This window comes from Schistocerca piceifrons, chromosome 2 (assembly GCF_021461385.2).
Source record: "Schistocerca piceifrons isolate TAMUIC-IGC-003096 chromosome 2, iqSchPice1.1, whole genome shotgun sequence".
In the NCBI taxonomy this organism is placed as follows: domain Eukaryota; kingdom Metazoa; phylum Arthropoda; class Insecta; order Orthoptera; family Acrididae; genus Schistocerca; species Schistocerca piceifrons.
Window position 1 is genome coordinate 510,037,774 of NC_060139.1, and position 140,469 is coordinate 510,178,242.

Consider the following 140,469-nt stretch of genomic DNA (forward strand, 5'->3'; position numbering starts at 1 on the left):
GTAAGGGATGGATGATACAGACCGGCACAGGTGACTACATAACACTTTTCTTGGAAGGAGATGATGATGATGACCAAGTGTGTCAACAGTACCCTGCATTTTTTTAAATACAAGTTTTCTAAAACAATGTAAACAGTACACTTATTTTCTGAACATGCCTCGTATTACTGTGCTATACAAGATAGATACACTAATATTTATAAGTTCATGTGTACTCAGAACATGTTGCTGGTATGAGCAATTAAAGTGAGTACTATTGCTGTATCATAACTGGATAATGATGTTGTATAACTCTTCTCCTCCTCCTCCTCCTCCTCCTCCTCCTTCTTCCTGTTCTTCTTCTACCTTCTCACCCGAACTTTGACGATGATTTTGGCAGAAGCTTTTGTTTCTGACAAATGCACGACCGTTGAACACTTCGTATCATTGTGCGTCCTTCAGCAGTACTCTTTGAAGCTGTGTAGGCCGAACTACTACCGTACAAGCAAAGTGTGATCAGTCCCTCTGCAGCCATTCTGACAGTGGCTACGCCACAAGACACTTCCCGGCAGCAGACAAAGGTCGCTGCCCCCTCCACCGAGACTCGGCTGCGGCTGTTGCGTAACGGCGGGCTATTTACTCTCCCATGAGGCTGACACACTGAGCGGCGCTGTCTCGGTAGCAGCAGCGGCGGCAGAGCGCAGTTCCCGACGCTCGGCTGTTCCTCCGCAGGCAGGATGCACGTGGAGCTGTCGACACGTCAGGGAGCGCTGCGCGGGAAGGCCGTGCTGTCCGTCAGGGGGCAGACCTTCTTCAGCTTCCAGGGCATTCCCTACGCCAAGCCGCCACTCGGCGAGCTGAGGTTCAAGGTGAGAGACACTGCACAGTGGTTATCGCTCGCCGGCTTCTGTGGAGTATCTTACGACGCTATCACTATGTTCACGTGGTCTCCATAAACGGATTTCGTAATTTCGCTTCTGATTAGTAGTGCAAACACTCCAATACTTGATCGGGAAATGTGGGTGTGGCTGCTGGTTTTCCGCTTGTACAATCCTGCAATGCTTCCGTGTAAAGATTCTACCAGTTGTGACCGGTTGTTAAAAGCTGTTAAAATGTTGGTTAATGTGGCCAAAGTTATTTTCTGTGTATTACTGGATTTAGCAGTAAGTTGATCATTATCTTCGTTCAGCTGAAAACAACCGTTCCATTTTAATGATATAGAAAGGTGGTTCCATAGATTAGGGAAATTGAATGTGAAAGAGGGAGAAAGGGAACTATTGATGTCAGCTGAATTTGGACTTTAAGTGGAATCAGTGGCGACGTGAGAAAATGTGTGATAGACGGGGATTCGTACTCAGTATCTCTTCCCTGCAAGGCAGTTTGCGTTAACCACTGCGCCATCCAAAGTGTTCAACGCAGTTGCGCAGACTATTTCGTCACTCCCCTCGGCCTGCACACATTGGCACATAGCGCCACCTATACGCAGTCTCAGTCCATGTCCTCCACGCTCGCTACTTTCAGATTCCCGCAGGAGGTCAAATGTAATTGTGCATCTGCACTTGAGGTGGTGGATTCTTTGCCCACTGGGGCATGTTTACCGACTTAGCAAATTCGAACTTCTTGGTGTGACTAGGGCCTCCCATCGGGGAGACCGTTCGCCGGGTGTAGGTCTTTCCATTTGACTCCACTTCGGCGACTTGCCCGTCGATGGGGATGGAATTATGATGATTAGGACAACACAACACCCAGTCCTTGACTGGACAAAATCTCTGACCCAGCCGCGCTTACCACTCAGCTACCGTGGGCGGACAAATGCGTGGTAATAACGGTATACCCACCGTAGGTTTGTTCGTAAATTACTGTTGCTAATCTCGCATGTAGTAGAAGAGCATGTCATGGTTGTTGTTGCTGCACACTGAACAGTACTGAAGTGGTCTGGTTTCTTATTCATAAAACTTTCGTGTATATTTGCAACGAAGAGAACAATGCAAACAGTATAGCTACCAAAACGTTATCTCATAAAATCAGTCGCCAAAAATATCTGAAACTGTATGATTGTGTTTTAATTAACCTTTACCAAAATAATCAGAAAACTTAAAAGTGTATACTAAATTGTATTAGGCAGTGCAGTGAACAGTGTTTACAACGCGTGACGTCATAGTACGCGGCACACAGTTTCAACCCTCAAAGCTAACAACGTAGAAAAATGGTTAAAATGGCTCTGAGCACAATGGGACTTAACATCTGAGGTCATCAGTCACCTAGAACTTAGAACTACTTAAATCTAACTAACCTAAGGACAGCACACACATCCAAGCCCGAGCCAGGATTCGAACGTGCGACCGTAGCGCTCGCGTGGTTCCAGACTGAAGCGCCTAGAACCGCTCGGCCACAAAGGCAGGCAACTGTATAGAAAGTCTACAAATCGATCTTTGAAAGAATAAATAACCAAAATGTTCTTGTGAAAACCCCCTGCAAATTTACTTACGCAGACTGACTAAATACAGAAAATTCCAGACGTTAAAGGATGTACACGCAAATGTAACACTGCATTGGAAGAATAAGATTGTCTGCATAAGAAATGAAATCTGGACCGATCTTCACCTAAACTGAACTGGATATTAATTTTGAAATACAACGCCTACCTATGAATAATCCGATTATCTTGACTGTAATGTTGAACTGGCCCTAACAAATTTCATGGCTTACCTGTGGCGACGGAAACGCGGTATTGCTCGAAAGTGATGAACATTAAAATACAGCGCAGCAGCAGACCAGCTAAAAGAAAGAAAGAGAAAGCCTTGACCCGTGCAATGCAAGAACGTGCAACTACTGAAGCAGATCATGCTTCAGTTTTAATCACCGTATTCCACGATGTGCAATGCTGCCACGCACTATTAGAAAACCAAATTTTCGTGAGGAGACAATAGAAAGTATTGCACTTATTAAACGATTCAAATGAGACTAGTATTTGAAACTTAAACTCTGATTCTTTACTTAACGATTACAACCATCTTCACAAAAATTACTTCTTTATAAAAACGTGGCTGTGCCAAGAAGTTAATTACCGAAATGCTAAAGGAATGGTAAATCTGTAACTTCCGAGTGCAAGCCATGTTAGCGTGATCTCGTTTCGACAGTCACACTGACTAGCCCAAACCATTATCGAAAAATCACCGGAGTTTACATTTCACGGACTCATCACAAGAGCGAGGAAGCAATGCAGCGACAACATTACCCGATAATCTTCTCAAGTCAATCTTTAGCATGTAACATTTACGAAATTCATCACCGTCTGCATGTTTACCTCTCTGCTGTTAGAAATTTTCAGAGCGCTTAGTGGCATGAACAACAACCTACTCACTTACTTCTCACAGGCTGGTACTGGCAACAACGAAGCTATTGAACACCGCAGAGAGGGAGCGAGGTGGCGCAGTGGTTAGCACACTGGACTCGTGTTCTGAAGGACGACGTTTCAAGCCCTTGTTCAGCCATCCAGTTTTAGGTTTTCCGTGGTTTCCCTAAATCACTTCACGTGGACGCCGTGATGGTTCCCGTGAAAGGGCACGGCTGGCTTCCTTCCCCATCCTTACCTAATATGATGGGACGGGTAACCTCACTGTTTGATCCCCTCCCCCGATCAAACAACCACGGGAGAACTTCAAAACTTTCCTGTCCGCACGTCTCGTACAAATTTATTAGCTTGGCGACGGCAGCTTAGATCGGATTACTTGGCTTGTCGCCGGCCGATTGTCACCTTTCCGTTGATGACAAGCTTCAAAGACATTGACTTTTGCGCGCTTTAATTTTCCGGAAATCCTCTGGTTCGCCGTATCGTTCCACAAACTCGAATTTCTTTTTCAAGTAACTTCTCTGCAAGTTCTACACTGTTATAATAATTATCCATGCAGAGGTGATGCCACTTTCGATCAGAAGGTGTCAATAGTTCCATCACTGTTTTGTCTAAAGGCTGTCCAGCGCCGGAATATATCTTGGATGAGGAAATGTATCCCGTACTCGAATCACACAGCATCCGAATGAGTATGCCGTATTTCGCAATTTTCGATGGATTGTGAAGTTTAAAAATTAACCGTCCACGCCACAGTATCATTCCCTCATCAATTGAAATGTTTTGACTTAGGTTAAACGTTTCTTTAACCTTTTTGGAAAAATAATCAATTACGAATTGCACTTTGAGAAGCCGGTCGGCACAACCAGTTTTTGTTGCTGTCGGAAAAATGTAAAAATGATAATATTTGTCTGAATCGGTGGCGGGACATCGTTTTGCGAAATATCGGTGTGTTCATCAACGGATTCGTTGACCAGATATCATTGATCCTTGCTTTCCTTACAGTTCTCATAAGGATAGTAAGCCCAAACCATTTTATAAGTTCGGGTCCCGTAACGTCGACTAATTTGGCATTTTTTAAATCCAGTTTCCTTCTATTGCAATTTTGACTGTAGTACTTTTTGGTTTCGTTGCTGATATATTCAGATAGATCGTTCCCAATCTATAATTGTACGATATCCCCGACGCTCTGTGTGTCTTTGGGAAATATTTTTGGACCCGGGAATTCTTCAAATTTATTACTGGTCCTCGGTAAATCGAAGTCTGACCTCTGTGCACTGTCTTCTTCATCTGATTCAACCGATCAGTTGGCAATCGTAGCGTTCGCCGAATTCTTCTTGGACGTATTTCACTCTCTTCCTACGATTCTGTTTCACTTTCATTTTTTTGATATCCAATGTCTTCTTCCCAATCGGCCAAGTCGTCCGGAACGTCAGACTAGACGTCCGCGCATTCATCGTAAATAATCCTATTGTCTCTTTCGTCCGCCATGATGAAAGGACACAAGTACTTATAAAAACAAAACACCTGTTAACATGTGTGTAACGTATTGTTACCTAAACAAAACACCAACACAATGCAAAAGATACTACCGTGCTGTCGCCGGCCTCTGCGCGATACTATGCAGACGACACCACTGTGGTGTCGCCGGCCGTTGACCGCTATTTCGCGCACGAGACCACTGCGGTGCCGCCGGACGGCAATCTGTTCGGGTGAGATTTTCTTAATAACCGTTTTTGCGTGATCAGCACGTAAGTATAGAGAAGGTCTAAGGTAACTGTCCTTGAGCCACCGCAATAACACACACATTAATGTGGCCGCGTTAGACCCTTATCTATATAGAAGCGTGACGTGGACTGCAAATAAATGCCTCATTTGTATCTCACGCTGGCTTGCATAGCACTAAAACAGAACGTCATTTTCGATTCAGATATGCCGGTATTGTTGTTGCGATGGTGATGGAAGCCAGACACTGTTACCACCTGATATGCCACAAGACCATATGAGTAGATAGACGGGCGAAAGAGATTTAAGGTTTTTGGTGGCTTCTTTGTCACCCTGCCGCTTTTCTATTTTTTTGCCTCATTAGTTTTCGGTCTTTTGGCAGGTTTAATGCGGCCCGCCACGAACTTCTCTCTGGTGCCCACCTTTTCATGTCAGACTAGCATTTGCAACCTACGTCCTCAGTTATTTGCTGGATATATCCCAATATCTGCGTTGGTCTACAGTTTTTAACCTTACAGCTCCCTCTACCGATGTTTTACATATATTCCTTTCCTCGTTCCTTATCTTATCAAATGGTTCAAATGGCTCTGAGCACTATGGAACTTAACATCTGTGGTCATCAGTCCCCTAGAACTTAGAACTACTTAAACCTAAATAACCTAAGGACATCACACAACACCTAGTCATCACGAGGCAGAGAAAATCCCTGACCCCGCCGGGAATCGAACCCGGAAACCCGGGCGCGGCAAGCGAGGACGCTACCGCACGACCACGAGCTGCGGACTTATCTTATCAGTCCACTTAATTTTCAACGTTCTTCTGTAGCAACTGACCTCAAATGCTTCTATTCTCTTCTTTTCCGGTTTTCACATAGACCACTTCTCACTGCTATACAGTGCTGTGCTCCAAATGTGTGAAGATATTCTCAGGCACCTCTTCCTCACAGTAAGATTTATGGCTAATAGAAGTAGACTTCTCTTGGCCATAAACGCATTGCTTTACCGTGCTAGTCTGCTTTCTATCTCCTTCTTCCTCTGACCGTCATGGATTATTTTGCTGCCTAGGTAACGGAATTCCTTAACATTGCAAGACTACACTGGGCTTGCGGTTTTATTTTCTTTTTTTTGGAAGGCGACAAGCGACTATGTGTTACCGCCCTGACAGCAATCACTTTAACTAGTAAACTTCCCACTTGATTAACTGCCCCATGTGTCTGCTAAATTGATTTTCCCCTTTAACTGTGTTTCTTGATGATAGCTTGCATTAGAGGTTATTCATTTATCAGAAGCTAAAGTAACTTGAATGCTGAAATAACGTTAATGAAATTGCGGCCCTGTCGTTATTTTAGTCAATTTTGATGGGTAATTAATGTATCAACACAGCACTGACCTTTCATAACAATTATGACTAAAGTTCATTGTTTAAAATAGGATAAAAAATAGATATTAAGCGTGATGACAAAATATAAAACATGAACTGATGTCATCACAAATATGCAACAAACAGTTAACACTTCCATTTATGGCGGCTGGTTAGGAAAGACTAAGGACTGTCAGATTGAATCATTTACTCTGGCTCAAAATGTGGATAACGCAAGCCGAAATTATCTAACGCTGAACAGAGTTCGATGGATTTATTCTACACAGAAGTTACTCTACGTTGGTGCAGCTGACACAAGTGGCGGGATTGTAATCATATTTGCCATAACAAGCTGGAGCAGCAATGCAGTACCGCTTTTCTCGATGTGCAGCGCTGTTCCAAGTGACGGTCGTGGTTTAAGCATCTGCACAGCAGCGATGTGTGTTTCCTCTAATTCGCTATCACGGGAAGAAATTAGCAAGGCCACAGCTGGTGATCGCAATTAATCTCTTATGGAGTCCATAAATCTCGGCAGATTCCAGCGTGTGACTCTCCGAATCTCTGGTTATACCATGGACCAATTTGACTCACTGATATGGCAGTGCACACAAGGAGATCAAATGCCTACGTGGCAGGCCTCTCACAAATTAGACTGGCCTCAGCACAGCTGGTTGTCCAAGATGACTCAGGTCTAAACGCTCAGGACATGTGTCCCAAGTGCAGCCCCGTCATAACAAAGACCTGAATTCTCTCCAGACCCGAGTCTTAATCAGAAGACCAAGTTCCTTTTCTTCTCCCTTTGCATCAAACCTCAGTAAACTCCACAAAAGCACTCCTGCAAACCTCCAGAAGGGTTTCATGCCAATCACAAGACTAGACAAGCTCCATATTTCCCCTCTAACTCCTCTTCTCTACCCACTGGCCAGTCTTAATCAAAGTTAACAATATTCTTCTTTTTTCAGGAGAAGCAGCCAATCCCTACTCGTAAATTCCTGTGCAGAGAGGAGGAGCTGTTGTGCTGCCACGGCCACTATAGGCAGCGTGTTTTTAGTTTCCTAAACAACACTTTTATCATGGAGATCATTATCTAGGCGGCTTGAACATTACCAAGGGTCACAACTAAACTAAGAAAAGTGCTTTTGTGTCCCAACGTAGACCATTTCAGAATTGCAATAAATGTTACGTATCTTCTAAAATTGTTTTGAAGGCCTTAGGCTTCCCACAAAACTCTGCAGGCAGAGGGAAGACATCACCTGGCGGCTCCTTCAATGATGTTCCGTCCACAGTGAACATGGGAACTCGTGAATTTCTTTTGACCACCGTCCCTGTTCACAAAGGGCATCTTCGGGGCTGTTGTAACGCATTGGCCGGGCGGCCTAGATGTCTCATGTGCCCCAGTCCCTGCTGTGGCAAGAGGCGCCTAAGAGGTAGGTCCAGGTAGGCTGTTTTCTCACCTCTTCGACGAAATGCATTTCCTGGATACTGATGCGAGAAATTCTTGTGGCTAGCGCTCTGTCCCCGGGAAGGGCTTAGAGATGTTTTTTTCCCTAATAGATGCAAGTGGGTTTCAAGCCCCAAACGTCCTCTGCAAGAGTTACTTTTAAATGACTAAACTGCTTGCTTGTTCTCAACTCTGGAAAAATAACATTCGAAGGAGAGCCACCATAGAGATCCCACATTCATTAACAATGTATATGTTCCCAGCAATGCTTGCGCTCGCCGATACCTTCCTGTTGTCTCACAAAAACGATGTCTTGGTGTTAAACCAATATTAAATGGCACCCCCAAACGTGGAGAATGGTGAGAAAGTGACGCGTCCTCTCTAAAATTCATCTACTTCGTGGTCAACAATTATGATCTTAAAATCCGCGCTGTTCTCATTTAGGGTATATCCCATGATTTTCACCTTTCTCCAATTTATTTTCAATGCATATTCTTCACTCACTAGACCATTCCATTCAAGACATCTGTAACTCTTCTTCACTTTCACTAAGAGCAGCATGTCATCAGTGAATATTATCATTAATATCATTTGACCTTGAATATTAATCCCAGTCTCGAACCATTCTTTTATTTCCATCATTGTTTTTTTGGCATACAAATTAAACGTCAGGGGCGAAAGACTATATCCCTTTCTTACATCCTTTTTAATCCATACACTTCGTCCTTGGTCTTCCACTCTTATTTTTCCATCTTGGTTCTTCTTCGTACTTTATCTATCTCTTCATCTGCGGCTTGCGACATCGGCATGTGTACATGAAACATCGTTCTCAGTGTTGGTTTGGTGCTCATTCTCCTATGACCAATTCTAGCACTGAATTCACTCTATGTCGTACCTTTCTGTTCATAACGAATCATATTCCAGTTATATATTTTTCTGCTTTTGTTAATATTACATTATACTCGTCAGACCATTTCACTTGACTGACGCCCATTGCATGTCGATAAATCATTAGCATTTCCCTTTTTAGATTTTCTAGCTACTGTACCAGTTCAGACTTCTGAAATTCCACGCCCCGTCTCGTAGAACATGATTCTTTCGTCGTTTATTCGCTCTTATTCTCATGGTCATCTCCCCTTTGTCAGTCCCCTCCCGGAGTTCCAGATGGGGGCCTAGCCCGGAATCTTTTTCCAGTGGAGAGACATGACACTTTAACGGTTACAAGAAGCACGGCTGTGGATATTATGTGTCTTTAATACGGTGGTTTCCATTTCCATCTCCATCCGTTGATCACTGCTGATTCTTCCGTGTCTTAGGGTCAGTTTCCCATTCCAAAAGCAAGATAGCGTCCTGAAACTCTGTTCACTCCTCCGTTTTCTTTGACAAAGCCGTTGGTAGAATGAGGGTAACTTGCCGCCGTTGCTGATTTTTATTCAAAACTTAAGGAATGACGGCGTTCGAACCGTGGACCGAGGACGTTTTGATTACGAATCAAAGACGCTACCAGCTTTTTAAAGTTCTATTATAATGGAACCTTCCTGGCACCCAAATCGAGGTGTGGAGGGCAAGTGGGCAGGGTTCGCAACGCCAGACCTGTCCGCTATGTACCATTTCCTCTCCAGGAAGCAAGGAAAGCGCATGGAACGTGGAATAGAGGTACAAAGTCGTTTCCCTATTTTTATATTCAAAACTTTTTATTTGTTTCATTTTATTTATTTTTATTTTAGTTTTTACTTTTTTACGAAATAACCAAGCTTAGCAAGACACCAACGTCGCGAGGAGGGAGCAGCAATTCGCCACGTATGGTGGGACTATTGAACGGACAGTTTGTTGAGAAAGAGTATTCCAATGACCAGAGACCAGAGAAAAACCGGTAACCCCCCTCATCACCCAATTGCAGGAACACCCCAAGTCTAGGTGGGTTAAGAATGACACTACAAAGAAAATCAGAGAAAAATTGCCTCTGTTGGGAATTGCGGACAACTGCACAATGTCGTTCACTAAGTGCCAAAAATCAAGTAAATTTTTCTCGTCGTCCTCAGGCAAGTAGTGAACTACCTATGCAGAAATTCACTTCACGGGATCGTCTTCGTTGGAAGGAAGTACCCCGAGTACGGGTGAAGAAGCAGATGAGGTTATATCTGATGAGAATTTGTACGTGTAATTAAGGCCAGCATCTGACTCACCAAGAGCAAGACACCTATCGCCGGTCCACATACCAGGCGATGCTCGTCTGTGTCCAGAACTTCACAAGCGACACACGGCGGTGTGTCTTCAAGGTGCTTAACCGACATACTTGACTCCTATTGACCGTAAAGTACGATGCAGACAGGACGTCAGTGGTATGCACACTGCTTGCCAGACGACATTCCAATCGACGTGAGAATGCTACCCCTCATTAGGTGACCTGTTCTGGTGAAGAAAGAAATAGATCGCATTTGTCGACATTACGTGCGGCGGCAACATCGCAGTACAGACATAGCTTAGTTCAAAGAAAAAATGGCGAAAATAAAAGAAGGGAGGCTGGACGTCGAAAGTTGGACGGGGGCTGAGAGCGAGCGTGGTTCAAGGGCCTCAGCAACAGGCTGGTAAGGCACGTAGGACAACGCCGCCACAGCACCATTTTAGAGCTGACGAAAAGGGCTAACGCTCTGCCAGGGACATGATACAGGGCTGAACAGCCCCTGAACGGCGGAGAGGGTGAGGTCTTGTACGATGTTGAACGTGTGAACCCAATGCCGCAGCATGCTATGGTCCGTGGATGGCGGAATGAGGAGTATATGTGCCACGTGGGGGATACGTGACGTCAAATATACATTGACATACTGTGTCCATTGCAAGATATCGAGGGCTCGTAAAATTGATCTTGGAGCCCAGCTAGTAATTGGGATAGTAACTGTCAGCAGTTGAGGGCAATCGTGCACCACAGATACTTCGCGAAATCGAGTCCCAAGCATCAGTAGCCACACGCAGTGGAGCAGCGCTATGAGCACCTATAGCCACAGCGCTCGACTTGCGGACGTTAAGACAGCTACCAGGAGATTCCCACCCAATGACTCCCTGACCTCAGCACTGCTACGAAGAAAGAGGACGAGATCGTCCGCATAAGCGGTGCAATAAAATACGTAGCTACCGAGAGACATCCCGGACAGGTGTTGACAGAGGCTTCAGAGCAACAGTTCCATGGCGAAAGCATACAAGAGTGCAGAGAGCAGACAGCTTTGACGCACCGAACGATGGGTCGAGATTGGAGGAGTGAGAGGGCCACTGTAGAGCACACGAAACAGACGCTTTACGTCGTCGACGGTAGTAGCAGGGCATCTGATACTGCGGAGCACTCTTTCAAGATAGTTGCGATCGACCCGATCGAACGCCTTGCACCCGCAGACCATGGGTGATTCTGCCGCCGTTCACTCCGACATCCGGCACTAACAAGTTTGCTAAACTGACTGCGGTACATAGGTCAATTCTCACGAGTGACTATGAAATATTCACAACAGATATATACTACTGGCAGAAGCATATAGAAAGAGAGTACAGTGGAATTGAGAGCACTTTATATCTGCTATTCGATGACGTTCTGCTTACGTCCTTAGAACTGAGCGTGATCAGAGTACTTCAGCTTTTGCTTGAAATCTCGTTTGAAGAACTGTCGTGATATAACTTTCATAAGCGCTCACATCGTAGCCGATTCCGTTGCTAATTAGGGACGATAGACTTTTACGTGAACATAAACATCAGTGCTACCCGCCAACCACACTTTTGCACTTAGAAAATAATCCAGTCCAATCCTAGCCAAAGTATAAGACCATGTTTACTATCTGCATGTCCTCTTTCTTAACAACCGTCTGTACATAGTACATAATAAGTTGCGCCTGCGTTTTCACGGATGACGTAACTATACAGTATGTACTTGTCCCATTCATACTAAACTCTCTGCATGACTCGTAGGTTGCAAGTGCTGCTAAATATGAAATGTCTTCAATTTTATCCTGTGTACTAATTTTCACATATGTTTTCCAGAAAAAAAGAAAAATAACGGGTAGAAATAGGAGTACTGAGAGAGAAATATGAAAACGTATGTGAAATGTTACTAAACATAAATTTACAGGGATAAAAATCAAGAAAAAGGACAGTAGTCGAAGACTGCGCCATAGAGGTGTAAATTCATTTGTGAAATACCTCTAACAATGATTTCGTGGCCTCAGTATATTATATTCGGAAAGGCGTATTTAACAACCACTTGGAAATGTATGTTTACAAAAGGACGAGGATTCTTGGGCCGCAAGATCAGGATTTGGCTACTGTAATTGATCTACCATGAAAATGTAAATGCAAGAAAAGCTTCGACGATGGTCGCAGTAGCTTAATCTCTGAGAAAGAGACTGTGACCTCAGGTCGACTAGAGGTCCTTTGGTTATGATGCGATACATTCAAATCCTACCTAGCCTGCTGCACACTGAGTGAGAACGACTACTGAAATCGTAGCTGTGGTGACAACTCTTACGTTCAGTTTCGTAATCAGCTGTTGAGCTCCGTCGACAGATGACTGCTGAAACTACATCGTGGTTCTTTCTTGCTGAATCTTATCGATAGTTCCTCCAAGAGCCTGCCTGCAAATCAGCACTCTGTCAGTGATCCCAACTGAGAGAAAAAATAAAGTCTGCTGTATTCTGCGAGTGGTTGCCTTCGAAGTCTATGAATCACACTACTGATGCTGTTGGGTCCTTTCTCAGGAACAGTTTCTTTGGTCAACTTCAGCTGCCTAGCTGAATGTGTCTGCTTATAATGATGGTATTGAAACGTTACAGAGTGGCTGTCAGTGGTTGTAATTTGATAGTTGTACCGCTATCATCATGGGAACTCCTGATTTAATAGCCAGGTGAAGTAGGGCAATATCAGTTTAGGTATTTAATGACTGTTGCAGAGGTCAATTGTAAATTGCCTACAAGTCTTTGAAATACTCAGGCATTGTTGTGTATTGCTTTTTAGAGCCACTTTCAAGGTACGTGAGATAACGGAAATTTATCAGGTTGGCAGTATTGCGATTTGAATCCTGCATTTTACAGTGGCTGGCCCATTGTGTCAACAACTGCGCTTGCTGATTTTTGAGAGTGTTGAGGCTGAAAGTGCTGTCTCTAAGATATACAGAATGTATACAGAATTTTGTGCACTGTCTGAACACAGGAACACAGCAACATGGTAACACAATAACGCGGAAACACAGCAACATGGCGACACAGCAACACTGAAACAAAGAAACACAGCAACTTGAGAACATGGGAACAGAGAAGCACAGAAACATAGCAACACAGCAGGAAGGACAGAGGGCAGCATGGCAGTACGGAAATATGGAAACGTGAGATCATAGAAACACACACACAGAACCACAAACAGAGGCTCGCACGTTATATTGACACATTTGTGTATATGTGTATTTTATAAACAGGGTGTTCCACCTAACTCTGACACCTAAAAATTTTTCGACACGAAAGAAAAAAAAAATGGTTGAAATGGCTCTGAGCACTATGGGACTTCACTGCCGTGGTCATCAGTCCCCTAGGACTTAGAAATACTGAAATCTAACTAACCTAAGGACATCACACACATCCATGCCCGAGGCAGGATTTGAACCTGTGACCGTAGCGGTAGCGCGGTTCCAGACTGTAGCGCCTAGAGCTGCTCGGCCACTTCGGCCGGCCACGAAAGAAAATGTCAGGGGCTCACAGTTAAATGAAAACTAGAGCTGCAGTTAGTGATGGTAGACTTTTTTCCACTGTTCTGATCCTCACACCCTCTGAAATACCTAGACTTTGAAGGACGTCAACGGCGCCATAGTTCCCGCCGTAATACGCAGAGCAAGGGCTGTCTAAGCCAGCTTTATGACACTGCAGGCAGCCAACATTACGGCATTACAGCATTGTGGCAGAAACTGTGGCACCGTTTCCATTACTTAAATTGTAAGTATTCCAGAAAGTATACGGTTTACAGCAGTGAAACGACGTTTGCGTTCACTAACTGTACCTGTAGTTTTCATTTCAGTAAAAAAAATGCGTGCCCTTAAAAAAATAAGATAAACAAAAAGGTAACTTTGTGTGGAATGTGATGTTTGTTTGCTAGTAGGGAGTGTGCATTTCTGCCCCTTGTGTGAATCCCTAACACAGGTGCATGCCCGGCTAACTGTATTTTTCACATTTTGTTTCATTTTCGAAACATATGTGCTGTCAAAGATAGGTAGGACACCGCGTACACAGGGTGTCCCAGGAGGACTGTCAGCATTTTGGGATATGACAGGAACATTGATTAGAGACAAAACATGTGTAACAAACATTGGCTCTAAAATGCCTACCTTAAGAGATTTGAGCACCTGCTCATCTTCGCTATTGTGAAAGCAAAAATATCTAGTAAACATGGCCTCTAAAATCCGTACTTTAAGGGCAATGAGCACACGCTCACCTTCGCTACTGTGACACACATTTTATGTACTGAAAGAGTTCTCATATGTCTTAAGGTACCAATATTAGAGCTCATTTTTACTACACATTTTTTTCTTGTTTTGGCCAAAATGTGGAAGGTAGAAAGCTTGCAGTAGAAGAGGTTTATTTTACAGTATCGAAGATGTAATGCTTGTAGCTCTTAAAGTATGCATTTCTTAACCCATGTTCACTACACGTTTTTGCCTTGAATGCTCGTTCCTCTCATATCCCTGAATACTGATCATGCCTCCTGGGAAATGGTATCCCAGGAGAAATGGTCAATATTTCAGGGATAAGACAGGAAAAGGACCGGCAAAAACGTGAAAACCCTACTAAATGCCAAGAATTGTAAATATAATTTCATGTCTCTATGGACATTTATTTGTCTGTTTATTACCATGGAATAATCACTTGAGCCGTATTTGTGTTTCCATAGCTAGAAATTCCGGACTCTGACCTTCAGTTTGAAAAGAATAATAAATAAATTCGGCTTGGGCCCCACTTGTTAACTACAAAATAAAAATTTTTACCAGTTTCACGCATGCGCTACTATCTGGCAACTCCAAAACTACTTCCATTTCCGCAGTGATCGAAATACCCTGTATCGAAGTGAAAATAATCGTCTGTTACACTTTCATTACATTATCGATACAGGAAGTTGCAGTTTGCGTACGAGAAGCAGCAGCTTTATCTCTTATATATTTGTTTGATTCGTCACAACTCTGAAAAATCGAGGCCCTTGTCTGTCGTTACTAGAAATGGAATAGTACACGGAATGAATGACGATGGTTCGTGACTTCAGACGGCTAGTTTTCATTTACGTTCTGGAGATGTGTCGGCTCCTTCGTGCTGCTTTTTTATCGTTGTGATAACTGCGTTTTCTCGGTGTGTGCCAAATGGCACTTCGATTGTTTGGCTACCTTGTTCCACCTACTCTGTCATTCACGCTCATGCTACTGCAGATCGCCGTTCTTCCTTAAGTTTTACTTACATGAAACGTTAAAAAACAGGAAGTTTTAGTACATGAGTATATTATGAAAACAGTTATTACTGAGCAGAAAAATAAGAAATATATTCGCATTTCGGTACACATTATGATTTTATAACTTGATGTGTCGGTGCGAAGCTGGTTGAAGTGGCGGTCACACAATGGAACGTCAGACACTCTATAGCGAGGCCTACGAGAAAGACAGGCCGCGGCGCCTACGTCACGAAGGTACTCCTGCGCTCACTCGCTCGCTCAAATCAGCAGGCAGACTACGTTTCTACACTTGTTAACTCGTAACTAGGCGTATCCGTACAAACGAAAGCTCAATCTTGTACAGGAATCCGCTATTATGGAATCTTACTGTTATTAGTCCTATAATGATGGGAAGTAAATGGGCCTATTCATAATTTGTTACGGCGTACAATAAAATAAAATCATGCTAAAATGATTATCAGTTGCATAAGGCACCACTTCCACCGTGTAATGGGTACTGTTAAGCAGAAGAGACTAAATGCTATAAACAAGCCGTTATACTATTTATATGGAGAATTGATCTTAAATTTTGCTGTAGTACTGTTAATCAGAAGACTTCATAATAGCAGATTCCAGTGAAGGTGCAAGTCTCGTTAGTACTTACACGCCCAGCTGCGAGTTAAATGGTTTAGAAACGCATTTTGTCTGCTGAGCTGAGGGAGTGAGCGAGTTCAAGACTACCTTCGTGACGCACGCGCTACGGCCTGTCTTTCTCGTGGGCCTAGTTCTATAGTTAACGAAGGCTCTGAAGCATGTGACGTCCCTTGATGTGTTCAGAACGATTGATATTCGGCTTCTTTAGCTTAGACGTATATGTACATTTTTACGTATTATGCACAAGAGGCTGTTTGTGAACACAGTGCTTGTGTGAAAGACACCAGTGTTAAAGAAATACAACTCTCACTAACTACATTTCTTATTTTGTCGATCTCCAGTAGCATTCAGGCAATAACAATCTTCATTGTGAGCTACAAGCTCCAGTGAGACACGAATGACTGTGTGTGGCACTATTCAAAATACCTTTACGCTTATTTGTTTATTTATTGCTGCCTCTGGTGGCGTCTGCCATGTAGTCCTCAGTCTAGTTGAAAGGTTCAAAGCGTTCAAATGTGTCGTCGGAGTGATGCAAAGTTTCCGTGTTCCGCAACTCAACACTGTTCAGTCAGCCATACTTATTGGACATGTATAAAAGAAAACAGGTTACCCGCAGTAAAGTCGTACACAAGAAAAATTAGACAAAGGAGAGGTGGAGGTGATGGGAACCTTCGGTTCTGATACAGCACCGGAGAGGTGCAACTACGACAATGGATGCAGATGTAAAGACAGATTAATGTGATCCTTTTATTAATATATTCGATATTTTAATTATCTGAAGGCAATGTACTTCATCGAATTCTTTTACCGTCGACGTAAAAAAAATATCGAGATGAGACCGTAAATAGAGGTTTCACTGTAACATAACTCTTCAGTACAAAAATGCTGCAACTCGGGGATTAAAACGGTCCTAATACCATCTTCAGCTGCAAAACTGGACTAGCTCGATTGCTTCACAAATTTCAATTGTGTTTGAAAAATAAATGAGTCTTCAACGCACTGTCACACTTAGTGCATCAGCGCGCTACTTTGTCGCAACTAAAACCATCCTGACCAAAATTATTTCAAAGTATTGTGGCCTGTTTGACAGATTCAAGTTCAACACACGATACTATGTACGGTTTGTTTCGAAACAATACTGACAGACTTCTAGTGGATACAGAGTGTGTCGTGAGTAGGAAACTGAGGATAGGAAACCGTGTCTGAAAACCTCAACAAAGACGCTACAGAGCATCGAAACTGGAGGCGATGGCGCCCACCGCTAGACCATACCTTTGGCAGCATACGTGACTTTGTACGCTGACGGACCTTAGGGGGAACGTCGCACTTTGTTTTTCGTAGTTCAGTTCAGTGACGCTAAAATGGAAATGCCGTGTGGCTAAGGCCTCCCGTCGGATAGATCATTCAAATGGCTCTAAGCACTATGGGACTTAACATCTGAGGTCATCAGTCCCCTGACTTAGAACTACTTAAACCTAACTAACCTAAGGACATCACACACATCCATGCCCGAGGTAGGATTCGAACCTGCGACCATAGCAGCAGCGTGGTTCCGGACTGAAACGCGTAGAACGGCTCGGCTACTGCGGCCAGCTGGTAGACCGTTCACCTGGTGCAAGTCTTTCGAGTTGACGCCACTTCAGCGACTTGCTTGTCGATGGGGATGAAATGATGATGATGATAAGAACAACACCCAGTCCCTGAGCGAAGAAAATCTCCGACCCAGCCGAAAATTGAATCCGGGGCATCAGTATGACATTCCTTCGCGTTGAGCACTCGGCTATCAGGGGCGGACTCAGTGACGGTGACTGGTTGCCAAGATCGCTAGTGGAGAAGATGGAGCTATCTTCTGCGTAGACAGGTGTTGTCTCCTATGGATACAATCCTCTTTTGCCTTGGTGGATGATTGTTTCAGGTACGAATTTACATCTGCAGTTTATTTTTCTCCTGTATACCATGAGGCTCTGGTGCCTTTAGAAAGTTGCAGTTAAACAACAAAGTGGGGATCGAAGCACGTGTCCAACAGTGTCATCCACCGAAGCAATAGAGCATCGTATTTACAGCAGACACGGCCTGCAGCAGCAGCTAGCTCCATCCTCTCCCGTGGCGATTATGGCAATAACTCGCGATCACTGAGTAAGGAACAGCGTTGTGAGTCGTTCAACCAAAGGTCTGTCAGAGTACTAAGTCTTGTTTGCTGCCGAAGGGGAGTCTGTGACACTTCTGTAGAAGTACTCGAAGTTTTCTACTGTTGCAGCCGCACTTTAGATTTCTGTCACGAGAGCGGAGCAGTGAGCATTTAGGCATAACGGTAACAGGCCCCGAGAAAGCGAATGTTGTGCTTGAAAAACATTCACGTCAGTGTGCCGTAGCGGTGCAAAGACGCGCCTGATTAGCGCATGAGAATAATGTGTTAATGTTGTTTCATTTCCTTAAAATTGTTCAGTTTCGTTTGACTTAACGTTATAGACAGAAGCGCCCTCACTGTGCTTAGTCTTCGTAAGCTTTTAGGCACACTGGCGCCCGTTGCTTCTTATACAAGTGAAATCTTTTATAGTCAGTCTGTTGACGCTAATCGTCATGGTTTTGTAATATCTTACTTATGATGCGATGTTTTTATGGTCACCATGTCTTAGCATTTTTTACGTTACTTTTTAACTGCTTCACAGTCCTACCTAAAAGTTTATGGACGTACGTTTTATAATCTGTTTATTACTGTACACTTATAGTCGTTAATTTACTGTTAACGGTTGTCCAATCCTGGAAATCACTAAATTCTTACTCTGCACCCATTTTTTGTAGGAATTTATTTTCCGGAGTAATCTCGTCGATTGCTTTCCTAAGTAAGCTTAATTGCATTATCTTCTGAGGATAGAACATAAATTTGACGACGCTAGTCAGGAAATTAATTTAATTAAAACTTTCTACAACTGACACCTGATTATTTCTGATCTTAAAACGTACTACACAGCTGATGATAGTGGTGAACAAAATTTTAGTACTTTTAGTTTTGACCAAAAGGATGTCGTCTGCTCCCACACTGCTCAAGAATATTTGAGTATTTAGTGACAGTTTGTAAGTTGTTTCATTAACAAAAATTCACTGAAGTGCTTCTCTAATTTATACATGATGCCGACTAGTTGTGTTCACGTACCAAGTTCCAGCAGATGGCAATTTGTTTCGTTGTCACCATCAGCTTTAACTTGTATAAGTGAACACTATGTTTTGCGTCACGTGTAAATAAATCAAGCACTTCAGCGTATTTTTATTAATGAAACAACTTACAAAGTGGCACTAAATACTCAAAAATTCTTTTGCAGTGTGGGAGCAGATGATATGCTGTTGGTCAAAACATCTGTCTAATTAAAAGTATTAGCCAGCCCGAAACAGCTAATGGCACTAAAATAAAGCATTTAAAAAGTATTTGTGGCAAGTTAACTCATTCACCAACTAACGGTCGCAAGGTTCACAAGATTCAACATGGATAAAATACCTCATAAGAAAAGTTATGGAATTTTCGTTCATAAAACTAAATCTTCAAAACGTTCCAGTAGAGGCATGTGGGGTCACTCTGCGAACGAGAGGTGCCCATGTGAATCACTTAACCATTTATTAGGGCTTCTAACAAGCACATAAACAGGGAACATACAAGAAAAATATGAATACTGTCGACCATCTAAGGGTAATAGTAGGGGACAAGAACACCCACTGTCTCATTTGGGACTTAGATGGTGAAGACCGAGTGGGAAGGGAAATTCCAGACGGGACATCGACGAGAATCAACTGACTTAATCAACAAAAGATTGTTGTAGACATCAGTTCCGCATTGGCTAATTTTGCGCTAAAGTCAGTTGGGACGTATTACAAGAACCACTCGGATCTGACCACCGACCGATACTGATATAATGTGAGAATAACCTCAGTACAGGAATAAAGATCTTTCCGCAGTATAAGTGGCGTACAAGAAGAGCAAATCGCACAGAATATGGAGAAGTGCTGATGAAAAAGCTGAACGACTTCAAAGAAAGTGGGGATGTGAGAGTGGGCTATGCAGACCAAGTACATCTTACTGGAGGGGAAGCTAAGGCCTCAGTCCCACGAAACACGCCTTCTATGTTGCTGCTAGGTCTGATGGGACGAAGAATGTGAGAGGGCAGCTAAGAAGGGGAGAGAAGCACTCAAAACATTCAAGCGACAAGCGTCACGGAAGAAAATTTTCGTGATTTTAATCGGATCCGGGCAAGGTCAAAGTGACTATACAAAAACTAAGAGGGAAAGCGGGCGGAATTTATGCACTACCCTATCTACTTGATGCTCCGTGGCTATTGTTTGGAATAAGATTAAGAAGATAAGACGAATTAATACAGCAACGCGAAAAATCTGGAAATATCAAAAGTCTTTTAGAAAACAATTAATGGATCTAGACCCCACACGCTGCTGAGCAGGAAAACAACGATCTAATGGCAGACAATCAGATGAAATTCCCCTTAAAAGGTAATTTCTGCCTGTCGGACTTCACTGGAGCACCAGCAAGAATACGGCCCCTGGACCGGATAACTTTCATTATTCTACGATTCAACATATTCCGGAAAAGACATCAATTCATCTGTTGAACATCTTAAACAGAATATGGACCAACCTGATCTATATCCCAGAAACATGTTGAATGAGGAAGGCGCATGAACGCTCTCCGTCATACAGGCCCAACGCTTCTCTATCGTATCTGTGTACGACTTTGGAACGGATGAGTAAAAACAAATTACACAGCTAGTTCCAAACAAAATAACGGGGCAGGAAGTGCATTCATAGACGGCAAGACTAATCGAAGAGGCAAATTCAAGCTCACGGTAGTTGAAGTCTGTAATCACTTGCGAAAGTCACAGCGATTTTATAGGGATTTAAATACGCAAGAGAAATGCAAGAAGATACAGTACACTTAATCAGACTCGCGCTCATCACTGACGCTGCTGAAATGCTAAGACGTCAACAACACCAAAAATTATCTAGTACGCGTGTATCAGCTTATAGAAGCAGTGCCGGAGCTTTCTCGCTTAAATCACACGTGCGGCATGTTATGGGTGAAACAAAACAGCGAAGTAGAGTGAAATGGAAAGGAAGATTCTTTGGCCATGGAAGCTGTACACACTGCTTCAATGAGATGTGCTAAAGTGCCACCCGACGATATTCCTGATAAAAAAGCGCTGTAATCAGGTCCCGGTGGTATGAAATCCTCCAACGGTCATAAGAAATTAAAGAGCGACACTATGCCGCAGTGGTACCTAATCTTCCATCACACACTTGTTACCACAACTGCAGATAAAACAGAAACTTTATATAAAAATGGCACGGGAGATTCTCGCAATATCTCTACCGCCTCAACGTGGTCACATCTTCTTAGTGTGAATGCTGCAGTGAGAAAGTTGCTAACCACATTTTCTTCGGCTGCCACACAAGGCTTCAAGAAACTATGAAACTATTACAGCTTCGGGTGACTTTCGTAAATGTCTTGCCTACAAACATTAAATTCAGTTTAGCCACACATCTATACGATTTTATAACACACGATAAAGTAAGAATATAGAAATACAGAATGTTTATTACTTTATAATATATTAAATATGTTAATTTATTTAGATCGCTTACTTATGTTCAGTTTATATGGCTGTTGTTTTTTATGGTCCGAGGCTGGCTGTGTGGGTGATGCCAAAGCGTATTAATATTTTAAAAAAAGAATTTTAAGATAAGATATAATAACAAGATTCAGTAGATTACTATTTGTTGCGCGAATCGTTTACCGTTCATGCAGTATACAATTCTTTACACAGCAAGCTTCTTTCTTCATTTGGTTCAGTACAACATTTCATTTACAAGATCATTCGAGAAATTTTCGAATATTTTGAAACGCTATGTTCGCTGAGCTGATAGGTAAGTGAGATTTACCCACAGATCCGTAGGGCTCCAATAAGTTTGGAATATTTTGGTCCAGCAGTTAATTAGTCAACGGGTTAAATCCTCAACTAATAAAATGCTGAAGTGGATTGTCAATTAGTCAAGTTATTTAACTGTCAGTTGGTTCTTCTTAGTGTCTTAGGATGCTTCTTCCTGCTGGTCGCCAAATAATTGGATGTCGAAGAGCCGGCGTACCCCGGCGCATTGTTGTCCGCAGTTCAGGATGCATTCTATAGATACTTTCACATTTTATAATGGCCGATTGTATCTTCGTCCGTGTAATATTTCGTACTATTTCATCGTGTGGTTCGGCACATGGGTTACTCGGCTACAACTTTTAAGAAGCACAATGATCCACAATCTAGTGCTGCTGTTAAATCAGGCGAATGCCTTTTGCCCTCGAGACATCATTTGACAAGTAAACTTTTTTAACAGCAGTATGTGGGCACAGAGAGATTCGCGCAGTTTCTTAAGTTTCAGAGCTACTAATTCACATGAACCTTTTGACCTCGATTTTATATGTGCAACCATTCTACATTCTTGTTCACATCCTAAGTTTATGAGTGTAATATGGTCGTATCTTACGTAATATGAACTACTTAAATACATTATTAACACAAACTTCACACTGTATTTAATATTTCGTTCGGTATCATATTTATCTTTGCTGTTGTTTTGTGCACTGTATTAAATGGTTGTAATTATCTCTCACAGAATTTACGTATACAGTCTCATGCATATATGAATAAAATGTCTGTAACAATAAAATAAAAAATAAAAAAACAAAATTAAAAAACAAAACAAAATAAAATAAAAAGTATAGAAAATATGAGAAAATTTAAGAAATCCAAGATAAAACAAAAAACTTCCCACAGGCGACCTAGACATGGTGCGGAGGCTTGTGTGCCATGAGAAGACAGGTTCAACCATACCAGCCACGTATCCGTAAAGGAACCAGAATGACTATGTCCATAGAAAGGCAGCATGGCTCGAAAGACAAAAAAAGAACCTATATCAGATAAATCGTCATCCGCGTCAACAAAAATTTACATCGGTTGCCAAGCTGTGACGGTGTAGTGTCAGCATCATGGTAGAGTTACACTTGGGAACCAGAATGAAAATGCTCCTGTCATAGTAGAAAAGGCAAATTTGCCCTGGCCAGAGAGAACTAGCTTTTCGACTTATCTGGAAGCTTCGTAGATATTTAAATCAAAACATCTTGACACCTACGTCAGTTTTTGCGAGTTAACCCTATTTACCCAACGCAGTGAGCTTTATTAGCTGCAGAGTGTTCGCATACCTGCATGTTGTTTGTAGGATAAATGCTCCTGTGTCTAAAATCCGGAAGCTTCTTCAACTATAGCAAACAATATACGAGTATAATATCATTGTGCCGAAGATCTTACATGTAGTTGCTAAAAAAGTTTTTCTGGGGGGATAAAATTTCTGGGGATTGATTTGTTCCCGGAGAGACGCTAAAATAATTTTTCCATATCTGTGTGGGGGGGGGGGGGTTGACTTTTTCCCCCAAGGAACTATTACTTCCCCAAACGCACCCACTGTCTGTGTACCATTGTCTATGTATGGTGGGTAGTATAAGAACAAGTAGACACAAATTTAGGTGTTTCTAGAGGGGGATGCATCTACAGTAGCAAGTATCCGAGAGTGGAGCTGTATTTATCTAAGAAAGTATCTCAGAGTGGAGATGCATGCTTCCTAAACTTTAATGACACGTTGCATCTTACTGCACATGACATATGCTATGTTGGTTGACATGTTAGACAACAGGACATCATCTATGGTGTTACTGTATTTGACACAATGCATTATATTACATGACATGAGGTCTGATATTAACACGTAAAAAGCCGCGATTGTGACAAGATGTTTTGAGGTAAATGTCTTTGAAGCTGCCCTATTAATTGAAAATCTAGTTACATTCTTTTGCATCCATTACTCTGCACTGGACATGTTCGCCCTTGCCAATGGAAACGACTGCGATGCCAGGTTTATGATCAGCCAGAACATTATGTTCAACTACCTAACAGCCATTATAGCCACCTTTTACACGGATAACAGCGGCGACGTGTCGTGGCATGGAAGAAATGAAGCCTTGGTAGGTCGCTGGAGGGAGTTGGCACCACATCTCCACACACAAATCACCTAATTCCCATAAATTTCTAGGACGGGTGCGATGAGCTCTGGCGCAACGTTCAATCATGTACCATATTTGTTAGATCGGATTCAGATCTGGTGACTTGGGGGCCAACACATCGATTGAAACTCGCCACTATCTTCTTCGAACCACTCCATCACACTTCTGGACGTGTGAAATGGCGCATTTTCTTGTTAAGGGAATGCCATTGCTGTCGGGAAACGTGATCGTCATGAAGGGGTGTACTTGGTCTGCAACGAGTGGACAATACTCCTTGCCCAGCCCGCATCTCGTGGTCGTGCGGTAGCGTTCTCGCTTCCCACGCTCGGGTTCCCGGGTTCGAATCCCGGCGGGGTCAGGGATTTTCTCTGCCTCGTGATGGCTGGGTGTTGTGTGCTGTCCTTAGGTTAGTTAGGTTTAAGTAGTTCTAAGTTCTAGGGGACTGATGACCATAGATGTTAAGTCCCATAGTGCTCAGAGCCATTTTTGAACTCCTTGCCCATCATAGAGCTTTGCAAGAGGTCCACTGGACCCATGGATGCCAACATGAATGTAATGGAGCCACCGCCAGCTTCTCTCCGTCCCGCAGTACAGGTGTCAACGAGCTGTTCCCCTTGATGTCGACGGATTCACGCCCGCCCATCGGCAGGATGAAGAAGGTATCGGGGTTCACAAGATCGTTCATCGCTCCGCCACTGTGCCAGTGTTCAGGGCTTTTGGTCACCTGCCCATTTCCGGCGGAGTTACCGTCCGTAGCTCGTGATCTAGTGTCTACCGCTGCCGCCTTTGGGTCTCAGGGTCACGGGTTCGATTCCCGGCCGGTTTGGGATATCCATTGCCCGTGGACTGGGTGTTTGTGTTTTCATCAACATCATCATTCTTGATAGTGGCTGCATTGGATTGTGTAAAACTTGGACTGGGTAAAAATTGGGACTTCGTACGTGTCCTGATGACAGCGCATTTGAGTGTCCCACAAACAAAACATCAGGCGTAGTTGTCGATGTCGTGGTGTTAACATTGGCACAGGCATGGATTGTCGGCTGCGGAGGCCCATCGTTTGAAGTGTTTGGTGCAGTGTGTGTTCAGACGTACTTGTAGTCTGACGCAGTTAAGGAAACGCAAAAAGTGGAGGGATGTGCACTAATCACATGTACCAGCCTTCAGTTTTTTTGTAAGATTTTCACAGTAGAATTAATGACAGAATACTGAAATAATGATTGTGTACGAAAGTGAGAACCTTCGTGGAAGTTACGTAGTCGTAACATAGAGCGGTACTTAATGCAATGAATGACAAAGACATTTCTGGTTCCTGGAGAATAACGTTTATATTTTTTTATATGTCTCGTTATGTCCTCTCTTTGTTCTCATTGTAGCTCACAATATTATCGTCGATCGTATGCTTTTACAACCACCGAATGTATTTTGTAGAGCACCACAAAAAAGTTCACAATAACTGTGATACCTGTCTCACGCAGTTGTGTTTATATCATGTGGCTGGAAATTGTAACTGCGAAAGTGCTGTGTGCTGCAATATAATGTTATGCAATAAACTTCTGTTCAGTACTTTTCCTAAGGAATACTGTTCTTAAATATCTGTTAACGTTTGCTTGTTATTTGTTAAGAATTCTGTTTTCACGCGTTGCGAAGTGAAGATAATGGTTGCGTAGAAATTGCTGGAGCTTCCAAGTGTCTCACCCTGTGTCGGGTGGCAGTGATGAATGATCTTTGCGCCGTCGCGTTGCTTCTGTTTTGGAGATCGCTGGCCATTGAAAGATGACAGATGCTATCTTGTCAATATGAAAATTAATTACCAAAAGGTAAATAAATTTCCCCTGCTGCTCCGACGCGTCGCGGTTTGACAGAATAATCACTAAAACTTCAAACTGTTTTGGAGCAGGATGCGGGACTGGTATATGCCGGGTTGCTTAAACGTAGAGACAGTCAAGAGTTTAACAATGGACGACTGGCTACTACATGTTTTAATGGGAGGACATCTGTTTATTAATTTTCACGCATAATGACTTAGGTTTTGCCCTTACACTCATCAGTCCAACTATTGAAATATTCTTCAGTTTTATACATGAAAACGACAAATGTGTCTCCGCTCTTAACACAGTCCTTAGAGCGGGCGAGCTTCGCAGTCTCTGTTGTGTCCTGAATAACATAAAAATGGCTCAGCATAGTCCCAGAAGATATCATGGTGCGTTTGTGTCCTCTTGATGTGATTTCTTTTGGTACTAGACAGCTCATTGTATTACCAGCGTCTACCTCCCGGCATGTTATACTTTGGATCTTGAAAGAAAGCCTTCTCTCTTGTAATTATTGGCTTTTATTTGCCTTATATCTTCAGATTTATTAAGTTCTTCCGCAATCCTCTTCTGCATCGAATTTCGGTGAGTTGCTGGAACAAGAACTATGCAATAGTGTTCTAGAAACTTCTGAATCTGCCCGTCTTTTTATGTAATTACTGCGTGGTCCGTTTTCACACATTGCCTCCGTGATATTCGTAAGATCCACCACTTTCCATCACTCCTTTAACTATTCTGCATTAATCAAAATCATTAATTTTTTGACCGACTGACTCCGCGGTTGCGTCCGTCCGTTCATGCAAAGCCGAGTACCGAGCAAGAGTGTCTGCATAACACTTCGATATCTCTTTTCCAGATTTCACCTTCCACTCGTTACTATCAACAAAAGATCTCCTTCTTACAAATGCAAATGATTTTCCAGTAATAATCAGACTTATCACCTCTGTCAATCTTGAGACGTTTGAGTCCAGCCTTATCCGGATTCTGCTTCATCTGTTACTTCCGCTATTACAAATTTTTTCATATATGATTGTTCCCTATCAGACACGAGCTTCAGAACACACGTACAAAATTTTTCTTTGCATTTTAATTTTTTCGTTTACACAAGAACACGAAATAAATAAAGGAAAGTTAAAGGACTACCTACATACAAATTTACAATACGTACCTCCTAGATGCTAAAGTTGTAAGAGGCGGTAGTACAATCACAGGAGGGGCTGAATATACGTCAGTTACAGTATCTGATCCACTTCATCGATAAAAGTCTCAACATGAACGTTTTATTTCCTAGCGAAATAATGTGTGTATAGACTGGAAACAGATATCAGCTCTACTACTGAGTCGCAAACGCCGGAAGTGACATCACGTCCTAGGAGAAGACGCGAGTGGTTTTCAGTGACATTACATCTGTCCGGAAAAGTCATGCTAATGTTATAGGAAAAGGCGCGCGTCTCTGTGAAAAGGGAGATCGTAGAATAAAACAATCATCAGACGCCAGTTTAAGCTTAGTAGTTCATGTGCAGATTAAGATATCTCTTCGAAAGCAGCATACGCATGTGCTGTACAGGATAGTCATACATACGGTCAGGTGGATCATTCCCAATCTCATTGCTCATCGAAGTTGTGAAGTACGAAGTCATTGGGACAGCAATGGCACATACTTCTCCTTCTGTGTTTGTATGATCAGCTTATTCTACGACACTAGGGACTTCATCACCTAGGTGGCCTCTGTGAGTTGCGCCTCAATTTGTCAGTTATACAGCCTCTTCGCTATTCATATTTGTGGTTGAGACGTGCAATCAAGTAGTTTTCGGAAAATTTTAGTGGCAGCACCATGTGGATTTCCGACGAGCGTTATCATTGCTGGTCGAAGTGTGCAAAAGGAGCGTAATCCATTCCTAACTGCAGTTTGCCTAACTGAAACAGTCTGATAGCTAACATCATCGAGTACTTTATGCAGAATCTCTTAAGAAGCCAGGCATTAGAAATGACAGTCACACTTGTTAGTACTATTAATGCTCTTCAGAGAAATATTTGCAGCTTGCAGGTTGCGACTGTTAGCCTTAGACTACACATAGATCAATGGACGAATTGTCTCTGTGACGTGAGTTTCACTTACGCTTGGAAAGCAACAATAGGCGTTATTTGCTTCTACGACTAATGTGTATTTAATATATGTTCTAAGTCATACACTACACCTGCAATTGCGTTTCCGCGTTTGTCTTCTATGAGGTGACTTCCGGCAAGTTGCATCACATTTGACGCTGTTATTTTAGCAATGTTTCTTTAGATTGGGGAAATCACTGTATTTGCTGTAAAAAGTTTATGTTACAATGCTATTTTCAGATGCATTAGTATCACACTATGAAAGACTCAAAATGTTCTCACTTTTCAGCCGCCACAGCCCTGTGATCCATGGACCGGTATCAGAGATGCTACCAGAGAAGGAAATATGGCCCCTCAGTTCAGTCTCCTCGCAAACAAATACCTGGGTGACGAAGATTGTCTTTACCTGAACGTATACACTCCAAAGGTAATGTATACCTGTAAGCCTCAGTTTTGTGTTCAAGTTTTCACAGTTGTACTTCAAATATATATTGTTAACGAAACTATGTATGTCTCCAAAAGTCAGGATAGTATACTACTCGACGAGCATCGTTTCAATTTATTCAGAATGCAGAAGTAATGAATGTAGAGAAATTACATATTAGAGCGCAATTTGTCACTATTTTCACTATACAGCAGCCATCACAACCCTGCAATCCATAGAATGCTATATATATATATATATATATATATATATATATATATATATATATATATATATATATATATGTGTGTGTGTGTGTGTGTGTGTGTGAGTGAGTGTGTGTGTGTGTGTGTGTGTGTCATTGTGGCGTTTATAGCCTCCGAGCTGCAGTAGGAGCGGAGATATGCAAGTAGGTCCTTTTTCCCAGCCCCTGCCAGAGAGGCTGTGTACATGACAGGCATGTTGTGAGGGAACAATATCAGCTTGCCAAATCAACCACCTTTGCAGGGGAGCCTACATGTCTGGGATGAGAAACAGTTTTCAAACAGACTGCCTCACATTAAAGGTACTTTATGGGAGTAGTATTGGCCTGCACCATCAACCTGTTGTGCAGGGGCTATTTGTAAGTGTCCACATGACTGGATTGTAGCGAGGTTAACATAAGAGGGAAGGAGGGAAGTGCAGGGTGATGGAGCAGAAGGATATGGCTAGAGAGAGAGACAGACAGGAGGATACGAACAGGGAAAAGTGACAGGAGGGGGGGGGGGGGGTGAGGGGGGAGGAGGAGGTGGAGGTCGATAGGGAGAGGGGGAACACAGGGATGGAGGAGGAGATAGGGAGATTGGAGCAGGAGATGGGAGAATGCAGGAGGAGGTCTATATGGTGAGGAGGAGTGGTAGGGAAGAGATGGATTAAGAGAGGGAGCAGGAGGAGAAAGCGAGAGTTAGGAAGGAGGAGGTGGTCAGAGGGGGGCGAAAGGAGAGGACAGAGAGATAGGTAAGGGAGATGGTTGGAGTGACAGGTGAGGTGTAGATGGACAAAAATAGGAGGAGGAGGAGGGGACTGGTGTAACATATGTGTCAAATATGTAAATGGGTGCAGATGTGGGGATTAGGCTATTATATAAAAAAGAAGCTTTTGTGGAACACCAACAAGGAGAGATGGAGAAATACATAGCCTTCGTAAAATTTTTAAATGAAACCATTCCGCTTTAGGCTGTGAAAACAATATTTATCACAACTGAAATGTCACACATGCTCATTTCCAGGCATTCTGAAAGTAGTCAGTTGTCAAATATATCACATGAAATTATGAACTTAATAAACATTGAAAATTAAATCTATTTGCGATGGGCACTTGATAGAGTTCTTAATATACGATAAAATTATGTAATGTATTGTAAAGCAAAAGTTAGTTGTGCATTGTATATAATTAATTAAACAATGAAAGAATCACCAAAATGTAATGCATAAGGAATGTTATGTTGCTGGCACGATATGTAACACTAACTGTAAAATAACACATCAGAATAACATGGAAAACTGAAATAAATTAAAGGAAAGCAAAGATAAATTAACCAACGTCGATTGAGAGTGCAGTATGACTTTTAGTGAGAAATGACATATGCATGAATTTGCTGGTGTAGCATTAATGTTGTTAAATCCCACAATGAACCTGATAAGGTATCTGGTTGTTTGTACATAATACATAAATAATATTTGATTGATGGTTACAACGTCTGTGTTTATACAGTGTCAATATCTTCACATTACATTGTGCTTCAGACATGAATGCAAAAATTTTCATCTGTCACAAACAGTTATAGTCAATTCGGATTTGTAAAATGTGTGTCGATTTCTTAATATTAGCCACAGGTGTAATTGTCAGATCAATGTCTGTTCCTTCAGACATGTAGGCATGACTATATCTTCACACTACAATATCCTACATACATACAGACACTGTGTACATACAAAAACGTTACCACTAATGACGTATCCATGCCTCGACGGTCTAAAATGACGAAAGAGTATTCGTCTCTCCCTGTGCGGTACTCACGAAATGTTGGACCGCCAAAGTTGTCGACTCGGTGACATACGGAAGTTTGGATCGATCCTAGGGACCTCTCGCTAAAAGCGGGAAATTCGGGTTCGAGCCTCGGTCCGCCACAACAAACACAATTGCGGATCGTTTTCGTAATAAATGATAAATCTCTCTCTCTCTCTCTTTGTGTGTGTGTGTGGGGGGGGGGGGGGGTGAGGCTTATTACATGATGAATTCTACAAGTACATGTCATAGAGCGAAGTCATAGGTAGCACCTATTACCGTCCTCACTGAGAAAAATGTGTCTTACACGCCATTACCCCATCTGTGAGTGTTCATCCTCTATCTAAGCTGTTGTTTCACGGCGATATTACGAACCTCACACAATCAGCTTTAACGGATGTAGCTGCCGACTTTCTGGAGCGGAGATGTACATTTGTTTCTGGTAGCTTGTCGGTTGTTCTCACAGTACTGAATAAAATGCCACCATCGAACTGTTCTTTGCAGTTTCCGTGCCTCGCACCTGTGGCCTAGGGGTAATTTCTTTGATTATAGTCAAAACGGCCCCAGTCCCGCATTCGAAACCCGTCATCGTTTGAATTTTGATTAATAAACAGCATTGACGGCCAAATAGTTCTGGCATAAGAAGTCACCTATATTCTGCCAATGGCAGGGGGCGGCCGAGCGGACAGTGGTTACGGGATCTCTCTTGTTCATCCGGTGGGAAACTGCCCCTAAAGTCGGAAGAATGCATTAAAGGCACATAACATGTATCCACTGGACAGCGACATGTAAATAAAAAAAAATATCATGGTAATGTCTCCATTGTCAAAAAATTCCGGAATAGTCCCCCATTCGGATCTCCGGGAGAGGATTGCGAAAGCGGAGGTGACTATGAGAAAAAGATTCAATAACCAGCGAAAGAATAACGTTCTACTAGTCGGAGCGCTGAATGTCAGAAGGTTGAAAGTGATAGGGAAGCCAGAAAATCTAAAAACAGGACTCCAAAGGCTCAATGAAAATATAGTAGTGGTCAGTGAAGTGAAATGGGAAGAAAAGAAGTTTTTCTGGCCAAATGAGTATAGGATACTATCAACAGCAGCAGAAAATAATATTACGGGAGTAGATTCGCTCCGTGATCACCAGATCCAGTAGAAAGATGGAATACAGAGGGATGCAACTGCAAGAGCCGTGTCATTGGTCCATGTCAAACTACAGTTGGCGCTTGGCTTCACTTTCCAGATTGCCTTGGCAGTGGTCCTATCTACATGTCCTGTCTGCAGCAAATAATGTTAGTATTCGCTCTTGGTAAGCTCTTATCGCTCGCATTGGTAGACGGAAACATCTTCTTACTAGGCTTATGACTGTTTTACCTCAGCCTGCATCCACGTCCAAATGGGCATCGAAGTTTATGCTGTGTGATTGGGAATGAGTAGGAAAGAGCCCCTTTGCTATTTCAGTATTTGTACGTAGGAGAATACTTTCAGCTGCCGACGAAGAGTAGAAGCGACATGTTGCCGGTGATGGTGTGGATCCACGGCGGAGGCTACGCGCGCGGCTCCGGTAACACTGACGCCTATGGCCCCGACTACCTGCTGCAGCACGGAGTCCTCCTCGTCACCTTCAACTACCGCCTCGGTGCACTGGGTGAGTGGCGACACTAGTGTTCTGCTTTTCTACATTGTCCTGCGAAAATCTATAACGACACAGCGATCTTAGACACGGGGCAATTTGACTCATTCCTCCCTCCACTGGCATTCTGCACTGGACAAGCTCTTGAGAGTATTTTTAACCGGCAAGTTTAGATGCTTTGTCAATCGATTTTCTTATTAGCAACCTTCGTTCCTCTATTTTAACGGGTTTTCTCTACGCTAAAAAAAAAAAAAAAACTTGCCCATAGAATAAGCTTCTGTAACCATTCCTTGAATTACGCTTATTTGTCCAACATCTCTCCTGGAATCTACAAAATCCGTCTTTTGACGTGTTGTAAATCTTCTCGTTCCCAGCTTCATTCATTTTCTTTGATCCTGTGGTCAAAAAATGTTGTAGGTTACTACAGTATCTGCTATGGATTTTGGGAGGTTTCTTTCGTTGCATTATCTTCAGGCTCCCTTTGCACAGAGACACACTTTGGTCGATATTTGTGATCCGGCACAGGACAAGTAACTGATAAAAGGTGGGATAAAATGTCACTGAGGTTCAACATTCCTATGGTAAGGACGTAATCAAAGGCGCAACTGAAGATCCGAGATGGAATCCGTGGGTAAGGAATGAGGCTGTGGCATTTTATTGTACACGGGGGAATCATATGAAAGACAAGTGGAACAAAGTAAGTAAACTGGTAAACTATTTCTAATTTCAAAAGTAATCGCCATTAGGGGGTTGATATATTTATCCCACCGTGAGACAAAATGGTCAATAACTTCATGGAAATGTTTTCGGTCGCCGACAGAACCATGATTGTATCCAGGCGTACACCTCTTCGTCCAAAACAAATTAACAGTCATGAATGTCTTTCTTCAGGGCCCCAAAAATATGCAAACCTCATGGGCAGATACCGAGGCAACATCTGCATTATGTGTGCGGGCGGAAGAATGATGCCGTTCGTCAACATTCCTATGCTTGACGGTGCGCTTCAACTTTTGCAAAGTTCCCACGTACTGCTGTGCGTTACGTATTTTTGGACCACTGAACAGACATTCGTGGCTGCAGATTTGCTTTGGACAAACAGGTCCACACTTGGGTACAATCATGGTCCCAGAGACAACGGAAAACGATTTCTATAAAGGCACTGATCGTCTTGTCTCAAGTGCCACAAATGTATTAACAGTTACGGCGATTACTTTTAAAATAATAAACTGTTGACTTACTTTTTTCCATCTGTCTCGTCTTCACGCAACTGCCCCTTATAGGAGACTGCCTCCGTAAGATATTCTGAGCTAGCGTAGAGGGTAGAACAAGTGAGGCATTTGCTGGCCCACACAGATAGTGTCACAGCCATCTGGAGGCAGACACGACTTTTGTCGGACAGGAAGGAAAAGTTTCGCGACTGATCCGTGTTAAGGTTACCTACAAACACGCAGGTATTTGAACAGTGACAAAAGTCTCTCAGAGTCTGAGATGACAATAGGGTTTATACACTGAAAGTGTAACTGTTGCAAGAATTAGACAAAATGGAGTCAGTGATTTTCAGCATGTATATGTACTATTAATTTACTCTTCCACAAACACCATAGATGTATTACAAAGGGCATTCAGAGCTGTCAAGACTGAATATATTTCGTCGCTAAACACAGCTTTATCCCAGTTGCCTTTCCTGTTTTGTCTTTTTTCTACAACAGTGTACACGCTGCACGTTTTCGAGATGTAAGTGGAACTTTTGTGATTGACTCACAATGCATAGAAGAGTTGCTGATGCTCCTCGATAGTAATCTGGGTGTTTCCAGATCACGCGGTCGCCCTGCGAGCAACAATGGCTACTCATGTTGTTTTGAGGCACGGTATATGGTTGTAATTCTGTTCGTGACATGACAGTCTGAATTATTTCCTTCACTGATTGTACTTGGCAGAAATTGCTCTTGAGAATATTTACTGGATAATCTGAGTCCTTTTACAGAGTAATTAGCTCCTATCCACTAGGATTACTACTCTGGAAATGAATCCAATGACATTACTTTAAACTACAGATCTCCGTAAAACGCAACTGAAACTCATTTGATAACTAATGGCTGTGGACATATGGACAGTTTTTGCTACAAGGGAGAATACAAACAACATCAGACTACGAGTCGATGCGCAGTACTTGGTATGTTGCTCATTTATTATTATGAATCGATTTTTTTAGCCTTGGTTACTCTGATGGACAAATGAAAACTGTTCTCAACCAAAATACTGGTTTGAACGCTACAGTATTGTCCTATTAGAAATGAGAGACCCTGTTGGTACAGCGAACTGTTGTAAGCAATGTGGAGACTACAACCGTTTTATTTTCCCGAGTACATTTTGCAATATTGTGTGACTTAGTAATGAAGGTATCCTCATGTGTAAGATATTCTTGACATACAATAGTGCTACATTCGTATCTTGGACGGAGACTACTCAGGAGGATGTTATCAGGGAGAAAATAGTGTATGGTCCAGGGTGCTGATGCTACGAGGTGCATTCAAGTTCTAAGGCCTCCGATTTTTTTTCTAATTAACTACTCACCCGAAATCGATGAAACTGGCGTTATTTCTCGACGTAATCGCCCTGCAGACGTACACATTTTTCACAACGCTGACGCCATGATTCCATGGCAGCGGCGAAGGCTTCTTCAGGAGTCTGTTTTAACCACTGGAAAATCGCTGAGGCAATAGCAGCACGGCTGGTGAATGTGCGGCCACGGAGAGTGTCTTTCATTGTTGGAAAAAGCCAAAAGTCACTAGGAGCCAGGTCAGGTGAGTAGGGAGCATGAGGAATCACTTCAAAGTTGTTATCACGAAGAAACTATTGCGTAACGTTAGCTCGATGTGCGGGTGCGTTGTCTTGGTGAAACAGCACACGCGCAGCCCTTCCCGGACGTTTTTGTTGCAGTGCAGGAAGGAATTTGTTCTTCAAAACATTTTCATAGGATGCACCTGTTACCGTAGTGCCCTTTGGAACGAAATGGGTAAGGATTACGCCCTCGCTGTCCCAGAACATGGACACCGTCATTTTTTCAGCACTGGCGGTTACCCGAAATTTTTTTGGTGGCGGTGAATCTGTGTGCTTCCATTGAGCTGACTGGCGCTTTGTTTCTGGATTGAAAAATGGCATCCACGTCTCATCCATTGCCACAACCGACGAAAAGAAAGTCCCATTCATGCTGTCGTTGCGCGTCAACATTGCTTGGCAACATGCCACACGGGCAGCCATGTGGTCGTCTGTCAGCATTCGTGGCACCCACCTGGATGACACTTTTCGCATTTTCAGGTCGTCATGCAGGATTGTCTGTACAGAACCCACAGAAATGCCAACTCTGGAGGCGATCTGTTCAACAGTCATTCGGCGATCCCCCAATACAATTCTCACCACTTTCTCGATCATGTCGTCAGACCGGCTTGTGCGAGCCCGAGGTTGTTTCGATTTGTTGTCACACGATATTCTGCGTTCATTAAACTGTCGCACCCACGAACGCACTTTCGACACATCCATAACTCCATCACCACATGTCTCCTTCAACTGTAGACGAATTTCAATTGGTTTCACACCACGCAAATTCAGAAAACGAATGATTGCACGCTGTTCAAGTAAGGAAAACGTCGCCATTTTAAGTATTTAAAACAATTCTCATTCTCACCGCTGGGGGTAAAATTCCATCTGCCGTACGGTGCTGCCATCTCTGGGACGTATTGAGAATGAACGCGGCCTCATTTTAAAACAATGCGCATGTTTCTATCTCTTTCCAGTCCGGAGAAAAAAAATCGGAAGCCTTAGAACTTGAATGCACCTCGTATATAGTAGTAAGATTAGAGAACTTAAAAAAAGTAACTGGTTAAAAAGGTAAGATTATTTCTGAAATTTCCTGTCTCATTGATGGTAGGAGTAAACATTTCAAAACACTTTGACTACACCGTTATCACATTTTCCTCCTGTCGGATGTTATCTTTAAGAGTATCCTAGATTGTCTCCACCTTAGACTGCTTCATTAGTAGAAGATTCATAGGCCAGGACACTTCCAGGTTTTCATGCTGTTATGAAAACTGCATCATTGTTACAGTGTTCCGTGACTCCCGTTAGCACCCTCACTCCTTCCTTGACAGCATCTATGTCAAGCTACTAACGACGATCTATTCTTATTTTGTGGACAGGATTCATGACGACAGGAGATTCCGTGGTGCCAGGTAATATGGGTCTCAAAGATATGGTCATGGCCTTGCGATGGGTCCGTGAGAACATCGCTAACTTTGGTGGCGATCCCCACAACGTCACCATATTTGGAGAGAGCGCCGGCAGCAGGGCGTGCCACCTCATGATGCTGTCGCCCATGGCGAAAGGTAAGAATCCTCTTACAACATCGTCTTAATTAGATAAATCATTGCAGAAATTTAATACCAAGCGTGTTTCAACAAGAGGTTTACTGTCTTCGAGTAACACCACCTTCTCTGTAAAACTAGAACAAAAAAAATAAATGAGAAAGCAACTGGAACAAGTTCACCCTTTCCTGCCGACACAAATAATATTGACGATGTTTATTCCATTGAAAACCTTAGAATCAGTTTTTCATGTCATGTCAATAAGAAAGGAATCTCGCAACAGTGCCCCAAACAACAAAGCTCAACTCTTATTACAGGTATAAAATTAATCCTACAACAAACAGAAGCAGAAATTGTTCATTTAATTTATTTAATCGAAGAGGGAACTTAGCAGCTTATCTACAGACATAACAGTCAATGAATGCCTCAATATTATGACAGAATTACTATACAGAGGAGGTGTCAATCCTGTACAAGTTGGGAAGATAAAACTGGACACAGAATAATATTTACAATAAAGTAATTCATAACTTGAAGGTACTTTATACATACAGCTAGACGGCTTGATAATAGGGTCTACCCTGAGCCGTCTTTTAACAGAAATCTTCATGGACAATTTCGAAAAATATTTCCTACATAATGAACCTCACAATGATAATATTAGATTTTGGTAAAGATATGTAGATGATGTACTGTGTCTGTGGAATGCCACCAGAAGACAACTGAACACATTCCTAGTATTTCTAAACTCACAACAGAAAAACATACAGTTCACCATGGAAACTGACTTCTTAAACCTCAAGACAGATTCACTGAAAATACATATTGTTTCAAAATTTACAGAAAAAACCGACAACAATAGACGCGCTAAACCTCTCATGTTCACAACACTCGATAACACACAAACGTGCTGCCTTTCTTTCCGTGGTGCATCGTCTTACATCCATACCAGTGGCAACAGAATTTTGAGGCAGAATTAGACACCATTAAACCGATTGAATCTATCATTCGCTAGCCACTGCCTTTATTAACTACGTTCAACGCAAGAAACAAAGAAGAAAAATGTTGCCCTACGTTTGTACGCCCATTCCACAGCAACATTTATATCTAGTGTACTACCCCTTATTTAAGGACGTTATCAGACAAATTAGCCAAAACTCTCAGATCCTGCAGTTAGAAAACTTCATTTTATGTAAGAGGCACTACAGCTCATATCCTATTTAACAGCAAGGGCAGAACAGATCTATCAAGTAATAGCGGTGTTTATAAAATCACTTGCAAAGACTGAAACAAACTGTATATTGGTCAAACAGGCAGGCGTATATCAACTAGGCTGACTGAACACGGACGCAGCTGGAGATTATGTAAGTCAGACTCCATCTTTCCGAGCATGTACTGAAGGAAAAACATACATACAAAGTGTACACAGAAGTACTTCAGACAGCCAACAAAGGAAGAAAACTAATCCTGTATGAAGCACGTGAGGTAAACAAACATTTAGCTCAAAATCCCCTGCTGGTTCTAAATGATCAATTGCAGCTGAGCACATCCCCACTTGTAAACTTCACGTGATGATCAACGCGCCACATGTCAATAAACAACCTCAAAGCTGTACAAAATTAAAACACAATACAATTTCATATTTTTACCTTCCTTACCTCACAGACTTCAGCACTATAACAATATAGCTCAAATTACTGTATTTTAATCATCTACCGTGTTTAATATTGCCCTTTGCATAAACTGTAGTTTACAGTGTAAAACATGTTTTTTGTACAACGTGACTAGTAATCAGTTGAGTCAGTTGTGCTTAATATTGTCCATTACCTGAAGTGTGATTTCAACGTTAAAAAAGGAGTTTGGTGTGCAACATTCTGTGCAAGTTTACGGCATTTTTCATATAATTTTGAGGTACCTAAGAACTGGTGGCCTTTGCACACAAATAAAAAATTCGGTAGAATAAAAACAGTGTACTTGTCATTAAAACTTAAAAAATAAGAGGGAAGAGTTATACTGACTGAGATGCTTACAAGCTAGTTTTAAAAGCTCGAGACGAGTTCCGCCTATTGATGCAGAACTTGAATGAGGGTTATGCTATGAATTTAAATTGTATGTATGTCAGATAGGGAATGAATGAGATAGCACACTTCTTAAATACAACCAATGGCAAATACGGTAAGGAAAGGGTGTGATAACATTATTAGGAGAAATAAAAATTATAGCTGTCGCTAATTACACACCAAAAAGAATATGAACATGTACTTGATAGCGACGTGGAGCATAGTTTTGTGACCTTGATTTCAAGCTTTATTATATAGGATAAATTTTCCGAAGTATTCAGTCTTATAATATCTATTTCGACACAGAATGCTCATTTCAATCGTCATGATGCCTTACGCATGGGAATGCTGAAGTTGTCATTACTGTACTTGAGGATGATTGCTTATGGTAGAAACTGGTAGAAAAATACAGTAACTCATTTTAACAGTCGTCGATAGTTCCAACAATACTTCAATTATGTACAAGCTGAGGAGAACCACTATTCAAAAATTTTAAACGATAATGTCATTACTCGTGTCAGACAGGCATAATAAATGCCATGTCACCTAACTAATTATTATTTTTGATCTGATTTTTAATATAGACTCCAAGCAAGTCTATTAAAATTATAAATTTGTATCCTTGTCGAGGAACCATTTCAATGATCAAACTTGAAAGTTTCAACAACTTATTTAGTGATCAACTTTCGTTATCACCCTACGGGAGGGAAAGTCTAGGAAACAAAGGGTCCACATGGTGTCTTGAAGCAGACTTCTGAAGTTGCATGCTGAGGGATAAAACGATAGGGGAAAATACTGGGTAAATTCTGTGCCACAACACCCTCTGGGAAGAACGACGTCATACTATGTCTCAAAATAGTACAATCTATTTCTGTTAGTTACGTTGTGTACGTTGTGGGAAACGACTTGTTGCTTGGGCTAATAAAGATCGCACCTGCTATCTTTACACTTTGGACAAAATATTAGATGTTCAAAGGTACGAAACAGAAAATATGTGAACTTGACAAAACCTCCACCCGTACAAACACGGGGAAACCTACTTCAACGTCGGCGAAATGAGCCTCTGTGTCACGTAGCCGAGTACGGCAAGCGGCTGTAAACTGTTAGTATGATGGACTTCCCTATTAAAGAGTGAGAACTTGCCCTAATGTTCTTTCTCCCTACCGATCATGGCTGCCGTAATTTCTTGGTACCCGAGAGTTGGACAAAGGGCTCTGAATTGCTTTTGTAACTGGGTGCACGTTGAGATCGTTGGATACCCCTCCATTCTCATTAGTTGAAATTAAGACAGTCCGAGTAGCAGAAACACAATATCTATTTTGTTCCTTCTAACCACGATTGCATGAGATCCCTTTCCTGTAACTTCTTACTGGTGCATCACAGTCCACGATTCGCTGTGATTGCCTGAGGTGTCATAATTACAAGGTCAAAGCACTTTATAATAACTTGACTTTCAAGGTCTATGTAACTTGCATCTATATACATAATCCTCAAATCATGGCATGGTGTGTGGCTGATGATACGCTGTACCTTTCCTAGTCATTTCCTTTCCTGGTCCACGCGCTTTCGGTGTGACGAACAAACGACTGTCTATATGTCTCGTGTGAACCCTAATTTCTCGTATATCTTCGTGATCCTTACGCGAAATATACGTTGGCGGCAGTAGAATCATTCTGCAGTTCGCTTCAAATGCCGGTTCCCTACATTTTCTCGGTAGTGTTTCTCGAAAACGACGTCGGGTTCCCTCCAGCGATTTTCATTTGACCTTCTGAAGTTTCTTCGTGATACTTGAGTGTTAAGCGAACTTACTGGTAGAAAAATCTAGCAGTACGTCTCTGAATTGCTTAGATGTCTTCCTTCAATCCGACCTGGTGCGGGTCCCAAACACTCTAGCAGTACCCAATAATAGGTCGTACTAGCGTTCTATATGCGGTCTCCCCTATACATGAACCACATTTTCCCAAAATTCCCCCAATAAACCGAAGTCGACCATTCGCCCTCCCATCCACAATCCTCACATGGTCGTTCGGTTTCATATCACTTTCCAGTGTTGCGCCCAGATATTTGAACGACGTCACTATGTCAAGCAGGACGCTATTACTTCTATATCCGAACATAACAGGTTAGTTTTTCACATTCATTCACATTAACTTACATTTTTCTACATTTAGAGTTAGCTGCCATTCATTCTGTCACCTTGTATCCCCCTATAGTTACTCCACCACGACCCGTTCCATTACACCATAGCATCATCATCAAACAACCAAATATTGCTGCCCACCCGGTCCGACAGATCATTTATGTGTATAGGAAATAACGGTGATCCTACCATACTTTTATGGATTACCCTTCATGCCCACGGTATCAAATAAATGAGTGTTCACAGAATCGGCATGCAGTACAGTTAACATTACAGTTCTTCGAGCGATTGATAGACTCAGCACCATTTTCAAAGGTATCCAATCCCTACATGAGGTCGATAAGCTGACGAGTCGGTCGCAATTGGGCGTTAGTTGAGGTGACGAGTTCTCGCAGCTTCTAAAAGAAAACATGCTTTACCACGAGCCCATCTTATCGGTATTATAACTTCTAACAAAATACGACAAAAAACGGCGAAAACACGCAGAGAATGTAAACCGAAACTATGTGTAAGTACTTATACAGTTTACTAAGAAGTCAGGACGTTACGTTAGCCTAAAATAGTCTCTCCAGTACATTTGCGACATTCATCAAATATTCGACACCTCAAATTTAAGGTTACGCTGCTATTTTTCAAAAGGCACTCCAGAATTTAGCAGTGTTTTCCTAATTAAACCATAAATTTACGTCAGCAGTTACACTTCTGGATATTTAAATTGTAGCACCATGAAGGCGCTATGTGACAAATGACAAATCTGTGTGAAGTGTACTACATACTTGGAAATCGAAATGATCAAACTTTCAGTGCAGCTGTATAAAGCCGACAGGAGTAACGACATCAATATTCCGTATATTAGGAAAGATTACACTCTAGATTTCTCGTTCAGAAATTGTTCAATTGGTTCAAATGGCTCTGAGCGCTATGGGACGAAACATCTGAGATCATCAGTCCCCTAGAACTTAGAACTACTTAAACCTACTTAACCTAAGGACATCACACACATGCATGCCCGAGGCACGATTCGAACCTGCGACCGTAGCGGTCGCGCGGTTCCAGACTGTAGCACCTAGAACCGCTGGGCCACTCTGGCCGGCTCAGAAATTGTATCTGAGTGCGAATCCTCTTACGTTTCGTGTAAGAAGGGGAAACATCTACTATTACGTATCAGAATAAAACAGTGGTAGGGTCGTGATCTTTAGAGGCTGCAGGTTATCGTTCCACAACTCTATTGCAAATATAAAAACTATGGGTTCAGAAAGTATGTAGTCACCGTCTTGTAATCTCACTTGAGTAGCTCCAAAGAGAGGACAGAAGCATTGTCTGCTCGATCGTGCTTACAGCAAGATTAATATGACACCATTTGGAACACCACAATCATCATGGCGACCATCGCTGCAGTGACCTTTGAAGTGTATAACGATATGCTTACGTAATGTGTATACATAAACATACAGTTATAAGTGTCCCCGTTCGTAGTCGCTAATTATAACAATATATTTACTTTTGTGCTGTAACATATAGCTATAATCAGCGGTGGAAACATATTTGCGAACGCCGACCGTTTGCGGCTGTTTCTTGTTGGATCTTCTGATCAGTCGGAAGTTGCATTGCAGAGGAGAGTAAATGCCTATTCAAAATATAATTATTTTTCGATAGCTCAACATGAATTTCCTAAGGGACCGTAGTTTATCATCCATTTTCCAGCAGAATATGGCGCGGAGAAAATATTTCGCCGCATGCAACTTCCGTCCGATTTAGACGAAAGAATTCGTGACTGTGAACTCTCTATTTGGCAGAAACATAAAGAAAATTAAGTAACTTCATGAAGGAATGAGACATAGATTCTATACTAAATAAATAGTCCATACACCAGTTCCATTTAACTCTGAATATATGGCACTTAATAGATGAACTTACACTGCAATGAAGGATTTAACATGGATGCCGTTTTGACTGGCACTTCTCTTCTCGTAATGAAAATAATGCCTTTGACTTTTTCACATTCACGTCGCGCAATAATTCTACTGCTATGCAGTATTGCACTTTTAGTATTGCACTTTTACTTTACACTAAAATAACATTATTTTTAACAATATTAATACGGCGGCAAGACATGCACGTCCGACACAAGTTACAAGAGACAAGAGAAGAAAAAAATTAATAACTGACTAACTCTTAATCGAGAAAGTCTCGTACATCAAAAGAATGTGTAATAGTGTTCTTCTTCTGTACGTTTTTCGCACCGCGGTTTTCAAAGTCAGTAACTCACTGCATCTCTGACGGTGCTTCGACAATAAACAAGTTACGTCACAGGTCGTTCACCTTTTACATTCTCGCAACATTATTTGCTAACTGTAGCTTTTGCCGAGCGACTGCTCGATTAGTGAGTGATTTAACATGATAAGGCAATTACATAATGTTACAAGTGGCAGCAGAGATATTCTCACCTACAGTGGTGAGTCTAAGAACGACAGTAGATGTTTAGAGTCCCAGTTCTGCGAACAGCACATATAGTTCGTGTAGAGGTTCTTAGAAGAACGAATGTTGACAGTTTGCATTCATCGTCGTCATATAGTACTAGCACCTTGCGTGGCGGAGCAAACAAATCGATCACATCTGGTTCATACATCAGGTAAAGTGGACAGCAGTTAGTTCATTTTGACGTATTGAAGGCTGTCGCTGTACCTAATCTTTCAGGTCTCCATGAAGCTGTCTTTAAGAAAGATAACACAGGACAGCATGTTGCCCATGCAGACAAGGCATACCCTCGATACTGGTGGAGTTCGACTGTTGCTCAGCATTTTGTGTAGATCTCTCACCCACGGATTTCATCTAGTCATGGGTTGCCAACAGAGAAGCTCGCCTGACACTACGATTGATGATCTTTGCGCTGGAGTAAAAGCAGCATGCAAAGGCGTATTCGTTCTTCTCATCTGCATTCAGTTCTACTGGACGCCCAGCCGCGTTAGAGCTATTGTTGCTCGCAAAGGTGGCAGCTCTGTATAGTAAATTTGTCACTCTGTACGTCACAAACCAACTAAAAAGGCAATCGTCTATTCTTCTTACAAGCTATACTACTATATGCAGGGTGGCCCATTGAATGTGACCGGACCTAATATCTCACGAAATAAGCGTCAAACGAAAAACTACAAAAAACGAAACTTGTCTAGCTTGAAGGTGGACACCAGATGGTGCTATGGTTGGCCCGCTAGATGGCACTGCTATAGGTCAAATGGATATCAACTGCGTTTTTTTAAAAATAGGAAGCCCCATTTTTTATTACATATTCGTGTAGTACGTAAATAAATATGAATGTTTTAGTTGGACCACTTTTTTCGCTTTGTGATAGATGGGGCAGTAATAGTCACAAACGTATGGCTCACAATTTTAGACGAACAGTTGGTAACAGCTAGGATTTTTAAATTAAAATTTAGAACATAGGTACGTTTGAAAATTTTATTTCGGTTGTTCCAATGTGATACATGTATCTTTGTGAACTTATCATTTCTGAGAACGCATGCTGTTACAGCGTGATTACCTGTAAATAACAAATTTATGTAATAAATGCTCAAAATGATGTCCGTCAACCTCATGCATTTGGCAATACCTGTAACGACATTCCTCTCAGCAGCGAGTAGTTCGCCTTCCGTAATGTTCGCACATGCATTTACAATGGGCTGACGCATGTTGTCAGGCGTTGTCGGTGGATCACGATAGAAAATATCCTTCAACTTTCCCCACAGAAAGAAATCCGGGGACGTCAGATCCGGTGAACGTGCGGGCCATGGTATGGTGCTTCGAAGACCAATCCACCTGTCATGAAATATGCTATTCAATACCGCTTTAACCTCACGCGAGCTATGTGCTGGAGATCCATTCTGTCATGCAGTGAAACATCTTGTTGTAACATCGGTAGAACATTACGTAGGAAATCAGCATACACTGCACCATTTAGATTGCCATCGATAAAATGGGGGCCAATTATCCTTCCTCCCATAACGCCGCATCATACATTAACCCGCCAAGGTCGCTGATGTCCCGCGTGTCGCAGCCATCTTGGATTTTCCGTTGCCCAATAGTGCATATTATGCCGGTTCACGTTACTGCAGTTCGTGAATGACGCTTCGTCGCTAGATACAATGCGTGCAAATAATCAGTCATCGTCCCGTAATTTCTCTTGTGCCTAGTGGCAGGACTATACACGACTTACAAAGTCGTCGCCATGCAATTCCTGGTGCATAGAAATATGGTTCCCCGTGCAATCGATGTTGATGTAGCATTCTCAACACTGACGTTTTTGATTCCCGATTCTCGTGCAATTTGTCTGCTGCTGATGTGCGGGTTAGTCGCGACAGCAGCTAAAACACCTACTTGGGCTTCATAATTTGTTGCAGGTCGTGGTTGACGTTTCACATGTGGCTAAACACTTCCTATTTCCTTAAATAACGTAACTATCCGGTGAACCGTCCGGCCACTTGGATGATGTCGTGCAGGATACCGAGCAGCATACATAGCACACGCCCGTTTGGCATTTTGATCACAACAGCCATACATCAACACGATATCGACCTTTTCCGCAATTGGTAAACGGTCCATCTTGACACGGGTAATGTATCACGAAGTAAATACCGTCAGCACTAGCGGAATGTTACGTGATACCACGTACTTAATACGTTTGTGACTATTACAGTGCCTTCTAACACAAAGCGAAAAAAGTGGTCCAACTAAAACATTCATATTTCTGTACCTATTACACGAATATGCAATAAAAATGGGATTTCCTATTTAAAAAAAACGCAATTAATATCCGCTTGGCCTATGGCAGCGCCATCTAGCGGGCAAACCATAGCGCCATCTGGTTTCCCTTTTCAAGCTAAATGAGTTTCGTTCCTTGCAGTTTTTCCGTTTGATGCTTATTTAGTGAGATATTTGGCCCGGTCACTGTCAATGGACCACCCTGTATAAACAAGTCGTCGTTTAACGTTGTTACCGAAAATAAATACTTGACCGATTTACATCAAATTCTTACACGGTAATGAACATTAGGACGAACGTAACTATATATTTTTTAAATATGTATAACGTATGTGTATGTACAGGGTTATTCAGCTGACCCTGCAGCTGTCATTTTATTCAATCTGCAATGTTACAGCTTGACTTCATACACCAGGCACGATATTTTCACGTTCTCTCGCACACAACGCGCTATGTTTAGTTTCTACGAGAAAAAATGAACAGGACCTCTCTGTAGGAAATTTAATGTAGTTAACTTTCGTACTGGGACACGTATCCGTTATAGACCGTAGTTTTCAAGTTATTGAATAAGGACTTACAAAACTGACCTTCAGACCCACCCCTGTTCCCACACTCAGGCCCCTGTGTTCAGGATTTTTAGAATGTTGCTCGTGGCGCTCCCTCCTACAACTGTACAAATATTTACAACTGCGCGAATTATTTCTCATATTCGACATTTTTTAGTCTTCACTGATTGGCCTTTTTTACGCTACCAGCATAGTCGAGCACTTACAAATTGTAAAATGGACGTTTGTGTAAACTTTACCTAACAGTTTTTTGAATTTGAATGGTACGAAACAATCACATCGTTGTGTTAGTGAGGCCTTCTGACCAAACCACTGTGCTTATAAGGGTTGAATTTGGATCTAATTTTCAAAGTAAATAGTTTTAGTATAACGCTTACAAAAGTCGTTTTCCTTTCATGTGCACGTTTAAATTAAATATGTTAATGAAGTAGCCGACTATACTGGTGGCGTAGTAGCCTAATCACTAGAAACAAAAAAAGTCGATTATTGGGAATAGTTGGTTTAGTTAAAATGTTTGGTGCAGCGCTAAGGGGGAGTTCCACGAACAACATACCAGAAATCCTGATTGGTGAGTGATGAGTATGTGGTTAAGGTGCCTTTGAAGGTCACTTTTGTATGTTTTTCTTGAAAAACTCGAATACCGTGAACTCTGACTACACAGTTTTACTGTATTAGATTTCCTACAAAATTAGTCCAGCTCATTTTTCCCGTTTGCGAATAGCGAGCGAGATTATATGAAAATGTCGAGCGTCGTTTTTGAATGTTATTGCTGGTCTGCATAAACCGAAGCCAACTATAACATTTGAGATTACATTAAATAACAGCTCAAAAAGCTCTGGTTCGATTTACTCGAAATCCTTATACGACACTAATGTACCTACTCATGGACGTCGGCTAAGATTTCTTTGAATAACAATGTACATGTTCTCTGTTAAAACAGATTGCGAGGAAGACAAAATGGTGTACTGTGCTCTACTGTGAAAAATTTGTGGTTTTGTTTTCTTCCTTGCAGTCAGTTCTAACTACGATAGCGGGGTATTTAAATCACTAGATAAATTGTTTCCCCCGTACATATTATTTCCCATTGTGTATGTTTTATACGAAGCTTGTATACGCAATAATGTGCTTTTTTGTTTTGTACCTTGCAGTCGCTTTTCATAGACAAAGGGGAAGTTGTATTTTTGGCTTATCAGCTTATGATTAGGATAGTATTAGGGAATATGAGTGCAGCAGTAATAAACACGGTCAGAGTAAGGGGGAAGGAAATGGCTATAGAGAGGGAAAAGAGGAGTCGGACAGGGTGAGGGGGAGAAGGTGGGGGATATGAAGAGGGGAGGAATAAGAGGAGATTATGTCGTATATCCGTTTCATATACATATTTAGAAATTGTGTAGCACTGCCGGGTTGGCTAGTACTGTATTCCCACAATATGTGAAATTCTGTTATTTGCTATCCTTGCTGGTGTTACTGTTACAGCTGTTTCACAGCTGTCGGCTTTTATACACAACTTGCTACGTCGTTCCCCAAGTGCTGTGGACTTGTATACACACGCTGCTTGGGTGTTCTAGTTGAGGTCGAGCTACTTCAAGATCTTCGTTAATAAAAGAGTTTAGAGTATTTATCATACAAAATATGTATTTGATGGTGTGCTATCATGTATAAAAAATCCCTCATTTCGAAAACACGAATAGTTTGTAATATATGACGAATGTTGTGACCACATGATTCGTGATGTGCAAGGACGTGAATGGCCGCGTCGTGCACGACCGTCTGCCAGATATAAAATCCAATAACGCATCAACGAGATATTGTTTTGCTCTCAGCTTTAAATGCAATGTCGATACCTGATCTACATTTCATTCGCTGCAAGGTATGAGCTAAAATCAACCATAAGTGTAGTTTACGGACTGTGTTTTTACCGTGCAAACACTTTAAAATTTCAGAAATATTTTACTAAATTTGAAGCACTGCAATAAGTATGACGAATAACGAAAACGTAGTTCTTTAACGAGTGAAGCTATCGGACTGTAAGATGCGCAAAAGTCAATTTATTTTTCCATATAATATTTTTCGAAACGTCGGACAATAAGTATTTCATATGAACTGAACCCCGTCCCTCAGCACGGGCTCCAGAACTAGGCAATCAGTAAAGCCATAAAAAGTGACGCCTCAGCACGGAATGCAGAGAGCAAGGTTTTAGCAGCGAAAGGGACAATGGAAAAGTGTGTACTAGTGCTCTTAGTTGAAGAGAGACGATGTGGTAACAGGCCACCTCCACGGAAGTACGCTGAGCACTGCGGGCCGCCCTCATGGCAGGGCTGTTCCAGCGCGTGGTGTGCCAGAGCACGGTGTCGACCAGCGGCAGCCTGCGGGCGCCCGTGGCCGACAGGACCCGACGGCTCGCGCGCCACCTGGGGCTGCCGGAGGGCGCTTCTGGCCGCGAGCTGGTCGCCTTCCTCAGGGACGTGCCCGCCAGGATGCTCGTCGAGCAGGCGCCCTACGCGCGCTCCAAAGAGGTCAGTCACCTCTCCGGAGGGGCTTTCGATCCTTACTAACTTGTGTGCATATGCCTGCTAGAAACGAATCTTGCACTGCAAATTTGTGGTGTGTCCAGTTTCCGTACGGATAAGATAAAGATTAATAGCAACTTCAGCGAAGCTTGACTGAATAATATACACTTCTGTTATCACGTATAATATAACATTTTTTTGCAGTTCTCGTCCCAATTTTCAATTCATTAAAATGTGACACGTAGGTGTTTCTTTTCTGACTAATTCTGCCCTTCCTCTCATGAAATCAATTTTTTCTTTTTTTTTTTCTTTTCAGGCTTTGCACTATGTGATTTGTGATTTAATATTCTACAGTGCCACTCTAGCAATTATTTCATACTGATAATACGAAAACTGTGATGAGCTTTGCTGGTAGACCTGTTTGTTTACAACGTCTGTTGTCTTGTTTGTGTATAAAAGTGTTGACGACTTCCCGTCTGTTCCTTGTTCGACATCGACCCACACCGAGCGAGGTAGCGAAGTAATTAGCACACTGGACTCGCATTCTGGAGGACGACGGTTCAAACACGCGTCCGGCCATACTGATTTAGGTTTTCCGTGATTTCCCTAAATCGCATCAGGCAAATGCCAGGATGCTTCCTTTGAAAGGGCACGGCCGATTTCGTTCCCCATCCTTTCTTAATCCGATGGCATCGATGACCTCGCTGTTTGGTCCCCTTCCCCAAAACCAACAATATCCACCCGCCTACCCACGTTCTCTCTCTCTTTCTCTCTCACAAACACAAACACACATACATACACACATACGAGAGTGTAACACGAAGAAGTCAGAAGTCCGAAACCAGAAAACCAGTAAATCTGGATTTAGTGCAACGAGTTGCACGCAACAGCAGTTGGATCGTGTCACAGAACAGAACAGCGCACACCTGATAGTTGCGGATAGTTTGTATTTAATTAACTCTTTTTCATGAACCAGTTATTATTTAGAGCAGTCACCATTTCATTTACTTGGTAATTTAACACGCTTAATATACTGTTAAGCCTTGAAGATAACAATTCCAAATATTTAGGCGACAGGCGAGTTGATTAATCGCCTTCGAGTGAAGCTGGTAACTTGTTGTAAGCGCAGCATATTTTACAACAGACAACCTGTGCTGTGTTCAATTTTATTCGAAGTGACCAACTCTTTCTTTCGACTGCCGCGAATGGACTGCTGAAAATATGTTGTTTAAAAACAAAACTTTTTGTCAGTGACTACTTGCTGGTACTCTTCATACATATCTAAACTTATTTCGAACAAACGCTCTTGATGCATTCATTGACAGATTATACACACTGTTAGTCGAAAGAAGCATTGTACTAGTCTGTTTTAAAGTCTGAAATATTGTTGTAGGAATTTGGCGTTTTCTAGCTCTACCAACGAGTGGCAATCTTTTCATACTGTTAGCACCTCCCTAGACCGCGCACTCTCTAAAGACAGCATTATTCACCGTCACGACTGGACCTCGCAACGACAGAAACTAAGGAGAAAGTTGTATAGATATCTCATAATGTTTCATGTAATTGCTAAGTGTAAGCATTAGGACGCGAGGGGTTTTCGTCTGGCTTTCAATTGATTTTGTTAATGTCCATTACTTGTCAATCCGTCTTCATATCAGAGCTCTGTGCGAACCATTCAGTTCTTCTCTCCAAATCATTTTCACGCATTTGTTGGATTCTCACCTCTGATGCGGCAGAGGCAAGAAATTAGTTGTAAGAGTGCATATGTGGTCTAAAAAACGAAACAACGTTGAAGTTAAGTGTGGCAATTGTATCACCTCAGATTCAATTGAGAGTTGCATCTATGCAACGATGCCCAACTTCAGCATGGTCTTATCAAAGCCATTTTCCTTTTTGTGTCTTTCTTTTGATTGTAGCTTAGAAAACTTTGCCAATCTGTGCAGTCAGATGTCAGAAGTTATGACCCTGTCACAACTTTTTTCAGTATTGTTGCACTGGCCTGGAACACATTTCACTCTCGCATGTTTGGCGTATACATTGGGGGTAACGTAACATAAGCAAACTAAACGTATACACGTCACTGATAACCGACACATCAGACACAATATTATTTACAAGATGCAAAATACGAGGGTAATTATAATTTTCTCAAGTGTAAAAAAAAGTAAAGAAAGGATTCTAGTCTACAAGTCACTTCTCAGCAGATTGCTCGTTTCAAATACATTTTCATACTTTTCTTTTTGCCTTTTAAGGGCTATAAAATTTTGTCGTTGAAGTACTTATGTTTTAGAATAGGAAAATAAACATAGCTCGAAGCAGTCGATTCTTTTAGGCTGATCCATGCTTCCTTCACCGGTACACCTAGAGCATTATTCATCGATGTTTTCTCGTGTCCTCCAGGAGACGATCCTGCAGGATGCATTTCCCTTCTGGCCGACAGTGGAGCCTGAGGACGCAGAGGGTGGAGCCTTCATCACGCAGGACCCAGAGGACATCATGGCCAGCGGGAATTACAATGCAGTTCCTGCCATCATCGGTGTCAACTCTCAGGAGGGCTACATCTACCTCAAAGGTGAGCATACAACTCACACTGAAGTCTACTGACAAAAATTCAGTTGCATAGCATGGTCTGGACTGCGTCTACATCCCTTGAAATGTAAACTCGCTCTCAGCCCTCAGGGGTTGTGACAGTTTATTCAGTTATAAATACGTGTCTTCTGCACCTTGTTATTCAGTACTGATTATTACACTTATAATAACAGTGAGAGGCGCGTCTTACCAAGAACTGAGAGGAATTTCAGAAATCTTCAACGAAGTTACCCGTAAAGACATCTCCCATCTTCCCCACTGACCGTTGTTCCTCTGAGATAATTGTTAAGGAGCTTCTTCGGTGTGGAACTGCAAAGGTAAATAAGTTGAGGGGCAAGTAATTTGTTGTATAATTGACGTAACATCGAATGCTACCTCTTCAGACAAAATTAAATTTTCTCTCTAGAGTGTCACTGTTGTGTACTGAAAATGACACGCAATGATAGGAAACCCGTTGACTCAAAAACAATTACGATGTTATGCAAACTTCGGAAAATTCTGTTTTAAACAACGATATAACTTGTGTTGCAGATCTTCTAGGTGACGTGGCATCCATTCGCGACCTCGACAACAACTTTCACCTGCTGGTCCCAAAAACCGTAGCACCGACAGAAGAGCAACGTTCCGCAGTCGCGCGCCTCATCAGGAGTTTCTACTTCGCGAACAAGCGTCTCGACGCCAGCACATTGCGGCAATACACACAGGTAACATCTTCACAAGTAACTCTTGCGAAAGTTTCTACAGGAGAAACCACATTAATCGATTAAATAGAAAAATTGCCTAAAGGAATCGATTTTCGATTTGCTGAATAAAGTTTGTAGTTCAGACGTTGTAAGCTCCTACTTATATGATTTTACATGATGAACGTGGTCTCTGTGGAAAGCCTTTATTCTCTGCGCCTGTCATCATATATGTGAAATACGCACTAGATTGTGCCAGATCGCAAAATATCACGAAAGGGTTTCGGTCTTTCAGTCACCTATCGTGTAGAGGCTAATAGTCACTCGTGGACTGTACATGGCATAGAAGGGTCTAGATTAGATGGGAAGGTACTTGGATAGTTTTCCGAGCCTTCACATATAGCCTGTCGTATCTACGACGGGGATGAGTTAAGAATGGAATGTCAGTGATAGTAACGAATATAATTTTGCTACGCTCCCTCACTGAGTACTGAAATTTAATGGACTTATGTATTATCCTCCCGTATATTACGCGTGTTCTTGTTGTTGTGGTCTTCAGTCCAGAGGCTGGTTTGATGCAGTTCTCGATGCTTTTCTATCCTGTGCAAGCCTCTTCATCTCCGAATAACTACTGTAACCTACATCCTTCTGAATCTGCTTACTGTATTCATCTCTTGGTCTCCATCTACGATTTTTACCCTCCATGCTTCCCTCCGGTACTAAATTGGTAAACCCTTGATGCCTCAGAACGACGCCTTCTTCAAGTCAATTTATCCACAATTCTATTCAGTACCTCCTCATTATTCACGTGATCAACTTATCTAATCTTTTTCATGTTTCTGTATCACCACATTTCGAAAGCGTCTATTCTCTTCTTGTCTGAACTGTTTATTGTCCATATTTCATTTCCATACATTGATACACTCCCTCCAAATACTTTCAGGAAAGACTCCCTGACACTTAAATCTATACTCGGTGTTAACAAATTTCTCTTCAGAAACGGTTTTCTTGCCATAGCCAGACTACATTTTATATCCTCTTTACTGCGACCATCACCAGTTATTTTACTCCTCAAAAGCAAAACTCATTTACTACGTTAAGTGTCTCTTTTTCTAATCTAATACCCTCAGCATCGCCTGATTTAATTCGACTACGTTCCATTATCCTCGTTTTACGTTGTTGATGTCCATTTTACATCCTCCTTTCAAACCACTGTCCATTCCGTTCAGCTGCTCTTCCAGGTCCTTTGCTATCCCTGACAGAATTCCAACGTCGTCGCCGCTCGGGGAACCCATGCGTTCTTAGGCGCCATGTCACGGTTTGCGCGGCTTCCCCCCTATGAGGCTCGAGTCCTACCTCCGTCATGGGTGTGTGTGTTGCCCTGAGCGTAAGTTAAAGTTCCATTAAGTAGTGTGTAAACCTAGGGACCGATGACCTCAGCAGTTTGGTCCCATAGCCCTTACCACAAATTTCCAATTTCAACTGCCGTCGTCAAATCTTAATGTTTTTATTTTTTCTCCATGGGCCTTAATTTCTACTCCAAAATTTTATTTCGTTTCCTTCATTGTCTGCACAATATACACATTGAAGAACATCGATGATAGCGCAGTGGTTAGCGCACCGGACTCGCATTCGGGAGAACGACGGTTCGATCCCGCGTCCGGCCATCCGGATTTAGGTTTTCCTGACTTCCCTAAATCGCTCCAGGAAAATGTCGGGATGGTAGCTGTGAAGGAGCACGGCCGCATTCCTTCCCTAATCCGATGAGACCGATGACCTCGCAGTTTGGTCTCTTTCCCCAAATCAACCCAACCAACATCGATAATAGGCTACAACCCTGTCTCAATCCATTCTCGATCTCTGCTTCCCTTTCGTGCCCCTCAACTCTTATAACTTCCATCTCGTTTCTCTACAAATAGTAAATAGCCTTTCGGTTCCTGTATTTCATCCCTGCGACCTATCTTCTATGAGAAGCCGTAGGGTCAGTATTGCCTCGTGTGTTCCTACATTTCACTGGGATTCAAACTAATCTTCCCCGAGGTCGGCTCCTACCAGCTTTTCCATTCTTCTGTAGAGGATTCGTGAGGGGTATTTTGCAGTCGTGACTCATTAAACTGATGTCCTGTATCTGCATAGAAACGGAGAAAAGGTCTAGATCAATTTCAGTCACCCTTCAGGTTGATATCATTGGTTTATATTTAGAAAATTGATGAAAGATGTGGTTATTGCATGGTTGTATACTCATGAGCTAAGACATTAGCTTAGTAGCCTCTTGTTCCACCATTTTAACGCAATACACCTGCGCTTCACGGATTCACCAACTGCGTAGTAAGTTTCCGAAGGTGTATGGCACCAGATGTCTGCCCGCAGGTCACACAATTCTTTTGAACAACAAGCCGGCGGTATTTGTGCGTGAAGCTGGCGCCAGAAACGTCCAAAATGTATTTCATCGGCCACACATGAGTCTAATTATATTTTGGCGGAAGAATGAATGGATGCAGACGGTCAGCAATAATGATCACAAAATTGGCGTCATGGTGCCTTCGATTTGATCGCTTGGAAATTCACGTGAATGCCCCCACTGACATACGTAGGTTGCGCTGTGTGCATATCAAGCAATCGTTCGCCTGGGTGGCGGCGTGTCCAGATATGACCATCGACCTAGGGTAATAAGAAAGGTGATTCATTTAACCAGGCTACATGTTTCCATTGATTCACGACCTATCTCGAAGATCCCGTGCCCCCTTCAATAGTACCTGAAGATGTCGTTGAGTCAACAAAGCAACGCCAAGGAGTCGTAATTCCACTTCGTCAGATCACTCACAGACTACCGCCTACTCTGCTTCACAAAGTGGCCAAGTCTCCCACCATCATGTTCTGTGGTGAGGGGTAGACGTACGACTTGTCACCTAAATCTACTTTCAGCGTCTTTCAACCCCCTTCCATTGATAAGACTGTAGCACATGATCAGTCGTCCATCTTCATCACTTCCCACGTGGGCCATAACAATCTTCTCTTTGTTAAAGCAGTTTGTCGGTGGATTTCCAAGTTTGCGGCTCGTATCTATACCAGAACGCTTCCCCATTCGTCCCAGCTTCATTTATATATAAGATGGTTATCAACAAAAGGCAGCTACTCACGGAGGTCCAGTGGCAACGAAACTTGGTAGATATGCAATACATTAAAACGGAACCGATTGACGCTGGAAAAAATAGTTACAGTTTAGGCCACCAGGTACAAATCGGGAGCTGTACGACATCTAATCGACGTCTCCGGTACTGATATCAAACAAATTGTGTAAGTGGCAGCTAGTAACAAAATTTACAGTATGTCTTTTTAATTTGATTAACCTTTTCCACCCACGTCCCGTTATTAATCCATTACATATGGAAGCATTTCTTTATATGTCTTTTGCGTTCACAGCGCCAGGTTTGCACATGGTTGCCAAAACAGGCACTAAAATTTTCTAGAGTGAATCTGTTTCACATTAATATCTACCAAACTTCGCTGCCTTCTGATGATTACAGCCCTTACTATACCTCTGTGGCTGTGGGTTCAAATGGCTCTGAGCACTATGGGACTTAACATCTGTGGTCATCAGTCCCCTAGAACTTAGAACTACTTAAACCTAACTAACCTAAAGACATCACACACATCCATGCCCGAGGCAGGATTCTAACCTGCGACCGTAGCAGTCGCGCGGTTCCGGACTGAGCGCCTAGAACCGCTCGGCCACCGCGGCCGGCTTGTGGTTGTGGGCAGTTCAGTTTTAATCACCCGGTACTTTCTTAACAGCGACACGTTCACGCAACGCCACCAGACTGCATTTAATCACGCGGTGGGCCGCGCTCGTAATGATTTATCTGTTGAGTGAGTATATGAAGTTTAAAGTTGTGTTATACTCCTCGTGGGTCGGGAAAAAACCACCTCTGCATAATCCCTTGATTTTTTACTTACTTTCTCTAATCACGGTATAGAAAATGGATAACCGTGTGCTTACTTCGTACTGTTAATCTATAATTTTAACAGGCATTCACAATTCTGATGCTTCCTTATCCTTTTAGTCTGAAATTATTTGTGCACAACGTGCGGGTTAATTGTTTTTGGAGTTGTCCAAACCTTATCACAAAGTTCTGTTATCTTCCTAATTACATTTGCTGATGGCTACTGGAAACATTTCACGTTACTCCTGATAACGTGCAGGGAATCCGCATATTCTGGCACCATCGGAGTTTCTGGATGTCGATATAAGATGCTCAGACATAGACCATAGGCAGGCCCGCGGGCCTAATACTCATCCTTAACCAAGCTCCCGGACTGCCTTGCCAAGTAACCCAACAGAAGCGTTCCTAACGCATAAATTCTAAACTATAGCGTCCGTGACATTAACATTGCGGTGAGGCATCGATATGAACGACACCCCTTTCACGACACGCTTCACCACCAAATTACGTCTCGAAACAGGCATTTTTGAGAGTAAATTAATTTAATATTCATACCATCTTCAGAAATTTATATTTATTTACATATCGTGAACATTATTTCTTTGCTTGCTGCGTTTTACAATAGTTGTCTTTAAAACTTTCGTTGCAAAATTCTGTAACACCGTTAGTGAAGAAACAATTTGAGGACACATCTGAAAATGTCGTCATGGCAAAATAAACACGGTTAATTCATCATAAATTATCTTCAGTTCCAGTCCCCGTGGTCTAATACGTCCACACTCTCTATGCGTACGAATTACTTTCGCGGGCCGGACTGAGACGAATCGGCAGCACGATGCTTCACATAGGCCGCGAATTGCCATCAGTGCTCTACAAATCTGCAGCCGGTATTAATCATAGTGGCGTAAAAATTCTCACAACTGTCCGTCGGGCAATGGGAGAAGATTACTGTGACGATGTTCTACATTAAATTATGAACCACCCAACAGTCTGAAGACCTGAAAAAACGTACCATTGTGTCAGTTCCATAAGGACTCGGCGTGTGGAAAGTCATCACAAGTAAAACATCACACACCCGCCATTTTGTCTCCACACTGATTTGTTCCATAAAAAGTACCCATAATTTGCTTTGCTACAGAGATCCTCCAAATGCTTTCTGTACTGGTTAGTGTTCAGTACATCTGGTGATACGGCTAATGACAGATCCATTGGCCACCACACATAAGTCTCTGGCTATTGGTGGACATTCAGTGTCGGTTTACTTCCATCAGTGACGCTGGAGACGACGGCGTTACGTCGTGAGAACTCCGAGCTGGTTCCAGGGTCAAGCCTATAATGTTCTCAACTGTAACGTTGTGAACTGGGAGAGGTCCGGCTATCATTCCCGCCAACGTGTGTCGTTTCGCAAGCACGAAAACAAGCGGAAGGAACGTACGCAGTGTATGGACGGGCATTATCTTGCTGAAATGTATGGCATGTGTAACGTGCGCGTGGGGCACACAATTCTCGTTAAAGCCTGTGCTATGGTAATTGAGTGGGGTTCACCTGATGAGGAAGGATTTTCGTATAGATATCGACCGCGTGTACCTGAATGGTGGCAAATCAGACTTACACCCACTCTGTAATAACAATGATCCTCAAGTATGTTCGAAATGCAATTACACGTCAGGATGGACGAAAATCAAACCAGAAGATGTTACCAGTTTAATAATAATACGGTCGCCAGACTAGTTAGGCATTAACTGAGTTTCTTCCCTGTACAAGTTGGTGCATATTCATGCAAAACAACACGTAGTAATACTGCATAATATAGTAGAATTTTTTAACCAGAAAATCTATTGAACTGATAGTTTCACGTTCTGTACTGATATGGAAAAACCATGAATACATAATACTACATTATAATGTATACTACAAAACTTCGTACTGTCTATTGATCTGATTAAAATCGGACATAGGTTACCCTAGAAATAGCACTTTCGAACCACATACAAAATGTCAATTTTAATCAAGATAAAACACTGATAAATTTTGGCTTTTATATTGACTTTTGCTGGTCACACCAATTTAGAACACTTCAGAATTCAAATGAATAAAGGGAGGGGGGGGGGGGACCATGAAACTGTTATGATCACTATGTTAAAAAAATTGATTACTGAAATTATCATGCGTTCAAGATTTCCAGTATATGAGTTACTACTCTTTTTATCTTATTTACTTCTCATTTAAATACCTTTATATTTGTCTCGAAATAATCAAACTTCATTACTATATCAATATTGAAGTTATCTTTCAACTTCGTTAGACCTTCGTTATTCTTTTACTTGTTCATTAACAAAACAGTTCTTTAAACACCATTCTAACATAGTTAGGTCTGCAAGTAATTATTATTAACACAAAATTTAATTTTTCATTTCGGGACACTCGGATTGCACAACATTTGGAAAGGACCCTGTCTAGGTTAGTTGTGAGGATAATTAAATGAGGGGAAAGTTCTGGTAAAATTTAGGTTATTATTGAACAGTTCACTCTATGGTCCATACGAATGTAGTACTAAAAGTTTCAACCTGCTTGTATCGATGCCGCGGTTGGCGGGCGGCGACATGGCGAGGCACAGAGCACACGTACAACCACAGCTATGGTTCTTGACGTATCGGCACTTTAATTCTTCTTAGCGTCGCAATACTTTTCCATTTAGTGCCTATGGAATTTTGCCATGCTGTGTGGGCGTTGGAACAGCATACCCGAGGGTCAGTGAAACTACGTCTTCCAGGAGAGCCTCCTCGCTCCAGAAGGTGTTGCTCAAACCAGTGCCAAACTCCAACTACTACTGCTGAGCCCGTTGTGCCGTGCAGTGCCCGCGTGCATTCCCCGCACTCGCCTGCCATCCACCATTTACCGCTCCCTGACAGGCCAAGTATTCACCCGAGGTTTTGCATTCTACATATCCTAACACATTGCCTACGTATGGACCAGACGCACAATTACAATTTTAAACATCTTACGACAGTTTCAACATTTGTTACATTTCAATTCTATTACAATATTATTTGACATTTGACATAAACATTAATATTCACATTGAAACTTGTTTACAGTTTTCTTAACACAATGGCATGAAACAAAAAAAGAAATGAAAGCAGAACATTAATTACACAAGTTTATCGAAAAATCAGAAGAAAAAAATATTATATGTACAATAGGACAGAGTCGTTGTTGTTACACATGAAAGGCAACGAAACGTAACATAAAATATTTTCGACGTATAGTTGAGCTGTAAAGATGGTGAGGATGACAACCAAAGGAATCCTGCTATCAAAGGAAACGGTACCTCAGACCATAGCTCCTGGTTGTCGAGCCATATGGCGGATGACAGGTTCGTATCCCATCGCTGTCTGGAGTGTCTCAAGCCACGTTTTCATTGGTCATCTGCGCTCGTTTCGCAGGGGGACTCACCACTGGAGACATCGCTGCTCCAGTCAAACAGATTCCAAGCCGAAAATGCGCCTCGAGACGCCTCGTACAGCAGTGGGATACCAGCCCTGAATATCGCCGACCATACGCCCTTAAAACCAGGAATATTGGACTGGAGTGACATATTTTTCATAGCAAGAGCTCTCTCATCAGTGGCGCTCTTACAGCACAGCGGTACGTCGACAAACTGTTTTGTTGTCTCTCATGGCAAGTCATTCTGGGCTTAAATTTCAGCAGGGTAATGCCCGCCCGCATGCAGGAGGAGTATTCACTGCTTTCCTTCGTGCTTGGGAGAGTCTACCTTGACCAGACGGGTCACTGGATCTCTCGCCCGTTGAGGGTGTTGGAGCGTTATGGGTATGACCCTACAGCCAGCTCGGGGTTTTGGCGATTTGAAGCTCCATTTAGGGAGACACTGACACGATGTCCATCAGGAGGACATCCAACAACAATGCTAAATGGAGTAACTGGCTACTTAAAGGCCAGATGTGGACCAACACGTTATTGATGTGCACAGTTTGTGAAGATTTAACTCCTGAATGAAACATCCAATGTTTCTGAAATTGTTAAGAGTTCGTTTGTGCATGTTCATCACGTCTAATGATTTCGATATCTTTCGGATAACTCCTTTGTGGTGTGCCTTTTTTATGCCTTAGAGTCTAATAGTGCTGTTAGTCTCCTCTAATGTAAGGCTCAGATTATACGACCTTTTTTTCACAGCAGATACGTGTTTATATGGCTTGGAGGCGAAACGACCCTCTACATACATGGATTTAGCTCATCTGCCTTGTTGAGAACAGTACAGTTACTTCTTAACAAATTTTCTATATCATGACTTCATGTAGAATTCCGACCACTGCCCTTATTGTAATCAAACCGTTATTTTTGCACTGGAATGGGAGTCTTGAAATTATTATTGGCGCTAATAACATCGAGCACAGAACTGCTGAGAGTAAGCAGCACAGTAGTCTCATTAAAGTGTTCTCCTTATTTGGTATGTTACCCACTTTGGCCTGATTTCAAAACTTGATTACTTTTTCGTTTGAGGACTCTCGATGCTCCTCTTAATGCTTGTGCGTCATTGGATGCTTTCTGTGGGTTTTAACCAATAGTGACGTTTGCGGTACTTTTTCAATTGATCTGGAATTTTTCCTTGTTATTTTTCTTCCTCTTGCTATCTTAGGGATTTTCTGCTACATTTGCTGGTGAAACTTGAGTTTATATTTACTGATGTATCTTGCGTTTCTTGTTTCCGAGCATTATCTCCCATGTTTACTACCGCTAAACATCTGCTTGTCTTACAAGATTTCAGAAGTGAAACCTTTCACAATGTTCTTGAGCGACGTGTGAATAGCCTAGCTGACTATATCGCCTTCATAGGCGATGATGTCAGTGTAATACCAGTGGCCAGAAACGTGGCTGTGAGTGGTCATATCGGCGCTGCAGGGCCGCTAATAAGTATTCTTCGCTCTCTTTGTATTGCATTGGAGTCTCTCTTTGTATTGTACTGGTCCCGAAACGAATCACTCTTGCTGCGTACAGCTCCCGTCTCACAAAAGATATAGCCTATGCCGTGATGGCTGTCTATAGCGAACCAGATGGGCTTCATAGCATTTACATAAGGCCAATTTGATCGTCGAGACATCAACTTGAGTTCACCATAACGGCCCTCAAACCACTGTAGTACAGTTCTGGCTCCGAGACACGGACAGTTATACTGCTGAAAGATGACATCGCCGTCGTGGAAGACATCAAGCATGAAGGAATGCAGGTAGTTTGCAGCTGTCAACGTGTCGATTACAAACACAGTTCCCATGCAAGTGCAAGAGAATGCTTCCCATAGCATAATGCTGCTCACACCACCCTTCGTCTGTGGCACTCTGCGCGTTTCGAGCCGCCGTTCACCTCCATGATGGCGTTTGTGGAGACGACCCTCGACTCAGTGTAGCAAAAACTCGATTCACCCGAATTGCCGACACGTTTCCAGTGATCGACGGTCGAATCCCGATGGTCCAGTGCCCACTGTAATCGTAAATGACGATGTTGTTGGGTCAATCAACATGTGAACATGTACGGTTGCTTTGCTGCACTGCTTCACGTTCAACAACGTACGACGAACGGTGTGCACCGAAACACTTGTGCCTGCACCACCATAGTGCTTTGCTTTTTTCGACAGAGATGCCACAGATTACCACCTATCCTACATTACAGTGAATATAAGTCTCCGAACACCAGTTTCTGTGAAGAGTCTTGGACGTCCAATCATTTAGAGCCTAATAGTAGTTTTACTGTCTTATCTCTTTCCGTAGAAGCTCATGACGGTAGCAGGTGAACATTCAACCAGCTTCGCCGTTTTAGAGATACGCGTTCACAGTCTCTGCGTAGTAAAAATCTGCCCTCTGTCAAAGTCGCTTATCTCATTGCATATCCCAATTTGCAGCCCATATTTTCGTTAGGGTGATCCCCCGTCCCTTGTTGCTCCTCTTACATTTTTTTGTTACCGAACCACATGCCCGCAGCGGCACCAGGTGGCATCGAAAGTCGCGGTGGGCAGTGATCATAAGCTTTTGGCTTATCAGTGTAAATACTGATGTTTCCTTTTTTAATAAATATTTTTGGAACAGCGATCAAAAATTGTTTAAAAAATTTTTTTCTTTTTAAAATTAAATGTTGATCGCACCACTTATATTACATAAACATAGGTGACCGGTTTCGGTCATATCACATGACCATCATCAGACCTGTAATTTAATTTAGAAAGTAATAGAAACCTTACTACATTGACAATAAAATATGGCAAAATGCTTATAAGGATAAAATACACTAAGACTTGTTATAGCCATAGCATGCTTCGAAGATGGTAGGTGGAGCACTCTTCTCAGCTGCTGTGATGTCAATTGGTGGCAGCAAGTGACGGGCATACGATTAAATACGAAGATGCTCCGCCTGCCACTTCTCCATCTACTTAATGTCAACCAATCAGTGTATAACGGGTTCACATAATCGTCAAAACATAAAAAACAAAGTACAATAATAACATAAAATAGTTATGCATAAAATATCTCTTTACAACCATGAAAATACTTAAATATTGTATAAAATATCGATTAAAAGCTTTAAAACAACTCTACAGACGATGTATACTCAGTGTGCCCTCTATGCGCTAAGGTGTTACTACCACAATGGTTTCAAAGTCAACGACGTTCTGAAGGTTAATGTTTTGTATATATTTTTGTTTAAATGAATAATAAGGGAACTATGTTTATTACATTAGGAAGAAAGATTATATAACGAATTTGTGAACACATCCAAAAAATGGTACATGTATACTAAAACTACCAGTTCAATGCTGATGGTGTACATAAATATGCCTTTCATAATCAGTAAATATTCACACTGTACTTCTCTGCCTAAAAACTGTATTTTCAGATGCTCTTACAGGAAACTTATATGTTCTGAGACTTAAAAGATTACGTAGAAACGGTAAATCTCAGTGTTCCTACCCTGCAGATACTTCGTGGCAGTACGTCTCCTAACTGGATAACAGTTCATTCGAGACAGTAGGTACTTTGTCAGCAAGGTTTCCTGTTTAATTTTGTGTGACAAGAAGTACCTGGCTACTCCGTTTAGCTACTGGTCCGTTTATCGACGGCGGCCTGTTGCCGTTGCAGGTACGTGGAGACGCGACGTACATCTACCAATGCTACAGGACCGCTAGGAGGCAGGCCGAGACGTTCCCTGCTCAACCTGTATACTTCTACTTCTTCAACGTTGACACTCGACTCAACTGGTTCAAAAGACTGTACGGGGCGCAGGATTTTCCAGGTGAGTCACGCTGAGTTGAGAGTGTTCCCATTAGTCTGATACAGCCAAAGCAGTCTTTGCTCTAACGCAGTGGCTCTAATCCGCGAGGCATAGTGCTAGTGCCACTGCGTAAGGTGAGGAAATGCTAAGATTACTTACCTTTAATTTTATCCCAGTTCTGTAGCTCCCTCCCTCCCACATAGAGTACTAGACAGGTACTGCCATGAACATGTCCGTAGCTATGTACGGTACGAGGGCTGCCTGATGTAAAACGTAAGGATTTGCGTCAGCTGTGATTCTTGCAGACAGCGATTGGCCTATAGCTGCCTACTTAACCTAATCTACACTGTCAGCGCCTGCGGGCCGCTCATTCGTAAAAGCTTACTGGGAATAAAAGTTCACCATTGCTTGGTCGACTGCTGCAAGCTGGCGTACCGCCATTTAAACCCATTGGCAAAGTGGAGTTACGCAAGCACAGTTTTTCTCAAGAATTGCGCATCGTGACAGCAACGTAACCATTTAATAATCTACGGAGACTACAAAATCATAAAATCCATAGGTCGTGCTCTGTAGCTTTTAGAAATTGTGTAAAGGACTTTCCTTATACAAAAAAAAGTTTGTGAATCATAGTACACTCTGCGACTGATTTCAGCATGACAGTCGTCATCTGAGAGATTGAGATACATTACGTAAAAGAGCTTACAATTTTATCTGACAAAAAAAGTAGGTAATCATAATACTGATCTCGCGTTAGATCATCAATCAGTTTAACAGCATGAGGTGATGTAAAATATATATCCTTAATTACAATGGACATCAACGCCTATAAACACTAACATAATACTTGGTGTCCCAGCAGGAATGGGCAGTATTCAACTCTCAATGGGATAATAGCTTCGTCTGGAGATATGCCGTATTCCAAATGGTTCCCGAGGCAGTGCACGTTTAATGTTATTTGTCTCTGAGATAGTGGTGCCCATGTATGTGACCTACGCTAATCGCTGGATTGGCCTTGATCGTACGATTAATTGGCCCATAGATTTTTGTTTATGGGATTGGATGAAATCAGAGATGTACATACGAAAAGTGAAGACGCAGGACGAACTGCTTGGTCGCGTCATGGAAGCTGATGCCCTCATTAAGAAACGTACATTGGCACTCACAAGCAACCCTTTGAGTGTGGTGTCGAAAAAAGGTAATGAGGTTTAAGGCATTCGACGCCCCTCAAATTGTCTGCCATGCATCCACAATATTGGATGCTAATGGGGCTGGACTGGAAGTATCCAATAGTGAGCACAGTATAAGGTTAGTGAGCGTAGTTGAACTGCTTAGTCGACAAAAACACTATTTGATCAAAAGTATCCGGACACCCCCAAAAATACACTTTTCATATTAGCTGCATTGTGCTGGCAACTACTGCCAGGTACTCCATATCAGTGACCTCAGTAGTCATTAAACATAGTGATCGAGCAGAATGGGGCGCTCCGCTGACTCACTGACTTCGAACGTGGTCAGTTGATTGGATGTTATTTGTGTCATACGTTTGTACGCGATATTTCCGCACTCTTAAACATCCCCAGGTCCACTGTTTCCGACGTGATAGAGAAGTAAAGACGTGAATGGACACGTACAGCACAAAAGCGCACAGGCCGACCTCGTCTGTTGACTGACAGTGACTGTCGACAGTTGAAGAGGGTCGTAATGTGTAATACGTAGACATCTATCCAGATCGTCACACAGGAATTCCAAACTACAAAAGGATTCATTACTATGAAAGTTAGGCGGGAGGTGAGACAACTAGGATTTCATGGTCGAGCGGCTCACAAGCCACACACGACGGCGGTAAATGCCAAACGACGCCTCGCTTGGTGTAAGGAGAGTAAACATTGAACAACTGACCAGTGGAAAAACGTTCTGTGGAGTGACGGATCACGGTACACAATGTGGCGATCCGATGGCAGGGTTTGGGTATAGCGCATGCCTGGTGAACGTCATCTGCCAGCGTGTGTAGTGCCAGCAGTAAAAATCGTAGGCTGTCGTGTTATGGTGTGGTCGTGTTTTTCATGGAGGGGCCTTGCACCCCTTGTCGTTTGCGTGGCACTATCATAGCACAGGCCTGCACTGATGTTTTCAGCACATTCTTGCTTCCCACTGTTGAACAGCAATTCAGGAATGGCGATAGCAACTTTCAACACGATCGAGCACCTAATAATGCACGGTCTGTGGTGGAGTGTTTACACGACAATAACATCCCTGTAATGGACTTGCTTGGACAGAGTCCTGACCTGAACCCTATAGAACACCTTTGGGATGTTTTGGAACGCCGACTTCGTGCCAGGTCTCACCGATTGACATCGATACCTCTCCTCAGTCCAGCACTCCGTGAAGAATGGACTGCCATCCCCCAAGAAACCTTCCAGCACCTCATTGAACGTATGCCTGGGAGAGGGAAGTGGTAATGCCGGCCGCGGTGGTCTAGCGGTTCTGGCGCTGCAGTCCGGAACCGCGGGATTGCTACGGTCGCAGGTTCGAATCCCGCCTCGGGCATGGGTGTGTGTGATGCCCTTAGGTTAGTTAGGTTTAAGTAGTTCTAAGTTCTAGGGGACTTATGACCTAAGATGTTGAGTCACATAGTGCTCAGAGCCATTTGAACCATTTTTGAAGCGGTAATCAAGACTAAGGGTGGGCCAGCGCCTTGCTGAATTCCAGCATTACCGATGGAGAGCGCCACGAACTTGTAAGTAAATTTCAACCAGGTGTCCGGATAATTTTGATCACATAGTGTAGATCATAGCAGAGCTACAGTGCTAATGGTTCTGCTACAAATGCAATGGCAACGACAAACAAAGCAAACAAGGATTTATATCTACAACACCAGTTGCTGAAACAGATATCTCGTCAGAAAGGGACCCAACGAATTTTGCAGAGTGAGGAAGAAGTGTTCTTGAAAGATGAGTCAGTGGTATGTGTGATGTCGTATACGCTTTACGGTGCGGACAGTGTTCATGATGACTATACATTCTTAACGGGTGAAGGTGATATTGAAGCAGGTGTCGAACCATGTAGTTCAGCACCTTTGTCGGAATGGAAGCCACAGATCCAGTCTCCACTGAAACATAGTAAAGGACAATCGTTGGTCATGGAGCCGGTACTTGTCATTATTACATACATGGACGGTCAGTCGCAGCATAGTAAATAACTAATTACTATTCAGTTCGTCCGCGTACCTGACGATGGCGACGTGTCTGATCGCCGAAATATTGTGCCCGTTGGACACTATGGACCGGCAATACACCCGTGGACTGTTCGAGCAATTATGAACAATTTCGAATAGGTCTGCAGCAAGCAATATTACCGTGTAGTGGATAAGTAAAACTACGGATACTCAAGGGAAGGCATGTCGCACTTGTTACAAAAATTGGTGTTTGCGCTTTTCAAGGATGTACATGATAGTGACCTATTACATAATGCAAATGAAATTGCTCGCGACATAGATTATAGTGATTTCAAGGGAAGCAATGGATAGCTGCATAACTTCACACAGTGCTACAGAATTGTAACATGTATGATTACGAAATTGAAACATAGGGTCAACATGACGATGCGCAGCATACTGCGGAATCGGTCCGAAAATTAGTGGATAAGATAAACAAACTTATCCTCTTGTTCAGTAAGGACTTTATTTCCAACTACGACCAAACAGGATTTTGAAAGGAATTGCATATGAAAGGAACTCCGGGAACTAGAGGTACCAAGAGAGTTGTATCAAGATCAGCTAACATCAACGCCTTAACGCATTCGTATACAATTATTCCGACTGTGAATGTGGATGGTAAATTACTTGGAAAGAGACTTATTGTATTACAATAGGTTGTAGGTGCTCTGTTCGCTACAATTCTTTCGCGTGTGCGTGATCTTGCAAGGGCAATATGGAATACATTGCTAGGGGTGTATGGAATATTTGTGTCAAAGCAAGAAAGAGTGGGAAAATGGGCTTAAGTGAACTATAGCTACGGTATGAGCACTGGTGAAAATAACTTGCTTTTGCTTGATTCCTGGTCTTCGTAAATAATTCAAACTCCTTTACAGCAAACTATCCCTTCTGAAAACTATGTGACATTGCTGTTCCTACAATATGGACGTTTGTGGTTTTTTTTAATTTTCGTGCTAATAAAACATATTATCGCACTATCTGCAGCTACGCCTTAAAGGATAGCCAGTTTCACGATAAGCTCCACGACAGACTGTTTCGCATTCGGATGCATGCCATCACATTCCATCCCTTCTCGTCATTACGTGATACCAATATAATTCTACATGTATTCTTTAAGAGCGGATACCCAGCTGTACATCCAGCACGACTTTTAGCTCCCTAGGAATTTACTTTCGATCTTGATGGTGCGAACTTTTGTGATCACTGTTGTGCGTCATTTTTCATTCGGTATTTATGGTGCGAGTTAATGGTTTGTTTTGAACATTTCTTCGATGTCAGCTATGCCGATTTTGTTAAGTTCTATATATACAACCCACAGAAGGTTATCTCTGCCACTCCCGGACACTTATTTTCTGTCGTCCTCCTGATGCACGTGGTGAGTCAACAGCAGATAATGTTTTCCCGTCATTGTTGTTAATACTTGTGACTTCGCAGTCAAGGTGTTTCTTGTCAGACAAGCAACACAGCATGTTCCCCCAAGAGTACACAAACGCACTGAAGTTGACAGTGGGATATTCGAACATTTATTGTGAACTACAGTAGCAATGATGTGACGATTACGCTAACGTTTAGAGGTGAATGTCTTAGAGATACGCATTTAGCAACTGATACTTTGTAAAATGCGTGTATTGATGTTGTACATATGTAAACCTGACAATGCATTACATAAGGCAGAAAATAAATAATGATGGACATCAAATGCATCATATGCCAGATACCATTAGGAACAGGGCATATATCCACATAGAGTGTTTTTGCTTCACATGATCGTTCCTGTGATACCCCGCAACATTGACCAGGCCTCCTGGGACAGGCTGTACAAATCTCTAAAATATTATGCTGCATGATATTGTCGATAATACCTACCTTTACACTCATTACCAAATGAAGGGAAAATAGCAAACTAAGTGTTTTATGTAGACGGACGACCGATCAAATGATCATTAAAACCTTTTTAGTTAATCTTTCATTTAGCACATGAGCATAACTGACTAGGGCTTCACGATAATTTGCCTCTTACACAATCCTGTGCACCGAAAGATTAATAAACGAACAGAGCACTGATAAGCTTCAAGTGATAGTGTGGTGTAACTTAGACAGTCATTTCACTATTAGTCGCTATTATGGAGACAGTGTTTCTCGTAAATGTCAATTTAGAGGAGGATATGAATATACTAATTTAGTTGACGGGATTACGCTACTTTCGAGAATAAAATTTCGAAACAGGTCATAGACAGGCAAGGGTCTTTAATCAGTTTTCTGCTACCAACAGAAAAGAGAATCTTAAATAGATACAGATATTTACACATATACTCCCGTCTTAACAGTCATATTGGCTTGGCTAATTAGTGTATATACGAATGAGTTGTTGGAATACATAGTTGTCCTCACACCACTTTTAAACATTTTGAGACTGATGGCCCTTGTTGATTTATGCTTTAGGAAGATTATAACTGATAGTTATTTATTCAGCCTACAACACCCTTTTATCACTGACAACACATTTGTCCTTTAACAGTACGTACGACATAATAACACCTTCTGGGAAGAGCCGCCTCCGGTTTTGATAATCAACGAATTTTTCGAAAAGTATCATATTCACACTGTTTGTACGTTTTGCATTTTAATAAAATATTTCAACAATGTTTGTTATTGCTTTTACGATATCAACCATCTGCCATGGTGAAGCTACAGCTACACTGCAATTTACACAAGCGGTTTGATTTTTTATAGATTAACTTGTTTATTTTGAAGTTCACAAATTTCATAGACTTTGGTAAGTATACAGTTACATTTAGTTTACCTGATATATGTTACAAAATTTCTTTCAAAAATTTTATTTACATGTTTTGCAGAAAATTCTGGAAACCGCTTTCACTGTTGATAAACCTTTATTCCTGGATTATACATGACTGGTTTCCCGATATAGTAGTTGCATCTTCAAGTGAAAAAAATATACCTAATTTAACATTAGACCATTCAAATTACACTGGAAATTAACATTGCCAGTTGAAATGGGTTATAAACCGTGTAGCTAAACACTGCAAGTCACGTTTTCAGACCAATGCTGCAAAACTGATGAAAACAGCAAAAAGCCACATGTAGCGACAGTGGCTATGTCTGCGGTAGGAAGGTCGCACCACTATATGAAGAAATAGAAACGGTTTTTTAAGAAAATTTAACATGTATCAGTTAAGCAGTGGATGCACACACAGCAAAATCACATTACCTGATATAATTTATAAACATCTTCAACCTCTCCAAAATTGAAAAGTTTTGCATATTTTTTTATTAAACTTTAAGTTTCTATATAATGGTATATAGACAAATATTTGTAGTGTTTAATAACATTTAAACTGCCATAATGACAATCGGTTTCCTTAGTTGGAAGTGAGACTCAAATGTTGAAGTTTTTGCTATCAAGTTTTGATATATATCTTTAGACACTGCTAACTATGTAGTTTCTGTATACTCACCAAATCAAATTGAAGTAGTAATAGGTTCAACCACCAGATGTTGATAATGATGATGATGCTATCGAAACTATTCGTTGAATAAAGCAATATCATACTGAAAATTCCCAGCGGTCATATTTTCCTTTTTCATATCGTCTGCGCCAGTATGTTCAAGATATCTATTTATTATTATTTATCGCAAAAGAAACCCTTCGTTACAAACTGACCTCAACTAAGTTCCTTAACCTGTGATACATAATGAATTAAGTGATATTATGAAGAAGATGTATGAGACTTATAGAATCCAATAAATGCTCTGAAGCACAGAACGTCTAGAGAAATTTCGTTTCGTAAGCTTTTTTTCTGATATTCTCTTCACATACTCACTGTGCGTGCAGTTCATAAGTACCTCTTGTTGTAGTTCCTGTCCAGATCATCCGAACATTACGTAGTAACAAAGTCAGAAACGTGTGAAAATTAAGTAACGATTGTACGAGGATCGTTCAATGTGTATACGGCTACAGATTGGTAGGTATGAGCCGGTCGGGGTGGCCGAGGGGTTCTAGGCGCTACAGTCTGGAACCGCGCGACCGCTACGGTCGCAGGTTGGAATCCTTCCTCGGGCATGGATGTGTGTGTGTCCTTAGGTTAGTTAGGTTTAAGTAGTTCTAAGTTGTAGGGGACTGATGAGCTCGGAAGCTAAGTCCCACAGTGTTCAGAGTTATTTGAACCATTTGGTAGGTGTGAATGTGGAAAATAACGGCTGAAGTTGTGATATTCTGGTTATATTTTAGGTGCCAGCCACGCCGACGACATTGGCTACTTGTTCCGTGTCAATTCATTTGCTTCTCACGTCGATCCTGACTCCGTCGAGGGCAGAATTATTGCCAGGATGACTAAACTGTGGACCAACTTTGCAAAGACAGGGTAGGCTGAATTCATCCATTTTTAATTTTTTTTATTTGATGACTATCCAACATTTTCGTTGGTTGTCTGTAAATAGGCAACACACGAATAAGTTATTCGTTTTAAGAGCGTTTATATTAACAAGTTGGAATTGTTTGCAGGAACCCTACACCTGTTCAAGGAGACCCTCTGCTGAGTGTCACGTGGCCAGCAGTCAGCACTCGTGATCCCAGCCACTTGTACATCAGCAACCACGGGCTCAGCATTGAGAAAAATCTGCTCAAACCGCGGATGGACTTCTGGGACGGACTGTATAACAAGAAAAACGGGCTAATCTCCCGTCTGTAGTTTTTGAAACGTTTCAAATCCTGGAACACTTACTTCGATTTCTACCACGGAAAGAAGCCCTACGTCCATCCCAAGAAAGACTGCATGTAGCACTTATTCAAAGATTATAATTCCACTGTACAGATATGGATTAACTCTAAGTGTATGTTACTATAGCCATTCTGATTAAAAAGATGAACACGGGAGTAAATATTGTAATACCTTCTTCATCTAATAATCATCTCTACAGAAAAATTTGTTGGTATTTTAGTTGCGTCAGTGGTAAATTAAAGTCAGTTACGAAGCGATAAAAAATGGTTCAAATGGCTCTGAGCACTATGGGACTTAACATCTGTGGTCATCAGTCCCCTAGAACTTGGAACTACTTAAACCTAACTAACCTAAGGACGTGACGCACATCCATGCCCGAGGCAGGATTCGAACCTGCGACCGTTGTGGTCTCGCGGTTCCGGACTGAGCGAATAGAACCGCTCGGCCACAGCGGCCGGCTACGAAGGGATATCTCCAGTATTTTCCCCGTAAGTATAAATGGCTACTCCCGCTACGAAGGAAAATATTACAAAATGCCCGTCGGCACAGTTTGATGACATTCAGTTTCATCAGTGTGGCCAATTATTAATAGTAAATTTTGAATAGAAAGCTTGATCGGAGGCTCATTATGGCAAGTTTCTTTCTAATGTTTCTTGTATGGACAGTAGCAATTCATGTAGCACATGATTAATGTGCATATTTTCATGTAGATATCTATTGTTGAAATAGGGATGATCCCTGGTACTCATTTCAGTTTTTGCTCTAAAGTATTGATATGTGTAGTTTTTGTACACTTTCTAAATCAAACTGACTTATTATTAGGTTGAAACACAGGCTATGAGCCGTGAAGGAGGGACTCGAACGAGGATAAATCCTCTCCACTACATGGAATTGAATCTCGGACATCTAGAGCCGCAGTCTATTGCTCAAGCCGTTAGACCACCATGACCACAGTTTAAAAAAAGAAAGGATATGAACAGCCTTAATCACGCCGTGCATTGAGGGTTGTCATGAACACTGTCCGAAGAAGTGATTCGAGCTGGCAATTAGTCGTGGGCCACTCGCCTTGTAAGCAGAAGTCTAGGTAGGTTTGAGTCTGCGAGCAAAGCAACCAACTTAGAACGTTATTTATCGCTCACTGTAAATGAAACGTATTTATGTTACGTATATGGATTGTCTTGCGCGCCACCAGACTTCCCGATTATGGATTTGTCATTTTGACCAACGCTAATCTCGTGAATGTGGTGTTGCTAAGGGAAAGGCATAGTGCTAACCTGTACATTCGATGTTACCATTTTTTCAGTCTTCTGCTGTCTCATCGTTACCTTCCACTTGCTGATTCACACACATACCTCGTTCATATCTTAATAGTACTGTGGCTCTCTATGTGAGTCAATATCATCTGTTTGACGAAGTCCAGTACACTTATCTCGAATCTTGATTAGATCTTCCAGATAATCGTTTCACCAGAATATCAGGTTGTAGGGTTTCGGTTAATAGGTCATGGGTCCATTACAGACAGGAGACGGCTACACGCTGTGTGGAGTGCACTGGGAGGCTTTTTAGGTCGAGGGTCTCGAGAAAACACAAGAAGGGCTTCAGTCTCCATGGGTGCGGGTCAAGCACAGGAATGACGCTTGGCCTAGGAACTGCAGCTATTATGGTAGTGAACCGCTGTAGCTTTTGCGAAAGAACCAGATATTCAAAAGCAAATAGGAGGCACTGATGCTCAAATCGTTATAGGTACTGGAGGCTAGCCAAAGGATCCGAAATTTTTACAAGAGACCTAACTATGTTCAGATAGGAAGATTGAATATGTTTAGCTGTGGCGTGTTTGTTGTTAGAAATAGTTTACCTTTTAATTCAGTGAAATGTGTGTGTGTGGCTGGGGCCTCCAGATGGGTAGACCGCTCGTCTGGGGCAAGTCTTTTAAGCTGACCCCATTTAGACGACTTGCGTACTGATAGAGATGAAATGACGATGAATACAATACGACTTCCAGCAATCAATGGGAGAAAATCTCCGACCCGGCCGGGAAGCGAACGCTGGCCCTTTGCATGGCAGTCTGCCAGGCTGACCACTCAGCTATGGAACAGGACTATCTTGTAATGACGCTGAAATAGGTAATTTCTGTGAGTTAGCAGGGATGGAGATTATACTTGACAAACGGAATAGATTATTAACTGATGCCTTCACCGATCTCCTGACTCAGGTGATACATTTCCTGAACGGTTCAGAGAAAACCTGAGTATCATATCAGATAGGAACCGCACTCATAAAGCTACAGTTGGTCGTGACTTGAGCCTATCTTCGATATTTTGGCGAAAATACATGAGAAAAGCCGGTGGTATGCATATAACTTCGTTCGAAATTGTGCTAAATGATTTCTCCGAAAATTATTTTGAGTACACAGTTCTGGAGTCCACTTGAAGTGTAAATAGTCCCGAAATCATACTTGACCTTTTACCAACAAATAATCCTGAGCAAATAGTGAGCACAATCATACATACAAGTATTAGTGAACACAAAGTTGTGTTTACGAGACTGGCTACCGCAACATCTAATTCCACCAAAAGTAAACGTAAAATATGTCTACTTAAGGAAAACTGATACAAATTCTCCTGACTCTGTCCTAAGAGACAGTCTGCACTTCTTTGCGTTATGGGATCTTTACAGGATTCGATTGACGAAGAATATAGAAAACTTCAAAGAACTGTAGCTCGTTTTGAATTATCACAAAATAGCGGAGAGAGGGTGACGGATATGGGGTAACAACCATTTAAATAAAGATGTATCTCGTTGCATTGAGACATTCAACCTCCTCCTGATAATGCGAAAACATATTGCTGAAAATCACCTACAAGAGGACAAATGATCGTCTTAATAATATAAGAGAAATCATAGCTCGCACGATGAGATTTAAGTGTTTGTTTGGAAGTGTAAACCAGACGTGGTTTAAATTCTAAGGAATAGTTTTGGATGGCAACGGATCACTGTCGTTGAAACAGCGAAAAACAAATGGCAGATTTAAGAGAACGCAAAATTGGTCATGTTATACAGGAGCCCGAAATTAGTGGTGACCTCAATGCGAGAAACTTTTAATGATATCCACAACGAAATTCTGTCTCGAAATTTGGCAGAAAATTCAGAGGCATTCTGGTCGTACGTAAAGTACGCTATTTGGAAGGCACAGTCACTACCTTCAATGTGTGATAGTGTTGGCAACGTTGCCGATGACAGTGCCGCTAAGGCGAAGTTGCTAAACATGGTTTTCTGTAATTCCTTCGCCAAAGAAGGCAAAATGAATATTACAGAATTCTGACCAAGAAGTTTTGCCAGCATGAGTAACTTAAAAGTAGATATCCACGCTGCAGCTTAGAAAGTTAAATCACTTAATCAAGTTAAGCCTCCAGTCCGAATTGTACGAGTATATCAGTTAGGTTCCTTTCAGGATATGCTGATATAATAGCTGGCTCGACGAAGGATCTGTATCTAAGGGTCGGAAAGTTGCACGTGCCACATCATTACTCAATAAGGTAACAGTAATCCCGTGAATTAAACACTCAGACCACTGACGTCGATCTGCAATAGTATTTTAGAACATACTCCGATCTTTATGAAGCACTTTGAAGAAAACGATCTCTTAACACACAGCACGGATTCAGACAACGTTGTTCTTGGGCAACACAACAAGCTCTTTAATCACATGGAGTAGTAAGTGCTATCGACAAGGGATGTCAAATGAATAACATATTTCCAGAAGACTTCTGACACCATTTCTCACAAGCGGTTCTGATCGAAATATGTGCCTATGGAGTATTGTCTCAGTTCTGCGACTAGATTCGTGATTTCCTCTCAGGAAGGCTACAGTTCGTAGTGGCTGACGGAAAGAGGTCGAGTAAAATGGAAGTGAAATCGGGCGTTCCATAAGGGCATGTTATAGGTTCTCTGCTCATCTTCATCGATGTAAACGATTTACCAGACATCTAAACATCCCTCTTAAATTGTCTGCAGATAATGCTGTCATTTACCGTCTAATAAAGTCATTAGAAGATCAAAACCAACTGCAAAATGATTTAAATAATATTTCTGAGGGGTGTGAAAAGTGCCATTGACTGTAGTGTACATAATGAGGCGTGTGAGGTCATCCACATGGGCACTAACAGGAATCTGTTTAATTTGGTAACACAGTAAATAATGAACATCTGAAGAATGTCTACTGAACTAAACACCTTGGGGCAACAATAATGAACAATATAAGTTGCAAAGATCACACAGAAAATGTTAGGAAGGGGGAGAGAAACTGTGTTTTACTGTCGGATCATTCAGTACATGCAACATTTCTAATAAAGGGACCGCGTACATCACTATTTTTCCGCTCACTTCTGGAACATTGCTTTGCGTTATGGGATCTTTACAGGATTCGACTGACGAAGAATATAGAAAAGTTCAAAGAACTGTAGCTCGTTTTGAATTATCACAAAATAGCAGAGAGAGGGTGACGGATATGGGGTAACAACCATTTAAATAAAGACGTTTCTCGTTGCATTGAGACCTTCAACCTCTTCCTGATAATGCGAAAACATATTGCTGAAAATCACCTACAAGAGGACAAATGATCGTCTTAATAATATAAGAGAAATCATAGCTCGCACGGTGAGATTTAAGTGTTTGTTTTTTCTCAAGTTGCTTGGGAGCGGAACGATAGAGATATACTTAAGCGTGAATTGCGTAGAAATTGTGTAGATGCAGAGGGACCTTAAATGTTTTGTCTATGGTATTAGTAACCGACATTTCCACAGCACCATACCTGCATCTGTTCAAGCACATTCTAAGCACTTACTATCATGTTTGCCCTGGGTGTTTCGTACATCATAACGAATACCCTCGACTGTTGCTTTCGATGTCTTAATTTCTTATTTAAAATATCCCAGTGTTCTTTATTTGTAAACTCAACATGAATAGATTTGAAATGGATCCGTATCGCCCATATTGTAAAGTCCTTGTGGGGTATTAGTCGCTCTTGCTTTGGCATTTGTCAAAGTCTACATTATATTTCGTAAATTGACTTGAAACATATATGTATGTAACATACAACGGGGAAAGGTTCTTACCAAAACTCTCTAAACGATCTTAGCTGTTTCACTTTCTATTTATACATTCAGATGAGAGAATTCAGAAAATGAAAGAAAAATTAAGTTCCTAAGAAACGAAATATGTCGTGATACCCTGACTGTAAAGCTTATCGCAAGAATAAATAACAGCTGCAATATTCGTCACTAGATAACAGGATGAGCGAAAGCTCGAGAAACATGATTAAAATCTCTTATTTATTGCGTCGTTGCCTTTGTTACGTATTTCACTCTGTGGAATTCAAATGTGTATACTTCGCAATAGAAGCAACCGAACCTATACTCAGGACAGTGGAAATTAAAATATCCCGCGGTGTCTTTTCTGCTCCCAGTCGACCGGTTTGACATCCCTTAAAAGAAAAAAGAAACCCCTCACAATTTATTCTGGGTGAAATTATTTCTAACAGGAACAATAAAACTCTTCAGAAAATTTGCACTCTTTATTGCCTATTAGCTAATAATTTTCTCTTTTGTCTGACATAAAATTAAATATAGGGAACATGAAAGCAGTAAAGACAAGAGACAAGCAAGACAGTACACATTTCTTCAATCCTTAGGTCCAAGCATTTTTTAACTCTAATCTTGCTACAACTTTACAGAGCGTGCTTGCCTTCCTACGAAAGAATCTATCCCCTCTTCAAAGTTTGTCAAACGTTTTGCTACATGATAATCAAAATGTGATTGTCCAATACTGAAAAGGCGGTTAATACTAATAGTAGCCAAGGGTGGCGTAGTTTCTCGATTTGATTGCGTATATCTTGTCACTACTTCTCATTACCTTCATCTTTCTTCGATTTACTCTCAGTCCATACTCTGTACTCCTCAGACTGTTCATTCCGTTCAGCAGATCATATGATTCTTCTTCACTTTTACTTAGGATAGCAATGTCATCAGCAAATCGTACCACTGATATCCTTTCACCCTGAATTTTAATTCCACTCCTGAACCTTTCTTTTATTTCTATCACTGTCCTCCTCCTGCAGCTAAGTGGTCAGCGCGACGGACTGTCAATCCTAAGGGTTCGATAGCCGGCTGAGTTGGAGATTTTCTCCGCTCAGGGACTGGGTGTTGTGTTGTCCTAATCATCATCATTTCATCCTCATCGACGCGCAAGTCGCCGAAGTGGCGTCAAATCGAAAGACACCAGGCGAGCGGTCTACCCAACGGGAGGCCCTCGTCACAGGCCATCATTATTATTTCTATCACTGCTACCTCGATGTACTCGTTGAACAGTATTACACCCTTTTTAATACGAGCACTTCGTTCTCGGTCGTTATCTCTTGTTATTCCCTCATGGCTGTTGTACATATTGCATATGATCGGTCTCCCCTATTGCTTACCCCTCCTTTTTTCAGAATTTCGAACATCTTGCACCATTTTAAACTGTCGAACGCTTTTTCCAAGTCGGCAAATCCTATGAACGTGTATTTATTTTTCTTTAGTCTTGTTTCCATTATTAACCGCAACGTCAGAATTGCCTGTCTCGTGCCTTTAACTTTCCTAAAGCCAAAATGATCGTCATCTAGCGCATCCTCAATTTACTCTGCCATTCTTCTGCATATTATTCGTGTAAGCAACTTGGATGCATGAGCTGTTAAGCTAATTGTGCGATAATTCTGGCATTTGCCAGCTCTTGCCGTCTTCGGCATTGTGTGGATAATTCTTTTCCGAAAGTCAGATGGTATGTCGCCAGACTCATACATTCTACGCACCAACGTGTATAGGCGTTTTGTTGCCACTTTCCCCAATCATTTTGGAAATTCTGAGGGAATGCCATCCATCCTTTCTACCTTATTTGATCTTAAGTCCTCCAAAGCTCATTTAAATTCTGATTCTAATACTGGATCCCCTATCTCTTCTAAATCGACTCCTGTTTCTTCTTCTATGACATCGGACAAATCATCACCCTCATAGAGGCTTTCGATGTATTCTTTCCACCTCTCCGCTCTCTCCTCTGCATTTAACGGTGGAATTACCGTTGTACTCCTAATGTTATAACCCTTGCTCTTAATGTCACGGAAGGTTGTTTTGACCTTCCTGTATTCTGAGTCTGTCCTTCCGACAATCATTCCTTTTTCGATATTTACACATTTTTCGTGCAGCCTTTTGTCTTAGCTTCACTGTATTTCGTATTTATTTCACTCCTGAGCGACTTGTATTACTGTAGTCTTGAGTTCCCCGGAACGTTTTTGTACTTCCTCCTTTCATCGATCAATTGAAGTATTTCTTCTCTTACCCATTATCATCTCTGTCTGACCATGATGTAATCTAACTGAAATCTTCCCGTATTACGCCGCCTTGTGCAAGTACGGCTCCTCCTCTTGTGGTTCTTGAACAGAGTATTCACGATTACTACCTGAAACTTGTTACAGAACTCAATTAGTCTTTCTCCTCTCTCATACCTTTTCCCAAGCCCATATTCTCCTGTACTCCTTCCCCTATAACTGCATTCCAGTCCCCCATGACTATTAGATTTTCATTCCCTTTGCATACTGTATTGCCCTTTCAATATCTCTTTATCTATCTATCGTTGTCTTTGTTGGTTTGTTGTCGATTCTGATAAGAACAGCCCTGTTACTGAACTGTTCACAATAACAAAATCTGTGCACTAGTTTAATATTCATAACGAATCCTACTCCCGTCATACCATTTTCTGCTGCTGTTGATACTACCCTATACTCATCTGACCAGTAACCCTTGACGTATTTCCACATCACTTCACTAACCCCTACTATATTTAGACTGAGCCTTCTCATTTCCCTTTTCAGATTTTCTAGTTTCACTATCACGCTCATGTTCCTGACATTCCACGTAGGACATCGTTTCTTTGATTATTCGACATTTTTCTCATGGTAACCTCCCCTTTGGCAGTCCCTTCCCGAAGAACCGAATGGGGGACTATTCCAGGATCTTTTGCCAATGGAGAGATCATCATGAGAATTCTTCAGTTACAGGCCACATGTCCTTTGGATACACGTTACATGTCTTTAATGCAGTGGTTTCCATTGCCTTCTGCATCCTCGTGCCGTTGATCACATCTGATTCTTCCGCCTTTAAGGGCAGTTTCGCACCCCTATGACAAAAGAGTGCCCCGAACCTCTGTCTACTCCTCCACTCTCTTTGACAACGCCGTTGGCAGAATGAGGCTGACTTCTTATGCCGGAAGTCTTCGGCCGGCAATGCTGATTATTAATAGAAACTTAAGCAACGTCGGGATTCTAACCCGGGACCTTAGATGTTTCGATTATGAATCAAAGACGCTACCCCTAGACCCGAAATGAGAAGAGCGAGAAAATTAACTTCGGGATTGATGGTCAGGAAGTAGATGAAGTTAGGGAATTCTGCTACCTAAGCAGTAAAATAACCAGTGACCGACGGAGCAAGGAGGAAATCAAAAGCAGACTAGCAATGGCAAAAAGGCATTCCTTGCCAAGAGAAGTCTACTAATATTAAATATCGGCCTTAATTTGAGAAAGAAATTTCTGAGAATGTACGTCTGGAGCAATTTTATTGTAGTGAAACATGGACTGTGGTAAAATCGGAACAGAAGAGAATCCAAGCATTTGAGATGTGGTGCTACAGACGAATGTTGAAAATTAGGTGGACTGATGAGATAAGGAATGAGGAGGTTCTGCGGAGAATCAAAGAGGAAAGGAATATGTGGAAAACACTGATAAAGAGAAGGAACATGATGATAGGACATCTGTTAAATCATAAGGGAATGACTTCCATGATACTAGAGGGAGCCGTAGTGGGCAAAAACTGTAGAGTATGTCAGAGATTGGAATACATCCAGCAAATAATTGAGGACGTAGGTTGCAAGAGCTTCTGTGAGATGAAAAGGTTAGCACAGGAGCGGAATTCGTAGCTGGCCTCATCAAACCAGTCAGAAGACTGGCATAAAAAAAAGAAAGCTTCTCACTGTCTGCTAGATATTACGAAATAGGTCTTTTTAATGCAGTAGCAATTGTGACACACCCCAAATAAGGGAGACTGTTGGGGCAGAAACGGTCATTTTTGTCTACCTCATTTACATAAATAACACGACTGAATGCCTAGTAAAGCAAAACGTTTTATGGTAGGAAATAGGTTAACATTTCATTCATATCCTCCAGTTTCTCAAGCATGAGACGAAAAGGAGTAGTATGAAATTTTTATATGAATTTGGAATCATTATATTATTCAATATAATTTGTGTGATGTCCCTTTTTCTTCTCCTTCCTTATTGTAACAAGGTATCTTGTCATCACTAGTTCTGTTACTGTTTCTCCCACTGTTAAAACTTATTCTCCAGTTAATTTCAATAACCGTGTCAGAATCACTGATTCAATTACGACGCGTTTATTCTCCGGTGAGGCTTTATTATGTGATCGTAAAAGGTGTTTTCTTAGCTGCTCCGAGTACATAACGTAAGTGGCTTCTAACTGCTGACAGTACTACTGTCCTTAGTGTGTAACATTCTGGCAAAAAATTTCTGTCAAAATTTCATGTTCTTGGAGACACAGGGAAGGTAATATGTAATCTCTCTTGAGTTTTATTCCTGTTAGTCGTGTATTTCCACTTTGGTACTCTGAATCTATGGATTTTGCTAATAATTGTAACAACGCTTATCATTGGCACACAATAATCAATCACATAAAGAAATAGCGATCAGCAGTCACCCGTTCAGGTTCACCCTTTCAGGTTTATTCGGCTCAATTCGTATACTCCCGTCACCTTGTGTCTGCGGGAAGTTTTTTATTTCTAGATTCGACGGAGATTCCCCTGGCAGAAGTGCTGCGTACACTGCGCACGTACTCAAGAATCAGCTAATGAGTCGTTCAGTAAACAACTTATAATGATTTCAAAAATGTTCAAAAACCAACAGCGATGCGTTTGCTTCTCTAGAGACTTTCAGTTGGAAGAAGAAACAACGCGCAATAAGTCTTTTCAAGTTCCCCTCACCTGTTTCTTATCTCTCAGAAAAAAAAGTCTTTCATCTTGCTTAGACCATCTGTTTGCTCATGCTTGTTGTAAACTGACGTTACCTGTGATGTTATTGCGCCATCTCAGATTCAGCACCTGAGATTGCAAATTGCTACTGATTCAGCTGGGAGGCATACTGTAAACGTCGAAAAACGTGTTACGAAGCTTGCGGTTAATGTTGAGCCATCACTGACGTCACAAACGAAAACACTACCATCGACACCACTACCACCACCGACACCACCATCGTAGCTGTCTTCATCGTTTTAGCTCGTACACAACAAGACTATGAGACTATGTAAATATGTCATACGTCTTACTGGTAACATTCTGATAACTCAACCTCTTTTTATTGTTATTTTACATAGATTTCATTATTAACAGTATTACTGGTCACTCGAACATGTTTTGGCAATGTTACACAATCCGTGGTCTACTATCCTCTTCCTTCTAAAAGAGTAGCAGCAGCAGCAGTAGAGAGAGAAGAAGACCACTGTAATTTCGTGGACTTTTTCGTCATTGTCATCGTATTTGTCATCAGCTTAAGGCTAAGTAGAGTAGTAGTTCATATCTAGTGATAAGTTATTGGTAAGCCATCTACAAAGCGTACTACAATCGGCTACGATAATCTAGAATGGGTTAGTGCGAATTCAGCTGTTAAAAATCAAATATATATTGGCCATAGTGTCAAAACACATATACACACCGCTTTTAGTAACATAAAAAACTTTTGGTGTCCTTATTTGATGTATTACGCTACGTGGGTCTGCACGACGCATTTCAAATTCTTTTGGGTCGAATGTTTTCAGCGTATAATTACAATAAAAATCAAAGCGCCTTATTATGTAAATGTCTACAATAGCCATTCCTACAGCTGTAGGTTTGTCAAAAGAATGTTAATTCTGCTCATTTCAGTTGCTACTAAATCTTCATTAAATATTAATCTGCACTTCCAGTGAATTACATAATTTTGCTTATTGTACAACGTAGAAATGAACTTCTTTGACATTCCTGACTTGTTGATGCTAGGTAGATAGCGAACTTCATGTAAATTTTCAAGTCAGTCTAGATGTACCTCTAGGATATAGCTCACATCTGAATCATTGGCTACACTCATCAGAAAGAAACTCTCAACAGCCATCCATTCAATCTGAGGATGTTGTGTGTGTTGCATCATGGCGTAGCCATGAAGACCGTTAACATGGAGGTATATAATATAAGATTCGTCCTTATTTTTGCCGTACTCAGCAACATATTTGCAAACTACATTTCTATGGGACATGTGAACAGTATCACCTCTGCTAACGTGGTTAAAAAAACTGTAACTGACTAACTTTGATTCTATAAGTAACCTTCGTGCACAGAGACTGTATATTATTATAAGAAAGGATAGGGGCACAGCAGTCGGTCGTAATCCCGTGCAATTCCATCTGCCAATAGTAAAGGCATTTCGTTACATGTACTCATGGGAATTTGTGGGATTATAACTCACTTAAATGCACTGAAGATGGCTGAAATCTGGGTACGTGAGAATAATAAAGGAATCAATGGGACTGTAAGTAATTGCTGCTCAATACCAGTAATAAGATTTAGTTTTTCTTTACTGGTTTTCAGCAACATTCTATGCTGAGCCACATGAGGTAACAAAATAGACAAGATCCAGTTCGTGTGTTTTAAGACCTAGTGTATGAAGAGGTTTTTAAACACATCATCTAGAAAAAATGCACTGGTTTTTGTAACATAACTCTCAGTAGTCTTCATTGATCTTGCATTCAAATGAGTTCCACACTTAGCATGCTCTTTAACAATCCTGTTCTTCGATTGCTGTTTCACAATTTGGCAAGCTTCCATGCATTTGCAATGGACCATTAAATATCCAGGCATAATTCGATGTTAACTGTTCCTCCGTCGAAACGGATTCATCGGTATCATGCTCATAAGTAAAGACCCCTTATATGTTTGATCAAATTAGGCACCTTGCTGTAGGAGAAATTCTCTCTTGTTACCTTCAACTCTTCCGTCCTTACATATCAGAATCATATTTCCAGTGAGCATGCCAGAACGTAGAAGGAATTTACAAACAAAAATTTTATGTCACTGTGATATCCCAGAGGTCTAGATTTAGTGAACGTTTGAAATTTTTCCGTATTACAGAAATACGTGTAGATTTATTTTAGCTGTTTCTTTGACACGTTTGGAGATGTTGATGATTATGAAATGTGCGTCATAATTAGTTAGATTGTAAAACTCGATAGACACCCTACAATTAGGTCTATAATTTAAATTACATCTGTCATGTGTGGTCTCACAAAGTCTGCGCATAAAATGGCAGTGATCCCTGTGTTTCACTTGTCTTTTCATGAAGTGATCTTTTTGCAGATGCGACAGATTTATTCCGTTTGAAAAGCTTCTTCCTCTTCAACGCCAATAATCATGTGTTTGTTCTGCAACAGGTGATTGTTTTTATTCTTTCAGCAATCTATTACAGCCGTTTATGAAACTACTCAGTGCAACGTTCACGTAAGTACAGTCGAAATTCCGAGTACTTGTAACTTTAACTGTAGTGTGCATTCAAATCTACACTCTGAGGCTTTTGCAAAAATACCTAGTTGGAGTACGAACCATGGCCAGGGCTATGGCTGCTACCAGCCAACCAGTATGCCTTCCGAATTAGAATAAATCACAAAAGGCTGTTTCAGCTCTTGATGAAACTCATTTCCTCGTTGTTTTGAGGGAAACTTAATGTAAACACTGAACCCAAAAACTTTAATTGCATACTTTGTGATGAAAATTCAGTCTTCCGTTGTGTCTATTAACCTACAGCGAAACCTATTGTATCTTAAAACATAGTACGAGACAGAAAATTTAGAATAAATTTTACGTGTAGCTTATTTGTGTGTTTGAATTTTCCTCCTCCTTCACTTTATAGAATGTTTCCACACTGCTTTAGCGAGTGTATATCTGTTTCACAACTTCGCTACGTCTTATGAGGAATGCCGAGACCTTACAAAGACATCTCCTCATCTCTCTTACCTGGACCTCTCTCTCTCTCTCTCTCTCTCTCTCTCTCTCTTTCTCTCTCTACCACACAGCAGGCAGGTGAAGACATTTACTGACACTGCGTAATACGTGTATGTGATGAAAGAGCTTGAGACAATGGAGTGTTTATACTTTACGCATACAGCTACGAGACATGTCGTTTAATGATGAGACAGAGGCGGAAAGATGTTCACAAACACGAATGTGATATATTTGACGAGGAAATTGAATGACGAAACAGTACAGACGGCACTTACATAGGAAATTAATTGAAATTTCTAGAAAACTGACAAGAATTGAATACTGATCATAGGTGTGCTTAAAGCGTACACTATGTTTGACATATGAAATACAGAGAGTTATGTGGAAGAGAGAGGGAAAGAGAGAGAGAGAGAGAGAGAGAGAGAGAGAGAGAGAGAGAGAGAGAAGAGAGAAAGAGGGAGAGAATGTTATGATTAACAGAGTCACACATTACATACAGAAATACGTGTGTGTGTGTGTGTGTGTGTGTGTGTGTGTGTGTGTGTGTATGTGTGTGTGTGTCTGTGTGTGTATGTATGTGTTTGCTGTTTTATACGTTGCTCTGAAAGTGGAGGGGCCATTTGAATAGTACGATTGACTGGTTGGTTGATTCGTGGAAGGGGTCCAAAGAGCGAGGTCATTCCCGTCAGAATAGGGAGGGGTGGGGATGGAATTCGTCCGTGCCCTTTCAAAGGAACCATTCCCTTGTTTGCCTGAAGCAATTTTGGGAAATCTAAATCAGGATAGCTGAAAGCGGTCTTGAACCGTCGTCTTCAAGAATGCGAATCCGGTGTGCTAACCACTGCGCCACCTGGCTCGGTGAATATTACGCCATAGGTAAGTAATACATAGGGTCCTAATACATAATACATGGCTTTAATTTAGTATATTAAGGCGGAAGTACGTGACTTTTACTTTAAACTGAGGGTCACATAATTTTCTACTGCATATCTGGTAAATAATTTCGATACTACGTTTTGATTTAGTCTTAAATGGTGCAGGTTGACATTATTATTGCACACCACTTAAACATTACACTCTGACTGGTTGAAGGTATGAGGAGGTTTGGGGCACAAAGCACAATTAGTTAGTTTCCATCACACTGGGAGTTTTTAGTACTGTACTGTGACTAGCTACAGATAAAGAAGGGGAGGGGCGGGGGGGCGAGGGACGTCAGGAGGACGGTACATAATTTGTACTATGTATCTGGCGCATCATTTTAATACTGCTCTCTGACTGGTTAGGAAAAGGAACATACAAGTGGTCTGTTTCCAAAATCTTGATTAGATGGAGACAACCAGGCGACGGGGAAGAAAGAGGGATAACTTGATATGTACGTCGGAAATAACGTAATTTTCCCATATTGTTTAAGACAACTCTCTGTCTTGTTCAGGTTTTAAATTTCCCACTAACACAATTAGATTCCTCAGTCGTGAATGTTTATGCTGCACTATGATTGGCTGGGCATATGGAGGGCAAAGGCTGAGAATTTTTAATGTCCTGTGTTATTTTCTAATACTAAACTCTGATTGGCTGGAGACAGAGAGGGAGGGGATGTAAGGCGTTCAAATGGGCTGTTTACCTCATGTTAGAGTTTTTTCATTTGCTGGAGATCAGGAGCGGAATGGAGTGGAGTGGATTTTTTTAATTTACCCTCAAAAGCGACTACATTGTTAAGACTATGGTGCCAGGTTGTGGTAGGAACTCGTACTCTGTTGACGGTACACAATGGGCTTACTAATAAGAGGAGACAGATAATAGCTGGAAACAGTACAAAGGAGGCCTCTGTAGTGGTGGAGGGAGAGAGGAACTGTCTGATGACGTGATAGAAGAAAGAATTGTAGGCGTCGTGGAAGAAGTGTGGGATCTAAAAGCAGAGTCTGAATTTAAAGTGGTTTTGGATGACTTAAGATCAAATGAGATAGAAAAGTTGGAGAGAGAGATACATAAGATTCCGTCAGAATTTCTGAAATCATTGACCCGGGGGGGGGGGGGGGGGGGGTTGAGGGGGGAGTGGCAGTGAAACTACTATTCAAGTGGGTGTGTAGAATCTATCAGACTGATGGTGTAACATCAGATTTTCGGAAAAATATCCTCCACGCCATTCTGAAGATATAAAGGGCAGATAAATGGATGAACTACGGCACAGTCAGCTTAACAAGTCCTGCAACCAAGCTACTGACAAGAATAATGTACAGAAGAACGGAAAAGAAAGCTGATGCTGCCGTAGGAAAGGGAAAGGCACCAGAGACATTGCGCTTGGTAATGGAAGCAAGATTGAAGAATAATCTACACGTGTTCACAGGATTTATCGATCTCGAAAGAGCGTTGGTCAGTGTGAAATAGTGGAAGAAGTTTGTAACCCTATGAAAAACAGGAGTAAGATAAACGCCAAACGGGTGAAGTACAATGACCACGAACCAAGAGAAAGCAATGAGACCGGAATACCAAGAATGAAGTGCTCTGATTAAAAAGGGGGTATGATAGGGATTCAGTCTTTCGCAACCTCTTGTTCGGTCTATGCATCGAAGAAGCAATAAAGGAAATAAAGAAATTGTTCAAGAGTGGGACTGAAATTGAGGGTGTGAAGATATTAGAGGCAAGATTCGCTGATGACATTGCTATCATCAGTGAAGCAGAATAATAATAATAAGACCTGTTGAATGGGACAAACCGTCTAATGACTACAAAGTATGGTTTGAGAATAAACCAAAGAATGACGAAAATAATGAGAGTAGCGAAAAACCTAACATCAAAATTGGTTACCGTGAAATAGATGCAATTAAAGAATTCAGTTACCTTGGAAGCAACCTAATGCGTGACAAACGAAGTAATGTGGACAGGCACAAATAACATTCCTGGGAGATAGAATCAATTAGTATCAAACCTAAGTCTTAAACTGTAGAAGAAATTTCTGAGGAAGTACGTATGGAGCACAGAATTGTATGGCAGTGAGTCGAGGGCCGTGGGAGAACCTGAGCAAGAGAGAATCTAAACGTTTGAAATGTGGTATTAGAGATGAATGTGAAAAATTTCTTCGACTGATAGTGTAAGGAATGATCTGGTCCTCTTCAAAAACGGTGAAGAATGACACTTATTGGAAACACCTAGAAGAAGTACGGACAAGATGACAAGGTATGCGTTAAGACATTGGAGAATAACTTCCATGGTACTTTAGGGATCTGTACCTTGCAAAAGCTGTAAACAGAGATTAGAAAACATACAACAGATAACTAAGGAAGTAGGAACCTAATGCTGCTCTGAAATGAAGACGTTGGCTCGGGAGAGGAATTCGAGGCGGACTGCATCAAACAGGTCACTAGATTGATGACAAAAATGCAATATAAACTAAATAAATAAGTACAGGTGTCAGTACTGCCATTTCGAACCCTTAATTTTTCATGGTGTTTCCATAAAAATAAATAAATACAGATGTCAGTACTGCCATTTCGTACCCAGATTTTTTCATGGTGTTCCCATATCTTACATATTGTTCCATAATTTTCCACATTCCACATATAAATGTATGAATTGATGTGTTATTATTTTTATCTTACCAAGTTTCTTTAGCATCCCCACAAAGCGAGAGAACATGTACAAACTGTCTGCCAGATCACTTTTTCCTTTTCTTCTTCCAAATGTCAACCCGGAAAAAAATGTCTGTCAACACACGAAGCTGACTGCCAAAGCTAGCCCTTGTATATACCGGAAACCACAAAACGTCGGTGGTGGAGGTGGGGTGCTCACCTCTTGAGGTGTTTTAAATACAGATTTATGATTACTAATTGTAACAAAATTTACCTCTGTGGCCATCTAAAAACAGTGATATCCAATAACAACCCCGCATGTGTCGATATCTGTGAGTACAGTACAATAACTACCACAAATAAAAATTGTAGATGATCAGCATGTAGCCGTATTTGCATATGAATGAGTAATGCGAGTGTAAAATCCACTTCATTGTGATTAATAATACAAATGATACATGTAATTAATTAATTAACTGAAGGCTTTATGTACACTCATAAGGTACATGTTATATGTAAAAAGATAGAAGTAATTTTCAAGGAACTGACTATATCCTATTCTAAACACACATTGTGTAAACGCTCTATTTGTGTGCACATGTGGCGCTTTCTCACAGGGACCCACAGACCCTACCCCGGATCTAACACTTGTGAATCAAGCTCTGGACGCTACCCCAGGTGTAATGCAGATGTAACAATGCTGAACAATACCCTAGGTTAAAGCTAGTGCTGCCAGCACTGAACAGTATCCCAAATTTAGTACTAGAGTATCCTAGGTATAGCGACGGGGGAGCCACAACCGTAGATACCATGGGTAGATACATGAGTGAAGATCATCCAAAACAGCCGCGGCTCCCAGCTTAAGCAGACACATGACCACACAAAGTAGCGTAACTGGACCATGTTTTTTTTTTTTTTTAAAAAAATAAGGTAAAATGAGTTCTTCGAACATTATTTCTATCTGTTACATACATGTAGGAGTTTTACTGTGTGTCTATTTGTGTGTGCCTGTGTGTGTGTGTGTGTGTGTGTGTGTGTGTGTGTATCACCGTCGGATAGCAAAGAAACTTGGAATGGTAAGCTGTGAGATCGCAGATTTGCTCATATATTTATATATAGAATGCGAAAAAAATGAAGGATATGGGAAAATGAGGGAAATGTGGAAAATATGGAAAAGTATTGTAAAATGTGGAAACCATAGGGAAAAAAATCAGGATACGAAATGAGAGAGTTGTACGTATGTATGTATTCAGAGTGAGTAATCGAAATTTGTGGCATAAGTTGTAGGAAAGTAATTTAAGCAATAGATACAGTAGAGGCATCGTACTATGCATACACTTAGAAAAAAGAACAATTTATAAAGAGAGAGTAGTAATATTACTCACAATCCATGTGTGTTTTTGTGTATAAGAGTTGGATTTGGCAGTAAACACTGTGCGTTGACACTAATTTTTTTTCTGGGTGGACATTTTGAAGTAGAGGAAAAGTGATCTGCCGCCACTTTGTAGAACCTCTGGCTTGGTGAGGGAATCCCAGTTACTGTTGGATGCTTAAGAAACCTGGTACGGTAATCAATAAGATCACAAATATTCTTGTACTTATAAACATATAACATCGAACAATATACTAAATATGACAAATATCACTTAATGATGTGGCCTCTTTGAGTCAGCTTGTAACAAAGCATTCCAGTAAGATCTTCCATGTCTTCCGATCCTGAGCTTCCAGTTGTCAGTTGAATCCCACTGACTTCCTTATATCTCTGTCCCATCCATGTGGTAGTCTTCCTCTTGGTCTTTTTTGGTAAATGGGCTCCTGTGTAGGACTTGTTTAGACCATCTACTATCTTTTGTTTGAGCAACATGGCCAGCGCACTGCCATTTCGGTGTATTCACTCTTTCCATTATGTAGGTGACCTTCGTTGTTCGTCTTATTTCAGCCGCTCTGCTCTTGTCTATTTTCGTGTAACCCGACATTGATGTTTCCATTCCTCCTGGGACTACTGTTAGCTTTCTAACAATGAACTCATATAATGTCCATGTTTCGCAGCCATAAACTATTACTGGCAATATAATTTGGTCAAAAATAGACTTCTTCAGCTCAACTGACATCTTAGATTTCGAAATTGAAGAGAGCCTCTCTTAAGCTCGTTAGCCCAATTTAATTCGTCGTAATATTTCTGGTTTTAAATGTCCTTTCATGTTTATCAGTTGACACAGACAGATATATTCTCTGACTCTTTGGAGCTGTGTACTTCCAACTGATATACTGCCCTGCTAGATATAAAACTAAAAAAACAGGTTAACTCGAGTGCAATACTACACTTGAAAGTAATATATTTAAATGAATTCATGAAAAATTGGTTACGACCCTGTAACTGACCTGTTATAATTGTCACACTCATTTTGTCTAGGCTCATCTCCGCGTGTGAGAGCAGCATCTAATTGTAAATTGCAAATCAGTTACCATAATTTCAGCAATACTTATTGTTTTACTACATGTACTGTAATTTATATACTTTCCACATGAGGAAAATACAAGATAAGTTGGTGTACAGGATATTCTGCATAGTTTGTATTGCATTAAGGATACACATTTGCTGCTGCTGAAGTAAGTACCTTAGGATGGACCAATATGTGGTCCACGCAAATCCCTCCATTGTCACACCATGTTTTGGTAGGTCAGTCTGCCTACACCCATTCAGCAGATCGGCTCATGTCATGGTGGTAGCGCTGCCGAACAGCCAGCAATCACCTGTCAGCACAACTCCTGTATGTAAGTGCCATAGTATTACCCCTGGTGAAACACATTTTCCCAATCCACGACGTTGCTCTATACTATACTATCGAATATATGGCCATTACCGAATTAGAATTCGCTGCTTTCTAGTATTTAACATACATGTACGACTACTGTCATTCTTATATTTGTCTAGTGCAGTTAAAAACACATGGAAGTTGGTTGGTGTAGTAGCCTACCTTTCAGACATTCATGACCAAAGAAAGGTTACAAATTATTTGGGTTCAAAATGGCTCTGAGCATTATGGGACTTAACAAAAAAGGTTCAAATGGCTCTGAGCACTATGGGACTCAACTTCTGAGGTCATTAGTCCCCTAGAACTTAGAACTAGTTAAACCTAACTAACCTAAGGACATCACAAACATCCATGCCCGAGGCAGGATTCGAACCTGCGACCGTAGCGGTCTTGCGGTTCCAGACTGCAGCGCCTTTAACCGCACGGCCACTTCGGCCGGCTGGGACTTAACATCTGAGGTCATCAGTCCCCTAGAACTTAGAACTACTTAAACCTAACTAACCTAAGGACATCACACACATCCATGGCCGAGGCAGGATTCGAACCTGCGACCGTAGCGGTCGCACGGTTCCAGACTGAAGCGCCTAGAACAGCTCGGCCACACCGGCCGGCAATTATTTAGGTCTTATCTGCTTATAGTTCTGATTATTTGCCTGTAAACTATGTATAAATCTTGTTACACATCTCATTCCATTGCTCTGCTAGAGTACTGTCGTTTCTTTGTAACCAAACTTCATTCCAAATCTGTTTTGAGTGCTGTAGAGCATGTGTTTGCAACATTTGTTCAAAATGAAAATGTAACCAAATTGAGGACTTACAGGTATATTTTAGACTAATTCATGGTGGAAATCTACGTTGAACATCCGATTCAATTGAATTGCTGGAGTAGCGGTTACTAGTTGCAAGTAAACAGTTTCGAAATCAGAGGGGGAGGCGGACGGCGAGTGTTGGAGGTGTATACGCGATAGATAGCTGTGCAGGTTGCGTATCGTAGGAAATCATTGATGCATGCCTGCATTCGTCGTGGCGTACTATCCACAAGTGCATCAAGGCACTGTTGGTCCAGATTGTCCCACTCCTCAACTGCAATTCGGCGTAGATCCCTCGGCGGTTGGTGGGTCACTTCGTCCATAAATAGCCTATTTCAGTCTATCCCAGGCATGTGCGATAGGGCTCATGTCTGTAGAACATGGTGGCCGCTCTGTTCTAGTATACCTTCGCCTTCCCTTCGCCACTCGACAACGTTAACACAGTATACTGCTTGCTGAGGACCCTCTCTGTCCCAGATGTCTACACCAACATGCACCGTTTCGTTTGTGATACGGCTGCGCACTACCTCACAAACCGTAGGTGGGCATTTTTGGTGCGACTGTCGCCTCAGTTCGTAGGGCCCACTGAACTGATTCATCCTGACGTCATTCACTACGCTGCTACTCGACGTAATGCCATTGCCATGATGTTGTTTAAAGATATGGCGTTGTCACGCTTTTTTTAGTGTGGACGTTGCAGAGCTGTTACATTTTAGGCACTACTTAACGATCAACTCCACTGCTTTATGGCACAAGGTACTGTATGGTTCGCTCTTTGCGAATTACGCATCCTGCAGAGCACTGGACTGCGCCTGGTGTGAGTAGAGATCGAGGGTACAGCACATAATGGACTGACACGTGACGTCAACAGCAATTACACGATGTTTAACCCTCGATGAACGAGGAGATGACCTGGATCCTCCCTCATCTCCCCCGCCCCTCTGACTCTTGCTGTGGACGTCCCCAGGAAAAAAATAAGTATAAAAACATTGCACACGTACGTTTCTTTTTTCCGTTTTTTATGCAGAAGGATCGGAGGCATGTTTCGTTTCTGTTAATTTGTGGGACCTAGGTGTTGGCAAAAATCCATCCGAATTAGTTTTTACATGGAAGTGGCGATGGCATTAGATACTGCTTTTGTATGTTGGTTAGGAAGATTTTGGGAGTAGTATGAGTGTTGGGGGCCAACGCCTGTGGTGGAAGTGGTCTAAAGAGAAAAATAAGAAAAGAGAGAGAGAGAGAGAGAGATGGTAGAGGACCTGCCAGAAAATTCGTTATGTAAATACAAGTCTGCTCTCCCTCAGGAGTGTGAGTGTGTGTGAATGTGTGTGTGTGTGTGTGTGTGTGTGTGTGTGTGTGTGTGTGTGTGTATGTGCGCGTTTGTGTTCGAATAGCTTTAAATCTACTGCGGAATCTGCACTACTTGCGATGTGATATTGATATCCCGGACGTTCTTATTTAATGTTGTATTTCACATGTCCTAAAGATTCTGTAACTCAATTGGAACAACGATCAAATAAGAGCGACCCTAGCGTTTCACTAAAAAATGGGAAAGATAAAATAATTTTTAACTTTTACGGAAGACTATTGAAAATCTGTGTTGCAGATGGAATTTTAGAAAGCAGATGTTATGCCTGGCTGGACGTAGGACTTTTCCTTCTGCCTTATAACATGCTCATAGATACTGAAGTTTTTACTTACGTATACTAGAGACACAATAACACAACGACAACATAGGAAATGTGCGTTTTAATAATCTAACGAAGGTATTTTACGCCATAGATTTCGTAAAACAGTGCTCCGCGATCGCATGCACAAGTCGCATAGTTTCCCAGCGTTCAGCAGCAAGATGAACTCGTCAGGCCAACGGTTTAAAGACGCAGCGGAGAGAGCAACTATTCCCTACCCTAATTATCGTCATCTGTCAGATGTATAGGCATTGGTCGATCATTATCGGCATCCAAGACACATAATGTACGAGTTAAAGTATGTCGGCTGCAGATTCTCTCCTTCTCTCTCTGCCACCAGCAGACTGTGATTCCTCAATCACAAACTGTAATGATACACTAAGTGGTCAAATGTATACGGACGCCTGGTTGATAATGACTTACAAGTTCGTGGCGCCCTCCATCGGTAATACTGGAATTCACTATAGTGTTGGCCCAGCCTCAGCCTTGATGACAACTTCCACTCTCACAGGCATACTTTCTATGAGGTACTCGAAGGTTTCTTGAGGAATGGTAGCCCATTATTCACGGAGTGCTGCACTGAGGAGAGGTATCGATGTCGGTCGGTGAGGCCTGTCACGAAGTCAGTGTTCCAAAACATCCCAAAGGCCTTCTGTAGGATTCAGGTCAGCACTCCGTGCAGGCAAGTCCATTACAGGGATATTATTGTCGTGTAACCACTCCGTCAAAGGCCGTGCATTATAAACAAGTGCTCAATCGTGTAGAAAGATGTAATTGCCATCCTCTAATTTCTCTTCAACAGTGGGAAGCAAGAAGGTGCTTAAAACATCAATGTAGGCCTGTGCTGTGATATTGCCACACAAAACAACAAGGGGTGTAAGCCACCTCCATGAAAAACTCGACCACACCATAACACCACAGCCTCCAAACACGCTGGCAGACGACATTCACCGAGCAGTCGCCATACCCACACTCTGCCATCGAATCGCCACATTGTATACCGTGATTCGTCACTCCACACAACGTTTTTCCACTGTTCAGTCGCCCAGTGTTTACGCTCCTTATACCAAGCGAGGCGTCGTTTGGCATTTACCGGCGTGATGTGTGGCTCATGTATAGCCGCTCGACCACGAAATCCAAGTTTTCTCACTTCCCTCCTAACTGTCATAGTACTTGCAGTGGATTCTGATGTAGTTTGGAATTACTGTGTGATGGTCTGGATAGATGCCTGCCTGTTACACATTATGACCCTCTTCAACTGTCGGCGGTATCTGTCAGTCAACAGACGATGTCGACCTGTACGCTTTCATGCTGTGCATGTCCCTTCACGTTTCCAATTCACTATCACATCAGAAACAGTGGACCTAGGGATGTTTACGACTGTGGAAATCTCGCGTACAGACGTATGATACAAGTGACACCCAATGACCTGCCCCATTCTGCTCTCTCACGATATCTAATGACCAATGAGTTCGCTGATGTGGATTGCCTGGCAGTAGATGGCAGCACAGTGCAATATGAAAAACGTATGTTCTTGGGGATGTCCGGACACTTTTGACCACATAGTGTATCTCTGGCGGCAGCAACCTCTTTCTGCGGTACCTTTCCCAACCTAAACCTATAGCGACACAGTGACCGGTGTCTAACAGCTGCGAGAGTTAAGGCAGTGGGCCCTGAGCTACTAATCTGGAGACACGTGTTGGAGCAGTGAGACCCTGAGACGTGAGTCTCTCCTCACATATTTTGTAATCCATTAGTGTCGTACTCCTCTAAGGTTAACTTGACTAGAAAGCATTGTTTTTAAGATATTAACAATGCAGGCACTAGTTTCTACTGGAAAGAGTTTCTTTGTTGCTTGGTGCTACTTGTTTGATGTGGATATCAGTGCGTTTGTTAACACTATGCACTATGCTAACTGTGCTCTACGTGCGCTCCTGTCGACCTCGTTTCTCGACGGGAGTTGTAATCTTTGCCTGTGAGCTTCGTTAGCAGCGCTAGACAGCGCGCGCGGAGGCGCAAGTGTGGACAGCGCGTGTCCGAACCGCCGAGAGGAGAAGTACAGGGACTTGTCGATGAGCCGCCAGGAATTGAGCATCAATGTGAAGTGTAAACGCTGCCATAAGGGCGAGTTTTGGCGTGGCTGCGGGCGTGAATTTTGATCGGTTGGCTGCCCAGGATCGTTGACTGGGTCACCTGCATGGTTACTGGGATGTACCGTGCAGCCCTGGTCGGTGGGACGTCTGGCTCTGAATCTCGTGCACTAAATCACGAATGATGATGTATTTATTCACCTGCTTGTTGTCAAGATAACATATCATGCGGCAGTACTTTTGTTGTTTGTGTAATCTGGCACTTCAGTGTAGTTATACGACAAGATCTGCAGTAAAAGATCGCTCTATTTTGATACAGAAAACATTACAATTTAAATGGTGAAAGACTTTACTCTTGTGTGTGATGATGGAAACTATCGTTTAGGTGAATGCAACATAAGCCATATGCACAATAATATTTGTCTGTCTGATATTTCATAACTAACCTTTGAACGTCAATCCAGGCCAAACTGTTTGGCCAGTCTCTTTAGTGTTTATATTCAGGTTTTATTGTACTTAATAGGACCAGGTTAACATTCGTGGAAAGCAAAGCGCTTTCGAGTCAGTGCTAAGTATAATGTAGCTTCTCATACTGATTAACGGCAGTTACTGCTTAAGGGATGTTATATAGCAATTTTTCTTTTAACATCATTAGGATTAACCAAGCAAATATAAATTTTACTGCAGAGCTGAGCGTGGCCGTTATGAATGTTTTATTAAAAAAATAAATAGCCTCAAGCAGATATTTGCTCTTAAGTTAACCGTTTTTAATTATTTGCAATACATTCCTCATTATCAGTGCTGTTGAAGAACAGGAGGCTTCCTAGAAGCATATTTGAATTTTCTTAAAGAGTCAGAATATTTCAAGGGTTAAGTTATTGATGGCGTTTTATATCAACCAAATCCAGTATGCGAAACTTTTCTTTAATGTTTTCAATACCTACCAACACCATTATTTATGGTGCTTTAGTTTTGCTTTTAAAAAGGGGGGGGGGGGAAATGTTATTGGAGCACTGTTTGTATGTGAAATGTGATTATAATTTTTAGTCATTTCTGGAGATTGATTGTAACTGTCTCTCTGTACGAACCTGTGGGGTGATTCTGTTATGGCGACTGCGTCCCCCGTTATTCTTGTCGCCGAGTCACGTATCTATAGAGTCTCGTTGAAAACCTACTTTTGTAAATGGTACTTTCAAGATTCATGTAATTTCTTCACTAATGATGACAACTATCTACACATTCTTGTTCAAAATATCCTTTGGTAAATGATTTACAATAAAGATTTAAGTAATTTTATTATTACTTATGCGTAAATTTATTCATTAAAATAAATTCTCATTGGATTTTGTCATTTAATTGTGAATAGAGCTTAAAATATAATTTGGGTTTACTTACTGTGACGTGGCTTTCTCACCCAAAAGCGAATTTTTCTGATGCGAAGGTGCTATGCCACTTTTCAAATTGTTTAATGGGGATACTGACATTATGGAAATATAAGACAGTACTGACTGTGCAGTCTCACATTTACGTGTGTATGTTTGGAATACTGAGAGGAAGTCGAGATAAGTGAAACGGACTGTAAACAGCGTTGGAGGAGTGGGGCTGTACAGTGATATGCTTGTTGAAGGCACTTAGTGTAAGTACATCTGTTGTTAAAAAAAAGCATTTTGGAAATCGTTTAATGCTGGATAATGGTGATTTTTGTTAAAATAATGCAATATGGTTATTGATAATTTAAATCAAATATTTCGATGTATCATAGAACTGAGGCGAGAGAATTGGTTGAATGCTAGGGGAACATCGATAAAATTACAATAAATTAATCCAGAATTGTCTATCGTTATGGTACGTTCTCATATGTGGGAGAGTGCACAGAAAAGGTCTTGACGGCATTAAATTACAATAATTCAACTGCACCCACTTCACACAGTGTAACGCCAAAATGCCTTATGTCATAAAATTTCTTAATATTCCCTAACATATTGCAGAATATGTCATGACATTATTAAATTACAGTAATTCTGCCATATCATACTGACACTCTGTAATGTCAAAGTGTTTTACATAATAAATTATGATAACATATGAGTTATTTCAAGTAGGAGGACTCTTTCGATGTTCATCCTTTCACAACGATGCACAGAAGACAAAGGCTGAAATTCACAAAATTGGAATAGTAATTAAAATAAAGAGCGGGATGGGGCGATATAAGTCATCCTATTGACCTAGAGGGAAGGAAGGGCGGGGTAAACGACCAGAGGATGTTCTTGTCTTAGATCGTTGACTGAACCAGAACCAGTATAGTGAATGGGTGACCATTTTGCCAACATTTTTTAGCCATGCAGCTGCCCTGCAGGCAGATATCCGGTTACATCCTGATATTGAATGTACCACACACGATTTCCCTCGAGGTGTGGATGGACTATCACGTTAGTGACCTTATGAAATGATCGTTATCCTAGAATCCACCCTGATATACTACTGACTTCTCGTGGCATGAGTTGTCTTTTCCACAGATTTTTTTACAAATCGCTGTGCAGTGTTCGACCGTTCCTGTCCATCAGTACACTATGTCATCCTGGGTGATACAGCGTGGTTGTTCCTTCGCATTTCCACTTCACAGTCACATCAACAATCTACTTGGGCTGTTTGTTTTAGAAGGGGTGTACTAACCCTGATGGATATGTAACTCAGGCAACATCTAATGACCAGGTTCAAAGACACTGAGCTCTCTTCACCGACCCATTTTCCCGTCACGGCTGCTCTACTGATGTTACTCCGTGCCTTCTTTTATACTGGTTGCGTCCACCTCCCTTGGTATCTGGTGGTCAGATCTCAAATTACACAGGGGCGTCCGGTCAGTTTTACTTAGATATTTAACCGGTTTTAAAATAGGTATATCTTCAAGAGTCTGGCAAACTCTATCACGAAAGCAGTGGTTTCTGGTGCAATGCTGCATGCAATTCCATTGCCAACAAACTATCATATCCAATCATATTACCTATGGGTTGTCAATGGAACGAGATCTGAAGTGTAAATGTTCACTACTTAAACTGTAGGTATCCCTACAAAGTGAACGACCTCTAACAATTTTAAATTAGTTCAAATGGCTCTGAGCATTATGGGACTCAGCATCTGAGGTCATCAGTCCCCTAGAACATAGAACTACTTAAAACTAACTAACCTGAGGACATCACACACATCCATGCCCGAGGCAGGATTCGAACCTGCGACCGTAGCGGTCACGCGCTTCCAGACTGTAGCGCCTAGAACCGCACGGCCACTCCGGCCGGCTTTAAATTAGTTCTAAATAGGATACTTTAAGCAGCATGGCCATCAGTTTGATGATTTTTGTTTTCAATGTACTAGTTTAATAAAAGAGAGGCATGAACGATGATTGTAAACAACATTTAGAAAGACGTTGTCATGTCTGGAGTCATTCAGTGTGTTTACAGTCTGTTCAACACTCTGGAGTTCCTCTACATCCTGAAGATCCTGTCCCAGAAGTCCACTCGATCCTTCATCAAATCCTTCTTAGAACTCAACCCATCATTGGTGATGTCTAGGTAATATCCCTCGTCCTTCTTGAAAGGCAACCACGTCACTGACAACATAGGGTCCGTTGGATCTGGTGTTGGATTCCTGTTGAAAAAATGAAAACAATAAAACTTTGGCAGCTACTACTCGAAAGCATGAAACGAATATAGAGAACACTGTTTAAATTGTTGATCATTTATAGGATGGACGTACATAGCGTCCGAGCTCATTGTATTTGTACACTGCTTGTTCGAATCTTGTGTACTAAAATAACATGCACTTATGAACTCAATTCTTGAGCAAAATTCCCAATTATATTATTGTTACGACTGAAACTGTATTAAAGAAAAAAAGTAAAAAAAATTAAAAATTAAAAACAAGGAAGAATTTTTGCTCTGCTCCTACTCCACGTGCGACAAAATAGTGGAAAGACGAACATATCTTGAAAAATATTATCAATCCTTTCATAAATATGAACTAACATGTGGTTTCAAGGCTTTTGCTTCAATGCAACCAGCCCTTTGAAATCTTCCACATGCAAAAATCCATGTACAATGTAGGGCACAAGTATTTTGATTTCAATATCATGAAAAATATTCAGGTGAAACGTACTTTGCCACGCCGTCATCACTAGTACCTTTCGTTATCGAGTTTTGAATACAACTGTGGGTCATGTGAATGAAACTAAATTGTTCCTTAACAGCATTCAAAAGTCCTTGATTGTAATATGATGACTATTTTGCTTGAAGCGAACTTTCGCAGAAAAAATGTGTGAGGGATATACCAAGAGTTACCACACGACACAGTTTCACATCCTTTACTTAATAAACAAAGGGTGACGAGACAGGATTGATATATTATACTTCGAAACATTTCTGATAATACTCGTTCTTACGAAGAACAAACAGAAAAATCTCTACACTATGCAAGTTCACAGATATCTAGGTAAACCACGAGAGAAGGTAGAGAGAATCATATCAACGAAAATAAAACTTCTGTCTTCGTCTATTACAGTGTGTTAAATTTGTTTTAATTTCATGCATTAGGTACAGGTAGAAACTGCTTCTATTTGGTTAAAATATGAGTAAACGCTAAAAACTAAACAGACCAATAACTGATTGATAACTGAGTCATGAAATTCGATGGAATTCGGAAATTCAGAAACGTCCTACATGTACCTTCCGTATTTTGAGCGACACCTACAAATGCTTAAATGTATTTAGTTTTTATGTCGTGAAGCGTAAGTGAGCTACGTCCATTAAATTGGCAAAAGATAAAATAACATGAAACAGTTATATGTGGGGTGAATTTTGTTTTTACTGTTTGATCCTGAACAATAGTTTGTTATACCTAGGTGAAGTGTCACAGGATGTTTCAAATGAAGTTGAACTTGTAATCCGTTTTCTGTCTGTAGAGTACTTCCTGATACGTTCTTATAATGTTAGGCAGACTCTTGAATAACAGTGGTAATCACTTGGTTTTCTGCATGATGAAATGTAGAAAGGATTAATTTGGTTATTGTTCTACTTTTGCTGTTGATCGTATTCGTACGTTCCGTTATGTCTACAAGAAGCCATCTCTCGGAATTGCACTTCATGCACCGTTTCGGAATATTTTTCAAATGGTCTAATTTATGAACGTTTCCTTAAAATAGCTCAAATGGTTCAAATGGCTCTGAGCACTATGGAACTTAACATCTATGGTCATCAGTCCCCTAGAACTTAGAACTACTTAAACCTAACTAACCTAAGGACAGCACACAACACCCAGCCATCACGAGGCAGAGAAAATCCCTGACCCCGCCGGGAATCGAACCCGGGATCCCCGGCGTGGGAAGCGAGAACGCTACCGCACGACCACGAGTTGCGGGCCTTAAAATAGCTCTCACTAACTACGCTACAACATAAGCTGGTAAATTTATTACCATTGCTTCTCCATAACTCTATTTATGAACTGCTTATAAGTACGACCTTAAGCGACTCTTATCATCACGCGAATTTCGCGGAATAGAAATCTGCGGATACGCTGTTAGAAATCAGTCAAATAAAGAACAGTAATAAGGCTTCCATTCTCAATTACGAAGGAATGGAACAGTAGTACTACTAGAAATTCAGTTCCTTTGTTATAACCTTAATAAAGACAAAATATTTAATTAACAAGAGCTGGAGAAGGACCTGTATGGAAGGTTAAATTAATGGTGTGACAACTCATGGTGTATCTGCCGATTGACCTTGAAATACGTTTCTAATAATGTCTGACACTTATCAGAGATTTCTGTCACTGCAAATTTGGAAATATATGGCTGAAAAACAAGAAGAAAGCTTACCCAGTCTTGGCGAAGTTGGTCCAAAGCCGGGTCATACGCGCTATGGCTTTGCCTTCTTCGGTTTCTGGTCCCTTCGGAATGTCCTTCGTTTTCTCTTCGGAAAACAAGTAAGGTAAATCATCACAGTGACTGACACCTGTAAAAGTAAGCGAAAATCAAACAAAATATTACCTAATTAACATCAAAAGTAATGCAACTGTGGCTTTTCGGCCCATACACTTCCCTCTCTTTCGGCGGTTCATAGAGTATCGAGATGCTTACTTTAGTAAGATCTACCGCAAGATGAATCAGAGAATTCGTCTGTGGTTATATGATATCTGATAAAAGTCTACAATATTCGTGGTACCTTTCGAGTGGTAGATATTTCCGTGACATATTCCGTCGACAGTTAATTTGCTCGGTTTAGTTATATCAAATCCTCCACGTGGCTTTATATTTGCTTCACTAATATTGTTTTAATATTAGGTCCTACTGTAAGATATTCCACGCTATTTAATGTATAATCCCTGTACTACCCCGTCTCCCGAAGAAGTGTCTGAGTCCCATCTACTATGTCCTTGCTTCACTTCAAACCACTCTAATTAGTCTAGAAGTTACGTTTGTAATATTTACACGGCGATAGGTTGAAAATCCTAAAACTTAGATATGTGTGACTAAAATGAACTTTAGACCTAAGATTGAGCACATCACATTTCAGAAGATGTTAAGGTTCTTACTCTGAGATTCTCTTATTCTACGAGGGACAGAAAGAAAGTTAAGAAATGTTTCTATGAAGGCTTGCGCCATATGTTTAAATACTAGCTGCTGGAAGACCAACCTCGTACCATGTGGCCACATGTGGCTGGTAATTGTGCTGAAACATGAGCTATAGAGGAAAGTACCTTGGATTCTGACATCGCTCTCACGTGGACGTAGTTTGTTATAAATAGGAGTCAATATGGCACCTTGTGTGCATGGCATATGTCTGAGGTGATACTAAACAATATTGGATTCGTGATTGCTACCGTCAGAGCTCTGCACGATGACATTAATACACTACTGTTGTTGGAAGTCGGGTGCTCCACATATTTCATCAAATAAGTGTGTGACAGGCATGGGCATGCTCTTGTCACTTTTCGACATTTGTACTCTCGGTATGCCGTCATAGTTCAGACGTTTCTCGTTTGCGAAAGAAGGAAGCTGGAGTGAAGTTTTGCCTGCAGCTCGCAGCAAACGATGTCGAACAGTGTAGAATAACAGATCCAGTATACTACTCTCCAGCACCTAACCGACATCATATACGATACGATACGGTCTGCTACTACCATATGGCTGGCTGGTGGTTATCCCATTCTGTGTGATCAATTCATAATCATCACGTCGCTATGTAACACCAGTTTGTATTAACTGGTTCCACGGTGCACACTATAGCTGCATGTCCAGTAAGTTTGAAATTTTATGGTACGAGAAACCTGTTTCTATGAGACTGAGCTTTCTTCTCCGTTCTATTTCAATAGCTCACTTACACTACGAGCTATGACGTCGACGAAGCATAGTGGCACTTCTTTCCAGATAATCAAGCGGCTCTAGACCTCCTGAGAGTGTTGTACCGCTGGTCTTCCCTGCCAAAATAATGCAATGATGAACAACGCTCTTAACGTCTTATTCAGGTACACTGCTCTGTATAATATATGAGGTAGGATTCGCCCAAGCCAGTCTCAGTGGACGTTGCAGTTGTTACTAAGATTAGTGGCTCTGAGCACTAACGGGCTTAACATCTTAGGTCATCAGTCCCCTAGAACTTAGAACTACTTAAACCTAACTAACCTAAGGACACTCACACATCCATGCGCGAGGCAGGATTCGAACATGCGAACGTAGCACTTGCGCGGTTCCAGACTCAAATGCCTAGAACCACTCGGCCACCGCTAAGATTAGTGAAACACAGCACAATACCAACAGTTTTCTTTCTTTCAATGATACTGCTGCCATTTTTTGTGTTGTAATACGATCCAGATTTCGACCTTAGGCCATTTTCAAGTACAAAAACTTTATTTAAATGTCAAAAGTATCAGACTGGTATCAAATACAAGTCTTTGAACGCACATCTAGCCATAAAGGCCAGATCTGTCATAAGTAAAAGTGAGAATATCTCTAAAACGCCTAAATGTATTACAAAACTTCATTTCTGGACTCCATAGTACAGTCGTTATATGAAACTACTAGAACACTTAATAGGTATGCGCCACATTATTCTGTCTGAACAGTAGCTGACAAAATATGACCAGATACGATTCGTCGACAGGCACTTGTATGTCAATCCAGTCTGATGTCTTTTCATGTATAAATAAGTTTTTGTGCTAGAAAAAGGCTTAAGGCCGTAATATGGATCATCTTATTACAGTCAAATGGCGTCAGCATCACACAAACAATTTACAATGACTGTTGTTCCTGCAAAAATAAAAATTGTGAATACCAACTGTCTAAATAAATATAAATTAAAAATTTTCATACGGGTCTCAGATAATTAGGTAATTGTTTTTCCTAGCTGCCGCCATATAGTACTCACTGTCTGGTAAACTACGTGTGAAATACGAACGAGATGATTAAACATACGTAAAATATATTTATTGTGCACCATCTTTGCATATAAGAGCAGGAAGAAACCTCGGTACACCTTGTAATCGCATATAGCTTCTGCATAGTGATTTGGAATGTTTTCCGTGTGTGCGACGTATATCCACACCATTCATTACGCAATCTGTACTGCCATTGAACTCTCCTTCCATGGTTGCACGCGTACTGTGGCACATTTCATGTTCACTCAGGCTACAAGCGCTGTAAATTAGCCTATAAGCCGAATTGTGGTCGTCTCCTCTCATTAAATGCGTCAAACCTTGGAATGTTTGAACTAAATGTAAATGTCGTGTGACTAGGGCCTCCCGTCGGTTAGACCGTTCGCCGGGTGCAAGTCTTTCGATTTGACGCCACTTCGGCGACTTGAGCGTCGATAGGGATGAAATGATGACGACGACAACACAGCACCCATACCCTGAGCCGAGCAAATCTCCATCCAGCCGGGAATCGAACCCGGGCCCTTAGGATTGACATTCTGTCGCATTGACTACTCAGTTACAGGGGGCAGACAATGTCTGAGCTGTATGACAACTACAGGTCGTCTGACCAAGACAAAATGGCTCTGAGCACTATGGGACTCGACTGCTGAGGTCATTAGTCCCCGAGAACTTAGAACTAGTTAAACCTAACTAACCTAAGGACATCACAAACATCCATGCCCGAGGCAGGATTCGAAACTGCGACCGTAGCGGTCTTGCGGCTCCAGACTGCAGCGCCTGTGACCAAGACAATAACTGCCACCAAGGGACAGTTGCCCTGAAGCACGTAGTATACGTGCAATATGGTATCAGGTGCAGCAGCGTCATTTGTCGATCATGCCTTGTTGTCAACCAGTTTCGGTGGATCTGGCGCAGGTGAGCCTTGAACACGGTCAGTGGCTAGAAGCCCGCGTCTCTGTCTCGATGGTACACTTTGTAACACATGCAGCGTCTGTCCAGCAATCAGTCCAGCTGCAAATATTCGTTTATTCTCCCCTTCAGAAGTTAACCTGCACTTCAGAACAGCGTAAAAATTACATCATCGTTGGACATCACAATTGTACACATCCAACAAACACTATTTTCACAAATAATGAGAGAACTCTCACGAATAAGCACTTTCGCAAGTAATGCGTCAACGATCACGAATAAGGTTAAGTGGCGTTCTGATAAAGGTCTGTAATATTCGTGACACCTTTCGAGAGCTAGATATTTCCGTGAATCTGTAAATATTACTCAGTTACAATTGTGAGACTTTTTAATTCCACATCCTTACACACTTCTTCATGACAAATGGAATTCTTTATGTATCTTGTATTCCTTGTCCATCCTCTTCATTATGCTATACCTGCTGACAGCTGCGTAGTTGAACTCAGTAAGTCTTTGGGATTTTCGTTACTTGGTGAGCTATTTAGTCACAACATTTGAAAGTTGTGTGTTAAACAACACTTTCATTTCACTCGAAGGATTTTTCTTGGGTATGTGACACAATCTTTGCAAACATTTCGCAAATATTTCCTGTAATCGGTATCGATAGGTCGCTGTTGCAGTTTGAGTGTTTTCAACTCGACAAAGTTCCGCTCGACTACAGGCGTCAGGCGGTTGACTTGGGTCATGCGACCGACTGAGTTTAATTTCAGAACTGTGTTCCAGATCCAGCGGCCAGGTTGTGTAAGTTGATTGAAGGTGATCTTTGCAATTGGATATTTGGTGGGATCGTAACAGGTATTAATTTGCATCATGAAAGACATTTCAGTACGGAGAGTTTGGTATTTGCACACATAAATCACGTCTTTTCGCATGTTGAATTAGTGACGAATTGCGAGCGTGGTCTAATAATTAGTAACGCGGTATTACACAGGCTCACAGGCCGATAACTTTTCGCAAATTGGGGAAGATGATTAGAGGACCATGTTGTAGTCATTTTATCCAGTGTTTTATGCTCTCAGGTTCGTTATTCTCTCCTGTAATTATGGTTATTCAATGCAATACTGACAATGGCTTTGCCGCAGTGGTAACACCGGTCCGCGTCACATCACTGTAGTTAAGCGCTGTCGGGCTTGGCTACCATTTGGATGGGTGACCGTCAAGTCAATCGACCGCTGTTGACAAGCGTGCTGCACGCAGCCCTTGTGGGGGAAATTAAGGAGCTACTTAATTGTGAAGTAGCGGGTCCGGACACGAAAACTGACAAAAGCTGGCAGAAAGGGATGCTAGCCACATGCCCTTCCATATCCGCATCCAGTGACGCCTATAGACTGAGGACGACACGGCGACCGGTCAGCACTGTTAGGGTCTTCCGAGACCTGTTGGTTTTTAGTTTTCAATGCGTGCAGAGGACACCTGCATTTCTGTGACTGACAGAAAATCGATTCATGTCAGCACTGTTAGGGTCTTCCGAGACCTGTTGGTTTTTAGTTTTCAATGCGTGCAGAGGACACCTGCATTTCTGTGACTGACAGAAAATCGATTCATGTTCACGGGTATTGTAAAGCCCAAGTGTTGTTCATGTAACATTTGATTATTTTGAACTAAATACAGAGTATCAGTTTAGCTTTGTGGTTACTCATATATGGTCTCCTTATACTTGTTGCCAATATCCACCACCGTCAATTCAGTGACCATCAAAGCCAGAGATGAAATGAATTAATTCTGTCATATACAGATTCTCCCATTAATTAGTAATAAATATTGCGCTCTGTGTACTTAATAAAAGTTCTTTGATGACACCAGGAGGAAAATTTGCGGTAGCAAATTTTTGTAGCATGTACATTGATGTTTTCGTGCAATATTTGTGAGCCAGCCGGTTCAAGGCGCTACAGTTTGGAACCGCGCGACCGCTACGGTCGCAGGTTCGAATCCTGCCTCGGGCATGGATGTGTGTGATGTCCTTAGGTTAGTTAGGTTTAAGTAGTTCTAGGGGACAGACGTTAAGTCCCATAGTGCTCAGAGCCATTAGAAACATTTTTGCAATTTTTGTGCAGAGCATGATAATTAGGTTTTTAGTTTTAGCAACAGTACGTGCAGATTTTATTGTTCTGCTACGTCGTTATTCAGGGTTTTATTGACGTGTTTTCTGTGCTAGACCAGTTTCAGATTAATATGATTACATTCAAGGGAAATCGTCCCAACGTAAGCACATTTCCGCACAACAATTCTTAGAGCCTTTCTAAGCGTGATTACACATTGTTAGATGTTTAGTTACACAGGATATCACGTTAAGTCGATTTTCTGTCAGTGCTGTTGTGACTAATTCTTTTGCTTACGATCACAAATTGATTACAGGGTCACAAACATCAGCGTAACAGGGCATAGCTTCGTACGTCAGGGCTTAGTCTAATAACCCAAGGTAGCAGATGAGTTATAAACTCAGTACGCAACTGACACACTATTATTTCTGTATTTGTTAGCCATTTCGTTTCTCCTATGTATATTTGACACATATCACGTGTGAACAGCCGGAAAAAGACATTTCGTAAATGTCATTCACTATTTATTTCACTATCAAATGTAGAGCATATTTTAGAAAAATCAGTTGTTGAGAAAGTTATCTATTTCGAGGCTGTTTGAACGTAATCGCTTAAATTCGACGAAAAATGTATTAAAATTTTCGCTTAAACTGTAACAATAGAAATAAGTACTTGAGATATATATTTTACCAACATTCCGAAGTGTTTTTGAAATTCTTATTAAAAGGACTGAATGATTGTTTGTTAAAGATACTAAGAACATAATAACGGACATTTATAATAGTTACAATAACTGTAATATTCAGCGCTTACTTAGAAATGTTGTTAGTGCTTGATTAAGCTAATGAGGTGACGTAAAAATATCTTAAACCTTTTAGTAAGCTAATAAGGAATGTGGTGATTCAAATAGATTTTCAAATCGTTTTGTGTGGGTCACCTTGGCACCGAATGGCGCGGAAAGAAACAAGATGACAGTCAAAGGCAGGGTAGCCTTGTGTGCGGACGTAACCGCGTCATGTATGGCGATGTTATTATTTTTGTGACTGCTAAAACTGTGTAAATTCGACCGAAAATTCGGGTGGCAGCGGCATTTACGTTGCAAAGCTTTCTCTGGAAATTTCGTATTTAGGAAAGCAAGATTATCCAATATTAATCTACCGTGGAATTTTGAACCGACACTACATCAAGAACAATGGCTCCCGCAAGCAATGTAGTCGTACTAAATTAATTCCATTTAGATGGAGATGTGAAGAGCTTAGCCAGATATCATTGTGCAAACGTCAGCTACGGCACCACAACAGCTACTACACACAAGGCGAGAACTTTTATTAATTATAAGTGGGTAGATCTGTAGTGAACATTACAGTCCAAACTTCATACGCCACTGTGGAATAGGTGAAGTTACTTAAAATTATTACTTAAATTCATTCTCCGAAAATCATATATCTTTTCTTGTTTTGTTTTACCATTTTTTATAATTTTCTGTAAAGATCATATTACTTTCCAAATAGCACGATAATTAAATATAATCGTAACTTCAATTAATGTTAACTTAGCTGCAAAGGCAGCTGTAAATGTATTTTTATATTACTGAAATTTAATGGTCGCATTGACATTGCTCTTGAGATTTCTTTTACAATTTTGGCAGTTATTTCATTTTCATTTTTTTATAACAGCAAGTTTTAAAGTGTGTAACCACTGAGCTACACAGTGATCTCAGAGCTTGCAGCTAACTTGATTGAAAGTAGAAGTTTCAAAATAGTTAACAAGATAACTCTATTTCAATAATAGTAAAATAGATTCTGACGTATTAAACTGCTCCTTCGCAACTGGCGACCGAAAAATCTTCATATAATTAGTATCTTTCAGCGTTGGACTGTTGTACAGCAAGATTATACAGTCTGCAAACCATTCATTGCTGTGGTGAGGATAAATTTACCACGTAGACAGTGAAGCAATAATTCAGTGAAATGCGCTTTGTAGTGTGACGAAATTACGAAATTACTCATCGAGCCTCTTTATCGACTTCGCGCATTGCAAAGAGCTCCATAAAAAAATCAACTACCTAAAGATTAACCATGTATTTCGTTAGGTTGACATGGTCAACCAGATAATTAACCATTACTAGACTCAGTAGAATGGTCACAATTTTAAAGCTAAATACTAAATACAAACGCTGAACTAAGCCAAAAACGACGTCAGTTTTTCTGGCCAGTGACCGGTTGCAGTGTTAGGCAATTTTCTGTTGGTTCAGTTTGTGGGCGGACGAATCGCACGCTGCTCTGCTGTCTAAAAGGATGATATAGAGGATATAGAGGCCTGTTTATATGTAACGTCTGGGACTCTATACAGTGTCTCTCCAGTACTAAACATCGTATTCCGTACCGAATTTAATACGTCTGAAAGCAAACATGAAAGAATTATCAGACTGGACTGGAAATCGGTAGATGGAACGTACACATCAAGACCAACAATTGCTTACTACTTCAGAAAAACTGGATAATTTATTGAAGAGAAAGAGAACATGACATTCGATCAGGTGTACATCCGCAATTGAGGAATATATTTATAGAACAAAAGTCAGCCTCAGCTTCTAGTAAGTTTCTTAATTTTCTTCCACGGCCGGTTTCGAAGCTTAAACCTTCAAGTGCTGTCCAAGGGAGCGCATTTTTGCTAGGCCTACGCATGATGGTATCTAAAGACGTATCTTTAGGCTTCGAAACCGGTCATGGAGTATATTAAAAAAACTGCTAGCAAACGAAGCGGATTTTTACTCTATAAAAATGAACGGAAAGAACCACACAAAATTAGCATGTCAGTAACGAGATGATCCACCTCTGACCTTTATGCAAGCAGTTATTCGGCTTAGCATTGATTGACAGAGTTGTCGGTTGCCCTGCTAAGGGACATCGTGCGAAATTCTGCCCAGTTGGCCCACTAGATAGTCAAAATACCGAGCTGGTCGTAGGGCTCTGCCCATAACTATTCAAACGTTATCAGCTGGTGAGACATCCTGCAACTTTGCTGCCCAAGGTAGGTTCGAGCAAGCACGAAGACAAGTAGTAGAAACTTTCAACGTGTGTGGATGGGTATTGGTTCAAATGGCTCTGAGCACTATGGTGCCATCAGTCCCATAGAACTGAGAACTACTTAAACCTAACTAACCTAAGGACATCACACACATCCATGCCAGAGGCAGAATTCGAACTTGCGAGCGTAGCGGTCACTCGGTTCCAGACTGTAGCGCCTAGAGCCGCTCGGCCACTCCGGCCGGCGTGTGGGTATTATCTTGCAGAAATGTAAGCCTAGGATGGCTTGCTATGAAGGGCAACCAAATGAGGCGTACAATGTAGTCAACGTATCACTGTGCTGTAAGGGTAGCGCGGAGGACAACCAAAGCAGTCTTGGGGCGAAATGAAATGGCATTGCCGACACTCACCCCTGTTTGCCGGACCGTACGGCGGGTGACACCCTGTTTGGTATCCCACTACTGTTCGGGGTGGCCCCAGACACGTTTTCGCTGGCCATTAGGGACTGGAATCTCATTGACTGGAGTAGAATTATCTTCAGTGATGAGTCCCGCTTCGGACTAAGCCCCGATAACCAGCGAAGCCGTATCTGGAGAGGCCCCGGACGCTGGTGGGAACCAAACGAACTGTAACTATCCATACGCCCGACAACAGGGGTGTCATTTCGTATCATGGCAAGATTCCTTCGGTTGTCATCCGCCGCACCCTTACACCACAACGGTACGTCGACAATATTCTACGCCCGTTTTGTTGATCTTCGTGGCAAGTCATTCTGGGCTTACATTTCAGAAAAATAATGTCCGCTCTCACAGAGCAAGAGTTTCTACCGCTTGTCTTCGTGCTTGCCAAATCGTACCTTGGGCATCAAGGTCACCGTATGTGTCCCCAGTCGAGAACTTTTGGAGATTGTGGGCAGGGTACTGAAACCAGCTCGGTATTTTGACAATCTAATGCCTCAATTGGGCCGAATTCGGCATTATATCCCCTAGCAGGACATCTGACAATTCTATCAACCAATGCTAAGCCGATAATCGCTTGCACTAGGGCCAAAGGAGGCGAGAAGGACAAATGTAATATTGACTTTCTGAAACTGTGAAGCACTTGAATAAATCTTCAAATTCTTTTGAAACTTTAGTCATTTGTTTCTCTGTGCACGTACGTCACAGCTCTCGATTTGCGTTCTATTTGGATAATTGCTTCGTGGTGCATTTTTTTGTCTTGGTGTGTATTTACAGAAAAATGAAAGAAAACTAGTATAAGATGACTTCAGGAACGATTTATTTGTGTTCCTGACAAATGTAACGAAAGGTGAAACAATACCGAACGTATGTCGTAACTTAGAGGATTGGTTAAAAAGAGGCAAACAAGGGTTTATAGCATTAGTTTTTCTGTTGTCTGTTCTCTGCACTCAGTCCCAGTTTCGAAACCCCGCCACCGCTTGAATTCTGAATAAAAATCATCAGCAATGGCGGCTAAACGATTCCCGCAAAAGGAGTCACACTCATTCAGTCAACAGCCAGGCAGAGGTTCAGGGCAGTCTCTTGCCCTTGGGATCGGAAAATATTCTTAAATAAGGGAAAATCAGCAATGATCAACGGACTGACGATGCAGAAGACAGTGGAAACCACTGCATTGAAGACACACAATGTGTATCCACAGAACATGTTGCCTGTAACTGAAAAAGTGTCATGATGATTTCTCCGTTGCCAAATATTCCGGAATATTCCCCCATTCGGATTTCCGGGAGGAGACTGCCAAGGAGGACGTGAACAAGACTGAATAACCAACGAAAGGAAAATGTTCTACGAGACGGTGCGCAGAATGTCGGAAGATTGAACACGGTAGGTAAACCAGAATATCTGGAAATGGAAATTCTAAGGCTCAATCATCATATGTGGGCCTCCGTGAAATGAAATGAAGAGAAGGACTTCAAGTCAGACGAGTAAAGGGTAATATCAACAGCAGCGGATATGGCAGAACGATTCATAACGAATAGGAACGCAGAACAGAGTGAGTTTCTGCAAGCATTTCAGTTAATCGACGGCAAACCAACACCGACAATGAGAGCTGAGTTATACATACCGATGTCGCAGACGGAAGATGAAGAGGTAGAGAAAATACTGCAATACCGTTGTAGGGGCAGAAGCGGAAGAAAGGGGTACGGCAGAATAGGGGTTGGTACTAGGAATTAGAGAGGAGAAAATCTAATTGAGTTCTGCAATAACATACAATGCAATACCATTGTAGGGGCAGAAGCGGAAGAAAGGGGTACGGCAGAATATGGGGTTGGTACTAGGAATGAGAGAGGAGAAAATCTAATTGAGTTCTGCAGTAACATTTAATAGTCGTAGCGAATACTCCGTTCAAGCATCACAAGGGCAGGAGGTATACTCGGGACCAGGAGATACAGGGGATTTCAGTTATATTACATCTTGGACAGTCAGAGACTCAGAATCCAGGTACTGGGTTTTAAGACATACCCTAGAGCATATACAGATTCACATCACAATTTAGTAGTGATAAAGAGTAGACTTAATTTAAGAGACCATTTAGGAAGCGTAAATGCGCAAAGAAGTGGGATACTGAAGTACTAAGTAAAGTAGAGATACGCATGAAGCTCTCTGAGGCTGTATATACAGATACAAGGAATATTTCAGTAGGCAGTTCAGCTGAAGAGGGATGGACATCTCTAAAAAGGGCAATCACTGAAGTAGGAAAGAAAAACATAAGTACAAAGTAGCATTTGAGATGTGGCTCTAAAGAAGAATGTTGAAAATTAGGTGGTTCGATAAGGTAAGTAATGAGGAGGTTCTCCGTAAAATCGACGAGGAAATGAATATATAGAAAACAGTGACAAGAAGAAGGGACAGGATGGTATGGAATCTCTTAAGACATCAGAAAATACCTGCAGTGGTATTAAAGAGAGCTGTAGATGATTAAAACTGTAGGGGGAAACAGAAATTAGAATGCATTCAGCGAATAACTGAGGACGTGGGGCTGGCCGTTGTGGCCGAGCGGTTCTAGACTTTTCAGTCTGGAATCGCACGAGCGCTACGGTCGCATGTTCGAATCTTGCCTCGGGCATGGATGTGTGTGATGCCTTTAGGTTAGCTAGTTTTAAGTAGTTCTAAGTTCTAGGGGACTGATGACCTCAGATGTTAAGTCCCACAGTGCTCAGTGCCATTTAAACCATTTGAGCACGTGGATTGCAAGTGCTACTCTGAAATGGGGTCTTGAGCTATAGCAACATCGACATCCATTGTACAGAAGGAGGATATCGTGTAATGATGTCAACATAGATCCTAAGATAGCAACAGAGAATTGCCGAAACCGGTCATCTGTATGAATAGATGATTTTAGCGATTTCGGCTGTTGAAAATTTATTCGGTGTTCACAATACTACAGATCGCCCCTGCCTTGAAGAAGTCAGAAATTTATGACTATAAGATGAATACCAAGAAAATTAAAACAATGATAATGCAATGTAGTCGAATTAAATCTTGTTATAACGAATGAATTAGACTAGGAAATGAGACTCTAAAAATAGTACATGAGTTTTGCTCTTTGGGCATCAAAATAACTGATGACAGGCTAAGTAGAGGAAAAAAAGAAATGAAGACTGACTGTATCACGAAAAGTGTTTGTGAATAAAAAAGACTTGCAACTCTTAATACAAATTTGAGCCATAGGATATCTTTTCTGAGTGTATTTGTCTGAAGCATAGTCTTTTACGAAAGTAAAATGTGAACAACAAGCTGATCAGACAAGAAGACAGTAGAAGTTCTTGAAATGTGATGCTATACAAGAGTGTTCAAATTAAATGGGTAAATAGGGAAAATACGAGGGTGTATTGATTTGAAATGTGGAAGCATTTGTGGCACAACTTGACTAAAAGGAGGAAGCTGTTGATATGACGTGGGCTGAGGCATGATGGGATCGTCAGTTTAGTTATGGAGGGACCTGTGGGAGGTACAGATTGCTGAGTAATGATGGGATCGTCAGTTTAGTTGTGGAGGGACGTGTGGGAGGTAAAAATTACAGAGAATGGCCTAGGTTCACTAGAGAAAGCAGGGCCAAGTGAATGTAGATTGGAGCATTTATCCGAAGATGACAAGGTTTGCACGGGGTAGACTTGTGTGGAGATTTGTATTAAACTGGCTGCAGACTTAATACCACAACAGCAACAGTAAATCTGGAGTAAACTGATCGTTTGCTATGACATTTATATTACTAAAATTGGATTTTTGCAACAGTTTCTCCAGTCTCTTAAGCTTACGTTCTGCCTATCTCTTTCTTAACGTTTAATCTGGCACATAATTTCATCACAACTACCAGACGCCATTTTCTGATGGAGAAGAAAAACTATATATGCTTGGGAAGTCGTTACATATTAGAAATTCAAAATAAACTTTCACGATATCACTATTAGTGAAATGTTAAGTGGTTCTTTCCTTGCCTTTGTCTTATGTCAGGCCTTTCCAAAAGAGGACCATGTAGTGATAGTGGGTGGGGCGGGAAACCGTTTGGACAGGGATGGGGCATATGACACAGGTGGTCACTTGGACAAGATAGCTTCCCTGACTCATGGCACCGACGTAACTTTGTTGAGCTGTTCCAGCGTCATGGTCGACCACACCTTGATGTAGCTGTGGGGCAAATCAATGTGGGATTAGGGATGGCTCTGAGGACAGCAACTTCGCTCATGTTTCTCTGGTGCCTGTCGGGACTATCAACACATGGGGTTTCACTAGGCATGGCCTTCACCTAAAAGGGACTGGGAAGGGAAGATTGGTACAGCTGATTCATGAAAGTACAGGGGGTGAATCTCGGGCCACACATGTCAAACACCTGTTGTCATAGGTGAGAAAAGTAAGTCTTTTGTAGGATAAATCCCGACAACAGGTTCACCTTCCTAGAGAGTATCGCTAGCACTTTAAAAAATACTGAAACAATCACTCACAAGCCAAATTTTAACACTTCAAATACCTCACATACCAGATGTCACAAAAAAACCATTGGAAAGAGTAACATGGGGAATTTCACAGACTTAAGAATCCTCATGCAACATGCAATCATTAAAAAATAAAATACAACTATTAGAAGTTGAACTCCAATGTATGGACTGCACTGTAGTGTGTGTTACTGAGCACTGGTGTAGAGACACAGAAATCCAACATGTAATGTTATTACTGCATGAAAGGGCAAACTCTTACTACAGAACTACTCAAAGGGGTGGAGGATCACGCATTTATATCAGAAAAGAAACACAGTTCAAATCAAGACATGGCCTCAGTACAGTAAGTGAAGACAAACACTTTGAAATATCAGCTATTGAATTAACAGGGCTTGATGTCACAAAGCAATTAATCATTTTGTGTGTGTAGGTCTCCCAGAGGTAGTGTGGACACTTTTTTCAATAAATTAATAGAAGTTCTATATAAAGCCTCAAGTATAAAGGACAAAATAATTCTGTGTGGGTACATTAACATCAACACTAATATCACAAGTGAATCCAGCAGCACCTTCATAAAATTCCTCCAGAGTTTTGGCATGTCCCTATTAATCAATAGTGTGACAAGGGTTACTACAATGACTGCTTCAGTAATTGAGCATGTGACCACAAATATGGACAGGGAAAAAGGTGACATAGCAGTAAAATATCTCGGACTATCATACCATCTCTGTCAAATAACAACAGTAAACATTCCCTAAGCTACATGCCTCCAAACGACTTTTATCATAAATCAAAATAAAAGATTTTTCAAAAGAACTAAAAAAACAAAGCTGGGTAAAGTGTATAAGGAAACCAATGTGAATATGAAATTCTCCACATTGTTTAAACTGAACTTTGAAAACCATTTCCAAAAGTATGCATCTGTGTATCAACATCTCACAAAAACAGATGGGTAACAGAAGATATTAAGAAGTCCTCCCAAACACTTGAACATCTGAGTTCCATGAAAATGATTGACAATGATCCAGAATTCTAAAATTTCTATCATAGATACAAAAATATCTATAGGAAGGTGCTGATTGACGCAAAAAAGTCATTTAATGACAAAATAATATATAATGCAGAGAATGAAAGCAAAGCAGTCTGGGATGTTATAACAAAGGAAATGGGGAGAAGCAAACAATCACAGTATAAAATACTGGTAAGGGAGTGGGATAAGGTGATAAATGATCCAAAAAATTTAGCAAATTATTTAAACGATAATTATTCAAGTGTCGCAGAGAAGGTACAGCAAAAATTCCCCAAAACAAGTAAAAACCTGTAAATAATGTTGCACAAAACACAATACTGTTACTTCCAACCACAGAGACTGAAGTCAATAAAACTGTTCAAAAACTGAAAAATAAAGTCAGTAGGCTTAGATGAAGTACCAATGTGTGTACTGAAACAATGCATAGGGATTGTACAAGGGTTCTTAACAAATATAATAAGTGAATCCTTCACATCAGGGACATTTCCAGAGCAGTTAAGACAGGCAAGAGTTGTACCTTTGCTTAGGAAAGGTAATGCAGAAAACATAGAAAATTACTGGCCCTTTTCCCTGCTGTCAGAATTCTCAAAAATTATAGAAGCAATTATGAAAGACAGATTAATGAATCACCTGAATAAATACAATCCCTTAAGCGAATTACAGTCAGGTTTCTGAAGTGGCAAAAATACTGAGTCAGCCATAGTAGAATTCACAAAAGTTGTACTTGATACTCTTGATAAAGATGAGTGTGCCACAGGCCTATTTTTGGATTTTTCTAAGGCGTTTTATACAGTAGACCATAAGATTCTATTAAATAAATTAGAAGAATTAGGAATAAGAGTGGTAGCAAATGATTGGTTTCAATCACACCTAGCACATAGAGTAAAAAGAGTAGAGGTACCACATACTTCAAATAGATCTAAACATTTAATAAAACACTTATAAGAACCAAAAGATATTAATATAGAGGTTCTGCAAGGTAGCATATTAGGACCAATATTATTCATGATATACATCTATGACTTTCCTAGTAGTGTTACTCAGAATGAAAAAATTCTGTTTACTGATGACAGCAGTATTACAGTCATTGAGAAAACAAGAGAACTTGCCGAGAAAGCAAACGGAACTGTCAAGGAAGTTTATGATTGGTCAGTAAGCAAGAAAGTGACACTGAACATAAAAAATCTAATGCCATGAATTTCAGTTTAAAGACGATAATAAGATTGTTAAATTAAATGTAGATGGCACCTCTATAGACTGTGTAACAAATGCAAAATTTCTAGGAATTAATATTGATTCTCAGTTGAAGCGGTGTGAACACACAAAGGTACTTTCAAACCGAATGTCATCAGCATGTTATGCCTTTAGAATTCTATCATCAACGTGTAATATGCAGTGTCTTTTAGTTACATATTATTCATAAGTACATTCAATTCTTAGCTATGGCATTCCTTTTTGGGGAACAAATGCACAAAATGAAAACACAATTTTCAAACTCCACAAAAGAGCCATAAGATTGACAACCAAAATACCAGTCGAGCTCATTGTAAAGATCTGTTTAAAACACTGGGTATTTTAACCGCTCCATGTGAATACATTTACCAGTCAGTTATACACATCAAAAGTAACATTGGTAATTACTGCACAAACAGTTCTGTCCATGACCATGCAACAGGGATAAACTCAAATTACATTTGCCAAGAAAAAATTAACATAAAACTCAAAACAGCATTTTCTATCAGGGAATAAAACTGTACAATTAATTATCAAAAGAGATTAAATAAATAGCAAAAATACACTTATTTAAAAAGGCAGCTAAAAAGTACTGTTATGCAGTACATTTTATACGTTGAAGGACTACTTAGATAAAACAGAGTAGGCGTTTGGTTAACAGTGTTGTAGAAATAAATAACAATAATAATGATTATAAAACATCCAACATTCCACATAACACCTTCACTTATGTTTTTTCCTGCTTTTTTCCTTTCTACAAATACTTACCCCCAAGCTATGCATAGCACAATATTAACACCTCTTCCTCTTCCTGTGCCCAACAACTCACTCATTATGGAGGGATGCTGACTCAGTTTTTCAGGTTAGCAAATGGTAAGTTGCAGTACAGAAAGTGGCCCAGAGATCACCAGTTTTGTGTGTGTGTGTGTGTGTGTGTGTGTGTGTGTGTGTGTGTGTGTGTCTGTGTGTGTGTATTGGGTGAAGTGCTATGAAACAATGTGTGTATAGTGTGTTCAGCAAGTGATAGTGAGGTATGAGTGAACGGTGTGGCATTACTTTATTTAATAAGTTATTTTTAAAGAAAGTATTGTATACCAGGAGTAAATCTAATGATTATGCCTAACTAAAGGTCTGTAAATATATGTCTACCCGAATTAGCTTATTTTAAATTGGTTTAAACTTGTAAATACTTTGACATATCCTATATCTTTGTAAAAAGAAATCTACAGATGAATAAAGCTACTACTACTACTTCTCTCTGCCTACCTCTTTCTTAACATGTAACCTGGCCCATAATTTCATCACAACTACAATACGCCATTTTCTGATGGAGAAGGAAATTTAATATGCTCAGGAAGGCGTTACGTATTACAAATTCAAAATAAGCCTTCTTTATATAACCGTCAATGGAATGTTAAGTGGTTCTTTCCTTGCCTTTGTCAGAAACGTCACAATAAATTAATAATTAAGGGGAAGTGATGGCTACTTACCTGAAAACTGTTCTCCATACAGTTTCTTAAAAACATTAAGTTTTGTAGTGACGTCGAAGTGATAGAAGTAGGTAGGCTGAGCTGCAGGCATGGAAGAGAGAATCCTAGCCGTTACCACCGAGGGGTATATGGTGACAAGGTCTGCATGGAGCTGTTAATAAAAATAACATTGCAATGTTTTACTCAATTTTATGTTAATATCTTCCAAATTCTGAATGAAACTGAAATATATTAAGAGTAACACTGTTTTCTAATTGCAGGAAGTTAGTTACTTAGAGGTTAGATAGATCATTTAAATGATCTTCGAAATGATGTTCAACTCGTGCGTTTACAAGGTGTGTACACATGATTAATGTTAATGTTAATGAATACATCACATATATAGTTTAAAAATCATTTTATACATCATGTACATCTACATCTCAATGACTATGCAGCAATTTACAGTTAAATGTTTGCCAGTAGGCTCACAAAAGCACTTTGAGACTATTTCTCAAGAGTTCCAATATCGATTAGTACATTGGAAAAATATAACCTGATTTTCTTTCGTGCGATCTCTGATGTCTCTTATTTTATTACAATGAGTACTTCTTTTTATATGTTAAATGGATGGGCGACAACAAAACATTTTCTCATTCGCAGAAAAAAGCTGGCGATTGCAATCTCGTGGAAATCTGATGCCAAACGGAAAAAACCTTTTTTCTTAATGATTGCCTCCCCAACTCGTATAACATATTCGTCATAACCTCTCCACTATTTCGAAATAATACAAAACGAGCTGCCCTTCTGTGAACTTGTCGGATGTCTTTGTCAGTCCTACCGAGTAAGGATCCCTTACCTCGCGTCATTACTCCAAAATGGGACAAGCGTAGTGTAGGCACTCTCCTTGGGAGATATGTTGCGCTTTCTAAATCTTCTGCCATCAGGTTAGACCTCAACATTTATGTAACATCAATTTGTTTTGTCCAATGCTTGATCGTCAGATGGTCATCCACATTTTTCTCCTTATGTGTTAGGTGGCACTTTATAAATGCAGAAGCGAATTAATAGACATCACAATTACGTCTATCTTGAAAATATGTTCTAGTGAAGACGAAAAGAATAATTTTGCAGAAAGTAAAGAGCAGCCAATTCACTTAAATGACTCGCTTTTGTTATATGTTGTGGCCTATCCCCGATGTGGTTCAATCTCAATACCGAGCAAGTACGAAAGGAAACAAAAGAAAAATTGGAAGTAGCAATTGAAATCCAAGGAGAAGAATAAAAACCTTGAGGTTTGCCGAGTACATTGTAATCTGTCAGAGACAGCAAAGAATTGAAACAGCAACTGAACTGAATGGACATTGTCTTGAAAGCAGGATGTAAGATGAACATCAACAAAAGCTAAACTAGCATAATTAAATCAGTTGATGGCAAGGGAATTAGATTAGGAAAGGAGACACTTAAAGTACTAAATGAGTTTCGCTAATGGGCAGCAAAATAACTGATGATGGATGTAGAGAAGATATGAAATGTAGACCGGCGATGGCAAGGAAAGAGTTTCTGAAGAGAAATTTGTTAACATCGAGTATGGATTGTAGCTATGTATGGAAGTGAAACATAGATGATAAATAGTTTAGACGAGAAGAGAATACAAGCTTTTGAAGTGTGGCGTTGCAGAAGAATGCTGGAGATTACATGGGTAGATCTCGTAAGTAATGTGGAGGTACTGAAAAGAACTGGGGAGAAGAGAAATTTCTGGTACAGCCTGACTAAAGCAAGGAATCGATTGGCTGGACACATTCTGAGCGCCGGCCGGAGTGGCCGAGCTGTTCTAGGTGCTACAGTCTGGAAGCGCGCGACCGCTATGGTCGCATGTTAGAATCCTGCCTCGGGCAAGGAAGTGTGTGATGTCCCTAGGTTAGTTAGGTTTAAGTAGTTCTAGGTTCTAGGGGACTCATGACCTCAAAAGTTAAGTCCCTTAGTGCTCGGAGCCATTTTTGAACCATTGTGAGGCATCAATAGATCACCAATTTAGTACTAGAGGGATGTGTGTGTTGGGGTGGTGTGTGAAGGGGCGGGGTAAAAATCACAGAGCGAGACCAAGAGATGAATACAGTTAACAGGCTCAGAAAGATATAGGTTGCAGTAGTTACTCTGAGATGAAGAGGCTGGTACATGATATAATAGCATGGGAAGCTGCATCAAACCAGTCTTTGGACTGAAGACCACAACAACAACAAAACATTTTGACATAATAGTGTTTTACATGTTATTATCAAAAGATATTTCATACACATTATCTATACAACAGTTCATCTGCATTGTTGAAGTAGTTGTTAAGTAGGAAGTATCAAATTTGACTGTTTAATTTCTTCTTAATGCTCCTCGCCAACTACTCATTTGATCAGTAATTTTGTACTGTAGCCAGATGAAGCCTCTGCTAATTAATATTGCTCATTGTTTTCTTCCTAGTGCTACAGTTATGGGTGTTACAGTTGTGCTTTTATTTCATGTTCTCAATACCGTCGAACGTAATAAGAGGACAAATGCATTACACAGATATTATACTTTACGCTAATACTAAGCTTATGTATTTAAAGAGTTGATGACAAGAGCAATGAGTATCTCCAAATCCTTATCGGTGTTCTAAGCTATGAAAATCTTTAAGAGTAATGTATATTTGTCGTAGGACTTTATTCATTTCGACTATAACGAACAGCAGCATCCAAAGTAAACTATCCGACCTCAGTCACACATAAACCAAAATCAGCCGACATTATAAGCCAGAAATATATGATTTCCAGCCCACGTTCTCATCAGCATGTACATGGAGGAGCTTTGAACATTCATTTTTTTCATGTTGCCTACCACCCAGCTACTACTATTGTTGTCCAAATTTCGCTCAGTCTTGTACATACCACGTGAACTGCGGTTTTTATAAATCAGATGACAGTATAAACCTAGCAACTCTTTATAGAATAATAAATATTAGTATATAGTGGTCACCAGAACGACGATTCCGGTTTTAAACTGGATGAGAGTCAAGAGGCTTACATAGCTTATGAAATTCTTATTTATTTAATTTTTCCATTGATTTTGTGGCAGGTGTCTAGAAAATATTTTCTACACACTTCGTTATTTTTTTGTATATTACATATGAGGTGCTGAGGACGATAAGGGCCTGCAGCTCACAACTGTCGTGCCCACATTTCAGCGAATATCAGGGGAACCAGTGAAAGAAAATTTCGTGAATGCTCATATGTACAATATGGGCCCACAGCACAGATAAACTGAACTCAGTATGAGATCAATAATTGTCAGAAGCATCACAATCAATGATGATGTGCTTTAGGTCCTTATTGTTCTGAGCGCCTTATAATATAACGATACTTTTATACATTTGGTCATACATTAAGATAAAAACTTACGTCAGCGTACAGATCAATTGTAGATTCGTCTAGCGGCTGGTTATCAAAATAGAAGCGCTTGACGTCTCGAGCAACGGCGATGCGCCCCTCCTTTTTGACAGGAATAGTGGCGGGTAGAGCTCTCTGAAAGTTCAAGTTGAGCTCTCGCAGGGCTGCTTTGTCCACGTTGAGTACTGTAAAGGAGGGACATTACTGCACCACTCAGCATCCAGGATTAAGGACAGTGGTACAACACATGATGTGGAGTATGATATTTGAAGTTTTTATTAATAACTTCTAAGACTAAGTAGCCTGAATTACTCCACAGTTCTGTTTCTGGCTTTTAGTGATAACTTACTTACTATGTTGTGCGCTAGCTTAGAATTTACGATGTGGGTAACTTTGTTCCTCATAGTTTCAAGTTGAATTTTGAAAATGTAAACAGGCTGACCGGCAGGCACAGGCAATCAAAAATCTGGCTGCCATCAAACAGATAGTTTTGACGGACATATCTTGCTGTAGCCAAGAACAAGGAAGTTATTTATTTTGAGTTCCATTGTGCTATGTCAACAGGCCGTCAAAAGCTTAACTAATATTGTGTACTGAGTGTTAAAATAAAAAAAAAGATTATAAATGAAAATAAGTTATGGATTGCCTAAGAAAGTAAGTAAGTCATTCCAATGAAAGAAACCGAACTGCTATACAGATTGCCTGTGTCTCAAGAAAGCCTTTTAACGTTGATTCTAACAGTTTATCACTCATAATTTTCAGTTTTGCTAGAAGTTTGTTCAAAGCGACGCCTGAAGAATCTTGAGAATCTTCCTATACAGTGGTTACGCAAGTGAAAAGGTCTGCCCTGCGTATTCCAATTTGCGTTAGTGGATCCTCCTGAATCAGTGTATCAAATGGTTCAAATGGCTCTTAGCACTATGGGACTTCACGGCAATCAGTGTATCCTTTGAACGAAAATGAATAGTTTAACTAGCCAGACTAAAATTTTCAAGAAAAGTGATCGGGTGTCTCCACGCTATGCTTGCTGAAGGATCAGTCTAGGTGTGTATTATTCGACATTTAATCAATAAAATAATGGCTTTCTGGCTGTATCACTTTCAGTTTAATACTGTCGCCATATCATGTGGTAAAACGAGGAAATATTCGCAGTAAATAGACAAAAGAAAAATATGTGTCTCGTCTTAAAGAGACAGAATCGACAATGCCGTTTTGTGTCTCCAGTCTGCTTATTCTAATGGGTACGAAAGCTGGAAGCAAAAGAGAACTTGACAAAATATGCGGTAATCAAGCTAATGTGAACTGATTTCAGTTTTAGAAAAATATGAAATAAGTATTAGAAAAGGTAAATGACTATTAAGAAGCAGTGGCGATTAAGGCAACCGATCTCTGTAGATCCCGTTGAACAGTCGACGCCCTACATAAAAATATGGATGGGCTACTCGCAGTCAGCGTGGTTTTCATTTTTAAATCTTTCGTTCTCAGCTCCTGAGAGGAAGCGGGCTCCTAAAGACTTCGTCTACTTAGCCAAACATTCCAACAGGCTGGGAGGGAGGCTGTGGGAATCCCAAATGGGAATATCAGGGAGGGGATTTCCAGTTCAAGCTACGAAGGTATGCTAGAGGAACTGAAACAAAAATTATGTAACATTATGTGTGACACGTGAGGGTTATCAGAGGAGCACCAAAAAACCGAAGACTGAATACAATTAAAATCAGGCCGTTGTGATATTACACAGGAACAGAACTGGGAACAAATTCAGTTGTAAAACTGAATATTAGAAAGAGTATTACTAATAATGAATTAAGTTCAGACAGAACGTTAAGTCTGTTTTAAGAAATAAAGAAAATGCATTCAACGGAAATCAATGAAGTCTATGTGCAATGTAGTCACATTATGGGGAATTCGAAAACCGACCAGTAAAGAGATAACCCGTATTTTTCGCTATTTGTTTGCTCTCTGTTATGCAGTATCTTTCTCATTATTTACTAGTAACTGGTTAAAAAACCGGCATTTAAATCTGCCACAGCTGCTGAGCTAAAATTTTTGCTTTTTAAATAAAACTTCTTTACAAAACCATGATGTTCATTCGTTAAATTTCCACTACTTTGAAATATTGGACTATTATTGAAATTCCGAATACCAATCAGCACTATTTTATTGAAAACGCATACAGTTAGAAAACAGTGACAAATACATGACATAAAAATCGGTACAGCACTGCAGAGGCACAAACATAGCTGTCGATGTATAGCATGGCCTATTAGACGTTACGCTCGTACGTGCAGTCTTTAAGACATGCCACTTGGTCTACACGATAGTCTCTCGCTGTTGTTGACGGACACCAATTGTATTGCACAATGGTAGCATCCCGAGTTTGGAACTCATTTACTAGGAGCAGTAGCAGTGAAGTATAATGCTGCATAGGCCTTAAGAGATTAAAAATGGGCGAAGGCACATCAATTTTCCGACATCACAGGTGAAGAAAACATCCACAACGTTCCTAGGAAGACAAGGAAAATATGATTAACATACCAATAATTTTACTGACATGGAATAAACGTGGGGTAATAAGAGAACCATATAGTTTGGAATTATTTTACTATACATGTATATTTTAATGTATATAATTTACTACTTATATTACAGTAAAATGCTGCATTTGCTTCAAAAGGTTAAAAATGGCAGAAGGTACAACCAATTTGCGACATCTTGTTATGAGAAAACATCCACAACTTACCCTGTAAGACAAGAAAATTTTGAATAACGTATCAATAATTTTATTTACGTGAAATAAACGTTGGATTATAAACATACACCATTGTCTGGAAGTATTATACTAAGTGTAGTAGCAGTGAAGTAAAATGCTCCATTTCCTTTGAAAGATAAAAAAATAGGGGAAGGCAAAACAAACCAGCCACATCAGATAAGGAGAAAACATCCCCAACGTCCCTCAGAGGACAAGAAAAACTTGATTAACATACCAATAATTTTTGTGGCGTACAATAAACGTGGGATAATAACCGAACGTACTACTTTGTAAATACTTTAGTAAGAGGAGTAGCAGTGAAGTAAAACGCTCCATTTGCTTTAAGAATTTAAAAATGAGAGAAGGTGCAACAAGCGTGCGACATCAAATAAGGAGAAAACATCCACAATGTTAATTGGAGGAGAAGAAAATTTGATTAACATACCCATAATTTTACTGACATTTAATAAACGTGGGATAATAACCAAACCATCCATTTTGAAAGTGTTTTAGAATGTGCAACAGCAATGAAATAAAATGCTCCATTTGCTTTAAGAGATTAAAAATAGAAGGCTTAACAACCTTGCGACATGATATAATGAGTAAACATTCAAAATATTCCTCGTGAGACTAGGAAAATTTGACTGACATACCAAGACTTTCACTCACGTGGAATGAACGTGGATAGCAACCAAATCCCCCAGTTTGGAAGTATTTTAGTAAGATCGGTGGAATGAAGTAAAATACCTGCCAGGTTAGCCGAGAGTGCTATGCGTTGCTTCCTGGACTTGTGTAGGCGCGCTGGCCCCGGATGGAATCCGCCTGGCGGATTAACGACGTGGCCTCGTGTGCTGGCCGGCCTGGATGCGGTTTTTAGGCAGTTTTCCACATCCAACTGGGTGAATACTGGGCTGGTCCTCACATCCCGCCTCAGTTACACCACTCAGACATTCGAAACTCATCCGCACTCTTTCATGGTTTCACTAGAGGCATACAGCTGGGGTATACTGCTTCCTCCCAGGGAGTATGGGTTGGCGGCAGAAAAGCATCTGGCCACCCCTTTAAACTAACCTTGCCAAATCCGATTGTAACAATGCTGACCCTGCGAAAACTGCGGGACAAGGCACAAGTAAAAGAAGAAGAAGGAGAATTGGAATGAAGTAAAATGCTCCATTTGCTTTAAGAAGTTTACAATGAGAGAAGCGCAACAAATTTGGGACATCAGATAAGGAGGAAACATCAGCAGCGTTCCTCAGAAATCAAGGAAAATTTGATTAATATTTCAATAATATTACCGACGTGGAATGACGGTGGGATAATAACCGACTCTCTAATTAGAACATTGCTATAGTCTGATAAACTGATACCACCCAATAGTGACGATGCAGAGAAGTGATGATCAACTTGTGACCTTCCGACATAGCTGTTGCCGCGCCGTTCGTCGCAGTCTTTGCTGGAGACAGGCAGACGAGTTTCCTAGATAGATTCAACCTCATGTCGATCGTGATCACTTACTCCATCACCTTCATTAGACTCTTTCGATCTTTGTGTGAAGTCATGTTGATTGCTAAAAGTAACAGCAATGAGAAATGGAAAATCAGTTACCCTGCAAACCGGTTATCTTCAGTGGTATCAACAGACATGTTAAAGTATTGCCGAAAACCGGTAGTTTCACCAATAACCGCCTTCCCTAAACAGACCTCTGCAACGAGCAAAAGAAGCTGATTCATTAAAACAAGATCCACTACGAAAAGGTAATGGGATATTTTAGTGCGAATGGTGGTCTGACCTAAAGAACGAGTTGTGAGTAGCGGAGTTGCTTAATGGTACAGGAAATGGAAGAGGTGACACGTTACTAAAAGCAAAGTACATAAGTTTAAGGTTTAACATCAAATCAACGACAATGGTATTACAGAAGGAACACAGGCTCTGTTTGGGACGAATAGGGAAGAAGCAGGCCGTGTCCTCTTCAAACGAGTCACCCCTGAGCGTGCTCTAAATGATGTACAGAAAATCACTGCAAAGCTAAATCGGAGTGGCCGGAAGTGGTATTGAACCTCTGCCCTTCTGAATGCTAGTTGAGTGTTTCACCAGTGCGTCACTTACCACCGTTACTCTTTAATAGAATTCACTAAGATAAATAGCACGATTGCCCATGAAACATTCTTCCACCAGAAAGCAAATATAAAATGATATTGCAAAGGCCGAAATTAAACTCATAATGAGATTTGGGTGAATTTCCTGATTGCAAAACATAAACTTTCAGGGCTGGAATTGTCACACTTGTTAAATTATTTCGGGATGTTACGTGTGGTCAGATGAATTTATTATCGAAACCATTGGTTTAGACAGCAGGGAATATTTTAATAATTGGGACTAAATTTAATCAAATAAAAAATGGCACACTCCCAAAACCACTTTGACTCGTAGGAAACAGAGGAGATATATACATGCCTTTATGAGAAAACAGACCCAACAAGCAAGTAGTCAGGAAAATGGATACTGGATTTGTTACTTAACTGACACTGTTAGGCGGAGCTATTCTTAGATAAACTGTAAAATGAGGCTTTATCTAAGAACAGGGCAATCTACCAACTGATTTAAAAAAAAAAATCACCATCTTGGGAAATGAAGATTTTACAGACACAGAAGAATGGGCGTTTTTTTTAAAAATTAAAGTTCTTACATAAATAACTGCAGATGTTTGTCTATTTTTCCTAAATAAAAACTATTTAACAGTACAACGATTTGATAATATACAGTCACATTTGACATACATACAGATATTTGTTGTACATATGATATCTATGTATCCATACACACTTGGTACACATATCCGTTACTGTCAGGCAACAATTGCTGTGGGGGTAAGAAACACCTAATTATCAAAGTTCAGGATACATGACGTTATAAACAATAAGATGAGTGAAAATCTGCCACATCTTGCACGACTTTTAAATTTATTACTTCTGTGCTACCAACTCCATAGAATTCGTAGACAGTATCCACATATGCATATCTGTAGACAGTATATACGTATGCCTCTGACTGTACCTATACAAATATATCCTTTTACGACGCACAGATCAAGAGATATGATGTCATAAACACTGAGATGCTTGAAAAAATGAATGAATCATACGAGTACATGAAGTTTTGATATATTTATTCCTTACTACTAAGACATTCCTACAGTAGTGGCAGATAAAGGAAATCTCTGAGAACTGTCAAAGCCTTCGACAGCTTTCAACTACGAAACGGAAACGGCTGTAGATGCAGAAAATATCAGTATAAAGAGCTATGAAGAGGCGTTCCCATAGAGACTTTCACAAAATCGCGTTGTTGACACTCAAAGCAGTAGCGCCCAGCTGCCTGTACATGTGACAGCATTGTTTATAATCAAGATATGAGTTAAAATAAATATTACAGAGAATTCTTAGTTGGTGTACTGTGTTTCTTAATTTGGAAATTATACTTGTACGTTTGTACATTATGCGTATTTATTCGCACGAACGTCCCATAATTTCTAAGGCGTTTTTATGAGTACATGGAAATGGAATTGCTTAGATGTCACACTACAAACAATGTTCATTTTATTTTCGTTTTTGATAGCCATAGGCAAAATTAATATCCGGGCAATGCCGGGCTTGTCAGCTAGTAATTAATAGTATAAGAGCTTTGTATCTTATTTGAAATAAAAACACCTCTATATTTGCAGAAAAGCAACATTTTCACATTCGAAACGCTTTTACTTCTGTTCACAAATGTGCTACATAATGTAAAGCGTATATACGAACATAAATATGTCTACTCATACTGTACTCCGAAACCCTGCGTCCACTGCGGAAAAAGACACTTTCGGTTATTCTTAGTGTTTTAAATTTATGTTCACCATGTTACACTTATTACTTATACCAATGTGATTTACCATGAATAGGATTTAACATAAATTTGGTAAAAAACAGTTACTGTAGACTGTCAGACCACCTGAAGATGAGCCCCCATGGCTCGAATGCGTTGTGAACTGAAAAAAAATAAAATGAATAAAAAATAAAAATACAAGGACTATTGTGACTGAAGGCGGTGAGCGTAGCCTGCATAGTTGCCAAATTTAAGATGGAGTCATCATGATATACACCCTAGATGGTTATCTCTGTAAACTGCCTTATAAGTCTGGCAAGATGGCTCCTACTGTGACGTCTCAGTGGACATAAGCCAATCTATAACAGAGGCAGTTTAAAAAATTCCAAGTGAGATAGTTTATTTGACGCCTGTGTATTGCATGGTCTATTTACATTACTATTTAGGCACTTTTTTGCACCATCAGGCATATCTGTATCAGTATTTAATTACCATGACATTACAAACACACTGCAGGTCAAATGGTCTATTTTTTAAATATCCGGGACTGTTTGTTTTTACAGCATTTAAATGACGCCGAGATGTACTGTAGCCAGAAGGAACGGTGGGTTTATTATAAACAATTTTCACCACCTGGCGTCACGGCCAGTTTGTCATATTTTATAAGTACAAATGGTAACTGCAGTTGGCCACCAGCCCCAGTACACTCCTACGTGCACCGGCGGCCGTGAACTCTTGCCCGAGATGACAGTCTCGTCCAGGCATCTGCAGGCTCTGACTTCACCGCACAGACATCTGCTGCCAACCCCAGTCTCCCCGCGACCACAGTTTTTCTCCATGCAGTGTGCAGACGCCGAATACTACATACGTTTCTAGCCAAAAACTTCCTTCTGTAAATTCAGTTTTCCAATATGTCATTAGAGCTGGGTATCAGTTCACGTTCGACACGGTTTTTTGGGTCTTACACTGAAGGGTGTGAAATGTGGCAAACATTTAGGAACAGCTAGTGCTTGCGAACCTTCGTGCCATCAACTTGAGAGCTACGGAGGGGCGCTCCGACAGCCAGCAGCCACATGTCGTGTTCTGTATGCCGCTGCACCGTTCAGCGAGTCACCTTATGTTGTTATAGTAAACGGATTGAATAGCTGAATTTTCAGAAGGAAGTTTTTGGCTAGAAACGTATGTAGTATTCGGGGTCTGCACATAAAGAGGTTGGTTGTTAAGTGTACAATTTATTTACACATATTACAGTCTATAACAGTTGCCACACATGCTTAGACCATGCTAGTTGTCGCCCGACATCAGTCTGTCTCGTTTTTTTATGCACAGATACATCAGATTTTTCAGCAGTAGGTGTCGCTATTTCTACACGCTGCGTGGCATTGGCCGAAATGCATCGTAATATTTAGGTCCGTGTTGGTAGTTAGCTTACGCCAAAATAAATGCGTGTGTTTCAGTCCCAACTCTCTCACTGGGATAACCGTATTGATAATGTTAGGCAAAGCAAAGGAAGTTTAAAACGTCGTCCTGCTCCGTGACTTTTATGTGCAAGGTAGATACCACAGTGCGAACATGCTCAGTATATTCCACCAGCGTTTCAGTGGCTGCTTGAATCCATCAATAATGCGCACGCTCGAGCTAATTATGAATGCGTGGCGATAAATTCTGTTGTACTGTACGGACTCTCAACTCACCTAAGACGCCCCGTTCTTGCAGAATTCCAGAAAACCAACTACCCAAGTACCCATGGAGGAAAGGATACGACGAACAAAGGGTAATATAGCATGAACTTTGCACAGCATCGCTATAGGGTTCAAAGCGCACGATCACACGCAACACTTTCACAGCCCGGAATAACTGATGAATAGACAGCTCCTAAACACCGCGAATCAAATGTATGATTGGGACAGCCAACTTAGCAAGCACTTCAGGAACGAATCTTTTAAAACACTGGGTATCTATGTACGTGCTCTGAACCTGATCTGACCAACTCACAGCAGGAGCATTAGACTCTGTACCACCCACTTCCTCATCTAAAGCCAAGGTACATCCATTGACATGACTCCGTCGCAAACGTCATTAATTGATGAACCGTATCCTCCTGTTTCATATTAAGCTGAAAATTCCTATGCTATTATTGATATATATTTGACGAAGCTGGAGCTGATTTTGTGTTTAGTATTTGACGATGCCACTATGGCTCCAATATATTAGATTCAGATCAGTTGTGTATGAAACTGATCTGAGGACGGTCATTATAGACCACAACCGGTAGTCTGATGACATAAAAATTTGTGAATATAGACGTGATGCAAAGCAAATTTATTCTGTTTTTGGGTCACTGTTTAATTCGCGACCATGTATCAGCTTGGGGGGAATGAGGCCGGAAGATCGCTCACGTGATGTTTTCACTCAAAAACCTACTAAACCTTTATCGAGTTGAATGAGTTGGACACCAACTCATTGCATCCGCCGATGAATATCGTGACCAAGGAAAGGGGTCCAAACCCTTGGTCTTCTCTGAACTGACAACCCACGCGAGCTACCTTCCAACTCTCCAATCCGTCACGGTTCTTTTCGGTGTGGCCCTGGTGTACACCTTGCGCGCGATTGTACGAGTATACGTGGCCCAAGGACTTACAGCTGATGCCACCGAAGGCGGAATAAACAATTTTCGGGCAGGGTCCCCGCACACTGCGCACTTATTGTGGCTGGTAGGAATATTTCTCTTAGGTACTGAACTGCACGACCTAACCAGGAACCTATCAGCAGTATTTTGGATTCGGGAAGTTCTGTTTCGTTGCTGGATTGCAGTTGGTATTTGGAATTTAGGAATTTGTGGAAGATTCTTCCCTTGCGACATTCTTTGTGGTGATGTCGGGATGCGAATGAGCAGGTGGTGTCTCTGGTGCGGGAGGTGCGAAGGAGATTTTCTATTTTGGATTTTTCCTCGTCTATTAAGCTAATTGCGGTTAAAAACTTCTTTGTTACCCTGCTTCTTGGTTGTGACTTTATTCAGCTAATAGCCTTGGTGCTCGATATTAGTTTTGTCCTTCAGAGAAGAGAGGCTTCTGCTCTTGCCGGACCACTAACGACATTAATTCTCTTGAAATACGGCTTACGAAGATTGCTCGTCTTAGTGGAAATGACCCCAAGCGGTTGTTGGCCATTTTAAAGGAATTCCCTAATGTTCTTATTAATCAACTGAGGTAAAGGACATAATCAAATACAAAATGCGTATGGTTGATGATATTCCTGTATGTCTCCTCCGAAGATGAGAATTCTGCGGCAGAAGATTAATGGCATGCTTTGGGATGGGCTCATCAGACCGTCAATTGCACCCTACGCTTCTCTGATCTTTTCAGTGCCCAACCAGCAAGCAAGGATTGCCGATTCGTGATCGATTATAGAGCACTTAAGCAAAAGGCCATTCTGGAATCTGTGACGCTCCCACACCTCCACAATTGTTTTCCAAGGTTCGTTATTTTACATGTTTGACCATAATCAAGCCCGTTATCAGACACATTTGACTGAAAATTCCAAGCATTTTACTGCATTTTGAACAGGTTGGAACCTCTGTGAGTTGAATCGAGTGCCTTTAGGTTTGTCTACCGGTGCTGTCGTGCTCTTCTGACTTTTAGACATGTCCTGGGCGATCTAAAATTAAGTTGTGTCTATAACTACCTGGACGATGTTGTAGTGTATAGCTATTTCTTTGATGAACAGTTGTGGCACCTTGAACAGGTGTTATTCGGGCTTCGAGGGGCCGTCAAAAATTACCTTGGCTAGGCAGCCGGTTCCTTCTTGGGGCAGCTGGGTCGAGTGATGGAATTAGGATCGACCAAGAACGTAAGTCCGACTTAAGGAAATTTCTTACCCCAAGGAATAAAAAGAGGGTGGTCAGGTCCATCGGCATGGCCATTTTTTGCACGACGTTTATTCCCACCTTTTCCCATATTGCAGCTCCTTTTTACAGCCTCTGCAAAAAAGGGGAGACCTCCGTCGAGGGTGAGAGCCAACAGCTGCTTTCGAGGCTTTGCCATGAGTAATACTCTTGTGCTAGTCACTCCCGGTTTTGTCGACGCTTTTAACGCTGGTGTCACGGCTGCAGCCTTGCAGAGGGACTGTCTGGTGAACGGTAACGGAAGCGACAACTACCCCACTAGGGACAAGCCAGACGAATCGGGAGAAGGCGTCAACCACAACCAATATGTAACGATTCCCCTCATTGGTACAGGGAAGGGGGCCCAAGTAACCGATGAACAGGCGCTTCCAGGAGGTTATCAGCTGATCAGCTTCCGAACTCGAATAATCTGTCTATGAGTGTGACGCCTTGGAGTCCTGTTCACCCTCTAGAAGTTTAGACTCTATCTCGAGCACAGAAAGTTCGGTCTATAGATATATAACCAAGCCTCGGGTTGGGTTTTGGCGAGGCCTAGAAGGACTAGTAGATGGGTGGTGCTTCCCCATAGAACTCGTTCCTTTGGTGTTCCATTACTTTCATGATTCTTTTCTGGAAGGTCATTTCATTAAGACTTTTATCCCAGTGAGAGAATTGGGACTGAAACACTGACGTTTCCTGTGTCATCGGGTGATTTCCAAATCTACCTTCTGCTCCTGTGATTCCTAAAGAGATTATTCGCTGTTAACTATCAGAATTTATTGAAGAACACAACTGGTCCTTCTGCTATCTCATTTCTATTACCGAGCCCATGTTCTGTAACATTTTCTTCTAGTTCTTTCACTTCCATCGTGATCGAATCTTCCCATGACTATCATATTATTATTTCCGTTTACAGACTGAGCTACCTGTTTCCTCAGTGCCTCATATACAGAGATTCTGTTTACACCCTTAATCACTAGCGTCCTTGAGAATGAAACAAGTGATAAATGCGGTTACCATATTGGGTCATAACGTATGCCAGAGCCAAAGCGAGATGTTGCAATACGCTACTGGGAGGACGCAAGCCTTTCCTCACTTGTCACCATGAAAGTGTTGAGAGCACCTGCCTTAGGCCCTAAACGAACATAAGTAGTTACCGATTTCGGTAATAAAATATTCTCGGCTCATTGTCACAGACTACACCATAAAACTTGCCTCCCGGAGTGACATCCTGGAATTCAGTACAGGCTCTGTTGTTTGACCACTGGAAAGGGCAACCTTTCCTGAGTCACGAGAGAGCCGCCACCGGAGTGGAGAGCGGCCGGCTCGCCAGATGGATGCCTCGGCCACAACGCGGTATTGTCAGCTGCGCTGCCACGTTGTCATCTCGCTCGCAGCCGTAGTCGTCACTGGCAGTGGCATTCGAGTAACGCCCCGCTCTTTGTGCTGTCAGCAGTGCCAGACGTCTACTGTTTAGCATGAGAGGCAAACGGACGCCTCCGCCATACTGCGCCCGATGCGCTACGGCTGAAGGCCACAGTAGAGAATTTAACAAATCTACTGTCGTTCTGACGCTTCATCACACTCTCTATGGGTGATAATCAAAGGCTCATCTAACACAGCCAAGATGAAAGGGCTGCAGGAAAGATGTTAAGAAACACAAAAAGAAATAATAATCAGGAGGACTGATTCAGCATACAGACAAGACAAATAATCTTCAGTGAAATTAAAAGAGAGGGTGGTAACCTTAAGAGTACATTGACAATTCCGCAAGCCTCTTCATCTCCAAATAACTACTGAAACCGACACCCTTCTGAATCTACCTGCTGTACTCATCTCTTGCTCTCCCTCTACGGATTTTATCCAGACACTTCCCTCCAGTACTAAACTGGTGATCCCTTGATGTCTCAGAATGTGTCCCACCAGCCGTTCCATTCTTTTAGTCAGCTTATGGAACAAATTTCTTTACTACCCAGTTCTATTCAGTACTTCCTCATTTGTTATGTGATCTACCCATTCAATATTCTGCATTCTTCTGTACCAGTGGGGAAGCCGAACTGCACAGCCTTACGTCTTTTATATAATATAACACTTAATCAGACAAATTGCTACCAACATACTGTCTATAGACGTGAAGTAGAAAAACTGTGCGAGCATCGTCAGACACTTGTAGATCTTGTGGGAGATTATACTGCTTTTTTAAATTTCTCTTTTGTTTATTTTATTCACTATAGTAAAATATAGTCCATTGAATTTAATTTGCATTGCTGTAAGTATGTAGCACTGCAACTACAATATCCAGATGCATCGACTACAACTGAAGCATCATAAATATGATTTAGGTCTAAGGCGTAGCTGGAAATAACATCCAGATGCGTCGAGTATCATAAATATAACGCAAGGGCAATTATTTCTATGGCCCTCCTCTTCTGCAGCTGTCATAGCTATTTTCATTTTTCTGGCTTCAGTAAACTGCAAAGTGAAAGTCTCATTCGCTGGAAGAGATTAGCTTATTTAGCGTCACCAGACGCTATTAACTTGATGAGTAAATAATAAACATTCTAATATTATATGCTTTGTTATCAATGCTTTCATTGGCACCACAGCTAAGACAGTATAGCACTAATTACAGAACAGTACCATCCAGAAAGAAATCTTAGATTCTGCTTATAACATAGTTTCAAATTGGAAAAAAACTTTTCAAACCAGAAAAGCAAAATGTAGAAGGAAATATTTCACAGTAACTGAAAAACTGGAGTCAAAAGCTTCGACGAAATTTTCACTTGTGTATGAGTGCAGTGCCATTTAGATTGCAGCTTCCGGTGACATGAAAGGAGAAACAGTTGTGATGAAAATGTGGAACAAGGAAGAAAATGTGCTAACAGTAATGGCTCGAATTCGTCATCCCTAAGTAAAGTCTCTACTAATATTTAAGCTGCGTGGGATATTGGAGCACCTTCGAGTAGATGTCCATTACTTTATGTACCTGGACGTATTACAAGATTTTGCTGGGATTCTTAGGAAAATGGAGGTGTGTGACAGCCTAATATCAAACCACTCCTTCTGCGTTTAAGATGTCTACCAACAAAATAGCAACGTGACTGCAAACAATGACAAAACCGTTAAAATAAACTGTTTAACGTGAATGAGCTCGAACTGTAGAACAACAGATTTATACATGGTATTCAGAAACAGTTGGAAAACCCTGTAAGAGGGTTGCAAGGGAGATAGTGCTGACTAGTAACAGTTAAGAAAAAGAATCGTTATGTTGCACAATTTCCGACTTATTTAGCGCTGAAGTTAGCCAATCACGTCGTTAGGCCCAGTATGTTTTGCATTTGCTTAGTTGAAACTTGAATTTGTACACCTGACGAACTGAATGGCTAACTTCGATGGCAAATAACTTTGAAATGCCGCAAAGTATCTATTTTTATCTTAAAAATCATTACTCAGCACAATCTACCCTGCATAATTCTAACAATCTTTTCTGGCTGTCTCTGTCCATCCTGTATGTCACATCACAAGCCCAAAGAGTGAAAACAAGGCATCTGTAATCATCTTATCTATTTTATAAAGTGCTCTGATAAGCATCTACGAGAAACCCTTACAACTTTCTTAGCTAAACAACATGCCATTACTACGCCGGAAGCTAGGACTTATAATGTAATGGATGGGTTGTTTGGCCCTGTCGGAAACCGCCTGAGTGAATTAAATATCAATGAACAGTATTTACAATACGCTCCACTTTACCCTATGCCAAATTCTTCTATGTGGAGCAGATTTCCAGATACCTTACAGAACTATTACTGTGCTGCGCATAACAGTATTCTGCACTTTTCCTATTGGGGCAGAAAGAACACCCAAACGTTACCTGATGTAGAGTTACTGCCAGTTTTAGGGGTAGGGTTCGGAGGTCGGGACTCTCGTGTTATATCCAGACTAGGATTTCCACAAGAGACCTACGACAAGGTTCCCATGTTGTACATATGATCTAATGGTAGCGTATTTGATTAGTAATAAAAATATCCTGGGTCCCTTACCCAATCAGAGCTTCATTTTTGAATGATGATCGTGTCCAAAGGTCCCCAACCTTTTCTATGTATTCTTTGCAATTTAACTTGTTCGTAACGGTATTTTCTAGGTATTTAGTTGAATATGCGGCCATTAGGTTTGACTGATTTATCGTGTAACCGAAGTTTAACGAACTCCTATTAGCGCTCATGTGTACGACCTCGCACTTTTCGTTATTTAGGGTCAACTGCCAATTTTCGCACCATTGAGATGTCTTTTCTAAATCGTTTTTCAATTTGTTTTGATCTTCTAGTGACAAAACATGGAATGAGAATATTTTTTAGTTTGAAAATCTTCCACTGAAATTAGAAAAAAGGGCAGAAAATTTTGCAAATTTCTCAAAGTCTGGTAATGAAACAAAATATTTCGACTCAATATTTACAGAAGATCTGTTGCTTCACATTTGCAATCAGAAGAACTTATATGGAAGGCAGGAAAGGTGTGTCGTGAAATCAGGGAAGAAAACAACTAAAGTAAATTCCAACTTGCAGGACATTACTGTTCCTGAGCTAAAAGCTGTTTTGGGAATTCTGATTTTGAAGGGTGTTCATCATCTTCCACAACTCGGAAATTATTGGAGCAGTGATCCTATTCTTGGAGTAACGGCTGTGTCATCAGTCACGACAAAACATCGATAAGAATTGTTGAGAACCTGGATTGCAATTACCACAGCACATGTGAAAAAAGGAGAACCAGGTTATGACAAAATTCGACCTGCAATCAGTGCAATATCAAATAAGCTTTGTAAAGTGTACAAACCATCCTCTGTTTTAGCTGTTGGTGAATGTATGGTGGCCTTCAAAGGACGGTCAACACTCAAACAATATACGCCAATGAAACCAGTGAGGCATGGAAATAAAGTGTGGTGGATGGCTGATGCTGGTATTGGGTTCATCATAAATTTAGACATATACTCTGGAAAGATAGATACAAATGATACGTCTGAATGTACTTTGAGGGAAGAAATTGCGCTTACTCTACCAAAAAGGCAATGGCTGACAGCAAAAGTCTATGGCATTTGACAATTATTTTACAACAGTATGAATAACGGAAGAGTTACAGTCTCATGGACTTTATGGCACTGGAACTTTTCTTTAAAATAGGAAAGATTTGCTTGATATGCTGCAAAAAATACTCTAGATTTTGCAGGGGAGAATTCGAATTTGCTGTCAGGTCTCGTGTTGCAGCAGTGAAGCGACAGGATAGTAAACCTGTTTGTATACTATCAAATTATCACAATCCCAAACACACTACAACTGCTTTGAGAAGAAACGAAGACGGAAGCAGAAGTGAAGTATTCTGTCCATGGACTGTGGCAGAGTACAATAAAATAATGGGAGGAGTGGGTAGATTTGATCAGCTGTGTAAATGGTATGCTGTAGGTCGTCGTTCATGGAAGTGGTGGCACGGACTGTTTCTCTTTCTTGTAGATTTAGCAGTTGTCAATTCCTACATAATGTGGAAGCTACAGAAGACAGAAGCAGACCAGCTAACATTTAGATTACACTTGACAAAGCTGCTCATCCATGGCTTCTCAAGTCGTAAGTGAAGAGAAGGCCCGTTCATTTTCAGACACCAAAAATAGGCGTGTCTGGAATACCAGATGAAGTACGTCTGGAGAAAGTTAAACTCATTTGCCTACAAAAGGTAAAACAAACAGAATTGCCGCAAATGTAGCACCAAGAACAAAAAAAAACAGAACAAAATTAATGTGTAGCAACAGTCATGTACCTTTGTGTGTAGCACCATGCTTCTCGAAGTTCCATAGTGAACTCAAAGGACAATATGAAGTAATACAAATATTAATGTATTGTTCAATATGTTTTTTGCACTAAAAAATAAAGGATATATAGTTTTTTAAATTACCATGTCAAGCTACTCCAGAGTTCGGTGCGAAGAATAGTTCGCACTAATTTTCTTATACCTGTAGCCTCACGTTCACATTCAGGATGTAAACTATGATTTTGTGTATGGTTTCTTAGCCCAATAAAGTCTTCATAAAAAGTCTACAACTTCTGGAAATAATTTGGTCACTAAATGGATAAAGTATAATATCTACATGGAGCCGTTTGTAAGCACATTTAGAGATACTTTCCTTCAACGCCATACAAGTAAACAAATGGATTGTCATGAAATCAACTCCAGTTACATCCAGTTCTATTCATTATATGATATGTATTGCTGCTTGTAATGAAGAATGAACATTGAAGATAATATTGTTAGGCAAATTATTTCGAAAATGTTGGCTGTTGAGATAATATAAATTATTTCCGCTGACAGTGCACATGTAGGATGATTACTGAAAATGTGCAACATCACGAAAACATTTTATGTACAGACTTAAGTGTAGTAACCATATAATTTTTGCTTATTTGTAGTTGGTGTTTATACTTAGAAGGACCGTATTGATATCTGTGAATGCTGATTTAGATCTACAAGAAATACTTTGTGGCGGTGCTTATTGATGTCTTTGAATATTTATTTTAGATCTACAAGAATTAATTTATGGAATTTCACAGTTCCATGGCAGATAAAGTTCTGGTTAGTCGTGTAGTGAACTGCTGGGTAGAGTTTACAGAAGAGCATGCAGATGATTCACAATTTGGAGGAGACTCTGATGCAACTAGTGTGGTTACTACTTCTACAGTCTCAAAGATGACTCACTGACTGTCACAGACTGACTGACTGACAATAGTATGGGTAACACAGTTTCAAGTGTACCAGTGGGTCAATCTTCAAGTACAGATACAGCAGTTAGAGAAGAATGTTCGCATGTGCTTGAAGAACGATTTCATAAATGTCGTGAAACTGTCTCTGGTACTGTAGTGGCTGCAAATGTGAATTTACATGGTGGTTTATAATTTATTGTGAATTCTAGGCCTTTGGGAACCGTCTTCCATCTGTGGACATTTACTAATAGAAGTACACATTCCTAATGAACTGAAAATATTTTTAAGCGTTTTGAACACGTGTTTTGTGCTCCTTCTTCGTTGGTATGAATATTTACCACACCACACACCAACTCATGGTAGGTTTCGAAATAAATAATAATTTGAGTAATATTATTGATTCCTATTTCCAAAGAATACACATTGACACGTTTTTACTTTATTACGCCGGATAGAACATTGTGTCACTTACAGGATTAAGTCTTCCTGGAGAAATTGCATGATAAATTTATACATTTACACAAATTTCCAAAAATGGTTCTACCATATTTGCTGTACAGCAACTCTCTTTTTTACCTGTGAGTGGAAGCATGAGTTCCTGTCCCTCATTAATGACATTCAATTTATTAGATTTGCAGAGAGTGGACGTCTTTTGCACCAATTTATTGTATTATAATTAAAGATACTTCATGAAATTACCGTCTTGGTGAGAGTACAAACCATGCGTAAAAATCAGTCCTTCACGAGAGGTGACGCCTACAATCCTCGGCACTGGAGTAAATTTTCCACTGCTTAGTATATCGTAAGGGTCTTGGGTAAGCACGCTGTCTGGCACCCCAGGAGGCTCGATTGATGGTATGAATGGCGCCATTGCCGGTCTCTCCAGTCGCTAAATAAGACAGAATTACTGTTAGCGGCACGTGTACGACATCAGTTATTTCTTCATATAGGTTGCTCCTCCAAAGAGTTGTCGGGTACATTTTCTCTGGTGTTTCGGCAGATAAGACACTCTCAATGTCAACCGAAAGTGTCGGTTTATTTCTCGTTACAAACAAACTGATTTTTTAGTGGAATTTTACGTGCCCCTTGGATAGAGCAGTATCAAACTATTTAGTTTAGTAACATGTATTACCAGGGACAGTACACCAACAGCTACCGAGCAGCACCACTGCAAGGCGGAAGCAGTTATCGCGGGCCGTGACGGTGTTGTCCCGCCTGGAGTTCTTGTTATTATTAGAGTTTTATTGTTCTTATTAATACACATACATAAAACGAATACCCCAGTAGACTAATTTCTGGCCTGGTCTATGTGATACACGTAAAGACCAATTCGTTTATGTCGGAGAAAGGCCTCAATCAATTCGCGTCCTATATAATTTTGGTTGTCTTGCCTTGTCAAGTTCGGCAGAGTATTTATTTCCTGCCTGAATTTTCTCGTATATTCCATGCTCATATTTTCCATGCCAGGGAGGAAAATCACACTGGGAACCAGAATTTGTGTGCCTTTGTTCCCAGATAACAGCAACTGACCGCAGAATAAATAACGGTAACCACAGTATTTGTGCAAAGTTAGCGCTCATCTACGCGAAGTCCTTGTTATGAACCAAAGTGAACTTGGTCATAAAAGCCAAAGTTCGCTTTTAAACAAAAATAAACCGACGCTTTCCGTAAATACTTGGCGTCACGTGAAAG

General features: G+C 41.1%; 2 protein-coding genes across 3 annotated transcripts; one reads left to right on the forward strand and one right to left on the reverse strand.

The window, feature by feature from the left end:
* The first annotated feature begins 639 nt into the window (after positions 1-639).
* Positions 640-71,057, forward strand: LOC124777077 (putative inactive carboxylesterase 4). Of its 2 annotated transcripts, XM_047252353.1 has the most exons (10): positions 640-848; positions 28,252-28,389; positions 31,917-32,076; positions 36,258-36,443; positions 48,260-48,459; positions 50,854-51,025; positions 51,574-51,746; positions 62,812-62,965; positions 70,408-70,540; positions 70,681-71,057. In XM_047252353.1, the coding sequence occupies exons 1-10, from the start codon at positions 717-719 to the stop codon at positions 70,865-70,867; spliced, it is 1,635 nt and encodes a 544-aa protein (XP_047108309.1). In that variant the 5' UTR covers positions 640-716; the 3' UTR covers positions 70,868-71,057. The 2 variants fall into 2 exon arrangements, with proteins under 2 accessions (XP_047108309.1, XP_047108310.1); XM_047252354.1 differs by lacking the exon at positions 62,812-62,965 and having other exon boundaries at positions 70,681-70,822.
* Positions 71,058-98,463: 27,406 nt separating this feature from the next.
* Positions 98,464-121,948, reverse strand: LOC124775520 (bile salt-activated lipase-like). The gene is made up of 5 exons (XM_047250352.1): positions 121,894-121,948; positions 121,557-121,729; positions 118,147-118,297; positions 100,848-100,983; positions 98,464-98,626 (listed from the first exon to the last, which is right to left on the reverse strand). Exons 1-5 carry the CDS (start codon positions 121,946-121,948, stop codon positions 98,464-98,466), a joined length of 678 nt encoding a protein of 225 aa, XP_047106308.1.
* Positions 121,949-140,469: the final 18,521 nt, after the last annotated feature.

Bases quoted from the DNA above. Each gene is read 5' to 3' on its own strand.
- LOC124777077 (XM_047252353.1), top strand. From the start codon at position 717: ATGCACGTGGAGCTGTCGACACGTCAGGGAGCGCTGCGCGGGAAGGCC. The intron at 62,966-70,407 runs GTGAGTCACGCT...GTTATATTTTAG, and splicing joins CGGGGCGCAGGATTTTCCAG to GTGCCAGCCACGCCGACGAC. The intron at 70,541-70,680 runs GTAGGCTGAATT...AATTGTTTGCAG, and splicing joins ACCAACTTTGCAAAGACAGG to GAACCCTACACCTGTTCAAG.
- LOC124775520 (XM_047250352.1), bottom strand. From the start codon at position 121,948: ATGAGGAACAAAGTTACCCACATCGTAAATTCTAAGCTAGCGCACAAC. The intron at 121,730-121,893 runs GTAAGTTATCAC...CCTCCTTTACAG, and splicing joins GCTAGCGCACAACATAGTAA to TACTCAACGTGGACAAAGCA. The intron at 118,298-121,556 runs GTAAGTTTTTAT...TTTTATTAACAG, and splicing joins CAATTGATCTGTACGCTGAC to CTCCATGCAGACCTTGTCAC.